Here is a 144179-nt window from a genome sequence, read left to right as displayed (position 1 = left end):
TTTACTGACGAGCTGAGCAGGCACACCTGGGCTGTCCCATCAGCATTGTATCCCCTGGAGTGCAAGGTCCCTCCCCTCCTCACCGGCTGAGTGAGAAGGTGGATGCACACGTTGGTTATTGAAAGAACTTACCTTTAACTGTCCCACCCCGCTGTGTCCTCTGGGGGCCCGGAAGGCCCTTCTGGGACAAGTGCATGTTGGCACCTCTGTTGCTCAGGCCCCTTCCCCTCACCTCCTGTCAAGGGGCTGTTAACACACAGGTGTTAGCTGTTGGCAACCATTAGTTCTATTTCCTCTTCTGCTGATTTTCTCACATCCTGAGTAATTTTACATTTAGGGATGAATATTGTGCTCTGAAAATGGATCACTGTACTTTCTATTTCTCACAACAACCTTACAGTAAGTCAGAAAATGCAGATTAAGTCTTTCCCTGAGTTCTGTGAACTGCTCTGGCACATCAAGCAAACCAGAGAGGGTTCTGGGAACCCCGACTTACGGCAGTCCTGTCAGAATCGGGGAGCAGGCACACCCGGGGTTACAACCTGGGACTTGAATTGGCATCTGAAGCCCTTAACCTGTGGGATCTGACACTATCTCAGGTGGAAAGTGTCAAAGGTGAATTGAATTATTGGTGTAAAAACAAAAGGGAAATTACAATGAAAGTCACACTAAAAGAGCTTTCAAAACAGAGTCAAAGGCTGTGAAAGGGGGCAGGACTCACATGCCACCCTGGCTGCTGCTAGGAACCTGAGCTTTGGTCACCTCCACCTCTGATCCCAGAAACCACTGGACAATACATTGTGCCCAGAGGCTCAAGATGGATGCCAAGAGGTTGCTGGACATTTCCATTCTGCATACCTTCTGTTAAGCTCGAATTCGGGACCCCCAAAAGAGACCCAAGATCGATGTAAGCAGCAAAGAGGTGTTTATTGCGAGCTAGCTCGGTCCTCCGCTGTTGACCGGTGACGAGTTCTTGCTTCCCCAATGTTGAAGAATAACACCAAAGAAGCACGCTGAGGCAAGGTCAGAGTAGAAATTAGAAGTTTATTAAAGGACAGCAGAAAAGACTTCTCTCGGAGGAAGAAGGGGACCCAAGAGGTGGAATCCGTGGAAGGGTTGTTCTTTCCCCTTTTTATAGTTCTTTCAGTGATGGAATGTAGGTGGGAAAGCCCGAGGGGTGGGACACAGGTGGGTTTAATTAACATTTCTTTGAGGTGGACTTTGGCCTAGGGCCTTTCATTAACACTCCATGAGTTGTCCTGCGTTTTCCCTGAGTCATTCCCAGCATGGCTTCCATTTTAGATTTCACTCGATATTAGACCCGATTTACCTAACTACACTGACTACCTAACTTTAAATCTGGCTTCACTGAGAGGCCCCGAACCCAGGGTTTGCAACATTTTTATACATTCTTTGGAGAGGGCAGGGACTTCACATACATCATAGCCTCTTTTAGCAAATCATCACACACCGCAGGAAAATCAAATAACAACTCTAAAACATGATTAGCACATTCACTGGTGGGAACAAGTTGTCTAGGGGTGATTGGTCAGTACAAAGGGGGTATTCGTTTGAACTGATTGGTTTAAGCCAAGAGGGGTGTACGTGCTGAACTACATGGTTTCCCAACATCATAAACTACTGGGAGGGTCATCTGGCATCCCAGGTATTTCCCTGTCTCATGCTGATTGGTGGCTGCTAGGGGGCTGCTATGGGTCCCCACCTAGCCTGTCTGAGTCAGGGATACCTGGCCAGCAGATCTCTCAAACAACTTAGCAGGGTGGTAATGTGCCTAGGAGCACTCTATGGGTTTTTCCAAGGACGAAGGTCATGTCCCTTCCTTGGAAAGGCTTTGCTCTGAGATAGAGGCTGGTTTTTCACTTCCTTTTCCTCACCTTTGGCCATCACATGGCCCCTGTTCCAGCTGAACATCCAACAGCCCAGCTGCACTTTCTCTCTCCCAGCCGTCTTTGGAGCACTGATTGACAGCTAGCTGAACCTATGGCTTCCCCGTGCAACTCCTCAGGCCCCAGGGACAGCCCTTTTCCACGTTTGGATTGATGGACACAGGACACCTAGACACGTTTGGATTGATGGACACAGGACGCCTGTGCTGGGAACCGCTTGGTGTGTGGGGTGGGGATACCTACACGGCAGTCACAGAGTGTGTGTTGAGAGAGACAGAAGTAGTTGGTTTTTTTTCCTTTAAATCCAAAGAATCCATCTCTCCTCCTCTTCCTGAGGCCCAGAAAGCCCACGCTGAATCTCTGTGGCACCCCTTCCCCAGCTGCGTCCCTCCCTCAGCTCATCTCCAGGTTCCTGGGCGATGCGCTCCCACACAGCATCACCAGCTTGGGCAGTGTCCACTTTATGTTTTGCCTAAAGCCCTTACTGCCCCCCCCCCCACTGCTACTTATTTTTAAAATGGACATGTTTATTTCTCTGTCTCTCCCTGCTCCTCCCTAATCTCAGGGAGAGCAGGATCACCTTTCTTCCCCCCCAGCTAGGTGACTGATGTGTCCTTGAGTACACAACTACCACAGGAAGGAAGTAATCCAGACTTCAGGGTCCTCCAATTAACAAGTGAATTTCAACTGCAACCGAGAACCCCTGGAATGTGGCCTTTGAATCACTCTTTAAAAGCCCCCTGTTCCTGCTGAGGGGCAGAATGCCAGCCTCTGGGTGGGGGGGAGTCCCCTGCGCTTCTCCTTTGTTGGCAAAGCAATAAACCTTCTTTTTCCTTTTTCTCAGCACCATGTTCTCCCTCATTACTGGATTGGCATTGGGGACAAGGACTGACTGAGCTCTCCTTTGGGGCTCAAGCTAAAGCTGTAGTCGTCACAGCCTTCGTTGGTCCAGCTCCTCGACGTTTAGCCCCTCTCCTCCAGGAGTTTAGTCACCATTGTGATTTTGTAAAGTTAGTCCGTTTACCTAAGACTTGAGGGACCACCTCACCCAGGGTAGTTCTCCTCCATCTGGTGTCTCCACCCTCTTACTTCCAGCTCCAGGCCTCTCTCAATCTGCTCCCCTACCCTGTGCCGAATAGAGGAAACAGTAGACCCAAATCCTCACCAGGTCGGATGAGGCCCCGACTTCCTCATCAAGACTCCTAAGGTGCAAGAAATAAAATCAAGAATTAATAAATGGGATGGACTCCAACTAGAAAGCTTCTTCTCAGCAAAAGAAACAGTCAATGAGGAGAACAGAAAGCCTACATTTTGGGAGCAAATTTTTACCACATGCACATCAGATAGAGCAGTAATCTCCAGGATATATAAAGAACTCCAAAAACTTAACACCAAAAAAAACAAATAACCCAATCAACAAATGGGCTAAGGAGCTGAACAGACTATTCTCAGAAGAAGATACACTCAATCAACAAATATATGACCCACCACACTGATCCCAAGATCCCCGCCCACCACACTGAGGCCCGGAGATCTGAAGGAGAGGCCAGTCCCTCACCCAGAGATACGCAGTGAGCCACCCCTGCTGGGGTTCCTTATTCACTAAAGTTGGCTCCACGGCCAACATCAGGGTACATATAGGCTTGAGGCTGCCACCACCACAAAACCAGGATGTCGCCGCTTCTATCAAGGGACAACAATAAGGACCTGGTAAGACTCACCAAGGTCCCTGTGGGCCTGGCTGCACCAGAGGTTTCTCTACTAGGAGTGCTAACAGTTATCCTGTTACTGAGGTGACAGGGGGTCTTGCATGGGGTTGCCTATCTCTTGTTTCTCCTACTAACAGCCAGTTTCTTATGATTCCCCTCTCACTAGTCATATAATCTAATATCTCCATATTCTAACATTCTACCTCATAAACAACCCAGCCAAACCTCTCAGAGCCCCCTTCCACCATCAGAAACTGTAAACCATTACACAAACCTATTGACTATAAGGTAGAAGATAACTGAACTCATCATTTCTGATTATAGTGACAAAACTGTAAATGTAAGAATAGAAGCTAACTGATATGTGGCTGCTCATTGGGTACACTGAATCTGTAATATTGATCTCTCCCTTAAAAGTGAGCTTTGTAACCTATAGGGACACTATAAGACAATAGGGCAGAAGCTGTAGTACCTCAGATCTACACTGAAAGAGAGGAAGTCTCATAGACATCATGAAAAAACAAGGAGGAAAGTTCTCCAAACAAACCAAGACACTACAACAAGAGAATCCATAAATAGCACAGTTTGTGAAATGTCAGAGAAGGAGTTCAGAGCATGCATAACTAAAATGATTTGGGAAATGAAGAATGACCTAAGTGAGCAGATACAGGCAAAAAATGATCACTCCAACAAACAGATAAGAGAACAAATATAGGTTGTAAGATGCCGGGGTCCAGCCCCAGCGGGGTCCAGGGAGTCCTGAAGGAGGAGTGGCGTCGGCGAAATGATGAGACAGGAGTCGTTCCGTTTGAGCAATCTCCAGAGAGAGAGCTAAAACTGCTTTCTCTGGGTCCCCTTTTTATTACAATTTTTCTCATCATTATAGATTCACAATACGTCATTGGTTATATAATTTAAAACTTTGCCAAGACATGACATTTCCTTAACCATGATTGAGAGCACACCGATCTACATTCTTCCAGGATATGACCCCCAGCCATACAATCATCAAAGTACAGAATCATCAATAAAACATGTCACCAATTTACATCCTTCAGATTTTCCCAAGATTTACTATTTTTCCCAAGATATGTTATTTCCTTATTAACTAATGCCAAACTACGTAACCAGACTCTAAGTCTCCTAATCAATCATTAACCTAAAGTACACTTGTACTTTATTTCTAATTCAAAATTCCCATCTAAAAAAGTCCCTTTAAATCTTATATTTAAAATATCCTAAAGTTTATGAATCATCCTTAAAACATATCAGAAACCTATACAACTAAAGACTTAAGAATTTCTAAACTTAAGAATCTAAATAAAATAATATTTCTAACATTATTTTAAAACTGTGTCTTATAAACCTATTTTAATTGATTCCTAAATTTATTCTCATAAAACTGGTTGAGCTGCTTTCTCGAAGAGTTTCTTTGTTTTTCAGTCAAGGTACACTAGTTCTCAAAGAGTTTGTTTCTCAGTCAAGGTGCACTAGTTCTCAAAGAATTTGTTTTTCAGAGGATGATTGTTGTCCATTATTAGGTTTGTCCACAATGTACTAAGATAGAAGAATAGCCTTTTACTTTGTCCTTGATATGCTGAGGGGTGGGTAGAACGGCCTCCAAGGCATGAACTACCTGTTCTGTTCTAGCCATCTGAAATTTAATTTGTTTGGCATTTAACATACTCATGCCTCCTGTGAGAAACATAAGCATGAAAATGCAAAGTCCCAATTACATAAAAAAGGGTCTCATGGTTTCGGTTACCCACCAACCAGCGTGGCTTTGCCAGCATTCATCCTCACTGTGACCCTGTCAAGACAGTGGGAGAGCGGCTTTGCCAACACTTTTTCTCACTGTGACCCTGTCAAGACAGTGAGTGGGGGATCGCCTCCACCAGTAAGACATTACTTCAAGAAAGAAGTAGAGATACTGAAACAAACAAACAGAAATCCTTGAAATGAAAGAAATAGAAAGCTGTTGTGGGCCGCAACCAAGTCAAGATGGCACCTGGCAGTTTGCCAGGAGGAGTGGTTTGTGAGACAACGCCACCGAGTCATTAAGATGATGGAGATTTATTGGCTGACTGCTGTATCTAGATGATGCTAATTGAGTCAAGCTGTGTGTAATCAGTTAGGTATATAGACCTCTGCTGTCCTGCAATAAAGCGGCTCTCATTACCTTGAGTGCCCCTTCAGTTCCCACTGAGTTTCCCTGCAATAAAGCAGTTCCCGCTTCAACCTTCAAGTTGCTTGTCACTTCCCGGTTATTTTGCCCAGCCAGACTACAGCAGAAAGCCAATTTAAAAACTCAATACATAGCATCACCAACAGACAAGATCATTTGGAAGTCAGGACCTCAGACAATGAAGACAAAATATACAATCTTTAAAATAAAGTTGACCTCACAGTGAAGATAGTAAGAAACCATGAATAGAATATCCAAGAATTATGGGATACCATCAAAAGACCAAATTTAAGATTTATCAGGATAGAGGAAGGTTCAGAGATTTGAATCAAAGGAATGCACAATCTCTTCAATGAAATAATAGCAGAAAATTTCCCAAGCACAAAGAATGAACTGGAAAATCAAATATAAGAGGCCTATAGGACACCAAATGTACAAAATTATAATAGATCTACATCAAGACACATTATAATGAAAATGCCTAGCATACAGAATAAGGATAGAATTTTAAAGACCACAAGAGAGAAAAATCAGATTACCTATAAGGGAAGACCAGTTCGGATCTCAGCACATTTTTCAACCCACACTCTCAAAGCTAGGAGATCCTAGAACAACATACCACACTCTAAAAGATAATGGATGCCAACCAAGAATCTTAAATCCAGCAAAATTAAGCTTCAAATTTGATGATAAAATAAAAACCTTCCATGACAAATTAAAAACTAAAAGAATTTACAGCAAGAAAGCCTGCATTATAGAATATTGGCAAAATATTCCAAACAAGAAATGAAAAACAATGAAAATCTGCAAAGGAAAGAACTATAACAAAGGAAAAGACAACCAAAGGAGAACCAAGTCAAGCTAAATAACAAAAATAAACAAAATGACCGGTAATGCAATTCATGTCAAAAGACCAAATGTCTCTTTCAACCCTTTTGGATAAATTTTTACACCCCAAAATTTTAACTACAACATCATCTAATTTTTCAGGCTTTTGTTTATTTTGGGTTTTTTGTTGTTGTTGTTGTTGTTGTTTTCCATTTCTCTTCACAAAGTTACACAAATATTTTCTTTAAAAGTTTTAGCATTTTATACATTATGTTTTAATATATAATTAATCTGGTATGTGTTTATACAATGCCTGTGATATGAGATGAGGTATATTTTACTCTCTTATAATTAAAAAGCCATTATCCAAGATTCAAGGATAAAAAAAAGACCAACCAGAGTAAAAATTGGTTAATAAGGCATTTATAAAGGTAAGGGCAAGGATGAGGGAAACTAAGGAATTTTGTGAAACACCTTTCCTTCACAAAATTGGAGAGGTAGGAGGTGAAAGAAGAGAGAGCCATTATGAAAACCTTGTAGGAGAAGGTGACCTAACTGAAGCTATTCCCACCAAAACATACAGAAACCAACTCACAGCCTAATAGAGTCTCATAGGGAGGAATGAAACACCTCGCTCTCCTCTTGTATATTCTAAGTTCATCTCTTTGGAGTTCTGATGGAATTCAACAAGGAACCACATAACAAGGGGACTTATCATGCAGCCTACAACATATGTCTCACCAAAAGGTGAAAGATGGAGAAAGGAGCCAATATGGCAGCCACTGGCTACATGAGGCCACTGAGTATTTGAAATGTGTCTAGTCTGAATTGAGGTTCACAATGTGTTAAATAGACATTAGATTCCAAAGAATTACTAGGTAGGATAAAGAAAATGAATATGAAATATCTACTAACAATTATTTTCTTGGCAAATTGTGTTGGTAATCCATTGGGTTAAGTGAAAATATATCAAAAATAATTTGTTTTTAAAAAAAAAGAAGTAAAGGAGAATCCACCACACGACCAGCACACTGGTTTCATTAAAGAGGTTCGTAGCATAGAAGTTAACTAGTGAGATCAAAATAAACACACAGACTCAGTTACCTTTTTCTATGACCAGGTCCGAGACGGCTCTCCCCTCTGGCTCCCACCTCGAACCACCCGGTGGGGCAGCAAGGCTTACTCAGGACTAGCAGGAGAGAGAGAGAGCACGCCAGGGAGTGGCCCTTTATTTGGGAACAAGAAATTCTGGGGAAAATTCCATCCAATGAAGGTCGAAGGGGGCAGCATTCCAAGGTCAGGGTCAGTGATTGGTCTCAGGGTCAATGGTCAGTCACACCCCCACAGGGACAGGCTCTTGCACCTGGAGAGGGTGGGGATTAGCTCCAACACAGTTTGGCCAGAGTGCCTCATACCCAATCCAGGAGGTGCCCAATCACATGCGAGAATGGCTTCCCACAGGAGAACAAGGTAACATTCTGTATCTTCACTGTAGTACTATATATCTATATTTATATGTTATCATTTTTAAAATTTGCATTATCAAAATTCATATAACTATAAAACTAAATAGGGCAAATTCTACCATATATAAATTATATCTCAACAAACATGACTTTAAAAATAAATCTAGTTCATGAAGTGTTTTAACAGTAGTGGGCACATACTAACCACCTGATAAATAATGGCTATTATTATAAATTATTAAAACAACTAGCAACCAGCTGTTTCATAGTCAGGTAGGGAGGGGGAGCATAGGAGGAACAAACAACTCTAGATGGGGCAAAGTGGTGTGTGGAGAAGGGAGGGAGCATGGGGTTAGAAATGATGGTGGAATGTGATGAACTTCATTTTCCAAAGTACATATATGAAGACATAAATGGTGTGAATACACTTTATATACAATCAGAGATATGAAAAATTGTGCTCTATATATGTAATATGAATTGTAATTGTCATACATAACAAATCAGAATAAAAAATAAAGAAAAAAATGCTCAACATCTATAGTAATTAGAGAAATGCAAATCAAAATTACTCTAAGATTTCATCTCACGCCAGTCAGAATGGCAGCTATTAAGAATACAAGCAACAATAAATGTTGGCAAGGATGTAGGGAAAAGGGATGCTCAGACATTGCTGATAGCTCTACAAATTGGTGCAACCAATCTGGAAAGCAGTATGGAGATTCCTGAGAAGGAATGGAACCACCATTTGACCCAGCTATCACATCCTCGGTCTATACCCAAAGGGCTTAAAAACATCATACTATAATAGTATATAGTAACGCAGCCACATCAATGTTTGTAGCAGATTAATTTACAATAGCTAAACTGTGGAACCAACCTAGATGCTCTTCAACAGATGAATGGATAAAGAAACTGTGGTATATATACACAATAGAATATTATGCAACATTAAAAGAGACTAAAATTATGGCGTTTGCAGGTAAATGGATGGAGTTGGAAATATCAGGCTAAGTGAAGTAAGCCAATCCCAAAAAACCAAAGGCTGAATGTTCTCTCTGATAAGTGAATGCTAATCCATAACAAGGGGCGGGGGGGGGGGGGGGGGCGGGGCATGGGAAAAATGGAGGAACTTTGATTAGGCAAAGGGGAGGGAGGGGAGGGAGGGGAGGGAGGGGAGGGGGTGCATAGGGGCAGGAAAGATGGTGGAATGAGATGGACATCATTACCCTAGGTACATGTAAGACTACACATATGGTGTGACGCTACATCACGTATAGTTATAGAAACATAAAGTTGTGCTGCAATTGTGTACAATGAATCAAAATGCATTCTGCTGTCATGCATACTTAATTAAAATAAATTAATTTTAAGAAAAATCTGTTCTTTTTCAGGGAACTTTCCCAGGGAATGGGCCCTCCAGGAGGTACATTCAGGCTCCATCTCTAAGTCTCTCCTAGGGAGTGAAAATCAAAGAGATGCCCCCAGGTCAACCTGCCCTCTGCACACCACTGGAATTCTAATGATTAAAATCTCCCCTTTTCTTTCCCACTGGAGAACTGCCTTTGGGATATGGTGTTCAGTCTCCCTTCTGCTAAGTAAAAATATAAGAAGCCATTGTTTGGGACCAGGCTCCTGCACAGACAGTGCTGAAAATTAAAGCGGAGTCATTCACACTGAGGTTCCAAATCCCCGAGCTGAATCTAAGCTTTTATTTGACCTTCCAAGAAATCAGCATTAGAGACAGCCCAGTTTCCCCAACAGGCCAATTTCTACTGGCATGATAATAAAAGTTTCTCTTCTTCAATTATTACACAAAAGAAGTAACCTGATGTTCATTAATTATTTATTTTCCTATTGTCCCTTCTCCCTTCACTTATTTTTATGTGGTGCTGAGAATGAACCCAGGGCTTTGAATGTGCTAGGCAAGTGCTCTACTGCGGAGCCACAACCCCAGCCGTTTCTGCTTTTTTTTAAGCCCTCCTCGGTCTAGAAAACCATCTTTGCCAGGCACTATGGAACCTTGTAATCCCAATGACTCTGGAGGCTGAGATCCAGGAGAATTGTAAGTTCGAGGCCAGCCTTGACAACTTAGTGAGACCCTGTCTCAAAAATAAAAAGGGCTGGGGATGTAGTTCAGTAATAGAGCACTTTGGGCTGAATCCCCCCATACCAAGGAAAAGAGAAATAAAACAAAGGCGGGACCTCTGTTGCTGGATGTTGAAATACTCACTCTATTTTACATAGTGCAGTGTTGCCAAACGCTAGAATCAAGAACAAAGCCAGCGAACTGACTTCATCTTTTGACACTCCCTTTTGTCCCAACAACTTCACTTCCCAATTCCATTTTTTCCTTTTCCTTTGGCCATGGTCAGTCTTAGAGAACTCAGCCCACTAAGAGGGCAGGAGGGAGAGTATTTTCCTAGGTCAGGAAAAAAGGAAGCAAATATTTTTAACAAACTTTATGTTAGCTTGTAGTTGATCTTCTTTGCCAGACCAAACACAGGTAATTTCAGTTAAATTCATATTTAGCAAATACCTAACACACACACACACACACACGAGATTGTGGCCTCGTAGAGCTAACAGTCTGACAGAGAAAAGAAGAAACTTACAGAAAACTAGAAAACAGGAATCCATGTCAAGCCATGGAGAGAGACCAAGAAGGGGCAGAAGGGACATCGTGCCTAGAGCGCCAGCAGAGGAGCTGGGGGAGTTCTTCAAGGTCACAGCATCATCTCTGGGGGTTCCACAGTGAGGGCTCAATGTCCACAGTATTTTTCAAGCCTAAATGCTGTTCTTGACGATAGGTGACTAGTCCAGCCTAGGAACTCCTAAGAGATTCAGTCACAAGGCTCTGAGAACAGGTTTTCTGAACGGGGCCCACGTCCATGCACAACAGCGTCTGCTTCTGATTTCCTCTCCTCCGTTGCTCAGGGGAGTTAGGGAGAGGAGTCTTAAAACCACTGGGCCACTCTGTACAGACTGCTCTCCGAGGATTATAGAAAGTTAACCATCAGCTTCTTCAAGGGGATCAGACCTTGTGAGTGTGGTTCACACAGCTGTGCCTCACACACAGTAGTCGGCCTCCTCACACTCCCCCAGCACCTGCTGGAAAAAGCACTAGAACCATCTACCCAGAGTTTCTAAAGCAGTCCCCACTTCACAGGAATCTTCCTCCCTCTTTCCTTCTTCCCTCTCTTCCTCCTTTCCTGTTTTCCTCCCTTCCCTTCCCTCCCCACCTCCAGGGTCTCCCTTGAACTCCAGAACTTTCTGTCAGAGTCTCCCAATAGCTGAGACTACAGGTACGTGACACCATGCCTGGCAAATAGTCCTCTTTTTGATGAAAGCAAAAATATAAAGCCAAACGTGACTATATATTTTTTGCTTTCCACAGGCTCTCCTCTGTCACCATGGCACTGCTAACGCTGGGTTATGTTCCTTTGTCACCGTCTCACACTGAACGTTGGACATGCACCAAGACGGCGATCCTGCACAATTCCTCTCTGTATCCCTGAGTATCACCTGCCTGAAACATAAGTAACCAGTCAATAATAATTTGTCAAATGGTGAGAAAATTCTTCACTGTGGGAGACGGCCCCGCCCATGAGCTAAGCACCCTCTCAGCCTTGAGTAAAGGGGGCATTGCTGTGGAAGGCAAGTGGCCTTCATCTTCGCTTGGCAAAGAAGTTTGCTTCCGCTCTGGACTCGAGCGTTACCCAATGGGATTGGGCAACCCCCCTTGAAACCTTATCCCCTGCCTTATTTGCTGTAGAATATTCTATCAAAAATCCTTTGTTGACTTTTCCCTGTAAATAAAGCGATTCCTGGTGCTCTCGTTCTCTTGCCTCTTGCCTTCCAGTGTGGAAGGGGAGCCTTGAGGTCGCAGAGCAGTCCCCCTCCATCTGAAAACTGCTTCTATGTACTGTGCTTTTTTTGCTTTTTTGCTTTCTTAGCTTAATGTTGCAGCTCCTTTGAACCCGGTTCATCTCGTCAGCACAGGTCCCTGGCAAGACTTCACAATGAAATTTTTCACTCACCATCACTGCATTCTAAAGAGACAAAGTCTGCAGCTAACCAATGTACCAACCACATCGAGCCCTCACTGTAGGATCACCTTGGGACTCAGGCCATCTGCTACAGTCATGCAGTCACACTAGATGTAACTGTGTGGCAGCCCAAGTTCATTTTCTCCAATACTCTCATCCCCATATTGCTCCATTATTTCTTCCTCTCCCTCATCTCTTCCCTGTGCATCCCTAACTTATAGAATATGACCTCAACCCCTAGTCATAACTGGGACCCAGCTCTGGCCAAGACCAGAGGTTCCCAGGCAGCCTCCCAGAGGTGGTGGCCCAGCTCCCCAGGACACCCAAGGTGGGTGGTGAGGTTGAGATTTTCCTCCCGCTATTTCTTGCACACCATTTCTCTCCTGAGGTATCACTGCTCTTTCGAGAGCTCTCCTGAACCTGGCACCTGCTGGCTTTACTTGCTCGCATTAAGGAAGTACATCAAGGAAACTGGCATCATCTCTGTCACCTTCCACGTCCCTGTGAAACACCCTCCTAACTGCAGTTTGCTAGCCTCTTGAAGCCCCCACTTCAATGACGACTATTTCCACTTCGTTCAGCTGTCCCTTCTCATGATCACACCTAGAACTCGTCATCCTATAGGAATTGTTCCACTGACTGACTTTTAGTATAACTCCTCTTCCGAATGATAACTCTGGTCTTTCAAGCACCCTCTGTCTCCTAGCAGACAGACCTTCTACTTCTTTGAATTTTTGTTTGTTTGTTTTTAGTACCAGGATTGAACCCAGGGGAAATTAACCACTGAGCCACACCCCCAGCCCCCCCACTTTTTTTAAGAGAGAGAGGATTTTTAATATTTATTTTTTAGTTTTCGGTGGACACAATATCTTTGTTTGTATGTGGTGCTGAGGATCGAACCGGGGCCACACGCATGCCAGGCGAGCGCACTACCACTTGAGCCACATCCCCAGCCCCCCAGCCCTTTTATTTTTTTTAAAGAGAGAGTGAGAGGGAGAGAGAGAGAGAGAGAGAGAGAGAATCTTAATATTTATTTTTTTTAGTTTTCGACAGACAACATCTTTGTTTGTATGTGGTGCTGAGGATCGAACCCGGGCCACACGCATGCCAGGCGAGCACGCTACCATTTGAGCCACATCCCCAGCCCCCCAGCCCTTTTTTAATATACATTTTATTTAGAGACAGGGTCTCACTGAGTTGCTGAGGGCCTCCCTAAAGTGCTAAGGCTGGTTTTGAATCCCGATCCTCCTGCCTCAGTCTCCTGAGCCACTGGGATTACAGGCATATGCCACCAAGCCCGGTCCTTCTATTTCTTGATTCTTTCATTTCTCCCAACCTTCTCTGGAACTTTTCTCCTTCTAAACCCAGGATACTCTTACGTGTTTAATCATATGCGCAATTTCTTCATGAACAACCTCATTTCCAGGGCACACCTATCTTTACATTCTAGATCAGTTCTACAATTATCTTCTCTCTTCCTATACTGGAACTATAATCGAAATGGATAAAATGATACACACAAAAATGGCACCACTAAAAATCAACAACTGAGCCTTCTACAATGTCTCTTATTCCCTCTTAAATATTATTCTAAACCTCAGCCAAATCTGTCAATTCCCTATCCCCCTTACTTCTACGAAACTAGGTGATCATTATCAAATTCCAACCAAACAGCACTCCAACACCTTTACCTAGATTCAATCTGATCCTCTCCAACCGTCCTCCAATTTCAGAGGGCGAGACATCCCTCATCCCTAACTGCATTCTCTACTGCCACCCAACAGTGTGGTCTCCAGCCCTCTCTCTTAGACTACCAACCTTTCCACCTTCGTTGGTTCTGTTACCTAAGCCTTCTTCTGTTATGGACCAGTTAGAAGTTACTTTGGGTTCAGTAACCATGCTATCTCTGTCACAGTTGTTCAGCTCTGCTGTCACAGCACAAAAGCAGCTACAGATGACACATAACGAGTGTGGCTCTGTTCCAACAAGACTTCATTTGTAGACAGCGAGACCTGAATTTTAAATTTCAAAACACTTTAACAAAACACTTTCATTTTTTAAAAATTATTTAAAAATGTAAAAATCATTCTTAACTCACAAGTGACAAAAACAGGCAGCAGGCTGTATTGCTACCCTCTGCCTTCACTCATCGTGATGGTTCCCAGAGGCTGGGTCTGTTATGGGGCAGACTGCTCAGAAAACATATCAAGTCCATTTTGTCCAAATTGGAGAGATTTTACTTAGCCGGCCGATGACTGCTTCCTGCAAGACCCATAACTGTCTCTGCAAGGAATAGTCCCGAGTCTGAGCATTTCAGGGTATTTAAAGGCAAAAACTGCAAAAACGGCATCCAGGTTGGCATGGCAGCAAGCAAAAAGGGGTACAGAGGCTGAATTGAGCCGTTAGCAAAACAATGCAATGGGTACATTGTATTTTCCACAGGACTTTCCATAATCATAAGCAGAAGGGAAGCGAGTCAAAATGACCCTAGCTGAGTACAAGTTAAAGAACGATTATTAACATCTAGACAATCAATCTCTGATAGGATACACTGTCCGAGAAAAATGGGCACCAAGGAGAGAACAATTTTACACTGTATAAGAACTGCCATTTTGAGTCACCAAACATGCTGTGCTAAGCAACTGTTGATGGGCACAGAGGCAGGGTGCTCCCATGGGAGAAGCATTTCTTATAGGACGTGGAGTCCCAGGGCAACATGGAGTCTGTTTGGTCATTGTGCATATAGTCTGGCTCATAACAGGCCCAGCAGCAGCTGCCTATAGGAATGTGTTAAAAAGGAGAATTTTCCTGACCCACTCCAGATCTGCAGAATCAGGGCAACCAGTCCAGAAACCAGCGTAGAGCAGGACCTCCAGGTTATTCTAATACACACTCAAGTTTGAGAACTAATGTCCTATGAAGAAGTTCAAGTCTCCCCCAAAAATAGATAAAAGTTCCTAACTTTGCATCTCAGACTTTTTCTCTCTTCATCCAGTATTTCATAAATTATCAATCCTTGGGGCTGGGGTTGTGGCTCAGCAGTGGAGTGCTTGCCTAGCATGTGCGAGGCCCTGGGCTCGAACCTCAGCACCACATAAAAATAAATAAATAAAACAAAGGTATTGTGTCCAACTACAACTAAAAAATAAATATTAAAAAAAGAAATTATCAATCCTTGCTATTTCCATTTTCTCACCACAGTTTATCACATTTATAAATTTCTGCACCATCAAGGAGTGTGGCGATTCTACTTTCCATAGAGCAGGGAGGAGCCAAGGGTTCCAACTCCACTTCCCAGTGGTAATGGTCCACTGGAGATCAGGAACAGGATCTTGTTCCCCGGTGTTGAAGAACACACACCCGAGGAAGCAAGTTTTATTTAAGAAAGTGGTAGAGACAGACTCCTCTGGAGAGGAGGGGCCCACGGGAGGGGGTGTGGTCTGCTTTCATATAGACCACAGGATCCCCCTCCGTAATCACTCTCTTCTCTTTCCTGAGTAGGAGCAGGAGCAGGGAGGTTAACTGCTAGCAACCCACAGTGTCCAGGAGCAGGATGGTGGAGGTGACCCTTAGCGACCCATAGTTCTCTCTTTGCCAACCAGGCGCCACTCTCTGGACCCATTACTCATCTCCTACACTGACTGCCTGAACTTTGCCCCTGCCTGTTTGCTAAGCACAGTGACATATCCTGCCCAGGCGGAACTGCAGGCGAATTGCTTTTTGGTAAAGAAAGTATGTGGGGGTCAGCACAGTGCATCCATTTATAGAAGGATTCTCTTAACCTCGTGCCCCACCATCCTCATCTATCTGTCCCCAACCCTGGGAGGACATGCCTGCCTCCCTTCACTTTCTCTTCATCTCTGGAGATGACAGTGATCTGAAGGGCAAGCCTGGAAGGAAATGGAGCCTATTCTGCTCCCAGGGTAAACTGGGGCCCACACAGCATCTTGGTGCAAAGTGTGGTGACTGGAGGGCACCCCATGGAACAGAACAACCCAATCCTGCAAGTGGACAGACCGAGGGCACAGTCCACAGGTATCATTCTGAGCCCTGTTGGTTCAGCTCTGAATGGGTTCACTCCTTTGGTCTCCAAGTTATTATGATCTGTTAATTCCTAAAGTCAGTGAGCCCCTCAGCCTCAATGAAACCAGGAAATCTCTTTGATAGAAAATTTAAATGGTCACAGGTGGGCCCTGTACTTCCCAAGGCTGCCAGGACAACTGCCCCCAATTTTTCCATTTGCTGACCAACACTGCAAATTTTGTGGGGCATGTTGTCTTGAAATATAAGCATTTAAGTAGTTTAAATTGCCGCAGTTTGGCTGGGCACAAAATAACCGAGCCGCCACACCTCCTTGTAGGTTCAAACAGCAACCTTTATTCCTGAACTCTCACCAACTCTCATCGGCACTCTACACACACTTCCCGGGAACACACTTCCTCCACCGGGCTCTGCGCGCCAATTCTCTTGGAACCCCTAGAGAACTCAACGGGAACTCCAAAGTAGCAGGCGCCCTAATCCCAGCAGGATCCACCCTAATCCTGGAGCCGCCCTATTCCCAGCAGGATCCGCCCTAATCCCAGAGCTGCCCTAATCCGGGAGCAGGGTCACCTTTCAACCATTCCCTCTGGCAAAAATGCCAGGCGTCATTCTGACTAAACTGTGGCTCTCAACATTAAATATCCATTTTTCCTGTCCATTAAGATTAGAAATGCAGGCGCTAATGCAGATAGTAATCATGCTACTTTGCTTTTGGAAAAATGACTGAAAATACAAAGTAGCACTAAGAATGTGCCAAGTCTGAGCTACATTTAAAGTGCTGGTGGAATGTTAGAGGAAGTCAGAGAACCAGCGATGTCACATATACCTGTGAGGAATAAGCCACGTGTGGATAAGGAGGAAAAGGAATTCCAAGTGAGGGAACAGCATGAGAAAATGGCGGAGTTCAGAAATACTGAGAGTCGGCCAGGTGGGGGTAAGGCCAAGTCCTGCTCTGTGTCCTATTAAGCCCCCTCAGGCTGAGGCAGTTTTCTTCATCCCTTTATCTTTGATGCCTCTAGAACATACAGTGCTCTGAACACAGAAGCAGATTTTCAAATATCTGTTCCATGAAAACACAAACTGTGGAATTACCTTTACTCATGCTTAGTTGAATCCAGGGGCCCACAAGACTGTGAGGAGTCCAGCAGATGAAAGTGTTGCTAGTCAGCCAGGGGATTTGCATGTGAGTCTTCACGCATTCCTTGAGGAGTTCATTAGAAGACTCAGATTCTGTTCTCCCAATGCTCCTGTACAGAGACAGGGAGCAAACACAAACTTACTTGCCCCCAAGAGTCTACTTTTTCTACAAAGGTATCCTTTCACTTGGACCTCCCTCTCTCCTTACTGCCCTGATGATGGAAATGCTTGTTGCAACCTCAAAAGGAATGAGATATATAAATATAATGGTGGAAGCAAAAATAAATGATAAAAAAAAAATTTTCTGCAAAATGAAATGGCAATACCTGGAAAACACATGTGAACGGACCAAAAACTACTAGAGTGAAAATGAACTTAACAAAGTTGCTTTCCTAAATACAAGTCAGAATGAATTGAGAATGTATAAAAACAAACAGACAAAACTTACTCCCAACAACTTCTGTAAAGAAAGAAGAATCATAAAAATAGAGTATGTTCACTTCAGAAAATTTGGGACATACTCCAAAATTATAACAAAGACTTTAAACCCTTGTGATCTCACTGACTAATGATATAACAGTATAGCAACAATATTTTCTCATGTACCAAAGAATCAATGAAGGCATGATTTTAATGTGACTTTCTATTAATACACACCTCTGTCTACTTCCCACACTTAAACATACTTCTATCATTGCACATGTAGACAGTTTCCAAATATTCAATTCACATTTGTAAATACATCTTTATGCACATCTCTAATAATTTCCATACTCAAGGATCCTAAACATAGTCTGACCTATTAAAGACCCTATTCAAGACATAAAAGAAAGCCAGAAAAGATGGACATACCATGTTCATGTGAAACTGCTTAACAGTAAAAATCTATAGGTTCCTCTAAAAATAACATATTTATCATACATTTTCAGCCAAAATTCTAGCACATCTTTTGAGGGAACTGTGATAAAGACACAAATAGATAAGATAATATTGATGATAAAGAAGGAGAAATGGAAGACTTTCCTGTAGATATTAAGAAAAACCACAAATCCACAGCAAAGAAAATAATCAAATACTGGACCAGCTACAAACAGGTTAATGGTACAAAACAGGGAGTCCCAAAGCCGAGCCACAAGCATGTGGAAACTCATACCCAGTGGAGGTGGCACCTTGCCTATGAAGAAAGGACACATTATCCAGTGAATGTTTAGGAAAACTGGTGCCTGGAGAAAACCCTGCTCCGACTCATAAACTGCAAACCATAGTGGATCGTCTACTTCAGTCTGTAAGGGAGGGACAAGGGAATCTGTGGGGACAAGGAAGCCTGGGAGCATGCTTTGTGACCATGGAAAACAGGAGCAGTGCAGACTGTCTGAAGAGCACACCATGGTGGGGAGGACTGTGGCTTTAGACACCAGGCACAGTGTCCCTTCCGGCAGGACACATCAACGTGGGCAGTGGCTGTGCGCTGTGGCTCTCTAATAAAGCCAATGTGTGAGGCGCAGTGGGGCCATAGTGAGCACAAGCCTTTTTAAGTTTTTCAAGAAAACGCAGGCTTAATTTTTTGTAGACACTCTGGGTTCCTTCCTGCCTAGGGGTGAACTCCTCATCCTCTGCATCCTGATCTTCCTCTTGCCATTCCCCTGCTTCCTCCCCTTGATCCGTTTCTCCCCCCCTTCCTCCTCTAGATCCTCCTCTGAGTCTTCAGCCTGGGCTGGCTTATCTATCTGACTGCGGGTGACTGGGAAGGGCACGGCTTAGCCTTTGTATTAGACCGCCTTTGGCCAGCTCGAGGTGACTCTGTGCCTAAGGCTAATGAGCAGAGCTCAGAGTCAAGGGATCTTAATTCTTTTAAGAGTTGAATCTGTTCCTGTCTATGTTGGAGAGACTCTCACAAGGGAGTCAGGTTAGGAAGGGGAAGTGGAGAAAAAATATCTGAGGGGGCAGTTGGCCCCTGAAGGGCCGGAGCACAAAAGGCAGGAGGGATATAGGAGGGAGGTGGATGTAAGTCCTATAGGCTGTGGCTGGGTCCTGAGAGGTGGCGGGTCTTCTGAATGGTAGTGAGCTGCTTCCTTCTCCAAGGTAGCCTCCTCCCCAGGGGTCAATGTGTCTACGGGATTTAAAACTGGATAAAGGCGGTTTGGTAACAGTTGGAGCCTTATTCATTAGGGTGGGATTTTGAGGGGGACCAGGAAGGTTCCCAGGGTCCTGGAGAGACTGAGAAGGGTCTATGTCTATACTAACTGAAGGGCATGCCGAGGGGGGACGAAAGGGACGAGAGATCTTTTGCATAGCCTCGTCCCCAATCCTGACAAGTTTTAAGATACCATTGTCAAAGGGTGAACTTTTAAGAATTTCATTAATTAAGTTCCAGTAAGAAAAGATGGGAACAGGCACCTTTTCTGGGCCAAAGGATTCATAATAATCTTTTAAACAGTCTCCTACTCTAAGCCATCTTTTACCATCAATGGTCCCTTCAAGGGGAAACCATGGACACAATTCTCCTATGTATGAAAAGAATAATTTTAAGTCCTTTTTCTTAAATACGCGCCCCCTGTGTCTTGAGGGCCTCCTTGAGGCCTGACAAAAACAAATCATGTGATTTGCTTGTCCCATGGTGGGTCACTCACCTTGCGTCGTCCCCACTCTCCTCCTGGATCTGTCTCTCGGTCGTGTCTGCCGAGGCGATCGCGAGCTCCGCTTGGCCAAGTCTTCCCGGAGGATGGCGTTCCCCCTCAGTCAAATGCTCGAGCCCCACGTTGGGCGCCAAATGTCCCGTCCGGCAGGACACATCAACGTGGGCAGTGAACCTAGGTGGAGAGGAATGAAGGGACAAGAGACGCGAGAGATGACAGCAAGACAGGAGTTCTGATCAAGCTGCAAATTTTTATTGTTCACACAGGGGTATTTATATGCTGGGGATGGGGAAGCTCTGTTATCAGCAGTTGCTGGATGTGGGTGGTAAAACTGCCAGCTGCAAGATGTCTGATAAAGATGTCTGATGATCCTGATAACTGCAGGATGTTCCAGGGAGATAGGTAGCTGCAGGGTGTCTCCCAGGCAGGATGTCTCCCAGGGGGCTGTCAGGCTATTCTTTGAAGGAGAATTTCCTTCTAGTCCCTGACAGCACAGGACTGGCCAAGGAGGCTGCCGCGGATGGCAAACAGGTGACAGCTGAGAGAAGATATTTATCACCTCCAAAGTTCTGGAATTATTCCATAGAAAATACAGACAATTTCTTTATATCAATAAGTGAAAGGCGATAATTAACAGAAAACTAAACGAAGGATGAAATGACCAATCATAGAAGAATCTGAATGTCTCACTAATCTAAGGAAAAATGCTTAAGCTCTCCAGTAATCAAAAAGTGTAAGTTAAAGTGACAGTGAAATACCACTTCACAAACATCTAAAGGTTCAACAATATCAAGAATTGGTAAGGGCCTGGGGTTGTGGCTCAGTAGCAAAGCACTTGCCTAGCCCATGTGAGGCACTGGGTTAAATCCTAAGCACCACATACAAAAAATAGGCAAATAATATAAAGGCATGCTGTCCAACTACAACTATAAAAAAAATTAAAAAAAAAAAAAAAAAAAGAACTGGTAGGGGCCAGGCACAGTGGTGCACACCTGTAATCCCAGCTGCTTGGGAGGCTGAGGCAGGAGGATAGCAAGTTCAAAACCAGCCTCAGCGACTTAGCAAGGCCATAAGCAACTCTGAAAGACCCTGTCTCTAAATAAAATATAAAAAAGGGCTTGGGGTATGGCTCTGCTGCTAAGTACTCCTGGGTTCAATTCTCAGTACCAAAATGAAAAAGATAAAAAAAAAAAAAAAGAATTGGTAGGGATCTTGGAGAAAAGGTGCTCTCAAATACTGCTCATCTAAAACTGAAGTGAGGAAGCCCACAGGACAGCAAACCCCCATGGCCAGCCCTCTTCGCATAGACTCCACAACCATGGCTGGCCCAACGACGACCCAAAAATATTTTAAAAGAATCATCTTACAGGCTTTTTGTTACCGTCATTATCCCCTAAACAGCATATACACATACATGTGTAGGTCTATATATACACACACATAAGAACATTTATATAGCATTTACATTATATTAGGTGTTGTAAGTAATCCGGAGATCATTTAGAATATATGGGAGGATGTGTAGGTGACATGCAAATACTGTGACATTTATCTCAGGGACATGAGCATCTGTGGACTTTGGTATCCACAGAGGGTCCTGGAACTAGCTTCCCACAGATAACAAGGATGGCTATATTTACACAACTAAATATGTCCCAGCAATCCCACTCACTCCTAGGAATGAACCCTAGAGAAGCTTGCATGCAAGTCATTACAGGAATACGAATGAGGATGTGTGCTTAAGCATTGTTTGCAGTAGCAGGGAATTGGAAGCAGCTTAGGGGCTCATGATCAAGGATATAACTTTGTCGTCTGTGACAGATGAATTTGGTGGAAAATCAGGCAACAGTCAAAATTAATGAACCTACACATCCAGCTATATGGTTAGTTCTTGAAGACTTAATGTCAAAAGGAAACACATATATATATATATATGAAACAAAATGTGTAGCACAGTACCAATGTAAACTAAGTTGGGTGGGGTTGTAGCTCAGGGTAGAGCACTTGCCTAGCACACATGAAGCACTGGGTTCAATCCCTAGCACCACATAAAAAAAAAATAAGCAAAGTAAAGATATTGTGTCCATCTACAACCAAATATATATATTTTAAAAATAAAATACCCTAAGCAGCAGTTCTCAAGGATTCAGGTAGATGCCAAAGAGGGAGATAGAAGAAATGAGAACTGGGATCAGGAATGAAGAGAAAGGGGGAAGAGGACCCTGTACCCATCTGTGATAGCAGAATGTGATCGTGTGATCTTTCAATTGCTTAAGGGGAAACTGTGAACTATCTTTGATTTCTTTGTGGTCTATCACACCCCACACTGAATCCATTAGTAAATCCCTCTTATACAAGATCTTAATCCAGTCATTTCTACTCTTTCCTCTCGGGACCACTCTGGGCTTTGACACTGTTACTGCTGGCTTGGTATTCCAGTCTTTGCCTTTTCACCTGCTCACCTTTGGTCCACTGTCAACGCAGCAACCAGGATGATCCTATGAAACCCAGGTCAGATTGCATCCAGTTCTGCTTAAGATCCTCTGACTTCCTGCCTCATCCAGTGAAAGCCAAGGCCTGACGGTCCACAAGGTCATGTGAGTGGGACAATCCTCCCTCCACGCCTCTCCAGCCTCCTCTCCCTACGCTCTCCCCCGCCACCTCCTCACGGCACAGTGCCCACCTACTATCCTGGAACACACCGAGCACACCCTTGATCAGGGGTGTTTGCAGGTGTCCCCCCTTCTGTCTGGAATGTTCTTTCTCTAGAGTTCCAAATAGCTTGTTCCCTTACTTCTCTCAGATCTTTATTCAAAAGCTTTAATAAGACCTTCCCTGTGTACTGCTTAAAATTATAATCCTCAAGTAGCAAAACATCTGAACAAGATGAGAAAAAGATCTCAATGCACATCATGCCAAAGAAGTACAGATGGTAAATATGTGTGAAGATGTGGAATGTCATCAGGGCATTGCAATTAAAATGAGACCCCACTATATGCCCTCAGAATGGCTAAAATAAAAATTAAATTAATTTCCATTTTCTTGACTGCACCAAATGCTGGTAAGGACACAGGACAAGAGGAACTTTCGTTTATTGCTGGGAGAAGTGCAAAATGGCTCTGCCCCTTTGGAAGACAGTTTGGCAGGTAACTACAAAACTAAACACACAGAGATCATATGACCCAGCAATGGCTCCTGGTTATTTACACAAATGAGTTGAAGACTTATGTCTACACTAAAACCTGCATGTGAACGTTTACAGCAACTTTATTCATAACTGCCAAAAACTTGGAAGCAACCACGATGTCTCTCAATAGGTAAGTGGATAAACAAACTGAGGTACGTTTGTATAATACGGTAGTATTCAGTGATCAAAAGGAACAAGCTATCAAGCCATAAAATGCCATGGAGGAAACTTTAATGCATATTTCCAAATTAAGGAAACCAGTCTGACAGGCTACATGCTGAATGATCCAGCTATATGACACTCTAGAAAAGGCAAAAGTAGAGAAATAGAAAAAAAAAGAGAGAGAGAGATTGATGGTGGTCAATGGTTAAAAGGAAGGGAGAGGTGACTAGGTAGAGAAAGGGGTTTCAAAGCAGTGAGACTATTCATAGGATATTACAGTAGTGGATAATTAACATCATGCATATGGCCAAATCCATAGAACTGGACAACAGGAGAGTGAAGCCAAATGCAAATGGAGGACTTTAGTTAATAATGATTTATCATCATTTATTCACCAATTCCAACAAATGATCCCACTAATACTAGATATTAATAATATGGACATGGTGTTTGGGGGAGAGAACTACCAGAACTCTGTACTTCCTATTTAGAAGTTAAACTTCTCTAAAAAACTCGGTTGATTTTATTTTATTTTTTTTAACTTTTTTGATTTTAAAAAAACTGCCCAGTCTCTACACAAATTTTCTCTGTGCCCCTGTGCTACTTGACTTACGTAGCATTTACCATCTAACATGTTTTTTACAGGCTTATTTTGTTACTATCTTGTCTGATACACTACCTCACCCCACTCACCCATCCAAACACAGAGTTAAGTTCCCCTAGAGTAGGAAAATTTTTAACATTTTATTTTTATATAATTTAAACTTACAGAAAATTTACAAGACTAGATCAAGGAATGGCTACATATTCTTTGTCTATATTCATCAGTTGTTTTTATTATACCTTTGGTCCCATTTGATTTAACTTTCTCCCTCTTTCTCTCTTCTTTCTTCCTCCATGTTTCATGTGTATCTGTCTCTCTATCTGTATACATATGTTCTCTCTATATATCGTATATTTATTATATGTATTATATATATTATGTAGGTATATAATTGTAATATGTAACTATCCAAATCTGGAAATTCAATGCTTATGTAATACTAACATCTAATTAACAGTCCAGGGCTGGGGATGTGGCTCAAGTGGTAACGCACTCGCCTGGCATGCGTGCGGCCCGGGTTCGATCCTCAGCACCACATACAAACAGAGATGTTGTGTCTGCCAAAAACTAAAAAATAAATATTAAAAAAAAATTTAAAAAAAAAATTAACAGTCCATATCAAATATTAATGTGTCTCTTATGGCTTTTTTTTTCCTAATCAGGACCCAATCCAGGATCATGTGCTGTGTTTCAGTAGTAGCAATCTTTAACCTCCTTTAATCTGGAATAGGCCCTCAACCTTTTTTGTTTTCTTCCACCTTGACCTTTTTTAAGAGCTCAGGCCAGGAGTTCTGTAGCTGCCCATAGAGTTGGGTTTGTCTGATCATCCCTTGTAATTGGACTCAGATCACGCATTCTTGGCAGGACACTGCAGAAGTGGTATGTCCTCCATGTGTCACATGGAGAGGTAGATGATCCTGGTTTGCTCCAGTGTTAGTGAGGTTATCCTGGAGATTTTGACTAAAGGCACTCAGCAGGTTCCTCAAAAAAGAGAATATCATAGGTTTTGTTGACTGTTTTACATTTTGAAAACCAAGGAGTATGTGGCACATAGGCACTCCAGAAGAATGTGTTGAAAGAATGACTAAGTTCCTTCAACTTTCTGGAGTTGAGAAGATGAAGAGGAGGAAGAGGATGGGGGAAGTAGTTAAGATTGTAGAGACAAGCACAGTGTACACATTTCAGGCTCATGGATACTACCAGGTTACTTAATTCACTGATAATCTCTTCAATGCTCTGAGATTTCTAGGCTCACTGTACTCCTGTCTATTTCATTAAGAGAAACATCCTTCAATGTTTCTCTTAATGAAATAGACTTTACCTTCCAACAGTAACTCTTTTTAAGATGGTCCCTGTTCTTAAAAGTTTTTTCAACTATTTCAGGAGAAGGTATCCTAAATAATACATTAGAGAAGCCTCTAATTCACAGATTTTTTACTTTCATCATAGTAAGCTTTAGTGGCAAATTCTTAGGTAAAGAGAATTTACTGCGTATCTCAATATTAATAGTCTTGGGTAACTATAAAACAAGATGTAAAAAAGAAAACATGGCCACACAGCACAAGCAATGTGCTAAGAGAACAGAAAGACTTAAAAACATCACCCTGAAACCACTTAATGTGATCAAAAAGTAAAAGTGAATTTTGATTGGTTCAGTACCCAACAACACTTAACAATAAATGAGAAGGAAAAATGTTGTGAACCATCTGATTTTAAATCACATTTTAAAAGCAAGGTTGAAACTGAAAATCTTAAGCTTCATTTTGAACTCTCTGTATAATTAATAGTTAGATTTTGACCTATATAAACAAGGATGTTTTTCCCCTCCTTTCAACTTTTTAAATTTTATTGAGAGATTTAAATACTGTAAGCTGGCAGCAGTTTTTTTCCTCAATGGGAAAGAAAAACAGCCTTTATGAACAAGCACACGAGCAGGTGAGTGAGAACTGGTTCTCTTTTTAAACACGCACTTTCAGGCTCATTGCTGCAGTCCAGCAGGGACACAGAATCGATGTGCACTTATTTCCACACACACCTCTTTTTTTTTTTTTCCTTTTAGCAGTGCGGGGGATTGAACCCGGGGCCTGAAGTATGCAAAGCACTGAGCTGCATCCCCAGCCTCATTGGGATTTTATTATATAAACAGAAAACAACGTACTTGACAACATTCGACTACTGTTACATGTTTTTCTCTTATTTATGATTTATAATAATGAGATTAGGAAGGAGATGATCAGGGAAAAGAAAATCAGGGAAGAAGAGATCATGGAGAAGGTCAGGAAAAAGAAGGTTGGAAAAAGAAAAAACATGTGAGTTCCAAAGCGACGAGGGATGTAGTTGAAGCATCAAGTGAACATCTGTTACAGCTGCTAGAACAAATGACCACAAACTGTGGCTTAAAACAACACAGACGAACTCTCTTACGGAGACCAGAAAGCCTGAGTCAGTTTCACTGGTATGAAATCAAGGAGGGGGTACTGCTCCCTCTGAGGCTCCAGGGGACAATCCGTCAATCTGTGGCCCTGTCTCCCTCCTCCCCTGAGTTTCTGGCTTGGGGTCCCTTTCTTTGCCTCCAAAGCCAAAACTGCAGCCTCTTGCTTCACTCCTCACATCACTGCCTTCTCTACTGTCAAATCTTCCTTTACAAACACGGCTGTGATTCCATTTGGGGCCCACCTGACAGACTAGGCTAAACTGCCGTGCCTAGGAGGATAGAGTTTGTTAAATGCACTTTTTGTATGCATGGCGCTGGGATTGAACCCCTGGAGCCTTGCTCATGCTAGGCTTGCACTCAACCACTGAGCCACATCCTCAGCCCCTAAACTCACTTTTTTGGGGGGTACTGGGGATGGAACTCAGGCACACTCACCCACTAAGCCACATCCCCAGCCCTAATTTGTATTTTATTTAGAGACAGGGTCTCACTGGGTTGCTTAGTGCCTTGCTTTTGCTAAGGCTGGCTTTGAATTCACCATCCTCCTTCTCAGCCTCCCCAGCCACTGGGATTACAAGTGTGCATCACCACATCTGGCCTAAATCACTTTTTTCTAAAATGTGGTGCTGAGGATTGAACTCAGTACCTTACATGTGATAGGCAAGCACTGGGCTGCAACCCCAGCCCCCTAAACTCACTTTTGATTTAAGATGTTTTCAACATAATGGGTTCATTTGGATGTAATGCCAATGTAAATTAAGGAACCTCTGTATCACATTATATGGCAAAGGGGTTTTTGCATGTGTGCTTAGGGGTCTCGACTTGAGGAAATTAGCATGGGTTATTTATGAATTCTTTTATAGGGTAAATGCAATCCTTTTTGTCTAACATAAAAAACTAGTTAATTTTTAAAATTATGTAAAATTTGGATCTAAGTTCCCATTTTATAAATATTTCTTCATGCCCCTTCAAATAAATTAATGTTTGAATGATAAAAAATTTTTTTTTAAAGGGAGTAAGGGAATTGAGGGTGTGGCTCAGTGGTAAAGACTTGCCTAGCCTAGCATGTGCAAGGCCCTGGGTTCAATTCCCAGCACCGCCAAAAAAATAATAATAACAATAATAATGTATAAGCTTGCAAGCCCCCACCCACACACACACACTTACTTTTAAAAATTTTCCATTGATATGGTCAAAAGAAGAATCCATTTAAGTTTATACATCATTTAGGAGAAATATCATCTGAGAATGGATAGTTCATACTGGATGATATCTGGCCTGAACGAGTGAGTTCATTTCAACCAACACTCTTTGATTTCTACTATTCAATTTTCTATGCTTTTCCTCTGTAAAGCTGAATCCTTTTTAAAAATTCTAGGCAGCACTGTCTTTTCTGGGGTTGATCCTTCTTTTAGTGGATATTTAGGGAATAAAACCTTCCCATATCTTGTCATCAGAATCACCCAAAGAAAGGAACACATCCATGCTCTCTGCCAGCTCAGACAGAGCCAGAGGGAGCCATGTTTCACACCTGGAGGGGGCTGTCGATCCCAGAACAGCCCCGTGGTTTCCACTGAATGGGGCAGATAATGAAGGACCTCTCACTTCCAGAATCTTCCTTAGTACATTTTCCCGAACAATAAATAAAATCAACTCCTGGCTTCCCTGTCAGATGCAAGCACCGCCTGATGGTTCCAGCACACCATCTTGATGCACCAGCAAGCAGCCCACTGGAAGCACACCACACCCTCCTTGTGTTCTCACCTCCCACTCCCTTCTGAGGGATGAAACACTAAAGAAAGTGAACAAGTGGGTAAGCCAATTTAAGAAATTGTGGGTGAAGTCTGAAACCTGTGTGGGGATACAAAATCTCCCAAGCTTTCAGACCACAAGCCCACAGAGTAGTTTGCTCTCAGATGAACAGGCCTGGCCCGGAGGACTTCTGCTCATCAGTTTACACTTAACTATATCGTCAACTGGTACCATCAGTTCTCCTTCCCCATGCACACTTGCATATCTCAGTTTTTAAGAAAGAGGTGGACATTACTTTGCAAAGTTATTGAATTCCAGGAAGCTTTGCTTGTAAATTATATTTTTATAGATAAGAGCATAGCTGAAATAAACCATTGACCCTAACAATCTACAAAAATCTTACAAAGAATTTAAACAATCATCAATAAGTACTGTCATCTCTTGCTACCCTTGGGGGATTGGTTCCAGGACACCCCCCCCCCACCAAGGAATACCACAACCTGCAGATGGTCGAGTCCCTTATATAAAATGGTACCATCTTCCCACATGACCCATGCATATCCTCCCATATACTTTTTTTTTAACGTTTCTTTATTTTTTTTAATATTTATTTTTTTAGCTATTGGCAGACACAACATCTTTGTTTGTATGTGGTGCTGAGGATCAAACCCAGGCCGCTCACATGCCAAGCCAGCGCGCTACTGCTTGAGCCACATCCCCAGTCCCCTTCCTATATACTTTAAATCAACACCAAACTTTTTATAATATTCAGCATTTTGCAAATACTGTATAAATAGCCATTATAGAGTTTTGTTTAAGGAACAATGAAAATTTTAAAATTCTGTATGTGTGCCATACCAATGCAATTTTTTTCTCCCAATATTTTTAATTCCAAATTGGCTGAACCCATGGTTGCAGAAACTATAGGTATGGAGAGGCAACAGTGTTTGATCAGGTCTAGCTGGTGCTTTGTAATCTGCTCTCTGAAAATACATCTATATTTTTTACTTCTTTATTGTCTGTTTCCAACACCAGAATGAAAGCTCACACCTCAGGGACACATCTATCTTTTCCTCTGCTTTATATACTGTCTAGAACTTAATAGCAGCTCAATAAATGTTAGTGAATGAATAAAAATGCACCATCAACTGACTACATTTTTTCTCCCTCCATAAAGCCACCTGGGAATATCTCTCATCATAAAATCTTGTGCTGTTTTTCCCTGAATCACTATACCATTGTTTTAAGACGATTAAGCAGCAGTTCACTAGCAAATTGCCTGAAAGATATTCCCAGGACTCTAGTTTGCTTATGTCATCAAACTTATTCCTTGGAGTTATCATTATTCCCTTGATACAAATCTAAAACATTCACCAGAAATGAGTTTGGACTAACTGATGACTCTTGGAAGTTTTTACAAGTTAGTTACAATGTTACCGAGAACCAATAGCTACTCTGACATGTGAGCATCAGCAGGTGCACAGAAGTGCTGAGCCAAGCTTGTCATTCTTGACAGCAGAGCCCAAGACGGATTGTCCTAAAATATGGTTGGCCTGGAAAGGGAATTAGACAATCTTAGCCTATGGCTTTCATCCTCTGTCTGCCTGCACAGTGGTTCACAGGAGCAGGAGCAGCTCTGACAGATGAGGGCTAACAGAACTGGCGTTTATGTATCTAACCTGCTTATAAGCACGACACTTCTTCCTGTCATCAATGATTCTCCTGCCCCCAATCTAGGAAGTGATTTCTAGACTTACTGGATTATGAGAATCATCTAATTATTTTAAAATGCAGCTTCAAAAGAACTTACTGAAATAATCACAGCAGCGTAAAAAATACATGCTGAACCTCCTGAAAATCATGCACTGCAATAAGGAATACAACAATAAAACACAAAAACAGCTGGTTTGCACACCAATGCTCACAGCAGCATGATCCACAATACCCCCCCAAATGGGAACAACTCAAGTAGCCAGAAACACACAAACGGATACACAAAATGTGGCTTGTACATATAATGGAAGCTTATTCGGCCTTAAAAAGAAAGGCCATTCTGATACAGGCAACAGCATGGATAAACTTTAAAGGCATTTTACTAAATGACATTATCATTTTTTGACCATACAAACCTCGCCTCTTGGTTATTCCCTTTTCATCTTTATATTCTCTCCCATTCTATTTAACTCCTACTATACACACTCATGTTTAATGATATTTTTGGGGGGATGTGTTCTTATGAAAGGTGCATCTATTTTTAATTAAATGGTAGAGTGTCACATATTCCTTTCTTCTTTTACTTCTTTTGTATTAGACATTTACAGTCTTAAAATGTGTCTATAGGCTGCAAGTATATGTAATCTGCTATTGCAAGTGCTAGATAGTAGCAAAGAGTGTGCATCCACCACATCCTGCCACTCACTCAAACAAGCATCCAGTGATGAACACGGTCGATACAGGTCCTCATCACTATGTCAAGAAAAAAAAAAAAAGCGAACATTCCTTTCTGTGTCCTTAGATTAAATACATAGTGCCAGGTTGTTCTCCGAAGTGGCTGCAGCAGTCCACACTCTCACCAGCGATACAGTCCTATTCCCAAGGAGCATGACTGAAGAGCATGGAACTGGAAGAAGACTGTTGAGTTCTCTGAGTCCAGTCTGCTCATTTTCAAACAAGGAAACTGAAGACCAGGGGCTGGGGGTGTAGCTCAGTAGGAAGGTACTTGCCTGGCATGCATAAGACCCGGATTCCATCCTCAGCACGGCAAAATAATAATAATAAAAAAAATCTTAGAAAAGTGACTTACTCATAGGAAGCAGATCTTGGGCTCCCTTTGCAGCAGAAGCAACCTCACCACATGCTAAGCACACATTCAACAAAGTGTGCTAAATTTATGTTTGAACAAAGAACGAGGGGGTATTATCACTAGGTACATTCTAGATGTGCATCTGGAACAGGAATTATGCACCGAGTATTTGTTCCCACCACAGTTCACATGGGATGGTATTGGGAGGTGGACTGCCAGGAGGTGGTGAGGTTTAGATGAGGTCATGGGGGCCTCCCTGATTTGAATAGTGCCTTATAAGAAGAGATGTGACGTGTCTCTCTGTCTCTGTCTCTCTCCAAGCTGGGGAAGAAGCCCTTGCCAGGAACTGAATTGGCCGGCACCCTGATCTTGTGCTTCTGGCCTCCAGAACTGTGAGAAGCAACTGTCTGTGGTTTCAGTATTGTATTTTAGCAGGCAGAGCCAACCAAGACAGAAGGTTCATCCAAAGAAAGATTTCTAAAAGTGGGTGAAGCAAAAATATGGTGTAGAGTGTGTCATGGAGAAAAAACTTTTAAAAACATTTTGCTGTGAAAATTTTAAAAAATTCATAAAATGAGAGAATTCAATGAATCCCATGTACCCACAGCCAACTCTAAATAATTACCAACATTCTGCCATCTTATAACTGTGTTTCCCCTCATTTTTTTTCCTTTTGCTTTGGTTTGATTTGATGGAATATCTTAAAAGTGAAATCAAGACATTGTATCATATAAATATTTCCACAAGTAGCTGTAAGAGACGGAGCCTTTTTAAACATTAACAACAGTAACTTCATTGATGCCCGTAAGATTAACCACAAGCCTTTAAGTTCCCCAATGACTAGCCAGGAGAAATGACTTCATGAGAGTAGACACTAATGGATTAAGTTATCAAGTGACCCCATCTTTCAAAAAGGCTAACAATTAAAAAGAAAGGAATTTCAAAACTGAAAACTGAAATCTCATTTTTATTGGTATTTCTCTGCAAATACAAATCTGGGTGCTCAAATTCCAGAAAAGGATAAAAATAGGCTATGAATCAAAACTGTTGATCATATCCTGTTATTTTTAGTTATCTGTTTCTTCCTGATATTTTAACTCAGCATCGGTTTAATAATTTTTTTCAGGGAAAAATGTTTCATATCAGTCATGAAAAAAAAATTGACAGGATAAATTTAAAACTAAGGGGGCGGGGGCATCAGAACCTGAATCCATGCCTTTCCATGAGATGCTTAATCACCCATAAAGTCCTGTGTTAACAGCCTATCCTATGACTCAGTCATCTGCCACAGTACAGAGCACCCTCAAAACACAAACCTCACACCTATAAATGCAAAAGTTGCAAAGCATAATTTACAGTTGAGCAACAGGTCACAGTACCCTCCATACTAAAAGCAGACACTAACAACAGAAATTTGAGAAAACTTTAGCTTGTAAAACATTTAGTTTTAGAATGTGCTTTGAATCAAAGTAAAGTACCAATGTTTTTATTTCCACTGAATGTTTAGAAAGACTCTTCTATATACAACAGATACTCAATAATATTTGCTGATTGGATTTAATGTTTGAACCAACATTTTCCAACATAGCAACCATTAAATTCCTAATTACATAAAATGTAATGAATACTTATTATTACACATCTCCAAATTGTGTGAGAGGGGACACCCACTGTTCCTATTCCACCACCATTCCCAGTTTCCATGGAAGCCAGATGACTGCCCACAGAATAGGTGACAACAGGGCCACTCTGCACAGGAAGGTACCTATCAATACTTTCTCTTTGCACATCAGTAAAGAAATTATAGTTCTGGATGAACAGTATGCTTGATAAATTATCTACCAGGCAATTTTTTTTTTTTTTTTGAGTACCAGGGATTGAGATCAAGGGCACTTAACCACTGAGCCACATACCCAGCCCTATTTGTATTTTATTTAAAGACAGGGTCTCACTGAGTTGCTTAGAACCTCGCTTTTGCTGAGGCTGGCTTTGAACTCACAATCCTTCTGCCTCAGGCTCAGGAGCCACTGGGATTACAGGCGTGAACCACCACACCCAGCTTCTGCCAAGCAATTATATTTCACCCTTTCCTGGCCTGGAATTCCGCAGGCCCAAGTAGTTTATGCTATCCTGTCTGTGTCTGATCACACTCCAGCTTGTAAACAAGCACATTCCATCAGCACACTAATTTTTCTACCAGCCCAACTTCATTCCCAAAGCATCAGCATGCATAAAGCATCACTCGGCCCTTTCCACAGAGCCTTACGCTGCATTTTGCAAGCAGATAACATGGGCAAATAAATTCATATTATCCACAGGCAAAAATCAAACAAATAAGAAATTGACTCAGTTTTCCCTATGTCACCTTTGTGAACAGGGACAGTACCTTTGGAATGTTTGCACATCAGAATCTCATGAACAATGATTTGAAAAGACAAGATCTAAGGACCACCCCACACCCTTATCAGAAATTCTGGAGGGTGGGGTCAAAGAGGCCATTTTTTTTCCCAGAGACACACAAGACAGTTTATTTATCAGAGCTGACAAATAAAGGCACATCCCTCCATAGTGGAGAGAGGCAGAACCCATTATCTTAACAGTTCCTCAGATGCCATTTCTTTCAGCAAGGTAGAGGACCACTGGCTGGCAGACTAGGAACAGTTTTCTAGGTAGAGAAATTCTACGTGTATGTTTGATCATTCATAAAACAAATGAGGCAAAACTGGAAACTACAACTCAATGAACCCAGACCCTACCCCAGGTCTATGTAGCCTCTAAGCAGCATGAACCCCATGTCATCTAGGCAGAGTGGATCCTGGCTCCACTCCACCCGTGAGCAGCCAGGAATAACCCCACTCTGCTGAGAAATGGTGATTAAAAGAACTTTGCCTTGTTTATCCCTTGACTAGTAAAGAGACTGAAATCATAGCCCTAGCCCCACAGAAATGTTTCCTGGCACTAATACACTGTTAAAATAATTAATCAGAAGGCCATTAGCTGAGAAAGCTCCAGCACCTTGAGTTCCTGCATAAGCAAGCTGAAGCCCAATTCAACATAAATAAGAAAATGAAATTAAGCTCAGAAAATGAAACTTAAGCTCAATTGATTGGAAGACACTGACTCTAGCTAGAGACTTTGCCAAGCAACCTCTTCCACGTTAATGGAACATTTTCTTGGTTTTGTTTGCTCGAATGGCTTATGGAAGTTTTCCCCTGGTGCACCTCTGTGGAGCGCGGGGCCGACTGCAGTCTGGTGCTGCCTGACTCACGAATCACTGAATGCTCAAATAAACTTGTTAAAATTTTAATGTGCCTGTTTATCTTTTAACAGTAGTAACTAAAGTAAAAATAGACCTACCAGATGATTCAGCTGTCCTACTTCTAGGTGTATGACCAAAGCAAACGAAAGCAGCACATCAGACTCCTGCACTTCCGTGGTTGCCGAGGCACTGTTCACGTTGGCCAAGATGTGCAATTGACCTAGGCGGCCCCGACACAATGTAATGTCATTCAGCCATAAGAAAGAAATCCTGCAAAAAAATTAAAAATATATTTAAAAAAGAATGAAATCCTGTCCTTTGCAGCAAAATGGATGGACCTAGAAGACACTGTGTTAAGTAAACCAAGCCAGAAACAGAAAGGTAAATACTGCATGTTCTCTCTCATGTGGATGCAAAAGAAAGTTGAGTGGAACAGAGACTAGTGGCCACCAGAAGCCGGGAAGGGTTCTGGGGCATGAAAGGAGGTCAGATGTTGGGTACCAAGACACAGTTAGAAGAAACAAGTACTGGGGTTCTGAAGGCAAACAGATTGAGGTAGGAACTTAGGGGTACAAGGAGGGCAAGGAGTCTCAAAAGAGAAGTGCCCACAAGCCATGAGAATGCAGAACAAAGGTGAGCAACCAGCCATGTCCTTGCATCTTGCCTACAGCTTGTCAGTTGGCTGAAAAAACAAGAGAGTCATAAGATGACCACAAGGCATCTGGAGAAAACACTGCCACAGAGTCTGGTGACGACTTTGGTGACAGGGAAATGCCCTAGCCTCATTACAACAGTAAGACTCAGCCCTGGGTGGAGACTGCAGGTGTCAATGGGCACGCAACCTAGGAAGCAGCCCGATCTACACAGACAGGGCATGGGCAGGTGCAAGGAAAACAGCGCGGAATTGCATAATGCCGCCCGCCTCACTCCAGCGCAGCCCCCTGCTGCTGCTCCCTGTATGGGTGTCGAGCCCCAGACCAAGGTGAGGCGACCCACTTCCTCACAACATCACCTGCACTCCATTCTCAAGTGTGTGCTGTTCCTTTATTAAGAAATCTCCTGCTTTTCCCCTCGTGCCTAATGTATCCTTAGATTCCTTTCTGTAACATGGACAAGAACCTGGAAGGTCAGAGTAGAGGCTTCCTCCGCGGTTGGAAAGTTGCTTGGACCCCCACGCGGTGACAAGATGATTGTAGTTCACAGTAACTGATTAGGTATTTTATGAATGACCTAGAAGAAAAGAGCTCAGAGACTCCAAATAAACAACCAAGAGAGGGAAATGAGCATTCCACTAATTGACCAGTACGTGCTGTATCCACGTGTTGAAATATCACACTGAGCAACCTTCATATGTGCAATTAATACTTCTTAATAAAAAATGATCTAATTAAAACAATAGTCACTATTTATTTGACTACTACATACTTTGTTATAGGCAGAGTAAAGGATTAAAAATGATAACAAGGTTTGATATACTTTACATTCAATGATAGAAAAACAAAAAGATGTACCCCATCCTGTGCTAGGAATTTGGTCCAAATCACTTCATCACTCTTCAAAGCAATTCTATAAAGAGGAAATGAAGAAAAGGAGGCTCAGAAGTGAAAGTCCACTAAAGGTGACAGAATTTGGATTCGAGCTTTCTTTCTGACTTGGGAATCCCAACTATTGCCTCTAACCTACTTTGCAGGTGCAGTGGAGGTTACTGTCCCTCCATTCAGCATCCACTCAAGGGTATGTGACACACCCTGGCCATCCCCCAGGTGCTCACACAGACTCAGAGCACACATGGTCTCCGTCTTCACACAGCTTCGGCTTTCACTGGGAAGTCAGAAACCCAATAGTGAGAGCAACGAGCACGCTGGAGGAGAGCCGCAGGACGTTACAGATGGAAGCCGGTCACCAGCAACTCACTTGGGCCTGTCAAGGAGGAAATTCCCTGAATACTTGTTAAAGATGGTGAGGCAGGCCATGGGGATAGGTACGGGGACCCTTGCAATGTCAAACAGCATGGGGGAGAGAGACTAGACTCCATTCAGATGCCAACAGGGAAAAGTGCGGACTCCTAACCAAGGATCAAGGGCGGGCGGGCAGCAGATGGAAACTGACTGACAGGAAACATCAAGGAAAAGGGGATTTCTGCTGAACCACCTTGATAGGACCCCTGAGCTGCTGAAGGCAGGCCAAGGGGACAAGATATGGTGGTCATATATCCAAGGGGGAGGGGCTTTGCTAAACTGAGAGGGATTCTTGCTCAAATTGATTTTACAAGGCAGAGAGGGAAGCCCAAGATCAAGTCTATTCAAGCAGTGGACGCAGAACTTGACCAAAGTTTTGGTTGAAAGAAAAGAGTCAGCTAGGTCTAAGGATTCTGGGGGTAGTTGTATTGTAAAGCCAGCATCCTTCAACATAAGGATCCCCATACCAATTATAGATTTTATGGGGGTTAAGAGATATGGCGTATGGAAAGCACAGAACAAAGAAAAATCAAGCAGTCGATAAACATTAACTATCAATTATTAAAATATTAATATTAAAGAAGTATTAAATGAAAATAGGCAAATCAAATATCAGTCCTGAAGAAAATTCAAGGTGTAAAAGAGCAAGGGAGGCAAAACCAAGAGCACAGCAAAGGCTCAGAGGCCGCAGACAAGGCCTCACGTGATTTGGTTTTAGGGCTCACCCATACCCAGGCTGGCAGACACTCCAGGCCTTTGAGCAAAAATCCCTGTCGTTATTTAGAGATAACTGAAATACATTTAAGGCAAGAAAGAAACCTTTCTGGGTTTGAATTTTAAGATTATCCTAAGGGAGGGTAGAGAGAATTTCCATTTTTACTTCGTGTTTGTGTGTGTATGTGTGTGTGTGTGTGTGTGTGTGTGTGTGTGAGAGAGAGAGAGAGAGAGCACAGCTTCTATAATTTAAAAATAATACACTTACTGATGGATATTATCATTTTGATTGTGTTAGTTTCACAGTTGTACGCATGTGTCAAAATCTATCAACTTGTACACTTTAAACATATGCGGCCTATGGAATATCAAATATACCTCAATGAGTCCATTAAACATGATAAAATTATAAGAAGAAAGTTACTTTGACAGAGATAAAGGTAAAGACAGGAAGACAATCAAGCAGCCACCTGAACAGTTAACTTGGAAGACAGACCCTTGGTGACCTGGAGTAAAATGGTGGCAACTGGAATGGAAACAAGGACTTGAGAAGCTACGGGATCCAGAGGCTGCTCAGGGAGCGCGGAGCCAGGGTCAAGAGTCACCTGGGTAGAGGACAGTACTGCAGACTGAGTTCCCCGTGGGACAGAGGGAACTTCACAGTGCTCTGAGGTCCAAGGGGAGAGAGGGAAGCATTTGACACAGAAGCGGGTATGGGATGCTGTCCCAGGAAGGTCTCGGCCCACCCCACGTGGAGCTCTGAAACCCTTCAGGATGCTCCTCAGAGGGGTGAGAGCCCGGCAGCTACACTCCCACAGATCAGTCTCTGTTCAGAGTATGCCTCTGGGGGCAGCCGTGACCTTGGGCAGCTGTCTTTGGCTGAGGCTGTCTCCAGAGGTGCCCCAGCTGAGGGCCATTCCTAGTAACATCAGCCACTCCTTCACAGAGGGACATCTACCTGGGCAGCACAGCAGCGTCCCAGCAGCTGCAGTCCCACCCCTGAGACAGGAGCACTGATTCTCAGGGTGCACGGTTCAGGTCCTAAAGGTGCGAGCCAGGCTCTGTGCTAGTGTGCCAGTGTGCTAGTGTCTGAGACCGACGGAGGTGCTTCAGAAACCTGACGTCGCAAGAATAACTCTTCAGTTTCTTAAAATGGTAGAGAGGAGGTTTCTGCAGATGTAAAAAAGGACATGAGGAAGACGGCCCTGCTTTCTCCTGTCCACCCTGATGGCAGCAATCCACCTTACCAGTCCTCTCACTACCAGCAGAGCCTGTGACCAGAGCGGTGCTGGTGTCAGCAAACATTCTCCTCACTGCACAGGTGCTGAGAGCCATTAGCCAAGTAGGTATGACAATTTCCTTGCCAGCGTACCCCATGTTGCTTAGTGGAAGGACTCGTGGAAATAGGACTTGCCTTAGACATTTTGCAGTGACATTGCATGTAAGGTGACCTTGCCCAAGGACCAGGGTGGATCCGGGTTTAGGGTGGATCAGGGTTTTAGGCTCTCCTTGGATTTAGGGCGTTCCCCGGTTTAGGACAATCCGGGTTTAGGGCGGTTCCAGGTTTAAGATTATTCCTGCTAGGAATAGGGCGTATCCTGCTGCCTGAGTTCCCCTTGAGTTCTCCCGGGATTCAGAGAGTATTTTTGGGAGGCAGAGGAGGTGGATTTTGGGAGAGAACGTGTTTGCCTCAGAACGTGTTTGTAGAAGGCCGGTGTGAGATCGGGAATAAAGAATTGCTGTTTGAATCTACAAAGCTGTGAGTGGCTCGTGATTTTGTGCCCAGCCAGACTGCGGCACACAGGAAAAAGCACCCCACCCAGGAGCCTGGTGTCTCCTGCTGCTCACCCAGCGCCAATGCCCCAGGCCAGGCTTGGTTAATACCTGCTGGGAAAAAGCCCACCAAGGAACAGTACAACCCAAGCTGCATTTCCTGTGTGATATCAACAGAACTCACAAATTCTACCCAGCCTACATGAAGCCCACTTTCAGTCTACCCAAAGGCTCCTCTCACCCTCGGCATTAAATACAGATTCAGTAGCAGACTTTTTGGAGTCTGGTTTCTGATTACTTTGATATTTTGCTTTTTATCCCTTTCTCCCTCTTCTCTCTCACTCTCTAAGTCGCTTTGGCTTTCTGGGGGTCTGACACAGGATGCTTCCTCTGCTGGAAATTCTTCACTCCCCTGTATGTGAAAAGCAACTGTCTTCCTTCCCCCAGTGCTGCCCTCCCACGCCCTGCGTACCTGCACGCCCACGCCCACATGTGTGTACCTAATTCCTATTAAATTATCACCGTTCCTCTCCCTGACCACAGTCCCCCCATGAAGGTCTGGGTTAGGGGCTTTCCTTTGAGCTTAGTTGATAAGTTTTCAACTTGTGATGGTTAATTTTATATAACCACCTGGATGGGCTATGGCCTCCAGATATTTGATCAAACATCATTCGGGATGGGCGTAGTGGGACACATCTATGATCCCAAAGGCTCAGAGGCTGAGGCAGGAGGATCATAAATTCAAGGCCAGCCCCAGCAACTTAGCCCGCCCCTAAGCAACTTAGCAAGACTCTGTCACAAAACAAAAAATAAAAAGGGCTGGGGATGTGGCTTGGCACAGTGTTTAAGCACTCCTGAGTTCAATCCCTGGTGCGAAAAAACAAAAATTTATTCTGGAAAGTGTTTTTTTTTTTTTTTTTTAAATCAGGGATTGAACCCAGGAGTGCTAAACCACTGAGCTACATCACAGCCCTTTGTATTTTTTATTTTGAGACTGGGTCTTGCTAATGTGCTTAGGGCACATTAAATTGCTGAAGCTGGCTTTGAACTTTGAATCCTCCTGCCCCAGCCTCCCAAACTGCTGTGGTTATAGGAGTGTGTCACCATGCCCAGTCCAGTCTGATCTTAACAGAAAAAAAAGACTGAATTTTCCTAAAAAGAAATTCTCTGGCCTAGTGTTCTTTAGACTTTAACCATAACATTGGTCCTTCTGTGGATCTTCAGCCTGCTGGCCTACCTGCAAATTTTGGACGTGTCAGCCACCATAAACCACATGAGCCAATTCCTTAAACCCAATCCCCACCCCACCCCCCACCCCCACCCCCACCCCCACCCCCGCCAACACACACCTCCTATTGGTTTGTTTCTCTGGAGAACACAGTAATGCATCACTTTTATTCATAATTGCTTGTCATTGTGTACCTCACCCGCTCTCATCCCATTGACTACAAACTCCTTAGCAAAACTATTCAGCCTATCCCACTCATTTCTATGTCTTCTTTAGGCTGACACAGCCCTGGTACATCAAAGCTTCTAAATAAATAATTGTTGAAAGAAATAGTAATTTAGGTACATTACGTTAAATTTCCCATAGTAAATATAAAACCAATGCCTCGTATTAAAAATAAAACCAATAAAGATTTTATGACATACGACATTTACAAAAAGTAAACACGTAGTTCAAAGAACTGATTAAGAATCCAGGGGCAGTGGCACATGCCTATAATCCCAGCAGCTTGGGAGGCTGAGGAAAGAGGATCACAAGTTCAAGGCCAGCCTCAGTCCTAAGCAACTCAGCAAGACGCTGTCTCTATATAAAATATAAAAAAGGGCTGGGAATGTGGTTCAGTGCCCCTGGGTTCAATCCTGGGTTCAAAAAAAAGAATGGATTAAGAATTTCCATTCCGGGCTGGGGTTGTGGCTCAGCGGTAGAGTGCTCGCCTAGAACATACGAGGCCCTGGGTTCAATCCTCAATGCCACATAAAAATAAATAAATAAAATAAAGGTATTGTGTCAACTACAACTAAAAAAATAAAAGAAAAAGAAAAAGAATTTCCATTCTTTCTTGCCCCCATACCAGCTCCCCTCCCCACCCACCCCTTTGCATACATGATGATGCTACATCATGTACAATCAGAGAAATGAAAAGTTGTGCTGCAATTGTGTACAATGAATCAAAATGCATTCTGTTGTCATGAATACCTAATTAAAATAAATTCACTTTTTAAAAAAAGAATTTCTATTCATTTTCTGTGATCTACTTTTAAAAGGTGATACTTCTGTCATTAGTCACTTCTGCAAATTAATAACATTCTTTGCAAAATCACTTGGAAGATTGATGCAGTCTTTAAGCCAAACTGTCCCCAAGTGACTTAAGGAAAGGTCTCCTAATATAAGATGACCACAGTTGGCTGTGATTTGTTAGCAAGGCTGTTCATCCTAGTAACCCTCAGTTAGTACCAAGGGCTGGCCCAGAAGCCCACTGCTAGAGACAGGCAAGGGACTGCTGTTCATCAAGGACACTGCTTTCCTCCATTCCATTCCTGGGGAAAGGCTCACCATTTCACAAGTTTGGATGCTGAGAAAAAATCATTATCATAGTCTTTGAGACCAGATTTTTCTTTAGTCCACTGACCTTAGATAAAGATCAAAATGTCAAACAAGTACTTAGAACTTAGATTTGTAAGGCCCCATGCAAACTTAAAGTCTTTCTCATCCCCTCATTTCACAACACTGATGAAGTTGGATAGATAAATTATTAATATATTGCTGAACTGTTGGTTCAATTTGAATTTTAAGTGACTGAATTCACTCTTCAAATCAGTAATGTAATCACTTTAGGGTTTTTCACTGTATGAAAAGCTAGACCAACTTACTCGTGATTCTTTAATTATTTCAAGCAACAATATTTTTTGAAATAACTTGTTTTGGTGCTGACCTTTCAACAAAGAATAGTATTTATTCGTGTTTGTTTGTTTATTTATTTTTGAAGTACTGGGGGTTGAACCCAGGGATGTTCTCTACCCTTAGCTGCATCTCAAGCAAGTCCCCTCTTTTGGGGGAGACAGAGTTTCACTAAGTTGCCAAGTGTTTCAGTCAACTTTTTTTGCTGCTGTGACTCAAAAGACCTGACAAGAACAATTTTAGGGGAGAAAAAGTTTATTGGGGCTCACGTTTTCAGAGGTTTCAGTCCATAGGCAGCTGGCTCCATTCCGTGGGACTCCAAGTGAGGCTGACCACCATGGGTGCAAGAGCGTGGCAGAGGGGAGTGGCTGACATGATAATCAGGAAGCAGAAAAAGAGGTCTCCATTTGCCAGATACAAAATGTATCCCCGCAAGGCGCACCCCCAGTGCCCTACCTCCTCCAGCCACACCCACCTGCCTTCAGTCACCACCAGGCTAATCCCACTAGGGGACTGATTAACCACTGATTGGGTTAAGGCTCTCACAACCCAATCATTTCTCCTCTAAACCTTCTTGAATTGTCTCACACATGAGCTTTTGGGGGACACCTCACATCCGAACCATAACACCAAGGCTGTCCTCGAACTTATGATCCTCCTGAACTATGATCCTCTTGCCTCAGATTCTAGAGTCACTAGGATTAGAGGTGTGCACCACTATGTCCAGCTGCTCAGGTCTATTCTTTTTGTACTTTTTAAAAAGAACACACACACACACACACACACACACACACATTTAGTTGTAGTTGGACACAATACCTTTATTATTTATTTATTTATTTTTATGTGGTGCTGAGGATTGAACCCAGTGCGTCACAGGTGCTAGGTGAGTACTCTACTGCTGAGCCACACCCCAGCCCTCTTTTTGTACTTTTTTAAAAAATATTTTATTTTACTTTATTTTATGTTTTGGTACCAGGGATTGAACCCACAGGTGCTTAACCACTGAGCCACATCTCCAGCCTTTTTTTATTTATTTCTTTATTTTTTCAAATTTTAATTTGTCACATATGACAGCAAAATGCATTACAATTCATATTGTACATATAGAACATAATTCCAAAAGCACTAAACAGATTTAATGCAATTCCAATCAATATCCCAATGACATTCCTCATAGAAATAGACAAAGCAATCATGAAATTCATCTGGAAAAATAAAAGACACCGAATGACAAAAGCAATCCTTAGCAAGAAGAGTGAAGTAGGTGGCATCACAATACCAGACCTTAAACTATACAACAGAGCAATAGTGACAAAAGCATGGTATTGGCAACAAAATAGACTGTAGACCAATGGTACAGATTAGAGAACACAGAGACTAACCCACATAATTACAGATATCTTATATTAGACAAAGGCACCAAAAACGTACATTGGAGAAAAGACAGCCTCTTCAACAAATGGTGCTGGGAAAACTGGAAACCCATATGCAACAAAATGAAATTAAACCCCTATCTCTCACCATGCACAAAACTCAACTCAAAGTGGATCAAGGACCTAGGAATTAAACCAGAGACCCTGCATCTATCAGAAGAAAAAGTAGGCCCAAATCTCCATCTTTTTGTACTTCTTAAACAAGCACATCAAAATTGTGTTTGGTCACTGAGACATTGGTTTGTATCAATGTCCCCCAGTGACCTGTCCGTTAAAGGCTTAGTCCCCAGCTTGGTGCTATTGAGGATGGAACCTTTAAAAGGTGGGGCTTAGTGAGACCTTTTAGTCCTGCAAATGTGTCCTGGAAGGGGATGCTAGGACGCCACATTCTTGCTCTTCTTTCTCACTTCTGGTCAGAAGTGAGGTCTTTCTTGGCCCTGAGCTGGTACCACGACAGACTATCTCACCTCAATTCCAAATCAACAGGTCAACGGACTTGTACCTGAAACCTCCCAAACTATGAGCCAATATAAAGCTGTCTTTTTAAATTGATTATCTCAAGTGTTTTGTTATGGTAACGGAATCTGACTAACGGATTTCACCCTCACAGATCATGAGTCATAGGACTCTATGGGTAGAGAAAGAGCATCAGTCACTGAAGCTCCACGTCCTAGGGCAAGCAAGGAAGCTGCCTCCACCCTGAGACAGAGACTCAGACTGTTTTCCGGGACAACTCAGAGACTGGAGAGTGGATGAAGGCCTCAACTTCACGCGAAGCTGGCTTCAATTCAAACCCAGCTCCAGTGCTGATCAGAGCTATGAGCTCCAGGCAAGTCACTTAACCTCTCGGAGCTTCAGTTTTAAAATGTGTATCACCAGCTGCGGTGCAAAATATGTCAAAATGTCAGCGGAGCGCTGACCCCAGCAAGCATCGGATAACTGGCAGCTGGGCTGGTGGCGCTACTGCTGGTGGCTCAGTGCTACAGCATTTGCAGAGCACATGGGAGGCCCTGGGTATGATCCCCAGAACCACAAATTAAAAAAAAAAAAAAAAAAAAAAAAAAAAAAAGGCGGGGGGCAGCCATAACAAGGTAGAAGGCGCTAACACAGAAACTACAGCAGAGGGAACCGCAGCAACAGTGTGTCCCACGGGGCTCCTCAAGCCTAAGTTCTCACCCTCTGCAGCCTGACTTACCCTTGGGATGAACAGGGCCTTCTCAGCTCTCAGAGGGGGTCCCTTCCCTTCACTGGTCTCCAGCAAGAGCATTTTCCCAGGCAGACAGCAGACACAAAAGGAGATTCTAACTTGAGAGAAGCCTGAGCCCGGGATCACGTCTCCACCTCACTGGGCACCACAGGGTGCCCAACTGTCCTGTTTTACTCTAGACAGAAAAGTTTCCTGGTCAGGGCACCTTCAGTGCAAACCAGGACAGACCCACGAAAAACCAGAATGGTTGGTCACTGCGCTGGTATATTCTCAAGGTTGAGCAGGTGGCATGCTAACATGTGACCTAACAGATGGCACTATTTTATTATTAATCATTAAGTGATTGAAACTTTCCAATTAAAAGTCTCACATAGGTAGTACTGAATACTGAAATTAAGAATTTTACTGCAATTAACCTGGGCTGGTAAATACTTGAGGGAGGGGGGGTTGTTTTGTTTTTTTGTTTTGCAGTCCTGGGTTTTGGACCCAGGGGTGCTTTACAACTGAGCCATACCCCCAGCACTTCATTTTATTTGAAGACAGCATCTTGCTAAGTTGCTGAGGCTGCCCTCAAACTTGTCATCCTCCTGCCTCAGCCTCCCATGTCACTGGCATTACAGGCGTGCACCACCATGCCTGAGAGAATCTTTTCCTTCATTCTTTCAGTTACTGTTCCTTTTCTCTCTTCTTTCTACCCATACACTGTGCTGTATGAAGTTAACAGTACCCTATGCCATAGAGTTCTGTACTGATTCCCATGTGAAGCAATTATCTTACTGAGATCTCAGCAACTCAAAGAAATATCTCTGAAAAACTGTTTAATTAACCCCAGCAGAAAAAAGAATGGAGAATACAAAGAAATAAACAAACCAAAAAACAAAACAAAACAAAAAAAACCCTGAAGTAGGCATGGACTGCGGATTACTTTTAACACATAAAAATTTCTCTTTCGCTATGCTGAGAGCCATTGCCAAGTAGGTATGACGCATGGCAATTTCTTTGTCAGCCTACCCAATGTTGCTTAGAGGAAGGACTCTCCATATTGGACCCAGGTCATTTGCAGTGACATTGCATGTAAGGTGACCTTGCTCAAGGACCAGGGCGGATCAGGGTTTAGGGCTCTCCTTGGGTTTAGGGAGGTAGGTTCCAGGTTTAAGGTTATTCCTGCTGGGAATAGGGCGTTTCCTGCTGCCTCAGGCACCTTGAGTTCCTGTTGAGTTTTCCTGGGATTCAGAGAGTATTTGGGATTTTCCCCCAGAACGTGTTTTTCGCCAGAACGTGTTTGTAGAGGGCCTGTGTGAGATCGGGAATAAAGAATTGCTGTTTGAATCTACAAAGCTGTGAGTGGCTCGTGATTTTGTGCCCAGCCAGACTGCGGCATTTGGTGGCCTGTAAGCGGAACGTCTGAAACTTGGAGGTAAGTGAAATTGCTCGCCTCTAAAGGAGAGCGAAAGAATGGGTGACCATTTCAAAAAACAATGTGTTCTTGTTGTGATTTGTTTTGTTTTTATTTCAAGTTGCCTGTTCCTAGAACTTTCTCAGGCAAACTGGGGAAAATGGTCGACTCAAGGTTTAAAGTTGTTTACCACCGAGGAAGAGAAATTGTTAGAAGAAGGAGGCACCCCAGTAAGACCAAGAACAGTTAGGACATATGTTCATACAATACGAAAATGTAGCCCATGGCTTTTTAAAGACGAGTTATTAAGTATATCAATGGGGCCATCATGGTATCCTGTAGAAGGATTTTTCTTCAACAAGAAAGAGATGGCTAATTATTCAAAATACCCAGTTTCCAGTGTTTACAAAAAAAAAAAAAAAAGTACTATCAACCTTCTCTTAATCACTCTTAATAAAAGATCTAAAACTGGGTAGTTTCATTTAAACACGGCATACACATTTGGCTGGGTAATAAGTAAAAAGTAGTATTCTTTGAAAAATATTACAAACAACAGGCAGATTGCAATTTCAGAAGTAGGTAAGGAGCACTGTACTCATATCCATCAGCATCATCTCCCATTTCTATTTTCTGTTCTTAAAAAGAAAGAAAGAAATTCCCATTCCCTTACCTACAATTACCAACTGACCACTTTCCTCATAATCTTTTTCTGCTCTGCCATTTGCTCTCCCTTTGGGACCTTTCCCTCCTGATCTCCTACCATTACTCACTTCCTGACTCAGGAACTGGACTCACAGCCTAAGGCAAAGCTGTAAACCAACAAGGTGTTTCTCCATCTCCTCCCTCCCTGCCTCCTTCGGCTCCCGGTGACTAAATATTCCAGGTAAGTTCTAGCTCACTAACACTACACCCTCTTGACTCAGGACCCAGAGATCCCAAAACTTAGCTTCTCTGAGATAAGAAAATTCCTAGAAAATTTGGGTAACAGTAAATCACAGCTAATTTGGAATATATTAACTTATGACATGAATAAGAGATGAATGATTTTTAGCCCAAATGTACCTTTTATTCAATTACTAAAAGAGTTTGCTGAGGGCTGGGGATGTGGCTCAAGTGGAAGTGCACTCGCCTGGCATGTGTGTGGCCCGGTTCAATCCTCAGCACCACATACAAACAAAGATGTTGTGTCCGCTGAAAACTAAAACTAAAAATAAAAATATTAAAAAAAAAATCTCTCTTAAAAAAAAAAAAAAGAGTTTGCTGAGCCAGTTAATAATGAACTAGTGAATAAAAATATTTATCCTACTTTATTTTTTTTAAGAGAGAGAGAGAGAGGAGAGAGAGAGAGAGAGAATTTTTTAGTATTTATTTTTTAGTTATCGGCGGACACAACATCTTTGTTTGTACGTGGTGCTGAGAATCGAACCCGGGCCGCACGCATGCCAGGCGAGCGCGCTACCACTTGAGCCACATCCCCAGCCCAATCCTACTTTATAAGTAGTGTAAAATTATATATATAACATATATATTGCAATCTATTTAACTTCTTACAGGTTGGCAAAAGGTAGTGTTTTGAAGCAATGAAAACATTGTTCTTTATTTGCAAGTTCACAACATCTGTTGACATTTATAAAATTAGGTTACATTTTCATGCTGCATTTGGGCATTATGGATTCCATTATCTCAGTCTTATCATGCTTCAGTTTTACTAAATAATATTTGCTGGGCCATTGATAGAAAGAAACCAAAATTGTCACACATACATAAACATTTAAGAAACATTGTTACTGATAAAGGATAATCCTTCTTGATGCTTTTTAACCTACTGTCCCATAAATCTTCAGTGCCTACAGGTTTATGCAATCAATCCCAATGAGAAAGACAGAAAGTTAATAAAACCATTAGCAAATAAAGCCAGACAATTGCAATCTCAATCTCTCTCTCTCTCTCTCTCTCTCTCTCTCTCACACACACACACAGGTCATACTGTTCGTACAATCAATTTGTTTTCAGTAAGAATCTAATTTGCCTGATTTCACACTACCAGTTGATCATGCTACCCTAAAATTATCATTTAAAAAGCTGTATTGGAAATTAGATGACTTTTAAATTTAATCTGTTATACACTTTCATTGACAAATTTATCTACACTGATTGGGTGTTAGCAGTAGTACAAATAATCCAAAACAAAGTACTTTTTAAAAAAAATATTGTTTGGAGCCTTGTGTGGTGGTGCATGTCTATAATCCTAGCAGCTGGGTAGGCTGAGGCAGGAGGACTGCAAGTTCAAAGACCTAAGCCACTCAGTGAGACCCCATCTCTAAATAAAAAACAAAAAGGGCCAGGGATGTGGCTCAGTGATAAAGTACACCTGGGTTCAATCCCTGGTACCAAAAAAAAAAAAAAAGAAAAGCATTGTTTGGCTTTTGACATTGTACCAATCCATAAAAATTGCTGTTAGATTTTTTGGTCAAGAAGTCGGAAATAAAAGGAACAAGACTGCTTTCTGAGAGTTAAATTTTAAGATTATATATGATGGGTAAGGATAGAAATAAGCAAAACCACCTTTAAAACACAAGCTTGTCTGACTTAACTTTAACTTGATTTTTATTGAAAAAACAGTGCTAAGAGGTAGCTATGGAAACAGAGGAAGGAACCTACAGGGGCTCTTCAGGGCTGGAAGCCAGTCAGGTGCTGATGAGGAGGGAAGGAGCCTAAATGAAGAGCACAGCATGATGTCCCTAGTATATTGGAGATCAATGTAGGAAATTGCAACCACTGGAAATTGAGTACACATTTCTACCTTCAGGACAAAAATCATCCTGCTTTAGAAATAGATGAATCAGAAAATAGATGAATCAAAGAAAGTCTATTCATACAACTCTAGTTGTTCTGAATCTGCGCTCATCAAGCGCCTTCCGATGTTTCATTTCCTGAGCATGTTTGGCTGTACAGAAAATGCACTGGCTTTGCAATTGTGAGGACTCAGCTATAAATTATAGCTCTTGGAAATTAAGAAATTAATATTCTGTTTGTATATCTCATTACTTTGGCTAATGTAAGCTCAGTTGATTGTTGGAGGTGTTCTGTATTGCTCAAGAAAGACATCTTAAGACCAGGATATTCTAGACCATATCCCAGAAGACTGTGGGAAATTCACATATAATGCTTGTGGATACTGCTGGGGACAGCCAGCAGGCCTTCTCCTGCTGACACCAATCAGCCCAGCTTTTCCATTTCAAATGATCTCTAAGGGGGAGGAGGGGGAGGAGTTCAATGCTAACACTTACTGAACTATTTTCTAGCAAGGCCCTGGGTTTGATCTCCAGCACCAGAAAGAAAAAAATCATCAATATAATTTTTTACCTATTATTTTCTTTATTCTAACTATAATTAGATTGCTATAGTGACAATCCCATGAATGTACACCAGCCATTGGTGTGGAAGGCGGAAGATGGCTCAAAGCAGAACAGGTGACAAGAAGTCCTTGGACTTAAAATATATCAAAGACAGTTCAGTTTACAAATTGGACAATATTACACATCCACCATATATTCACTACATTTTTTTTTTCTTTGAGGTGTGGGGGGGTGTTTGCTGAGATTGAACCCAGGGCCTCAAGCATGCCAGGGAAGTGCCCTGTCACTAAACAGGTTTTACGTTTTTGAGGGGATGGGAGGTTTGGTGAACTTAAGTGTTACTGTTCCCCCTTCACCATCAGTTACTCTTTTATAATGTACTGAACACAGTAATAAGCCCTTTATATGCATTTTTTAATTCTTAAAAATCATTGAGGGAGGTGATCTTATCCTCAATTTGCAAGTGAGGAAATGAAATTTGAGGAATTAAAAGGAACTTCACATTTTTTTTTCTTGAGACAGAGATATAATTTTTTTAATGTTTATTATTTATTTTTTAGTTTTTGGCGGACACAACATCTTTGTTTGTATGTGGTGCTGAGGATCCAACCCAGTGCCCTGCGCATGCCAGGCGAGCGCGTCACCGCTTGAGCCACATCCCCAGCCCGGAATTTCACAATTTTATAGCACTGCAAAATTGTACAGTGAAGTAGCTAAATAAAACAGCACTGTTAGCACTGTTAACTGTGCCCCCAACTCCAGATACGGTAGTGTCATCATTACAGTCACTTCCAGGTACCCTCATCTCCCCACCTGGCACTCGCCTGGCAAAACCCAGCACGGTGAGCACTACAGTCCATCTTCTCTGTAGCTCGCTGAACCCAAGAGCTGAACATCGTCAGAGAAATCGTATAAATAGACCGAAGGGCTTATTTTGGAGAGAGCTCCTCGTCTTCCTCCCACTAAGGTGGCTTTTCCCACTCTCTGAAAACTCCCTGCACACCATGCCCTCTCTGCTTGCTCCCTACCTCACGGGAAACATTCTGCCACAGTGCTGGTTGGACCAATTTACATACCTATCCACAAGATACCACAGGGATCATTTCACTGAGGCATGCCAATTTGTAACTGTAGTCAACTCAAGATTTCCGAATCCTTCCAGGTTAGAGATACAGCCAGCAAAGATGACTACAATTGCAGGAACTCCCTCCATCCAGAAGGAGGCACCGTTGCACTCCATCAGCGTCGGGCCGCCACGGAGGCGTCACGTGATCTGCGCCGGAGGGCGGTCTTGCGAGTTGCCTTACGTACGTAGCGTCATGACGTAGCACGTAGGGGCTGGCTAGCCGCCATCTTGCTTCTTTTTCTCGCTCACTCTCTCCCTCTCGGGAAGGAGCGAAAGTGCTTTGGCGGTTTGTCCATCCGCAGTCTCTGCTTTCGCAGCCCGGCGGCCTTTCCAGCCACCTCCCCAACCCCAAGTCCCTCTCCCCTTCCCTTGATCAGAGCTCGGCGGCCCCTCGAACTGTGCTAACCTGAGACTCACCCTGGCGGGTAAGGAAAGCGAGGGCGGCGGGGCCGCGATCAAAGAGGGCCGGGTCGGGAAGGGCCGGCGTGGGGCGGCCTGGGGCGTGGGAGCGCATCCAGACCGGGCCGCGGGGGGCGGGCGCCCGCTTTCACCTCGGTGGCCATCGCCTCCGCGTCCGGGGAGGTCGGCCTGCTCGCGGAGCGGGAAACCGGAGCCAGACCCGCCCCACGCGGTCCGCTGCGGGAGCGCTGCCGGCCGCTCTTCGCTCCCCTCCCCGGCCGGGCCCTGCGGGAGTGCGCGCGCCGCGGTGAGCGCAGGGGGTCTGCGGCCCGCCGAGTGGAGGCCGCGTCCCCTCGCGGCGCGAGGGCTGCCCCAGGCCCGCACCGTGCCTTGGTGTGCGCGGACGGTAGGCTTTGCAGAGGGCGGTGGGGAGAGCCCTGGTTCAGGACCGGATTCGGCGAGAGGCTCTTCGGGGACTCGGCTGCAACCCGACTTCCGCTAGGGACGGGCCGCCCCGCTCCTTGGGAGGGTTCGGGCTGCTCTTGCTCGCGGTAGGCCGCTCCATCCCCCTAATTTGCGAAGTGGATCCCACTCGGCTGCTTCCTGTCTTGAGATAGCACTGATACTACACTGTTGTTGTTAGGGTAAAGGCGCCACTTAGGATCGGAGAAAAGAGCGTGCGGGCTAAGGAGGATTTCGGTGGGTTGGTTTCCTTTGCACAGGGGGAGCCTGTCCAGTTACTTTTAAGGGACGTATATTTATTTTAACTTAAGATCTTTTGAGCGTCTGAATTATCTACTGTTCCCAGGCTTCTGAAGCTACCCGGATTTCCGCATTGGCCGGTCTTCAGCCTGGGTTCTTAGATTCGTACCTCTACTGGGTACTTGGGAATTGTACGGAGGCTGCTCTGCTGTAGGATTTTCATTTGGAATGCACCAGAATAATCGGAGGATTCTTGATTAAGTGTTTGATAGCTTGCTCCTGCAAATAAAAAGGATAAGGTGATATTAAGCGCCTACCAAATCTCAAATCCAACATTTTTTTAAAAAGTAGGTTTAACCTCCTATGTTGGTAATTAAGATGCTGCTGTGAGTGGAGCCATTTTTAGGTGTGTGTCATAGATGCACTGCAGCATCTTTTCTGACTCGCCCCAAATGCACTGATACCTAAAAAATCAGGAGTAGGTTGAATTTGAGTTGTATATTTTAAATGTGGTAAAATAGTAACTCCTTTTTTTATAAACGGAATTTTCGGAGTACAGGCTTTATGTTTTTGAGGGGATGGGAGGTCTGACGAACTTAAGTGTTACTGTTCCCCCTTCACCATCAGTTGCCCTTTTACAATGTACTGAACAGGGTAATAAGCCTTTTATATGTATTTTTTAATTCTTAAAAATCATTGAGGGAGGTGCTTTTATCCTCAATTTGCAGGTGATGAAATGAAAGGAATTTCACAAAGCAGTAACTGGTGGTACTGTGTATAATCTCAAGCCCATACTGTAAACCCAAAGGGGATGCTGTAGGCACCAAATGCCTCCTTGTTCCTTGTAAAATTGTAATCTGAAGTAGCTAAATAAGACAGCACTGTTAGCTGGTAGTTTTTCTTTAGCTGGACTTTAGTATATGAACATTGTTGCATGTGAAGGTTACTGTTGCAAGGTGTTAAAAATGGGTTATATCTACTTTGTGGGTGGTAGAAGCCAACTTTTAGGTGTTCTTTACTTTTTTAAAGGCCTGTCCAGTGTGTAGAGATGATTTTTGCTCTACATTATCACATATAATTTTATGTGATATTTTTTGGTAGAAAATACCCTCATCAATAAAATAGGAATGATGATAATAGTACTGCTCAAAGACTTTGAATTTTTTAAAAACATTTGTTTTAGTTGTTGATGGACCTTTATTTTATCCATTTATTTATATGTGGTGCTGAGAATTGAATCTAGTGCCTCACACATATGAGGCAAGTGCTCTGCCAGTGAGCCACAACCCCAGCCTTTTCTGTTGAGTAAAGAGATTTATTACTATACTTAGTAATATTGGAGGGAGAAGGGTAGAATATTGGTAAAATATTCTCTTCCAAGCAGAATGGCATGTATCTTTCTTTGGGTACGTAAATGTTTTTTCTTTCTTCTCTCCTTTTCTTTACATTTACATACTGAATTTTATTTCTTCATACTCTACAGTAAATATCCCTAGGGTACTGGGTATCTTGCTGAAAATGAAATTTTGTGAAATTTTTTTGCCTCATTCCAGTCCCCTATCTCTTACCCACCACCTTACTGGTAAAATGCCTTTGAAGATTTTATAATATCCCTGAGTGCCTCCCCCAAGCGTAGTTTCAGCTTGTAAGTCAGCTAACTTGTCTTTTTATCCTGTTTAAGTTATACTGTGATAAACAAGGATTGGTGATTGATAAAATTGGTGAATTAATTTCATAAATTTGTACAGTACTTGTGTTCTTAAAGTAAAGGAGATCCAAAAGTTTTGTCGATTATTTCATTTCTGTAATACAAGGCTTGTCATCTTATGAATAGGGTAAGACAATGAAAATTTATCTCGTCTTAATTGTTACTTAGAAGTCTGAGTTAATGTTAGTTTTCTGAGTCATAGCATTTAAAATTCCTCAGTAATACCAGTAAGAACATCTTTGTGGATCAAAGTTTCTATAGAAAATAAATTTTTCTATTGTTTTCTCCCTAGAACAGTTAAATATAAACCTCTTTTTGCCAGTTATAGTTCTAATCCTTATTTTGCTGCAAATTAAAGTAATGCCAGTCATGTTTTGGGGCCACTGTCTCCCTTTAAAGGAGGATGAGATATAACATTTGTGGAACAAGTCTAGTACAAAAAAGAAAAAAACTGCTGGATATTATGTAGCATGCTACTAGTAATTTTTCTGTTTACCCTCTGTGTTCCCATATTAGTCTGTTTTCCTTTAGTGAATTATTTCCACGTCCTCATCACCTTGTGTGATGATTAGTGTCTATAGAGCTTGGTATACATTATTGAGTGATTGAGGGTTGGAAACACCAAAGAATAGATCCATAACTAAGGTTAACTGATGAATGTCTTGCTACAGCAAAGGAAATATTTTATCAATTTTCCCCTCTTTATCCATTGGAAGAATAATGTCACATATCCTTCAGAGAGTTTGTTTATATAATACGCTTTGCAAGATTCATTTGCAGCAGATTTCCTTAATTTTTAGTTTTGTTCAGCAATATTAAGGATCCTTTTAGTTTTGTAAGGCCCAGTGAATCAGAGGAAGGACTTTTGTTTCCCACTGCCTAGGTGTCCACAAACTTAAGGAGTAATATGAAAAGATGTCTTGGGGTTAGGGATATAAGTCAGGGGTAGAGTGCTTATCTAGCCTGTGTGAGGGCTTGTATTCAATCCTCAGCACTGCAAAAAAAGAAAAGTCGTAATCTGAGTTAATACCAAATATGAAAACAAAGGTGAATCCAGAGATAAAGAAAAATTGGTGCAGAAACTCCATATACAGAAAGCTATCTATAGTAAGGATCAAGTACCTAGTTGATTACAAGTGAAGGCATGATGACTAAGAAGAGCAAGAATAATTGTAATTTTTAGTATTTGTTGAGCACTTAACTGTACCAAGCACTGAGCTAAGACTACTTTAGGGGAGTATTTTTTCTAATCCATACTACAAGAAGCCTAGGAGGTAGGTCATTTTATCTCTGGTGTACTACTAGAAAACTGAGATTTAAAGGGGTTTAAGTAATTTCGATCGTTCATGGTTACTTTGCTAGTAAATGGTAAAAGTAGGATTTTGAATCAGCGACCCAGAGCTTAGCTACATGAATTTTTGCCAGGTGTGTTGGCGCAAATCCTGTAATCACAGCAACTTGGAAGGCTGAGGAAGGAGGATCACAAGTTCAAGGCCAACCTCAGCAATTTAGCAAGGCCCTAAGCAACTTAGAGATCCTGTCTCTAAAATAAAAAATAAAAAGGGATGGAGATGTAGCTCAGTGGTAAAGTGCCCCTGGGTTCAATCCCCAATACCAATAAAATAAACTATTTGTGTTTCCCAGGCCACTATTTTTCAAAATTAAGTTATTCACATTTTTTATGTTCTCTTCAAATCATCTGTTACTTAATATTTTTAATTCTTTTCTATCTTTTAATTAAGTGAATTTAAAACAAAATTTACATAATTGTTTGGTGTTACTTTTTTCCTAATCCTCTAATGTGTTTTAACTACATACTTGGAATAACCATTTTCATGATTAACTGCAAAGGAGTAGGTTTCTTTAGGTAAAGAAATGTAATAGGATGTCTAGGATAGTCTATGACAAGAGAAGAACAAAAATTAATATGTGAAGAAGGAAGTCACTATAGAAATTGATTGTGAAGAGAAATGCGTAAATTAGAATCTTTGAAACCAAATGTAGCAGAGTTCAGGAAAATATGTAAGAAGTGGCCTTTGGATTTTGTTGAGATTCTTGATAACCCTAAAAGAATTTTAGGTCAAGTAACGAGGATGAAAGGTTAACCCGCAGGGCAGAGGTTAAGTTGGGAGGCTTGATCTTGTGTTGAATACTCAAAATTAACTCTGGACCAGAAGTTTTAAAACTTAGGTTTATTCCTTTTTGTCAGTTTGTAACAGCTGTTGACTTTGGGGCAAGTTTCTTGGTGTCTGAGTTTTAGGTATGTTCATCTGTGAAATAAGGGTAATACCCGTTTGGCCTATCTCAGGAGCATTAAACCACATTAAATATGTTTCTCTATGTCTTTTAAATTTAATCTTGTTTGCTATCATGTGATATCAAGATAGTAGTCTTGACTATATTTAAAGAAAAAAAAGAGAACCATGACAAAAGGGGAAAATTGAAGTTGGAAGGTCCCTCCAAACCTTGAGTCTACATGAAGGAGGTGAATGCCTGTGTGATTGAAGTGTGATTATCTATAGAAGTTAATAATTGATCTTCTTTACTGTGTCTTTACCAGTTGAGGATCTGAAAGTACAGCCTGCCCTATATGGTTGTATAGTTTGTGTACAGGATGAAGGAGGCAACAAGAACTGAAAACTCAGCACATGTTCCGCTTGAAAAGGCCTGTGCTCTGACTTAGACTTTCCTCTCCTCCAAGACATCAGCTCTTTACCAAAAAGAATAATCATATTTTCCCAAAAGAATATATTTTTCTATTTTTACAGAGGTTCTTTGGAGGCAAGTGGATGCCCTGAAAGGATCGTTAGGGAAACAAATTAAGTACATATTTAGAATAGCATCAGAAACAATTGGAAGATATTTTCCAACTATAGATAAGAATCTTCTGGCAATTTAGAGGCAGGGAAAGTGGTTTTGTGATGAGGAACTATGGAACATGGATGGAAGAAGCCAGCAATTCCTTGCATGTGCTGATTGGATTTCTGACCAAAAAGAAAAAAATATATGTTTTGGGTGTAGTTTTATTTATGAAAAACTTGATCATGAAAATGAAAGTTGAAAGTGACAGAAAGAAGATAGGTTTCTAATAATAAAACCAACATTTCATTGATAGAATAGTCAGTGACTTGGGGAAAGGGATTCTAAATTTAAACTTAAAACTCTAGCCCTTAAAGGTAATTCTTTAGTTACGTGAAAGATTTAGAATAATTCATAATTCTTGATGAATACTTATTGTTCCATCATAACATCCAATTTATGCCTTGGTTTTTATTTGTAATATAGTAGTTTTGAAAATATTAATTACCATTTAATAAGTTGTTATTATGTGGTGTACACTATCCTAAAAGCTTTATTACACATGCCTTGTTAATTAAATCTTAAAATTATATTAGAGTGGGAATTATAGCCTGCAGGTGAGGAAATACAAATTTGGTGAGATTAAGTAATTTGCCTGTGGTAACCTAGCTACTTAATGTCAGAGCTGGGTTTAAACACAGTTCTAAAAAAAGTAGTTGTATAGTATGAACAATTAAAAATATTTTAGGTTGTCAACAAGGGTGCCCTGGCAGTCACCTCAAGTAAATGGTAGGCATAACAGCTTTACTTTTCTATAACAGTAATTTTTCCATACAGAAGATTGGTAGCAGCATTACTTTTTACCCCCCTCTCTAGCACTGAGAACTCAGGGCTTCATTCATGCTAGGCAGGCACTTGATCACTGAGCTACATCCCCAGCTCAGCCTTCTACCGTTCTGATTAGAATGCTAACAGATTTATTTATATTATGCTCAGTTTTTTAAGAAATGACTTTTTTTATGTTTTGTTGTAATGCTATTTGTGGTAGAGGCATTCAACATATGGTGGTATTCTTAGCTTCACTATTATAGCAACAAATGTAATCTTAAAACCATTTGATGTTCCCTATGCAAAAAATGGTAAATGTTTGAGATGGCAGATATGCCAATAACTCTGGTCTGATTGTTAACACATTGTATATATTAATTGAAATATTATACCGTACTTCATAAATATATGCACTTATTATGTGTTAATTAAAAATAAAATGTTTCTTAAAATCCTTTTGATGTCACTACATACTTTAGAATTTGTAATTGTTATAACAGATGAAAGTGGCCTTAGAAGTTGGCCGATTCAGCTTCTTAAGAATTAGGAGAGAAGCCGGGCACAGTGGCACACGCCTATAATCCCAGTGGCTCTGGAGGCTGAGAAAGGAGGATCGTGAAATCAAAGCCAGCCTCAGCACCAGTGAGGCACTAAACAACTCAGACCCTGTCTCTAAATAAAATACAAAATAGGGAAGGGGATGTGGCTCAGTGGTTTAAGTGCCCCTGACTGTTGGGTACTTCCCCTGTAAACCTCTCCCCCACCCCCAGTTATTTCAAGAGAGAAACAAGCAAATAAAAAAGGTTGAGGTCAGTGCTCAGCCACTGAGATAACATCCCCAGCCTGAGTTATCTTTCTGACAGGGGCTACCTTGCTTTTGTTTGGATGCAACTCATGGTCAGGAAGTCAGTATAGTCAGTCCTTATCACGAAGCATATATATTCTAAAGCCTTCCAAATTTATGGATTCATAAATAGTAGCATCCACACTTCTTCATTTTCTCTTATTTTTCATCATTTCTTTTCAGAGCCCACCCCAGTACTGGGGGGTGCTCTACCACTAAGCTACATTTCCAGTCCTTTTGGTTTTTATTGTTTTCAGACAGGGTCTGAGTTGCCAGGCTGGCCTCAAACTTTTTTTTTTTTTTTTTTTTTAAGCTCTCTTTTTTTTTCAGAGAGAGAGAGAATTTTTTAGTATTTATTTTTTAGTTTTTCGGTGGACACAACATCTTTGTTTGTATGTGGTGCTGAGGATCGAACCCGGGCCGCACGCATGCCAGGCGAGCGCGCTACCGCTTGAGCCACATCCCCAGCCCCGTGGCCTCAAACTTATAGTCCTGCTTCAACCTCCCAAGTGGCTGGGATTATAGGCATGTGCCACCCTGCCTGGCTTCTCTCCTAATTCTTAAGAAGCTGAGTTTTTTTGTTTTGTTTTGTTTTAAACAAAGAAACTTATGTAGTTCTTCATATCTCTTCACAGTATTTATTTTGTCCCCAAATGAGAAAACAACAACCCTAGGGCAAAGGGGCCTGGCAATACAAGTAGGGAGAAATATCTGTTTCCTAGAAGAACCCTTCTAGAAGCATACCACATGGCATTGGATGCAAATTTTGTTCTTCAGCAAAATTACAAATCATTTCACAGTTCTTTGGGTTGCCTGGCAAATTGTAAAAGTGAGAACACTATGAGTTTTCTGTTAAGATGATTTGTTTTCATTTATGGGTGACTGAACAGTTAATAAAGTTTTTTCTTTATATTCAGCCTTACTTTGTTGATGCTTATCTTAATGAAGCCTGGAACAGAGTGTGGTACTCTAAAACATAATGTGATAAATACAAAATGCAGAGGAACTGTCCTAATTCTAGATCCGTGGTTTCCATTTCTATGAAAGTGGCACTTTTTATAAAGTAATGCTGTTATACTACTAACTGTAACAGAGCTAGAACCTTTTCATGTATATAGGCTGAATCTGTATTCTGTATTTATGAAATTCCGTTTTTTGATCTTTCTATTTTGTGTTGAATTGGTCTCTTGCTGTGGTGTCCAGCTGGTCTTGAACTCCTAAGCTCAAGCAGTCCTCCCACAGCAGCCACCTCCTCAATAGCAGGGACTGCAAGCACCATCCACCACAAGCTTTAAATTCAGTCCAGTGGCTTTTGTGCTGCTGCTGACCATTGGTCAGATTCTTGATGGTACAGTCTTGGGAATATTGTATATCCCTGCTTCTACCAGACTTTCAGTGTGCCTTGTTTTCCTAGTTGGCTGTCTTTCTCATTCTCCCACCCTCATTTTTCTAATCTGAATGGGGGAATAAACATTTTGAGTTTGTAATTCTGTCTAGAAAGTTAAGTGATGTTCAGTAATCACATGTGTTCTTAGGTTACAGGGCATATAACAATTTAAAAAGGACATTTACCCATCACCTGCCTTTTTCACTTTCTTGTGTAGTCTTTATTAACATTCTTGTATATCTTAGATATTTTTGAAATGCCATCGAGAATAGATTTGAATTTTCCTCGTTTTTTTTTTTTAACTCATTCCCTTTTTTATTTGGTTTTGAAACTAGCCTTTTCATTTCAAGTCATTGCTTCCTGAAAATACCTGTTATTTTTCCTTGCTTTCCTTTAACCGAAGCAGTGTCTGCTTGCTGAGATGTAGCTCAACAGTAGAGTTATCTGTCTAACACCCATGAGACCCCTAGGTCAATCCCCAGCACACCCCGCCCCACTTTCCCAACAAAGAAAGCAAAGTGTGCCTTTTTTTAGATTTAGATATCTCAAAGTCACAGTCCTTTCTGATCAGCAGTATCTACTACCAATGATTTGTGATATGTTCTAGATCTTTTCGTACTTGGCATGTTTGTTTTCCTACTTAAAATACATGTTGTTTTAAAAATCATATTGTACTATCCTTTTTTATCTTTCTGTACAAATCTCCTGTTGTCTTTATATCTATCTCAGATTAAACATGGCCAAAATGACCCTTGGCCTCCTACAGTCCATTCTTCACATTGTTGCCAGAGTGATTTCTTTTTAAATAATAAACAAGCCTCTCTCTAGAATTCAGTTGTTTCACATTGCTTCAAAGATAAAATTCATAATTCTTTGGTATTGCCTTCTTTGAACTTTTTCTTACTGACTTCTTCATTAGCTTTTTTGGTTTTGAGCATGCCTAACCAATCCAGGGGTTCAGCACCCCCCGCCCCCCTTATTTTTGGATAATCAGGGAACTGGGCTCCATCCCCAGCCCTATTTTGCATTTCATTTAGAGTTAAGATCTCACTGAGATGCTTGGTGCCTTGCTTTTGCTGACGTGAATTTACAAACCTCCTGCCTCAGCCTCCCCTGCTGGGATTACAGACTTGTGCCTCTGCACCTGGTGGGGGCCTTTATAAATTTACTTTTTCTTCATCTTTAAAGCTGTCTTCTTTCCTCTTTGAATCCAAATCAGAAACCTTTAGTGATCAACTAATGTAAATCAGTTCTATCATACTTTCTCGAATCTAAAATAAAAAATCTTACTTATTTAAAGTCACCATGTTAGAAGTTAGTACGAAATCAAGGCACATTCTTGTATTTCCATTTCATAAAACTATACATAAGAGTAGGTCCCCTCTTATCCACTGGGATTCATTCCTAAGACCCCAACCGACACAGGAAATCTTGGATAGTACCAAACCTGTAATTTTAATAATGGTTTTTCTGTTTTATGCACTGTGGCTATAATTTGCAGTTCAGGGTACCATAGCAAAATTAGCACGAGTTTCCTTATTCTTTACAATTTCATGGTTCTTAAGAAGAGTAGTTCTGAATATAGAAGTTTAGGGATCTCCCCATGTGTTTTTGTTTTCCCGCTTAAACAGCTACTAAGTGACTAATGAATCTGTGTGACATTGTGGATCTGCTGGACAAAGGATGATTTTTTAGAAGTCCTGGGCAATACAGAGCAAGATGGCTTGATTTCATCACACTATTCAGAATGGCACACAGTTGAATACTTATAAATTGCTTACTTCTATACTTTACCATTTAATATTTAAGAACACAGATGACTACAGGTAACAAACCACACAGTGAAACCACAGATGGTTTGGGGGCTCATAGTGAGTGTTCAGTAAACATGTTTCAAATGTGAATCATTTAATGGCTGGCTTATGTTATAAATTTTTATCACATACCATATTGCAAAGATTGCACACATCCCAGTTCTGTGTATTTCGCACACATATGCTGGTGTTTCTTTAAGATAAATTCTTAAGACTTTTTTGTTTTAAATTATATCATTGGATTCTCTTTCCTATGTTTGGGAGATTTTTGCATTAGTAGAAATTGGTTTCTGTATTTTGTGTGCATGTGTATGTCTGTTGTTTCTGTGTCCATATTAGACTGGCCTGAATTGATGTCAGTTTCCTTTGGTCCAGGTCTTGCAAATTTTTTTCTGCAAAGAATGAGATAGTAGTCTGTTTAAGCTTTCCACATACAGTCTCTGTCATAATTCTTATTAAAAGCAATTTTTTAAAAGTATAAAAACTATTCTTAGTTCATAGATCATACAAATCAGACCACAGGTCAGATTTGGCCATAGGCTTTAGTTTGTTACACTCAGATTATTAGTTCATTGTGAGAAGCATGGGAATTGTCTGTTAATGATATTGGAATTCCTGTTAAACAGCTTGGGCCAAACATTTTTTGTAGGTAGGCATCTTTTTTAACAGCTTTTATTTTCTTCCATTGTTTTTACCTGTTTATTTTGAGCCAAATCTGATTTTATATATGTGTGTGTATATATATATATATATATATATATATATATATATATATATATATATATATATGCGTGTTTGTGTGTGCTGGGGATTGAACCCAGGGCCTTGAGCATGTGAGGCAAGCACTGTACCAACTAAGCTATATCCCCAGCCCTATATCTTAGAAAACTTTATTTCTCAAGCCTTTTCTTAACATTGTCTGTTCTATAATCTGTTTAGTTCTTAGTTTTAATTCTTAAAAATAGAGCCATTTGGCTAGTGTGTGTGCTCGTTTTTTTAATCCCTGCCCCCATGATTTTTTATTGGTGCATTATAGTTGAACATAATAGTGGGATTTATACATATCTGTACTCTTATTTTCTTTCATGCTGGGAACTGACTGAACCCAGGGCCATGTGGTTGGTAAAACCCAGGGCCATGTGGTTGGTAAAACACATGCTGGTAAACCACTGATTTATATGCCCAGCTAGTTTATTTCCTACCCCAAACACACTAAAGAACTAGCTCTTGAGTTTATCAGTTTTGTTGCTTTGTTGTATAATTTATTAATTTTTTCATATAGGTTTTGTTTGTTGGGTTTTATTTGGTACCAGGGATTGAACCCAAGGGTGCTTAACTGCTGAGCTACATCTCCAACCCTTTTTTATATATTACTTTGAGATAGTTTCTCACTAAATTGATTAGAGCCTCACTAAGTTATTGCTAAGGCTGGATTTGAACTCGCAACCCTCCTGCTTCAGTTTCCTGAGCTTCTGGGATTATCGGTGTGTACCACCACGCTAGGCTAATTTATTAATTTCTGACTTTTCCTTCCTGCTTTTGTTGGGCAATTTTTTGATTTGTTAAGCTATGGTAATGCAAAGCTTTAAGCAGTATTTTCGTCTGAAGAATATGATTGTATACTTTCTGTTTTGATATGAAGCATTTTCTGTATTAGATGGTCTTGCAGTTTTGGTTTTAAATTCATCTTTTATTAAAAGGATTTAATTTTAAATGGATTTATCTTCTACATTTATGGTTTTGTATAGTGATTGACTTCATAACCACAAGAAATTTTTTTCTTATTATCAATTACTTACTGTGTTCTAGATTTTTTTTCCCTTTCTCAATCTTGACTCTTGTGTTATTTTTCGTTATTCCTTGTCAAGGGGCTGCTGGTTTCTCTCTTTTCATGTCTTGCTAGCTTTTCCCTTCCTGCCATTACCCAGCTTCCCTTGCAGTCTCCTGTCTACTTATACTAAATTTGTGTTTCTCTAATGTGCTGTTTTTAACCTAAATTTTTAGTCCCCTGATCATCTTTTTCTCTGCCTCAGTTTTTTTCTAACAGATTTGAATAGTGAGGCTTTGTTAGCAAAGAATATAGGACTTCTTGATCCTTTTTTTTTTTAATGGCCACAATATCTTTATCTATTTTATTTATTTTTCTGTGGTGCTGAGGAGCGAACCCAGTGCCTCACATGCGCGAGGCAAGCACTCTACCTCTGAGCTATAACCCCAGCCCCTCTTAATCTGTTTTTTAACAAACAATTTTTGTTGAGATATACTTGCACTACAGTACAGTATATATTGGAGAGGGTGTCCGAGCTTCTTTCATGCAGCATAATCATTTTGAGATTTACACATATTGTTATGCTGTATCAGTACTGCATTTTTTTTATTTATGGTCTGCCATAATTTGGTTGTCCAGTCTTTTGAAACTGCCAAAATTGTTCTGCAGAGTGATTGTACAGTGCCATTATTCATTCCTGTCAGAATGTGTGAGAGTTCAGTTCTTCTACATCTTCAGCAGTACCTGGTAGAATTATTCTGTAATTTTAACCATTCTGTTGGATGTGTAGAAGTATTATATCTTGGTTTCAGTTTCCCAAACATGTTGAAAGTCATCATCTGCTTATTTGCCATTTATGTGTATCTGGTGAAGTATCTGTTCAAATCATGTCCATTTTTTAAAATTGGTTTTTGTCCCTCTCTCCCACCACTCTGAATTCTGACAATTTTGTATATATTCTGAATAAAAGTTCTGGGGATTAGCTCAGCAGTAGAGTTCTTGAATAGGTAGCATGCACAAGGTCCTGGTCTGGATCCCCAGCACCACCCAAAAAACAGTCCTTTATCAGAAGTATATTTGAAGTTTTTGTCCCCAAATGTAGCTTATCCATTTGTTCTCAGTAGCGTCTTTAAAAAAAAAAAAAAAAAGTAGCGTCTTTAAAAAAAAAAAAAAAAAGTCTCAGGCTGGCCTACCATGCATGGGGTAGACATTGTATTTATAGACATTATTCTGTTCCATTGAGTGCTCGCCTAGCATGCATGGGGCACTGGGTTCGATCCTCAGCACCACATAAAAAGGAAATAAAGATATTATGTTGCCGCAGTCTGGCTGGGCACAAAATCACGAGCCACTCACAGCTTTGTAGATTCAAACAGCAATTCTTTATTCCCGATCTCACACCGGCCCTCTACAAACAAATTTCTGGGGAAATCCACGTTCTCTCTCCAAATCCACCTCCTCTGCCTCCCAAAAATACTCTCTAAATCCCGGGAGAACTCAAGGGGAACTCAGGCAGCAGGATACGCCCTATTCCCAGCAGGAATAATCTTAAACCTGGAACCGCCCTAAACCCGGATTGTCCTAAACCTGGAAAGCCCTAAATCCAAGGAGAGCCTAAAACCCTGATCCGCCCTAAACCCGGATCCGCCCTGGTCCTTGAGCAAGGTCACCTCACATGCAATGTCACTGCAAAATGTCTAAGGCAAGTCCTATTTCCACGAGTCCTTCCACTAAGCAACATGGGGTACGCTGGCAAGGAAATTGTCATACCTACTTGGCTAATGGCTCTCAGCATTGTGTGTCCAACTACAACTAAAAAATAAATATTAAAAAAAAAACAGTCCTTTCTGTAAGCTTTTATGGATTGTTTTGAAGCTGTATCTTGGAAGCCCGTATATAACCCAGGGTCACAAAATTTTCCTCTTACGTTTTCTCTGTAAGTTTTACAGTTTTAGGTTTTACTTTTTTTTTTTTTTGTACTAGGGTTTGAACCCAGGGTGCTTAACCACTGAGCCACATCCCCAGAGGTAGGGTCTCACTGAGTTGCTTAGAGCCTTGCCAAGTTGCTAGGCTGGCTTTGAACTTGGGATTCTCCTGCCTCAGCCTCCCTAACTGCTGGGAATGCACCACAGGGCCCAGCTAGGTTTTACATTTTGTCTAGGGTACATTGAGTTTTGTATAGCGTTAGGTATTCACAGTTAGTTTTTTATATTATATATGCTGAGTTGCTCTGTTAATGATTGTTGTGAAATATCCACTAAATTTTATTTGTCAAAAATCAAGTGTTTGTATTTATAGACATTATTCTGTTCCATTGATCTATTTGTCTTATTTTTACACTAGTGCCACTGTCTTTCCTGCTTTTGAGTCTTGGAATCTGGAGTCTTCAATTTTTATTCTTTTTTTCATTTGGCTAGTCTAGGTTTTATCTGTTTCTTCATGGCTTTTATAATCAGTTTGACAAACTCTGCCTTTCTAAAAAAAAGTTACTTTGATGTTGGGGATTACTTTGAGTTTTATAGATCTATTTGATAAGAATTAACAGCTTAATTTCATGTCCTGTGACTTATGAACAAAGTGGTATACATCCGTTTATCCAGGCTCTCTTAAATGTTTTGTGGTTTTAATATCTAGGGTTTTTACCCTTTCTTTGGATAAACCTCTTAACTATTTTTATTTCCCTTAAAAATGATACTTGGGGCTAGGGTTATGGCTCAGCTGTAGAGCGCTCGCCTCGCACGTGCAAGGTCCTGGGTTTGATCCTCAGCGCCACATATAAATAAATATTGTGTTCAACTGCAACTACAAAAGAAATATTTTTTGAAAAAAAAATGGTACTGTGTAGGTTCAATTTGATTGTTTGTTGCTTCTATGTACAAATAACGGTGATTTTTTTTTTTTAATTCATGTTGTGTGCAGTTTTGCTAAACTTCCTCCAGTACCTTTTTTCTGGATTTTATTATATTTCTTGCATACATGATTGTATTATCAAAAAATTCACTTTTACTTCATCCTTTCCAATCTAGATTCTTTTTCTAGACTTATTCTACCGGGTAGAAGTTTTTTAGGTATTGAACAGAAGTGATGAGAGTGGATATCCTTCCCTTATTCCTAATCTTTGAGAGGACATAGCAGTTAAGTACTCAGTCCTTAAATGAATGAGTTCCCCTCTATTTCCACTTTACTAAAAGGAATGTCAGGAATGGGCATTGGCTTTTGTCAGATGCTTTTTATGCATTTGTTGAGATAATATGGTTATTTCAATTTTAGTTTACTATACTGATTTTACTAATTGGTTTTTGAATGTTGAACCAACTTTGCATTTCTGAGATAGAGATGAAAAAAAAAATTTAGATTTTATATGTTACCTGTTTCGTTCCATTTCTGGTACTAACACCATTCCAGTGCTGCAATTCTTTTGTAGACCCAAATTTTAACCCAGTGTTGTTTTTGCTTCTGTATGAGGGACTTCTTCTAACATTTCTATAGTACAGACCTGCTAGTTACATCTAATAAAGTGTTTTGTCTTCGTTTTTAAATGATATTTTTGCTACATAGAGAATCCTAGGGGTTTTTGTTTTTCAGTACTTGAAGCATATCGCTCTCTTCTTCCTGTTTATGTCATTTCTAACCTGGCTTCTGCTGTTATTATGTGTGTTTTTCTACGCATAAAGTACCTTTTTCTTTTGTTGGCTTTTTATCATTTATTTTAAATGTTGTGGCTTTTTAATTTGATTTTTATGCTTGGGTTTTGTTGAATCTTTGGAATCTGGGTTTATAGTTTTCATCCGATTTGTAATATTTTTGGGTATTTTTTTCAGTCTGAGCCCAGTATTAATTACACATGCATTAGGCTGGATGGAGTTGCTGAGGCTCATGCATACTGTTTTTTTTTTTTTTTTTTTTGCTGGTTGGGTTTTTTGTTTGTTTTTTAAGGTTCTTCTGTCTTTTATTTTGAATAGTTTTATGATGGCTTTAACTTCAGACTTTCCTTCCATAGTATCTAAAATGCTGCTAAATCTATCTAGTGTTTCTTTCATTTCTAAAAGTTTTGGTGTTTTGTGTCTTTCATGTCTTTGTATTCCATCTTTACTGTAGTTTTCGGACATTAGATGCGATTATAAAATAATTAACCTTGTTCACTAATTCTAACATCTACAATAATACTGTTTTAATTTCAGTAGATTGATTTTTCTCTTTACTGTGTTATTTCAATTTGTTCTCAGACTCACCCGAGTTATTAGGAAAAAATTTGGTCTTTTTAAGTGTTGCTTTAAGATTTTTAGATAAGATCACAGCACTTTTTTACCTTAGGGTGGTTTTTAGCCACTATTGAAGCACTGAGTATTCTATATAATGCCTAATGAATCCTCTGTCTCACCCCTCCCCCACCTTGTGGGATTTGAACCCAGGACTTTTGCACATGCTAGGCAACCGCTATATCCACAGCCCTTTTAATTAATGTATTCCTTTATTTTACTTACTTATTTATTTTTTGAGGCAGTCTTGCAAAATTGCCTGGGCTGGCCAAAAACTTGCTCTTCAAGTTTTTGGGATTGTAAGTGTGTGCCACTGTGCCCAGCTTCAAAATGTGTTTTCAGTCTCACTTGTGAGAATAGGCAGTATTTCCGGCCCTTTTTGAGCTCCAGGCACTGTTCTCTGGTCTTACCCTGTGGTTCATTCCTGGCTTTAGGGTAGTTTCTTCACATGCACAGGTGGGGTGATTTTTCTGCAGATCTGTAGCATTTTCCCTTTGTGTAGTTCTCTTCTTTCCTGTAGAATATCCTAGCTACTTGGTCTCCTGAATGCTCAGCTCTGTGCTAGGGTATGGGAATTCTTCATACATAAGTTCAGACAGCTCATCAGTTCCCAAATATCTGGAATCCCTGTCCTCTTTGCCTAATATAATCTGTTGTTATATGCATATGCATTAACTCTTTCGTACCATGAGTCCAGTTTTTTAGTTGTTTCAGAAAAGAAGGTAAATCTAGTTCCCATTGCTTATCTTGGTTTTGAGATAAGACTTCACTGAAGCTGGCCTTGAACTCAAGATTCTCCTGTCTCAGTCTCCCGAGCTGCTGGGATTACAGGCATTCACTGCTGCCCCCAGTGCCTATTTTTCTTGATCGTTGCTTCTTAGGAAATTCTTAGGCAGCCATGTTTCTTTGATTTATTTTGGGTCTCCAAACAAATTAAACTTTTAAAATCGTAAATTATACAAAATGAAGCTGTCTTGATGAAGGTGCCTTTTCTGAATTAGTTGAATTCTTCAATATTTTGGCTTTTTTAAGCAGCCTGCATTTTTTACATGTCACTGGCATTTATTTCTCTGACACATATGTTGCTTGAAGTTTCAGGGTATCTGCCTGATTTTTCAGAAGCAAGACAATAGAAAGCACATGGGCTAAGTTAAACGTTAGGTTTAAAATGAAGGCCCCATGATTAATGGGCAAGCCATTTGAGTGCAGTTGCCCTTTCTTACTCATCCAGTCCTATTCTTTATGGCTACAGATTTCCTGCTGTTAGGAATGTATATTCTTTTAGCAGTAGATGCTATACATCATAGTTTCTCTTGGATTGAACTATCTTAATTGCATTTACATTACAGTCATGTACATATTTGTGATTTACCTATTTTTCTGGCATATACTAGGTACTATAAAACATAAAGACTCAAACTTCTGCAAGTATCACTTTTCTCTCTTCTAGTGCTCTGAGTAGCTGAATATTTTTCTACCCTCTTAGCTCAGACAGGATACCTACTGTGAATTTTGTTTACCTTTTATTTGTGAAAGAACATATACTCATATATATAGACAGTTTATTCACAGTGGAAGGAAGACTTCTTTTAGAATGTTGAACTGTAAAGAGCTATCCATAATCTTATATGAATCTTAGAATGTATTTATAGGAGCTTTTACTTTGGCTATATGTACCTCTTCATTTTCAGGAACAATTGTGTGCTGGGGTTTCATATTTGGAAATTACTTATAATTTATAGAGAAGTTTCTTGGTTTGTTTTTTAAGTTGTTTTTACCCTATTATATTTAAGATACACAACATGCTGCCTTGATAAACATAATGAAATGACTATTAAAACTAAGTAAATTAACCTGCTCAGCACCTCCATAGTTACCTTTATTTGTGTTAGGAATACCTAAAAGCTACTCTCTTAGCAAATTTTCATATATAATACTCTGCTATTAACTGAAATCCTCAGGTTGTTCACTGGATCTTTAGATCTGTTCGTCCTACATAACTGCAAGGCAATACCTTTTTACCTACTTCTTATTTCCTCTTCCTCACCTCTTGCAATCACCATTCTTCTGTTTCCTTGTATTTGAGCTCTCCCCAAACCCCCAAGTTTCCACACACACACGAGAACACTGGGTTATGTTTGTAGTATTCACCTGTGTCTGGCTTATTTCATTTAGCATGTCTTTCAGATTCATCCATGTTGTTACAAATGGCAATGTCTCCTTTATCACCTTTTTTCTTTTTTCTTTTGGTCTGGGGATTGAACCTAGTGCCTTGTGCATGCTAGGAAAGCACTCTGCCACTGAGCTACAGTACCAACCCAGTGTCTGCTTTCTTAAGGATGAAAAATGTTCTCTGTGTATGTGTTTGTACCTGTCCATATATATCTCATTTCTTTATGCATCATCTGTTGATAAACACTTTAGCATTTGATTGTTTCCCCCACTTAGCTATTGCAAATATGCTACAGTGAATATGGGAACATTATCTTTACGAGGTGATAATTCATTTTCTTTAGGTGTATATACCCACAAGAGGGATTACAAGGTCATATGGTAGTGTTTATTGTTTATTTTTTGAGGACTCTCATGCTGTTATTCATAGTAGCCCTACTGATTTACATTTCCACCAACAGTGGACAATGGTTGCCTTTTCTTCACATCCTTAAAAATGACCTTGCCATCCTGACAAGAGATTTTCTTTGTTGCTTCTCAATTTTTTAACCACCACGTCCCTCTTCCCTCTTAAGCAGAATGTTGGTAGGTTTGTTTCTTAAAACCTTGATATGAAATAGTTGCCTGTGTTCTAATATGAGTTGTAACTATACTCAAAACAAAGAAATAAGCAATGGGGTACATTCTTCAGGCCCATAGAGTGTTGCACTGCATATATTAATTTGAGATGATCAGTTAGTAACTGAAAAGCCATAGTAGTAGAAGAGATTTCTTACAGAGAAGAACTTAGATGAGAAGAAAATTGAAAGAGAATCCAAAGGTAAGGCTTGACTTTAAATGGAAGGGAGGTTGTGGGTGGGAAGATGCAATGATTCTAAAACTACTTAGAATCAAAAATAACAATTGATGCTCGGCCTCCTCCTCCCATATTGGTATATTTTAAGTCCCCAGGTGATATTAATGTGTAGTGAGTGTTTAGAATATTTCTATTTACAGTAAGTCTTAAACTTTTTTCTTGGAATTAATTTGGAGAATTTGTTAAAACACGTGGCTGGGACCATAGAATTTCATTTCTAACAAGTTTCCAGAAGATGCTGAGAACCACCTTAATAATAGGTGAAAGAATGAAAGGATGGATGTAGATGCAAGTAGGCTTGTGTATTGGCTTCTGGGAAGTTTAGGGAGTTTCTTTCTTATCATGTCTCTTTCTCATAGAGGTATAGGAAGACTCTTCCAAAGTGCTGCTCGAGTAGGTATTACAAGAGGTGCAGGATTTAAAGGTTTTTAGACGTTAACCATCAAATGGGGACCAAAGCACAAATTGACTTATTCTTGGTAAATCAGTTCCTTTCTTTTGCCTGATAAAATCTCCTTGAATCTTAATTTTGCCATAAAGTGTGAATATTTACTATTCCTCTTTTGTATGTTTTTCTACATGATAATAAATTGTGTATTAGTGTAAATCTTTTGGTAGCTAATGAATCTGTTGCATTCTAGCTCAAGGAAGGTAATTTATTATAAATGTGTATATGCAAAGCTATGCTATCTTTTGCACTTGTGCTTCTATTCTCAATGTTTTTAGCTCTGGTGCAGTTAGCTAACTTCTGCCCTGTTTCTGTCCTAACACCTCCAGAAAAATCTCTCAGATTGATGTGTGTTTCTACCCACTTAAATTGAAGGGGAATAGTATGAAAGAGAACTGTGTCCTTTTCTCCTGTTTATTAGTAGACTAGATTCAGGTCAGGATGTGTCTTGCACATTTAGGGGGATGATGATGTCTTTCTAGTCTATTCGAGTCCCCTACATGTAAGATAATGATGCCAGTCATTTCAAAGCTCTTAGGTTGAATAATATATCAATTAAATAAATAATCTTCATAGATTCATTATATTTGACCTGTTCTTCTCAGCATGAATTATAATAGCCATCATTCTCTGTGATGCTGTTAAGCTGTTATAAACCATAAATAATATTATTTGCCAAGTTCATCGAAGTTTATTGTGATTAATTTTGTCACATATTGGCTATTGGAATTTGGTATCAAAGAGGTCTGTGAAATTGTCATTGGGGTGATTTACTGAAAATTAATATCTTCATTTCTCAGTTTTTCTAAAAATTTTCAATTAACATTTGAATTTGTAAATGCTTTTAGTCAACTAATTCTAAAATTTTCCTCCTTATGTTTCATTCTTATGTCCATTTTAAAGACTGATTTTAAAGGGTGTGGCAGGAGGTTTTGGACTCGATGTGTTTCCACCGAAATGTCGGAGAAGTCAGGCCAGAGCACAAAAGCAAAGGATGGGAAAAAGTATGCAACACTCAGTTTATTTAATACTTACAAGGGAAAATCACTGGAAACTCAGAAAACTACAGGTGAGTAGTTCTTATGGTCTTGCTTTATTACTGTAGATGACATATCCAAACTGCTGCTGTTAGAAGCTGGGACTGGCCTGATGATTCAGTCTCTTTAAACTGGCCTTTTTTGTATGCACACGTTTAGGAGATATGAATTAAATATCTGACAAAAGAAATTTTGTACCTTTATGTAGCCTTTTAAAATGTTTTTCCTCTTTGTTAGGAAAATATGTAGAACAATTTGATTTCAAAGGGAATTTATAGTCTGTGAAATTAATAGGCATAGAGCTGTATATTAGATCATGCATTTATTAAGTATTAAGTAGAGAAAGTCTGTTTTTCTTGTTTTATTTTTAATTTTTTTTTTATTCATTGAACCCAGTGTGTACAGTGAAAATTATACCATTTATGGTATATTAGCAGTGCTGTTGGACATATAGTCAACATGTGCTGTAATATTCCAAGTTGTTTAGTTTGGAATAGACTCCCTGAAAAAATTCCAAGTCTAGCATTATCAACAGGTTTGCTGTTCTTTGCTTTGTTTTGTTTTTCATAGCATATTGGGTTGCATTTGTTAGAATTGTGTTTTGGTTGTGAATTTGTGTTTTGTTTGAAATCGGAAACTCACTATTGCCAGGCTGGCCTCGAAGTCCTGGGCTCAAGTGGTCTTCCTGTTTCAGCCTCCTAAGTAGCTGGTATTTCAGGGATGTTTCACTGTATAGAGGTCTAGGCTGCATTATTAGAATTTTTAAACTTTCTATTGAACGACTTGATTGTTTAATATTTCTACATTTAATTATATGTTGCAAGAATGAATGGAATCATTCAAAGATTGAATTAATTCTTGTTTTCTGTATCGTTTGAATAAAGCAGGTGATAAAATAGATGTTCTAAGAAAGTTGATGTTATTGATCTTTTAGTTGCAGCTCGACATGGGTTACAAAGTCTTGGAAAAGTTGGTATTTCACGGCGCATGCCCCCACCTGCTAACCTTCCAAGTCTCAAAGCGGAAAACAAAGGCAATGATCCTAATGTGAATATTGTGCCTAAAGATGGCACAGGATGGGCATCAAAACAAGAACAGCATGAAGAAGAAAAGTGAGTCAATATTTGTTAAAGAAATGAAACAGTTCCCCTTTCTTTGTAGTGAAGTTGTATTTGAGTACTTCCTATGTGCCAAGCAGTATGCTTCCCGTTCTGCATATTTTATGCCCTTTTTGATTGATTTTCCTTACCAGTGAGGCTAGTAGTAGTATTTATTTATATTTGTCAGGGTAGAAGAAATGCTAGAATTGCTAATCACAACTTTGATTATGTCATAGCCTATATCAAGCTTCCTTCTCTTCCTCCTCTCCCTCCCTTAAGCAAATCAGTCTCTTTCTAATGAACAAGAAGTGGTTGTTACCTAAATTCTATTCTAAAGATTTCTGTCTGCTTGGTTGCTCCGGGATTGAAACTTTGCCTCGTATGTCATTGGCTCTTAGTATTGGATGAACAAAGAATTGGCAAGACAGCTGGGATAGAATTAGAAGTGTCTTTATTAATCATCACTCATTCAACGAATAATTAATCTTCTGTCAGACTTTCAGTTAACTGGCCAAGCTGAATAGTAGTAATTTTGAAAGTAGGATGAGCGTTTCAGTACTCAGTGAGGTTTTTTGCCTATATCTATTATCAAATTTTTATGCTCCTGTGTAAGGAGTTTTAAATAGTAAATTTGATCATTCAGGTACAAGATTGAGTGGACTTCTGGTCTGTGATTATTAGCTGTAGTAGAACTATTGTATACTAACAGGTCAGTTACAGGTCTAGTTGTACCAGAAATGCATTGTCATTTATTAATCCTTTTATTAAACTCTTTTCATTTTTAAGCATTACTACCTTATAAGGATTGAATAATAAAACTGTACACCCTTTTAAAAACCTTTTACTCGTGGAAATGGATAGGACAGGTTGCTGTTACCTGTTTGAAATTACAGTAATGAGTGCAGTGATGGACCTGTGGACTGCCAGATGGAGAGGTTTCCTAGCCTTAGCCCCCTGCTTTCTGCACCAGTCCAGACTGTATGTATGCAGATACCTACATTTATAAAGGTTCACTCCTGGGCTGGGGCTGGGGCTCAGTGGTAGAGCATTTGCCTCACATGTGTGAGACACTGAGTTTGATTGTCAGCACCACATAGAAATAAGTGAATAAAATAAAGGTCCATCAACAACTAAAAAATATATCTAAAAAATAAAAATAAAATAAATGTTCAATAATTTTAGTGGTGATGGGGTGCTAGGGATTGAATGCAGGGCACTTTGCAACTGAGTACATCCCCAGCCCTTTTAACTTTTTATCTTGAGACAGGATCTTATTAAGTTGCTGAGGCTGCAGGTCCTCTTGCCTCAGCCTCCAAAGTTGCTGGGATTACAGATGTGTACCACCTTACCCAACTAATAAGTGGGTTTTGTTGTTGTTGTTTTGTTTTGTTTTTAAAAAACAAAACAAGCAATGCTGTCATAACCATTAGGTTATTCAAAGGTAGAAATGAATGGGTACAAAAAACAAAAAATTCACTTACAGGGGTGTTGTAGAGGGAGACATTTATGGGAGATGCATCTGTAAGTGAATATGTAACCAAATCAATTTCTGTACATGTAATAGTGATTTTATTTAAATATGCAATATCTGAAATAATGGGTTCGTATTTTTTTTAAGAGCACCAGAAGTATCACCAGCACAGCCAAAACCTGGGGTTGCAGCTCCCCCAGAAGTAGCACCTGCTCCCAAATCATGGGCCAGTAACAAGCAAGGTGGGCAAGGAGATGGTAAGTGGACATTAGCTGGGAAATCTGGTTAGGTTTAATAGTTACTGAGCAGCCATGCAGGAGATAAGGGGCAGACTGATTTGGTAGGATGGGAAGCTTTGTCAAAGAATATATTTAGATCCCTAGAAATGGGCTGAGATTGTAGCTCAGTGGTAGAGTGCTTGCCTTGCACTCATGAGGTCCTGGGTTCAATCCTCAGCACCAATTAAAAAAATAAATAAATAAAAATAAAGATATTGTATCCACCTAGATCCCTAGAAAGGATCTTTTAAAATCTCTCGGGCTACTTAAATTTCAATGTCAAGAGCCATTTGGATCTAATGATAGTGTAAAGCCTCCCTTTTTTAAGTACTATCCATTGCTTCATGCTTTTTATCTTTACCCCTATGTGCCCAAAGCTGTACCTTCCACTTTTAACACATAAATGTATCCAGATGTTGTGTAGACTATTAGAAACCATATTCATTTCCATCCCTGCCCACCAACTTCTCTGTTTCAATCATGCTATTGTGATTTCCTGCATAGACAACAGCCAGAGGGTAGCCATAAAGCACAGTAGCTATGATACTCCGGTGCCCCTAAGGAATCATAAAATCCCTAGCAGAATTTAATTTTTCCATTTGCACTTCATGGAAGAGTTGATTCAGACCCTCAGGAACTAATAAAATTAACTCTTAATTTATAGAATCATAAAAATAGACAAGTAGATAGGTAGATGGTTGAACAGTGAGGTGCAGTTAGTTTATTAGGGGTAAAATTAAATAAAGGCAGTAAAGTAAATGAAGACATTTTAGTCTTACTTTGGTATTTGGCAGTGTGTATTCATAAAAGTTTATTTGGGTGATACACCTTAAACTAGTTCTTAAAAGTTTCTAGGAAAGGATTTTGACTTGTTTTTGGAAGTATCAGAACCCACAATAAAAGAGAACCAGAATTGAAATTTTTCCTCTCTTGCTTCTCTTCTTAAATGAATCTTTTTGGAAATATCTGGCAGGTTTGTTTCTTAGGTTGTTATCTCCTCGTGGCTGTTCATTAACTTTTCGAAGGATTTGAGTTAAATTTTAGAAAACTTATGGATATGAACAGTGACAAAATGTGGAATGATTTATCAGAAAGATGCAAAAAAGAGCCCTATCCTCGGAGGGTTGATTGAATGATCTTTGTAAAAGTTATCTTTCCTCCCCCACCCCTCAAACCCATAGGAATCCAGGTGAATAGTCAATTTCAGCAGGAATTTCCCAGCCTGCAGGCAGCTGGGGATCAGGAAAAAAAAGAAAAAGAAGCAAATGATGACAACTACGGACCTGGACCTAGTTTACGACCACCAAGTAAGAGAATTTTTTATTTAATAAAATTACAGGATGAGATTATAACTGTGCAGTGGTCTTGAATATTTATGGCTTGCCTAGTTTGAAAAGACATACCAGTACTGCATTCACTTGTTACTCAAACATGACTTTTGTAACAACTATATCACTGTAACTTGACAACATGTTAGAAATGTATAATCAAAATTTACACTTTGGCAAGGTGCTTCCGTGACTACTTTGTACACTCATCTTTGGTCTTCTTGACAGTAGTAAAAGTTTTTGAACAGCCTTCCCCAGTATACACTTGTTTATTTATGAATTATATCTATTACTGCCAAAAATATAAGTGTAACTCTTACATTTATATTTCTTTCTGCTTGTTTTTTGCCAAATCTGAATAAATTATCTTTTATTTGTTAAATCTTCATAATGTGGCCAGTGAGTTCATAATAGGACTCCACTGTTTTGTTTTGTTTTGTTTTGTTCAGTTGAATTTTCACCCATTATCTATTTCTGAATAACAAATTTGGCAATGTTTGTTTAGTTTGTTGTCTTAACAACTAAACTGGGTGTATGATTTTCTACAGTATCTGAGGGTCAGGAATCCAAAATAGGATATAGCCAAGGTTGCAGTGAGCTAAGCTGACAGCTGACACAATTTTAACTGGAGAAAGACAAATATGTCCCATAACTGAAAAAAAAAGCCCACAGTCTTTTATAACCTAATCTGGAAAGGCTATGCTATCACTCCTGCCATAATCTATAGGTTGCATAGGCCAGCCCTAGTGAACTGCATGGTGTTATTTCACAGAGAGGTGAATTCCAGGAGGTAGAGACTGTTTAGGCCATCTTGGAGGCAGGCCACTACACCAGGTTTCCTGGCAAAACAATGTAGCAGTTTCATTTGGTTAATTTCTTTAGTTTACCAGATAATCTCACTAAATCTGCTGTCAGGACAAATGTCACTAGCAATGACTGACTGAAAACAAACGAGAGCATCATTGTTAACCTTCCCTCAAGAAAACTCACCTATCTTGTCCTGAAACATGTCCATCTGTCATAGCCACCAAATGCAAGCAGTTATTTTAATGTCTTTGTCAAATGCTGATCAATTCTTAGAGAGAATTCTAATATCCACCCCCTAACCCTCCACACACATATATTCAAAAACTCACTCCCATATTGGCTTGTGAGGGCTACCTCTGAACAGCATATCTGTTTGGAAGCCACTGCTCTAGAATACCCAAAACACCTTGGGAGCATTGGTGGTGTCCATATTAAACCTTCCCTGTTCCTTTATGGTACTTACTTTCTTATATTTTCTTTGAAATATGTCTGGATTGGTTTTGTTGTTCCATTTTCAGACTTTTTTTTCCCCTTACCCCTTTGTTTCTGTCTGTTCATACCAGATGTTGCTTGCTGGAGAGATGGTGGAAAGTCTGCTGGCTCACCCTCTTCATCTGATCAGGATGAGAAACTTATTGGCCAGGATGAAGGCACAGCTGTGACATCAGAACAAAATGACATCCTCAAAGTGGTGGAAAAGAGGATAGCTTGTGGCCCTCCACAGGCTAAGCTGAATGGACAGCAGCCTGCCCTTGCTTCCCAATGTAGAGCTATGATGCCTCCTTATGTGAGTATTGCTAAATAAGCAAGCACCCAAGAAAGTTTTTTTTTTTGATTCGGGATCCAAAGAGAATTGGAATGAGGAAAAGATTTAAATCTTTGTTTTTGAGCATTTTTTGATTATAAATATAGGAAAGAGATCATAAGAATATCAGCTCCGTTTATCATTTATAGGCATCATGTATCTATTCTTATTACATTACAGTCAACATGACTTAAAAATAGTTATTAGACCACTGGCAGATCACTTGTTATTTAATAATAAGTATATACATACCATATGTTAAATTCTTTTTCAAATATTAAAATAGAATTTTAGTATAATTGTTCTTTGTATTACTATGTATTTTAAGCTACAGATTTGAAATACTTCTCTGAGAGGAGATAGATCCATTGGATATAGCAAATTGCCCAAGGCACATAAAAGGTTAATAACTACATTAGCTGGGAAGGATGGCACATTCTTGTAATCCTAGGCAGAGGAAGGAGCCAGTCAAGTTCAGAGACAGCCAGGCAAGACCCTGTGTCAAAAAATAAAAAGGACTAGGAATGTAACTCAGTGGTAGATCACACCTGGATTCAATCCCCAGTAAAGACTTACAGGGGGAATGCACAGTGCCATTATTAACATTTTTTTAAAAAACTAATTCCTTATGATTCTGAAATATGATCATGTCATTATCCCAGTTTCTTTGACTGTAATTGTGATCCTTGCAACATCCTTTTCTTGAGAATGGTTCATATTTCTCTTGTTATCTGTGGGTACCTCTCGTTTTCAAAGTTTATCTGTTTAAATTGTTATCCTTGGGAGTTTATGAGAGTCTGCATTTTGTTGATTCTATCTATATGTGCATATTTCATAAGTACTTCTGACCTTGTGTTTCCTGTACACTAATAATTAGCTCCGGTGCCCTCGCTCTTTTGTTTGCTTTCAGTCTGCCGTGAAGTTTTACAATAATTTACATCTTTCTAGGTAACTACATTTACATTTTTCAGAAGCTGCATTACTCATAAAAGAGAAATTTAGTACTAAGTTTGTAGTTTTAACCTCTAAGTATTCAAGTTCTAAATATCCATCATATTTTCTATTTCTTTTTTCTATTGTTTTTAACCATTATTTAATTAATTATTATTTAGAATTATAGAGAAAATATTTAATGAAATTACTTATTAAATATTTCATTGGGTCTGGGGATATAGCCCAGTGATAGAGCACGTGCTTTTTATGTACAAGGTTCTGATTCAGTCCCTAGCTCTAAAACTAAGATGTTTGGGAGTATGATAAGTATTTTTTAATATATATTTTAATTGTTAACGGACCTTTTTTTATTTATTCTATATGGTGCTGAGGATTGAATCCAGTGCCTCACACATGCAAGTGCTCTACCACCAAGCCACAACCCCAGCTCTGATAAGAATCTTATGCTGACCTGTCATTGAAAAATGATTCATAACCAACTATTTGTTTCCTAATAGTGTTCTGAACTATTGTGCTACCAAAGTATTCTGAACTTCCAGGCATTGATATAGGTTGCAGCAGAGAAGGAAAGGGGCATCCAAGTGGGTTTTATTCCCTTCCCATTCAATGATTTTATTTGAATAGTGTTCTACTAAGTATCAAAAATGAAACATTTTAAAACCACTACTATCGATTGAGAATGTAAAGAGTAACATATTAATTTTATGGCAAATTCTTGAATTTCAAGCATTTCGGGTCACATGATCAGAAAGTGTATTTAATGTAATTACTTTGCCTATGAACATTTTGGTTACTAACTTCATTAGAGACGTGTGATGGAACTAAAAATTCTCCAGAGTATTCCCCAAACAGAAAACTTCCACAATTAAGTTTTGGCTGCTATTAATTAATTTTACTCCTTTCCAATCTAGGAGAGATTACCTCTTTAAGTAGCGTGATCAAATAAATATAACCTTTCTTCAAGTGCAAGGTAGTTTTCTTCTCTCTCTCTCTCTCTCTCTCTAATTTTTTTTTTTTTTTTAGAAAAACTAATCTGTTTCAGGATACAAATTAACTGTTTAAGGAAATACAACAATATTTACCTAATCTGAGTTGGATATAAGCAAGTAGTAAATGACCAAGCATTCTTTCAAACTGTTCCCTTCCAAATCATGGGCTAAACCCCTTAGCATTAGTGCCTTCATAATCTATCTTTTATTGTCTAAAGTTTAGCTTCTCAGTCTAGTTCCCATAGAGTGCATACTCTTGAACTCTTTGAGCCTTGATTTGTAATTATCACCTGTGCAGTACTTGATTTAGTGTCCATTTTCTGCCAGGCACATGGCACACGCCTGTAATCCTACGGACCTGGGCAAAAGTGAGGTGCTGTCAGTGAGACTCTCTCCCTAAATAAAATACAAAATAGGGCTGGGGATGTGACTCAGTGGTGGAGTGCCCTTGAGTTCAATCTCCAATACCCAGTACAAACAAAAAAAGAATCCATTTTCTGTCACTTATCCATAGAAAATCTCCAAGTAGCTAGCTCCCTATCACCCTTAATTCTTTGAGATATGGATTATCCATGACTGTAATATGAATTGAGATTCAGATTCATCAGTGACTGTACTTCTCACTGTATTTCTATTTTTGAGAGAAAGTTCACATTATTTCCCATTTAAGTATTCTCACTTGGATAAGACTGAGATTTCTGGGGTACATGTATTTAATGTTGTCTTTTAAATTTTTCATGTCATTGCACAATCATTTTTTTTCCTTTAATTTTATTACTAGGATACTGAAGTTACTCAGAATGTGCTCTAGTGATTGTGTTTATAAAGACTTGGTAGACGCAATAATTTACCCGATGGCTTGTTAGGGAGGGCAGGTGATACTGTATATCAGAGATAAATTGAATTAGTAAATAATACTGCTTATTTTAATCATTCATTCTGTAAGTTATACTTTCAGGCCTAGTCAGTGATTTTTTTTATTGTTGTTGTTTTTTGTTTGTTTTTTAATTTAACTAAGGTTGCTTAATTCAGTGGTTTTGTTTTCTTCTCAGATGTTTCAGCAGTATCCAAGGATGGCATATCCTCCTCTTCATGGTCCCATGAGGTTCCCACCTTCTTTATCTGAAACAAACAAGTAAGGCTATTAAACAAAGTTTACAAGGAATATGTGTGTGTTTGTGTGTATTTTTTCCTATAAAGATTTTTTTGAATTTTGAAACAATTGTGATTTTTTTCCCCTGTTCCCAAAGTACAATTTGCCACTAAAACACAATTGACTTGCTCTTATAAAATACTTTATTCTTTAAAAAATTTAATTGAACTGAGTGTGGCAGTGAGTGCATGCCTATAACCCCAGCAACTCAGGAAAGCTAAGACAGGACATTTGCAAGATAAGGTCCTGTCTCAAAACAAAAATGAAAAAGGGCTGGAGATGGGGTTCAATGTTTAAGAGCCCCTGGGTTCAGTACCTAGTGCAACGCCCCCCTTTAATTGATATAAAATTCTGGTAATAGGAAAGCATGGTCCTAAAATTGATGATACTTTTTTCTCTCCTTTTTCTTTTCATGATGTAAATCATTCTCCATTTCTGTTTCCTTTTTGCTGAATGATACTTGAACATCCTTTTGAGTGATGGTTTTTCTATGTTATATATTTTGAAATTTGTTTTCATCATATTTTAGTATATTTGTTTTATTTTAAATATTTAAGAATGTTTAAGAACCATTTTAGCTATCATGTAAGAATTGTGTGTTTAAATACATTCCTGTGTTGATGGATCACTGTTAATTTCTTCATACTCATATCATTGCCAAATATTTTGTATGTCTTTTTTAAAAAAAAAATAATAAATTAATTTTATTTATTTTTATGTGGTGCTGAGGATCGAACCCACACAAGTGCCAGGCAAGCACTCTACCACTGAGCCACAATCCTAACTCCCATTTTGTATGTCTTGATGTTGAAAGCATGTTGAATTGAAATGACCTAAATGCAATCTTTTCACATTCTGCCAATTTAGTATCATTAAAACTTTCATCTTTTCCTTTTGTAACATCCTTTTCACTAGAGGCCTTCGGGGAAGAGGTCCTCCTCCTTCATGGGCCTCTGAGCCTGAGCGCCCATCCATCCTCAGTGCATCTGAACTGAAGGAGCTTGATAAATTTGATAACCTCGATGCTGAAGCTGATGAAGGTTGGGCAGGTAAGAGGCAAAATTGCTTAAACACTTTAACTTTTTATATGCTTTTAAGGCATTCTTTCTGAGTTTTCCTTAATCTGACAGGTGCTCAGATGGAAGTAGATTATACCGAACAGTTGAATTTCAGTGATGATGATGAGCAAGGAAGTAGTAGTCCTAAAGAGAATAGCAGGTAAGTTGTTGGTGTATCTTTTACTACTAATAATATGAGTTTGTTGAAAGAATATTGGCTATTTATGAGTAGAAGTCTCATTCATAGACATTTGTTTCTTGTCTATAAAATTTCTTCATTGTCCTTCAAGGAGTTTTACTGAATTAGGGTGATTAATGAGTCAAATTAACACAGTGCAGCTAATCAAGGAGTTAAGGTTTGATATTTCTCAAGGAATAACATTTAAAATAAAGGGATGTTTAGATGCTTAACATCTAATGGGAGTTATTTTGAGAGTCAGTATTAGTATGTACCATTTTAAAATGTTGCTTGCTTGACCTACTCTGTGTTTACAAAAATGGAAAACATTCTGTTGGTTACTACAGCAGTTTCAAGTCCTTGATTTTTTTTAAACTTGGCAAGCATGAGGGTCGTCAGAGTAGGAGCTTTCATATCTTCTAAAATAAAGGGGCATCAGAGTCAGGAATGTTTGAATAATATAAGTTTTTAACTCATAGGAATTTGCATGCAATTTTGGGTATAGTTTCTCAGCCATAGCATTGTGATACACTATAGTTTCATTATCATTTATGAGATGCCTGTGATTTGAAATATTGAAGATATTATAGCTTGGTTCATCTTTTTTCATTTAATTAGAACACAGTTACATAGTATTTCCAGAAATACTTAGTTGAGCATTTTAGGATTGAGGAGATTCAAAATGAAGGGTTTATATTCCTTTTTGTCCGATCCAAGTGTCCAGATTTGCAACTACTGTGTTGAACTTTATGCTTCATGATGATAAATCTGGACAATCACAGTCCCCAGCCCATAAAGTGTATATTTATCTCCTTTTTTGGTATGTTGCCCATCCTGAAACTGTTCAGAAGTCATTTTTTTAACATACTGAAAATATATTTACTTGTGGCAAAATCTATCCACTTCATTATTTCTTCTGCATTCTGACTCTTCAGTGAGGATCAAGGTTCCAAAACCTCTGAAAGCACTGAAAACCGAAAAGAAGCAGATGAAGTTTGCAACACTAAATCATCGTCTCAGACATCTGCTCAGCCACCAGTAGCAAAAGGTCCCTATGGGAAAGGACCTCCATTTAATCAGGTTTGTTGAGCTCCACGAGTCTTTGCCAGTACTGATACTTGGTGGATTAATTTTATAGAGTTGGAAGGGAACTGTATTTTTTAAAGTAGCCCTAAACCCCAGAGTAGTTTTTACTGCATATTAACAGGTATTATCAGTATAGTAGCTAAATTATCATACAAAAATTGACATTTTGCCTTTTTTTTCCCTTTGCAATTGGTCAGTCATGTAAAATGGAGAGATAATGCTGTTTTTCCAAAGTAAAGGCAACATTTTGAAGCGATTTATCATTTACTGAAAACTATAAATCTTAGCCCCTGTGTGTGAAATACAGCACCATCTTTTTAGGGAATCACAAATAGTATGGAAAGCTAAGAAACCTGAGTCATTTTGAATATTGTAAAGGAAGAAATGTATATGGGCAACAGGTACACTTCCTCTCACTTTTGAGATTGTAAAGGGTAGCTAGAGCTGCATTATACCCTGGGAGAACAGGGGTACGTACCTTCAGAGCATCCACTTAACTCTTAACTAAGGAATCATAATATAGTCAACATATATTTGTTGCACTCATACAAAACACAGAAGAACATGTTCCTTCAGGGAACTCAAAAGAGATGGCTGATAGCCTCTTTTTGAAAAAAAGAAACTGAATACTTATGATGTACCTCAGTGGTAGAGCTCTTAACCTAGCATGAACTAGTTTCATCCCCAGAACCTCAAAACAAAAACAAAGGAATCACTTATGAAGTCTTATATGTAATAAAAGGGAGTTTGGAATTTATTTTAAAGGCATTTTAGTGAGCCATCAATGAATAAATTAATTTCCCTGAAAATGAATGATTTTTTCAAATAATTTTTTTTATGGTATATAATTTTTTTCATGTGCTGTTGGATTTAGTTTGCTTGACTTTATTGAGGACGTTTGCATATCTGTTTACCAGGGATAGTTGTTTACCAGGGTTTTTTTGTTTTTTGTTTTAGTTCTTTTTAGATGTACATGATAATAGTGTATTTTGATTAGTTAGATATATATGGAATATAACCCATTCCAATTAGGATCCCATTCTTGTAGCTGTACATAACGTGGAGTTGCACAGGTTATGTATTCATATATGACCCAAATGAAAGTTATGTCCAGTTTATTCTGTTGTCTTTCCTTTTCCCAACCCTGCTCCCTTCCCTTCATTCCCCATTATCTAATCCAGTGATTTTATATTCTTCCCCTTCCTACTCTGCCTTGTTATGGGTTAGCATCCATATATCACAACATTTGACGTTTGGTTTTTGGGGACTGGTTTATTTCGCTTAGCATGATAGCCTCCAGTTCCATCTATTTACCAGCAAATGACATAATTTCAGTTTTCTTTATGGCTGAGTAATATTCCATTGTGTATATGTACCACATTTGCTTTCTCCATTTATTTGTTGAAGGGCACTTAGGTTGGTTCTATAGCTTGACTGTTGTGAATTTTCATTTTTTTTTTTAAGAGAGAGAATTTTAGTATTTATTTATTTTTTTTTAGTTTTTGGTGGACACAACATCTTTGTATGTGGTGCTGAGGATCGAACCCAGGCCACATGCATGCTAGGCAAGCATGCAACTGCTTGAGCCACATCCCCAGCCCCAAATTTTCAAATTTTTATTCATTCATTCATTAGTATTTGGGATTGAACCCACGGGTGCTATAACACTGAGATACATCCCAGGCCTTTTATTTTTTTGTTTTAAGAAAACATCTCTTTAGGTTTTTAAGAGTCCTGGTAAGTTGCTGAGCCTGTCCTGGAATTTGTGATCCTTTTGCCTCAGCCACCAAAGTTACTTGGGAATTATTCGCATACTCCACTGAGCCCAGCTCAAATAATATTTTAGTAGATATGTTGAATTCATTGGCATGATGGAGAATGATAATTTCTTCACAAAAGACTTAAGGGAAGTTTGCCATTAGGGGAAAAAAAAAAACCTATGAAAAGAACTGTGTTTATTTAATAGTTAGAGGTATACCTCTCCCTATCCAGGTGAGAATTGCTTCACTAAAATTCTGTACTTTCAAAGTGCATTTGAGATCTAGTCTTATTAAACTCTAGAGCAATTCTACAGAAAGTAATATTATGGTGAGTGATGGATGTACTTTTATTAAGGAGAAAAGGACAAATGGGCTTCTTATCTAATTACTTTTTAGTAATTCTTTCTTTGTAATAGGAACGTGGACCATCTTCACATCTGCCACCACCTCCAAAATTGCTTGCACAACAGGTAAGTTTTTAAGTGTATTCAAGCACCCCATGTACTCTTCCTTTCTTCTTATTGCCCTTGCTAGTAAAGACAATCCTTTAACTTTTTCCCTGGATTCCAATCTGTGTCATTTTGTAATGTTCTTGTGACATCTTTCAAGAAAACCAGACATACCCTCGCTTACCATGACTTCGGGCCTTGCCCTTCCATCCCTCTGTAGTGTCTACCCTGCTTCTCTGTTCTTCCTCATAGCAAAATTCTTTTAATGAGTTATGTACACATTTTTGCTGCTTAACCCTCTCCAGGTAACCTTCGATCTTCCACTATACCTTTGAAATTATTACTGCCAAAGTCAGTGACAACTTTGATCTTGACAAATCCAGTTCTCTTGTCTTCATTGTATTTAACAGCATTGTTGATGTAATTTATTTCTCCAGACTTAAAACATTTCTTTTAAAAACTTGGTCCGTGACTCACAATATTTTGTGTGATTCATCACTTGCTCAGGCTGAAACCTGGAAGTACTCTTAGCTTTTCCTTCTTTATTATTCATCATTCAGCTTTGGCTGTGAACAAATTCTATCACCTCTACCTTCAAAATGTATTCATATACTGACTACTTGCTACTACTCATCTGAACCATTGACATAGGGTTTTTTGTTTGCTTGTGGTACTGGGAAGTGAATTAAGGCGCACTTTACCGATGAGCCCCGTCCCCAGCCCTTTTATTTAGAGAAGGGTCTCACTGAGTTGTTTTTGCCTGTGCTGTAACTTGAAGCTCTTTTCCTGGGATCATATTATGATCATAGTTACCACCATAGGTCTTCCCTGGCCGCCCTACTATGATACCTGCATCTACCATTTCAGCCAGCCCCCCCTCCTCTTAACTACTGAAAACTCACTATATATAACATTTCTCTATACATAGAAGCCAAAATTAAAACACATGGAAGAAACTGTTGAAGAAACTTTATGAACTTGAGTCTAAACGATTTCTTGAATAAGATCCAAAAGTCATGAATTGTAAAAGGAAGAGAAATTGGTCAATTGGACTTTGAAAAATATCTTCTAAAAATGCAAAGATAAATTAGGAATCTAGGAAGATTCCTAGTACATCTGACAGAGGACTTACACTGGTCTATATATAAATAAAACCTTACAGCTTAATAAGAAGACAAATAGCCCACCAAATCGATTTCGAACTTTCTCTTCGTAAAAGAAAATACAGGAATGGCCGGTAAACACATGGAAAGTCAGTGGGGAATTGCAGAGTCAAACTACATGAGATTTGCTACACACCTATGCTTGCCAAATATGGCAAGGATGTGGAGCAGCTGGCACTCTTACACATTGCAGGTGAAACTGTAAAACTTTATAACCACTTTGTAAAACACTTTTGCACTTACTTGTAAAATGTAGCATTTACATATGACATGTGAGTTTTAATCCTAGCTATTTATTCAAGAGAAATAATATTTACACAAGACTCATGCATGAATATTCATAGTCTTTTAATCATAGTTAAAAATCTGGAAGCAGTCCACATGTCCTCCATAGATGAAATGATGTACCTGTACTGGAGTGCTATTCATCAATGAATTGGAGCAAACCGCTACTATACCAGATAACCTCAGAACCATTACTTTGAGCAAAAGAAGTGACACATAAAAGATACTATACCTTCATCCATTTATATGAAATTATAGGATAGGCAAAACTACTCAAGGTTAGGGTTAAGGGTTCTTGGCATCACAGGAAGGGGTAAAGTAGTAATTAAAAATGTATGTTTCAGTCACACATGTAATTATACATTTGTCCAAACTCGTCAAAGCACACTAAAATATGTGTATCACATTTTATACAAATTATACTTCAATGAAATCTGCATTAATTTTTTTCTTTGTGTTTGAGCCTATTTTGTGCCTTTTTCATCCTGCTTGTTTTTGCATAGTTGTTGGCAGTCATTTTAAACTTCATCACTGTTTTGTAACACAGTAATGAAGATGAAGACATTGAAACTTGAATCTCTTAGTGATCCTCTCTCTCTCCACTTTGGATTCTAAGTATCCTTCTCTGGTCTTTCAGCATGAGTATAATCGTCTCTACCCAGGCTGATTTTCGGAATTTCTTTTCCTTTTGGGTGTCATTGGCAGCACTGTCTCCCTCTACACTGTTTATCGTCTTTATTTTGTTATTTGTCCCTTTGGTTCTTTCCTGTTGTCCTTTAATCTTAACATGTTTCAAACACGCCATTTTGGATATTTTGGAACTTTGGCATTTCTTCAATGACAGGTGCTGCTAGATATTGAGATTCAGTGTTGTGCTTTTAATTTCACTCAAATACCAAGTGAGCAGTAATGTCTGGCACAATAAAGAGGTATACCGCCAATATTGATTGGCCTATTTAATTATTCTTAATTGAGCAAGTTATAAAGATTAATCCTTTTTTTCCCTGTTATTTTCATGGGGTATTCCCCCGTACTTCCCCATCCCTCTGGTGCCCAGTGTTGGTCAGAAATAGAGTTCTCACACACTGATAATGTTTCAGCATCCTCCACCTCCAGATCGACAGGCAGTTCCTGGAAGACCAAGCCCTTTCCCCCCCAAGCAGCAAGTCCCTGATGAGGATGAAATATGGAAGCAAAGGCGAAGACAACAGTCTGAAATCTCTGCAGCAGTAGAAAGAGCACGTAAGCGGCGTGAAGAGGAAGAGCGAAGAATGGAGGAACAGCGGAAGGCAGCCTGTGCAGAGAAGTTGAAACGCCTGGATGAGAAGCTTGGCATTGTGGAGAAACAGCCGTCTCCAGAGGAAATCAGGGAAAGAGAGAGAGAGAAAGAACGGGAGCGGGAGAAAGAACTTGAAAAAGAACAAGAACAAGAGCGGGAGAAGGAAAGGGATAAAGAAAAGGAGAGGCAGCAGGAGAAGGAGAAAGAGCTGGAGAAGGAGCTGGAGAAACAGAGAGAAATGGAGAAGGAAAGAAAGCAGGAAAAAGAGAGAGAATTAGAACGACAGAGGGAAAAGGAAAAAGAACTACAAAAGATAAAAGAACAGGAAAGAGAATGTGAGTTGAAGAAAGAAAGGGAGAAAGTGGAGGAAAAAACAGAACTCACAGAACCTGTTTTAGAGCCTGTGGCAGAAAAACAAGAAAGTGAGAACAGCTGTAATAAAGGTATGAGAGGCTTATCCCTTCTTCTATAAACTTGACCAAGTTTCATAGTAGTTATACATGGTGGGTACTCATGCTCATGTGTTTTTAACGTAAAAAAAATCAAAATAAAAGTGATTGTTTATGATAGCATTTGCAAGACAGAATATAGCCTAGAGTTATGTTTTCATCTCAAAGTGTTTCTTAAAGTTACTACACAAACCTCAGTTCTAGTGTGTCTGCAGATATTTATTGGCTTCATAACCATATACACTGATTTTCCCCCCCTAGTTTTTCTCCAAGACATTTATCTAAACACAGTGTCATTTGCTCATTTACATTTATACTTTTGAAGCTAAACTGTAGTAGACCTTAATGGGAATGTTGTGTTGTCATAATTACATGACTGTAGACTTTTTTATTCTTTTATAAACTGGTCTATAGACTAGTTAATTCAAATATAGTGTAAAACCTTGGCTAATTTGTAGTAAAGTTTATTTCTAATGAACAGCTCAAATTCAGATAGAAATAGTTTTATTTCATTAGGTATTCTGATGTGGAACAACTATAACTTTTAAAACCACAAATTTTCTTTCTTTTCTCGTAGACACTGTTTTTTATACTATTAAGGTTTTTTGTTTGTTTTTGTTTTCTTTGACATATCAAAAGACTAAGAAGGGTAGAGCCTGTAGCTCAGTGGTAGAGTGCTTGCCTAGCATGCAAAAGGCCCTGGGTTCCATCCCTAGCACTGAAAAGACAAAACAGAAAACTGAAAAGAATATTTTATCCCTCTCTCTCTCTCTCCCTCCCTCCCCCCCCCTCTCTCTAGTGAGATAAGACCACATTGATTATTTTTTCTGTTTTGAGACTGTATTATTAATTAAGTCTTCTATTACATATCAAAAGCACTTATGATTGCTCACAACACAAAAAAATGCAAAATAAGTTTTCTCACATCAGAATTGAATAGTATTATCATATGCTAATATCGATTAAATGCAATCAGTACTTTGTGTTAGAGATAATACTAAGAGATAACCTTAGGAAATCTAATAAAAATGTAAATTAGAAACAAGGAAGTACATGTTTTAGTTCTAGTGCTGCCACTGAATACATGTTGACTCTGGTTAGTTAATTTAACATTTATTTATGTATATACATCACTCACTTTCTTTCTAATAATCTGTATTTTTGGTACTTTATTTTTAGCTAGGTTTTATCAGTAAGAGGTACCCATTTAATAAGTAACTCGCCTATGTGACTCTTCTCTAAAACTTCATTTTTTCTTTCACAACACTCTTAATGTTTAATGTAGTACAGACAAGAAATATGTTTTGTGATTCTTTACAGCATGCTTTTACATTAGTAAACTAAATTTCCTTTTAAAATTTGTTTTTATTCATCGGAGAATTTTTTAACAAACACCATTTTATAATTTTGACAGATAACATAATCAAGAATGAACATGACTGATTTTCCTTGTGATGAAAACTTTTTGTGTATGCTGGTGACTCTCCCTTTAGTATAACACACTTGACAGACACCTTTTATTTGCAGAATGATATATGTTGAATGTCCTCATATTTAAACTCTAGTGGTTTTCTTTATATAGATAATAGTCACTTGGTCTTATAAGTAAATAAACTAATTTCTTTTCTTTTCATGTATGTATAGGCCATTTGTTTCTTATACAAGTCCTAGTGAGTAGGGGCATTAAGTGTTGTATTGAAGTACAATGAAAATAGGGGAATAGAATTTTAAGTGTCTTATCACAGAATCAATTAGAGATTTTTGTGTGATGAAGCATTTGAGTCTCTGATCTCTCCTAAGCTTCCAGCCAGGTGTGGTGGCAAACACCTGTAATCCTAAGAACTTGGGTGGCCCAGGCATTAGGATCTCAAGTTAGAGGCCAACGTCAGCAACTTATTGAGACCTTGACTTAATAAATAAAATAGGCTGGGGATGTAACTCAGTGGTATAGTGCTTCTGGGTTCATTTCTCAGTACCCAAAAAAAGAAAAAAAGAACCCAGCTTTATGGAAATCTAAAGTTTTAGACAATCTGTTACCTTATTTATGGTATGGTTTTATACTATTAAAATATGAAACAGTATTTTGCAGTATTGAAGAAGTTTTCTTTCCCCTTTAAATTTACAGTCTCAAATCTAATAATTTCATTTTATAATCTCAAATCTAATAATTTTATTACGTTATGGAAGTTGTGCTTAAAAACATCTGACTTTCTTTTTGGGCAGAGGAGGAGCCAGTTTTCACTAGACAAGACAGCAATCGCAGTGAAAAGGAGACCACACAAGCGCTCCATGAAGCAGAACCAGAATCAGGATCTCAACCTCGACCTGCTGTATTATCTAGCTATTTCAAGCAATTTCAGAAATCATTACCACCACGATTCCAGCGGCAGCAGGTAATGGTAAAACCATTTCATTATGTTTGTGTGATCAAAGATTTTTGTTCAGTGGACAAGAAAGGGGGATGGAATTCAGTGACACTCTACCACTGAGCTATATCCTCAAGCCCATCCACCTCCTTTTTTTTTTTTTAAAGACAGTCTCCCTAAGTTTCCCAGGCCGAGTTAAAACTTGTGATCCCCCTGCCTCTACTTCACAGTTTGCTGGGATTATAGGTGTGCACCACCATGCATAGCAAAATTGTTTTTTCTTTCTTTCTTTTTTTTTTTTTTTTTTTTTTTAATTTTAAGTTGTAGATGGACACAATACCTTTATATTTGTATTTGGTGCTGTGAATCAAACCCAGTGCCTCACAGGTGTACAGCAACTGCACGACCACTGAGCTATAGTACCCAGCCCCTATTTCTTCTTAATGAGGGTTTATTGATGGGAGTTTGACCTTGACCTGTGTTCTTCCATTATATACTCAGCCTCATTTGCAGATGCTGTCTTCCATTTCCAAGAAACGGATTATACAGTAGAATGAGTGAATGATTAGTTGCTTAAGTCAAGTGTAGTGCAAAATCATTTGTTTTTTTTCTTGCCAACTCACATGGTTAAGTTGTTTCTTCCCTCAAAGATTAAAAAGCAAACCTTATTTTCTGATAGAGTTGACTATAGCATTTATCATGTGGAGCCACAGCCTCAACCTGTGGGACGTTGATTTTTCAGGAACAGATGAAACAACAGCAATGGCAGCAGCAGCAGCAACAAGGTGTACTAGCACAAACTGTTCCTTCACAACCCTCCAGCAGTACTGTCCCTCCTCCACCACACAGGCCTCTTTACCAGCCCATGCAGCCTCACCCTCAGCATTTGGCTTCTATGGGTTTTGATCCACGGTGGCTCATGATGCAGTCCTACATGGATCCTCGAATGATGTCAGGAAGACCTACTATGGAAATTCCACCCATTCATCCTGGTAACATTTTCTTATGGCTCACTTGCAGTTTTCCAGAGCTGACGTTGTTATGGTGTGTTCCCCCGCCCCCCTTTTTATTTTAGTCTTTATTCCTTTAGAGTTGTATCCTAGTACTAGTCGACACTCTACATTGTAATCATGAAATTGTAGCTTTCTTTCAGCACAGAGTAGCTAAATACCAGGCACTTGTATCAAGACCAAAACAGCAGGGTTTTTTCCTCTTTTGTGAATATCATTTAAATTTTTGGAGATGCAAAGTATTTACTCCTGTTGATATCTATTATCGGTTATGTTGTTTGTATTCTTTCAAGTACTTCAACATTTGGATTTTGTCTGTAGGATACATAAACCAGCATTTTAATTTTCTGCATAATTTGCCACCCTAAACTTGAATTTACTTATAGATTTACCAAAAACCAAATAAATTGGCAGTCTTTTCTGCAGCCCATTATAATAAGTCCAGATAATCCATTATCAGAATGTATTGTGGAAAATTTGGGGATGATAAAATAACCAGGACCTCATCTTGATATTAAAGTTTAAGCAGAATATATTAAAGTAGGTTAATGGAAGTTGCCATAGGAAATGTTTTTCTCAGAAATTTGTCACTGTTGGTGTGATTCTCATGATTTTTGTGTTAATGTGCTTTGAATCATTGTTTGATGCCTGTTTTTTATAGGTATAATACTCTCTTGCTTTAAAATATGTTGCTGTTGGGGGTTTTGCTCCCTTAATTTTTAATGAAATCTGTTTCAACAACAATAATGAAATATCATTTACAGAACAGCTTTTATACAGTTTTCATCAAATTTTTTTTGAATTACAGTAATATAGTTTTTTTATTTCTATTTTTTTAGAAAAATATGTAAGTGTAGAGAATGCCAAACAATAATTAGTAGTCTATTTTGATTTTGTTTCTTGCACTTCTCTAATTGAAATTTTATCTTTTTCTAAACCTTTGTTACAGGAATGATTCCCCCTAAACCATTAATGAGAAGAGACCAGATGGAGGGGTCACCAAACAGTTCTGAGTCATTCGAGCACATAGCTCGATCTGCAAGAGATCATGCTATTTCCCTTCCCGAGCCTCGTGTGATGTGGGGGTCTGATCCCTATCCTCATGCAGAGCTTCAGCAGACACCTACTCCCAAGGCAGCTGAAGAATCTGAGGGTATTAGGTAATAAATTGTTAAAATTATTAATAGACCAGATGGAATGACATGATAGAAAATTGTTCAGTGTCTTGAAGATCATAAATATTTCCTTTTATAGCATGCTTCATTTCATTTTTGGACACAATTTCTTTTTAATGGCATCTCTGTATGGAGAATGGCATTTTTAAAAACTTGTTCAGGAAACTTAATTCAATGCTAAAACTTAAACATTACATATTAAAATTAGCAAATCTTTATTGACAGGTGTAGAGAAATTTAAAGGTATCTACCATGCTTATGTCATCTGGCTAAAGTATTAAAGTAATTCTAGTGAGAAATTGTAGACATTTGATTATCAGTGTCTTGGAAATTTTCTAAGACCAAGCTAAGGAGAAATACTAATTTGTGAGGATTCTTTAAAGGGGCAGGCAATTGGTGGGGCCTCTAACAATCTTAACAATATAGTTAGAACTTCCACTCTTTTATGGGTCATATTTTTATGATAATGGTTTCTAATTATAATTGAAACCTGTGGACTCACTGTTCTTTCATTCTAAGTAGAAATTATTAATCTTGATGCAGTTGACACCAACATTGTTTAAATATTTGTTTTTCTTAGTTTTTATTATAGTTTTTAAAAGCCCCACATAACATTAGATCCACCCACCTACTTAAAATTTTTAAGTGTACAGTATAGTACTAGCCAGGTGTAGCAGCATGTGCCTCTCTAATCCCAGCTACTCAGGAAGCTGAGGCCCGAAGATTTGAAATTAAAGTTCAGCCTGGGCACCTTAGCAGGATGCTATGTCAGTATTTTAAAAGGGTACTTGTAGCTCAATGATAGAGCACTTGCCTAGCATATGTGAAGTCCTGGGTTCAATTCCCAGTAGTGGATAGTAGGCCCACGATATTGTTACCTGTAAGCACAATCTTCTGCAGCAGAGCCTCAGTACTACTTCATTTTGTATAACTGAAACTTTAATATTGAAGCATCCATTTCTTCCCATTTCTCCACTACCTTCAGCCCCTGGAAGCCACCATTCTGCTTTCTGACTTGATGAATCTGATTTCTTTAGATACCTCCTATAAGCAGAATCGTGGTATTTTTCCGAATGGCTCAAAGATTTATCCATGTTGTAGTGATGGCTGTATTTCCCTTTTTATTTATGAATAACATTCCACTATATGTCTGTACTACATTTTTTTAATCCATTCAGCTATGGATAGACATTTAAACTGTATCCCTGTCCTGGCTCTTGGGGATATGGACACATTGTTTTTGTTTTTTTTTTTAATGGATTGTTCAGTTTGTTTATTTATATGTGGTGCTGAGGATTAAACCCAGGGCCTCACACATGCCAGGCAAGCGCTCTACCACTGAGCCACAACTCCAGTCTGCACTGATGTTTTGGAGATTTTCTTATGATTCAGGTCCATAGTTGGTATTTTTAAATTGGGTTATTTTTGCCATGCCATGTACATGTGGGAAAGATTGCTTTGTTGGTTACGCCTTTGAACTTTTATCATTATAGGCCTGAAAATGCACTGGAGCAGGAACAGATTACCACTGCTTATCCTGTAGAACACAGTCAGTTGGAAACTCATCCAGAAGCAGACTTTGTCAGAGAATCAAGTGAGACAGATGTACAGAAGTTTTTAAGCAGATCTGTGGAAGACATTAGACCTCACCATGCTGATAAAAATAATCAGTCTGCTTGTTTTGAAGGACCTGATCCAAAGACCTTGTCCACTCCTCCAGAAGAGCGAATTTCAGCTCTAGAAAGTCAGCCTTCCCGGAAAAGAAGTGTTTCCCATGGGTCTAATCATGCTCAAAAATCAGAAGAGCAAAGAAATGAGCCATCTGGGAGCATTTCTAAAGTAACAAGTAGATGCATTGATTCGAAAGATCTAGCAGAAAGGCCGGAGGAGAAAACAAGAAAAGATGGCTTTCTACGTTCTTCTGAAGGACCAAAACCTGAAAAGGTTTATAAATCCAAATCAGAAACTCGTTGGGGCCCAAGACCAAGCTCCAACAGAAGGGAAGAAGGTAATGACAGACCTGTGAGAAGATCAGGTCCCATTAAAAAGCCTGTACTTAGAGATATGAAAGAGGAACGGGAACAAAGGAAAGAGAAAGAAGGAGAAAAGGTTGAAAAGGTCATTGAGAAAGTTGTAAAACCTGAAAAGACGGAAAAGAAAGACCTTCTTCCTCCCCCACCACCATCTCCTGCACCAATTCAGACCCAGTCAGTTCCACCACCAGTGCAGCCAGAACCAGAGAAACTTCCTTCCACAGAAACTTCAGCTGTGACTCACAAGCCATCTCAAGATACTGAGAAGCCTGTAGAAACTGTAAGTAGTGTTCAGGTGGAGCCTGCAGTTAAAATTGTAAACCAGCAAACTGTTGCAGCACCAACAGTCAAAGAAGAAAAACAGCCTGAGAAAGTCATCAGTAAAGATGTTGGTATAGAGAGACCTCGACCAGATTCAAGACCAGCAGTTAAAAAAGAGTCAACTTTACCCCCCAGGACATACTGGAAAGAAGCTAGAGATAGAGACTGGTTTCCGGATCAAGGATACAGAGGCCGAGGCAGGGGTGAATATTACTCCAGGGGTCGAAGTTATAGAGGCTCTTATGGGGGGCGTGGCAGGGGTGGAAGAGGTCACACTCGTGATTATCCTCAGTATAGAGACAACAAGCCAAGAACAGAGCACGTGCCTTCAGGCCCTCCGAGACAACGAGAAGAAAGTGAGACACGAAGTGAGAGTTCTGACTTTGAAGTCGTCCCCAAAAGACGACGACAGCGGGGTTCAGAGACTGACACAGACAGTGAAGTTCATGAAAGTGCAAGTGACAAGGATAGTTTAAGCAAAGGCAAACTTCCCAAGAGAGAAGAACGGTCTGAAAACAAAAAACCCATAAAGCCCCAGTCTTCTTTCAAGCCTGAAAACCATGTCCGAATAGATAGCCGGCCACTTGAAAAGCCTTATGTTAGGGATGATGATAAGTCGAAACCAGGCTTCCTTCCTAAAGGAGAGCCTACAAGACGAGGCAGAGGAGGGACTTTTAGGCGAGGTGGAAGGGATCCTGGAGGCCGTCCATCACGTCCTTCTACTTTACGAAGACCAGCTTATCGGGACAATCAGTGGAACCCAAGGCAGACAGAAGCTCCTAAACCAGAAGACGGAGAGCCACCAAGAAGGCATGAGCAGTTCATTCCTATACCAGCAGATAAACGGCCTCCAAAATTTGAACGGAAATTTGACCCAGCCAGAGAGAGGCCCCGGAGGCAGCGTCCTACCCGACCACCAAGGCAAGATAAGCCGCCTCGGTTTAGAAGGCTAAGAGAGAGGGAGGCTGCTTCAAAAACAAATGAGGTGCCAGTGCCCACAAATGGCACCATTAATAATCTGGCCCAAGAACCAGCCAGTACTGCTGGGGATATTCCTGGGAATAAGACACCAGATTTATCTAACCAGAACTCTTCAGATCAGGCAAATGAAGAGTGGGAAACAGCTTCTGAAAGCAGTGATTTCAATGAGAGGCGGGAGAGGGATGAAAAAAAAAATGCTGACTTGAATGCACAAGCAGTTGTAAAGACTGGTGAGAATACCTTGCCTCCAAAGAGGGAGATAGCAAAAAGAAGCTTCTCCAGTCAGAGGCCTGGCGTGGATCGCCAGAATAGACGTGGCAACAGTGGACCACCCAAATCAGGAAGGAATTTCTCAGGTCCGAGGAATGAAAGAAGAAGTGGCCCACCATCAAAAAGTGGAAAGAGAGGGTGAGTACTTTGGTATAGATAAGACTAAGAGAAGCTGACAGTAGAATACTTGGTTGAATGATGCAAGGAGCCAGTCTAGAATAGAAGGCAAAGACATTGTACTCCCCGTAATGGAGCTTGAGGAACAGGGTAATGCCTCTTAGAAGGCGTCACATGCTAAGTCCTCTTAGGAATGTGTAGCTTTAGAAAATTATACACCCAGGGAAGGACATATGCAGCATCTTCATTTGTTAAGTCATCTTTTTTTTTCCCCCTCGTATATTTATTTTTTGGTGAGGTCATATGTACAGGTCTTGAATGTCATAGAAATACATTATGTAGTTTTAACAAATATGTTAAGTCATCTTAGTGCTGATGAGTAGCCTCCTTTATTAGTTTGTACTTGCAAAACTGGTGCTGCACAGGTGTCCTCTGAGACTTAAATTATGTAACTATATACTCTTGTCACCATATACCAGTTCCTCAAGAATCATATTGAAACTTAAGGATAATTATATTCCCCTCTGAATTTGCAGAACTATTTGAATTTAGTTGATCCAGTCAGAGAGACCCAGAAAACAAATCTCTGCCCAACTACCAAGGCCACCTATAACATAAATGCCGTTGAAACAGTCCTTTAAGTAATTATAATATATTAGTGTTGATTTTAGTGTCAGCATTATAAAGTAGCAATTAAGGTTCAGAATGCCTGGGTTCAAACCAAGGCTGTGTACTTCGTAGTGGCTTCCTCACCAATAAAATGGAAAAAAAGTAATTGTGTTCAATGTGTGATAATTACTGAGATAATGTTTATAATGCACTTAACATTGTGTTGTAATCAACCATTATTATGGTGTTCCCCTTTGTTAGACCAAGTTTCCAGAATTGGAGCCTGAGTTGATAATTTATTTGGCAATATTGCATTAATCTGAATTCCTTATTTTCACACTTAACATTTCAGGTTACTATTCTCATCAGGGGAAATGCTGTTGCTTTCCGGATCATTTAGAAAAGATTCCAAGGAAATTATGTAGCCAGTTTTGTTTCCTGAGTGCCTGCTTAACTCATAATGTGAATATACCTTTTTAAGGCCAAGAGATCAGAATAAAAAAAAAAAATGCTGAACCAAATAATTTCACAACTGAAGTATTTCAAGTAATATGATTCAGGGGAAATCTTGATCTGATTTTTGTGCCTTGTAGAAGCAACAACTTTGAACCTGCAGAAATAATTGATTATAGGTAAAACAAATGTTTTACTAGAGTCCTATTTGGAAGAAATGAATTCATTCTTAAGTGTTTGAGGTCATGTCAGGCACTTGGTAAGCTGTCATTTTGAGTAATACTTCAGGCTATTATGAAATTGAATTAATAAGACCATTTTCTATTGTCTTATTTTCTCTTGGAAATTAAAGAAAAACCTGTACATTGTTAAGAAAGCCAAAATAATAATACATTTGGCTTGTGAAGTGAACTATTTCCATGTTAAAGCTGTTCTTTAATATGTTTACATTGATGTATAAATCTGATTAAAATTTATATGTATATTGTGCGTTGTGTAAACATAGACTGCTCCTTAAACTTTCACTTTTATGAGAATCCCACATTGGAAGAGAATCTGTTGTAAATACTTTGATCTAAATAACAGGAATTTTCTGCTGTAAATAATGCTTGCTAAGTAGTTCATTTATACTAGGATAGGCATGAGCACAGTAAAAGCCTTCTGGGGATAATTAGAATTCTAGAATTAATTGCTGGGGAGAAACTTTTGTCTGCCTTGATTGGGAGGCTCAGTTTGGGTGAATTGCCCACTCAAAAGTCATGAAGACTTATTGGATTGGATTTAAATGAGTCTTCTATCCCTGTGCTGTTGTATCTTAAACTTGATAAACTGTCAATAAGATTATTTTTCTTTTGTTGGGGGTTATGAAGGTAGTAATATTTCAGATTATTTTTGTAGGCCATTTGATGATCAGTCAGCAGGCATAGCTGGTGTTGACCCTGTCAGTGGAGGTTCTGCACACCACCAGGAGGGAGCACCTAATGGTACAGGACAAAAGAATTCCAAGGATTCTGCTGGGAAAAAACGAGAGGATGCAAAACCAGGTCCTAAGAAGCCCAAAGAGAAAGTAGATGCTCTGTCACAGTTTGATCTCAACAATTATGCAAGTATGTTCTGGACTTGTTTCATTTTGTTTGTTACATTTAAGTTGATGCTATAAAGAAGTCATCAGAGAAGAAAAGAAACATTTATGGTAGAGATAAGAGGCTGATTGTGAAATACTGATTTAAAAAAAAAAAAATAACACCAACTTTTAGCCTAACCTTAAATGCTTGGTATAAATTTTGTTAAAGATAATCCATCATGGTTTTACTGGTTTTTTTCTAATAAAGGAGACAGTTGGTTAATACACCTCAGCTTGCCAAACAGTTACAAAGTGTTAAGCTTGTTTAGATGTGTGCAAGTTCTATTTCTTTAAAAAACAAATAAAAGGGAAAAATGTTAATGAGTAATAACCTTGGCAAAGTTGTTTTCAGACCGGAAAAGTCAGGAATAAGTAATACTACAAAGATGGCGTTTCTGTGGAGAAATGCTTTAGTAGAGCTGTGAAGTGGTGAGTGGCCAGTGTGGGGGATGACATAGCAAAAGAATTAGGATGAGGACCTTAATAAGGACTCTCTGAGTAGAATGATTTAAAATGTGAAAATGCACTGTTTGCCATTCATTCAGATGAAACTAAAGCTGAATATAAAAAACTGGGAGATTTACTAGGTTAAAACTAGATAGTTGTAATGGGAAAGTTAGGTTAGGTACCATTATTCATCTAAGTCGGGGTTATTTATCCGTATAAAATCCCAGTTGGGGCCCAGGTCTTGGACCTTATTTCTAGACCAGTGAGTATTAACATATACTCCCCAGACCATCAACATCATCTGGAAATTTATGGGAAATGCAAATTCTTGTCTACCTTAAACCTACTAAATCAGAAATCTGAGAGTAGGTGATAGCAGTCATTTTTTCAGATTATTCCAGTGCATGGTAAAGTTTGAGAACTACGGTTCTAGATTACCATTTTAGAATCTGTATGGAAAAGTAAACTGATCTTCATTTTATGTTTAAGGATTTCTAGTTAGATCGTTTAGAGTAATGATTCTCAACATGAATGATTTTGTACCTCAGGGGATATTTGTCAGTCTCTGGAGTTGTGAGGGTTTTTGTTTTGTTTTGTTTGCAGTACTGGGAATTGAATCCAAGGGTGCTTTATCACTGAGCTACATCACTACTCCTCTATGTTGTTGTTGTTTTTTAATTTTGAGAAAGGGGTCTCACAAAATTGCCTTTTAATTGAAATCCTCCTGTTTTAGCCTCCTGAATTGGTTTAATTCAGATATGTGCCACCACACCCAGCTCTAGAGAAATTTTTAATTTTCCCACCTGGGGTGGAGCACTACTGAAATCTAATGAGTAGAGGCCAGAGATACTGCTAAACATCCTATAATGCACAGGAAAGCCATCTTGATAGTACTTAATTTATTAAAATTATATTTAAATGTTAAGACATCTTTAGATTGACACTGATTGAATAGCTTAAAGTGATGCAAAGTACCAGACAAGAACAACTATTAAAAATATCAGAAAGTATGCGCAAATGTACATAAAGGCCAAAATAACTTTTCAGAAGGTCTAAAGAAGCTTCTACTCAATAAAGTTGAAATAGTAAGTTATGGCATAGCTGTGAGGAGAGTCTTATTTCTCACACACACTGTAATTTATAGTCATCTCCCTTACCATGGGGATATGTTCCAACATCCCCTGTAGATGTCTGAAATTGTAGATAAAATTTAATGTATAAATTAGTAACAGGCTACCAAGTGACTGACTGACTAATGGGCAGATAGCATGGGTGTACTGGACAAAGGAATGATTTGTGCCCAGGCAGGATGGGACAAGACTCCATCACACTATTCAGATCAGCATACTCTTGACTTTTCCATTTAATATTTGTGGACTGTAGGTAACTGAAAACCTAGAGAGTAAAACTGTAGTTGTGAGGACAAGACCACTATATGTAAAAAGTGAGGTGAATTTAGAATCATGAGGCCTCCTCACCTTGCTTGCACTGACATCCTTTAAAACAATTGACAAAGACCTTTCATTGAAATGAGCCCGTGCTCCTTTTTTTTTTTTTTTTTTTTTTTTTGGTGGTGGTGCTGGGGATTGAATCCAGGGCCATGTGCGTATGAGGTGAAGCAGTCTGCCAACTGAGCTATGTCCCCACATGCTCCATTTTTACATTTATTAATTCCTTAAGTAAAAATGTCTTGGATAATTCAAATGAGTTGGGTTCTTTTCTTTCAAAATCAAGTTCTTATCAGAAAAACAGTGACAATCATTTTCTAAAGAGTAAAAACCAGTCTCAGTATTCCTTTTTCATTTTCTTTACATAAATGCCAGTTTTGGTCTCTTAAAAGAATTATCTGTGGATTGCCTGTGAATGCGTTCTTGAACATGTAGTTATAACTAAAAATCACATCACCTGAACTAATTTAATTTTATTTGAAATGCCATGTAATAGATTTAGATTTCTTGTACTCTTTAAAAAAATTTTTTTTAATGGCCTAAATAATGGTTACTTGGACAGTAAGTTGAAAATACATGAGATCATCAACTAGGTGATTTTGATGTTTGTATGTACATTTCTGCTGCCTTATGTTCGGAACATTCATGTTAATTTCATTTGTTTTAACAACCACATATTATAGATAAGGTATCTGTGTGAAATAGGGGCATTAAGAGTCCAAAGACCAGTTATGCCAATCACCTTACCTTCAATAGATAATAGATCAGCTAGGTGTTCAGAGCTTTCTTCATCCTTTGAAAAAGGAAAGTAATAGCAATAACCACCTTTTAAAGAGTGGGGAAATGCAAATGAGGTAAACTACTGTTATTTTTTTTAAAAAACTGCACACCTGAGGTCGAGAGGTAGGAGTTGTTAAGTCATAGGATAATTATGATTTTTTATAAGTCATTAGTGTTTATATGGCTTACAGAGAACAAAAATGCATGTCATTCAAAGAGTGCAGTTTGAGGATTTTTATATTTAACCTTTCTTTGAAATCTTTTCAAATTTTACTAATGAAGGGCCATTTACTAGGATGGGGAATAGATTATCCTGTAAATTAAAAATGCCAAATCTCTAGCTTTTCTTTTTTCTTTCTCTACTACCCTGCCCTTTGTTTTCATTACATCTATTTTCACAACTACAGGTGTTGTTATAATTGATGATCATCCTGAAGTAACAGTAGTTGAAGACCCCCAGTCAAATTTGAATGATGATGGTTTTACTGAAGTGGTTTCCAAAAAACAACAAAAACGTTTACAGGACGAGGAACGCCGGAAGAAGGAAGAACAAGTCATACAGGTTGAAAACTCCCTTCAGTTTCTCACTATTTAAATTATTGTCTAAAGTATGTTAGCAAATCAAAGTTTCTATCTACTGATAAAGTCAATTCTAAGTGTTGAGTGATTTCATCTTTACAACTTTCAACTCTCTTAACCAGAATTTAGGTAAATTTTACAATATAATCATTGTATATCATTACTTTACTTTGTTTTTTTGTTTTTTTTTTTTTTTTTTTTTTACTTTATTACCATTACATTGTATACTATTACTTTACTGAAATTCAACAGTGTATTTTATATGTTAGCATTAGTCATGTGATTTCCTTCATGATCGTTTTAAGTGATCATGGAAATCTAATGAACACAAATGCCTTGATCCAACAAACTATAGACTCTTGGCCTAGAAAAGTTCCTGTTATAACTAAATTAGTTTATTTAAATGCATAGGATGAAAGAAGATAAATTATTGTGTTTAATTGAACCAACAACCCTTGGAGCCAGATATTTTCAGTAGTCATTTATTCTTGTTGATTGAAGGCAAAGTAATGTGTGTGCCCTATGTGGCCAACCACACTCCCAAAATCAATGTTTTTGTGACAAATACACTAGTTGAATGAAGTAGGTAAGTAGCCTTTCATGAGCTCAGGTCAGGTTTTGCTGCCAAATAGGCTTAATTTCATAACTATGGAAAAATAATTGTGGACCTGTGTATCAAAAGTGTATGAAGTTTGGCTTTTTTTCTGTGTATTTTCATGGCTTTTTATAATTTAAAATCTCCTTAGTAGCCTTGACATGCTTACTCTGTGAGTACCTCTTTGGTGTAAAGTAAAAGACCTAAGTTATCAGTAGTTTATTTTGTTAGAAATTGAATGTATGAGCAGGGCACTGTGGTGCACACCAGTAATCCAAGTGACTGAGGAGGATGATAGGGGAGGATCCGATTTCAGCCTCCTCAGCAGCTTAGCAAAACCCTGTCTCAAAAAAGGGATTGGAATACAACTCAGTGGTGAAGCACCCCTGGGTTCAATTCCCAGTACCATAAAAAAAAAAGACAGTATATGTGCAAACTATTACTTTCAGCTGTGTTTTAACAAAACAATTCCCATCATTTTTTTAAAGGTCTGGAACAAAAAGAATGCAAATGATAAAGGAAGAAGTCAAACTTCTAAGCTTCCTCCAAGGTTTGCCAAAAAACAAGCTACAGGGACCCAGCAGACCCCGTCTCCAGCCTCGGCTCTAGCTTCAACACCAGCTCCCACCTCGACCTCAGCTCCAGTTCTAATACCACCCACAGTTCCAGTTCCAGCCTCAACTGCAACTCTAGTTCTCACATCACCCACAGCTCTAGTTCCTGTCTCCACCCCAGCTCCAGTTCTGGCCTCAGCTTCAGCTCCAGTTCTGACCCCAGTTTCAGCCCCAGTTCCAGCCTCCACTTCCACTGCAGTCACAGCTGCTGCTTCTTCCACTTCAACCTCAGCCCCCACTTCAGCCCCCATCCTTGCCTCAGTGTCAACCCCAGCGTCTGTCCCCATTCTGGCCTCTGCTTCAATTCCCATCCTTGCTTCAGCCCTAGTACCAGCTTCAGTTCCAGCTCCAGCCCCAGCTGTCACAGCCCCAACTGTACCAGCTGTCTCCACGCCAGCTGCCTCAGTCTCATCCCCAGCAGCCCCAGTCCCACTTGTCCCAGCCTCAGCTGCAACTCCAAGCCCAACTCCAGCCCCTGCTGCTCCAGCCCAGACTCAGGCACAGACCCACAAACCAGTGCAGAATCCAACACAGCCTTCAAAACAGCCACCACCTTCAATTAGGCTACCTTCAGCTCAGACACCTAATGGCCCAGATTACATAGCCACAGGAAAATCCATCCAGACTCCGCAGTCACATGGCACTCTTACAGCTGAATTATGGGATAACAAGGTGTCCTCCCCAGCTGTACTGAATGACATCTCTAAGAAATGTAAGTCGGCAACAGAGACATGAGGGGTGTGGTATGGCACTGGAATACAGAAGTTGGTTTTTCATTTTATTTATAAAATTAAGTTTTTTCTGATCTCTTCATAGTAGAAAGCAGTAATAGTAGTTCTTAGCTTTTTTTCTTAAAAGTCCTTATTTCTAAAATAAGCATGATTAACAACTATAGTGTAACTTATGGACATAAGTTTGTGTTGGTTTAAAAAAAACAACTTTGAGGGGGATTTTGGGGGGGCAGGTAAGAATGTGTGACATGAGAAGTCATTGTTTTATTGTCTGGTTATCATTATGAGAAAGTTAAATGTACTAGAAATTATTAACTTATGCATTTTAATGATGACATTCCCTTTGTCTTCTTTTTAGTGGGTCCCATTAGTCCACCACAGCCACCTGCAGTCAGTGCATGGAATAAGCCCTTAACATCATTTGGATCAGCTACTTCATCAGAGGTAGGTATAGGCTTATTGGCGTTGATAGAGTTAGTGTGACAGTTTTTTAAAAATTATTATTCAAATATTTAGTATGCCTGAGAATCACCAAGAAACCTATTAAAACAGATTGCTGAGTCCATGTCTATGGTTTCTGTTCCTTTAGGTCTGGGTTGAGACCCGAGTATGTTTCTAATAAATTCCCAAGTGATGTTTAATGCTACCAGACTTCTTCTACATTTATAAGCTCTGTCTCACCCCTAGACATATAAAGATTAAACATTTGTTTTCATTCTAGTCTCAAAAAAAGACTTTGTATGACAAAACATATAAGTGCAATTACTGTTTTCTGGATTTTGTGTCATGTTTCTAGCTTACCAAGTTATTGTTTCAGCCATAATTTATCAAGCATGAGCATTATTGGAAAATGACTTTTTTGGTTTTGGGTTTGTTTTGATACCAGGGATTGAACCCAGGGGTTCTTAACCACTGAGCTGCATTCCTTGACCTTTTTATTTTATTTTTTGAAACAGGGTCTTGCTAAATTGCTGAGGCTGAACATGCAATCCTCCTGCCTCAGCTCACAAATCACTGGGATTACAGGCATATACCAGTGCCCCCATCTAGGTCATTGCTGCTGCATTCATTAAATGAACTAATGTTCATTTAAGCACTTGCCATTTTGCTTTTCTAACTGTAAACTTTCAAAACTGGGACTAAAGACACTCTCCTTACAGGGTTTTCATTGTAGTGTAAGGGACAATCAAAATAAATGACATAGTTTTTTCCTTTTTTGTGGTGCTCAAGATCAGATACAGTATGCTTCGTGGTGATAAGTGCTAAGGATAAAAGCATATTAGGGAAGGTACCTAAGGAATTTCCAAAGAAATATGGTGACAATATACTTAGATCAGAATATTTGTGTATTTGTTGTGAGATGGGGACTCACCATGTTACAGAGGCTGCCTCAAACTTGCAATTTCCCACCTCAGTCTCTAGAGTAGTTGCTATAGTTGAACTTTTGTCCCTAATTTCATTTGGTTTTTGTTTCTTTTTCTATGAATTAACTAACTTATTGTAACCAAGTCCCGTGCTATCCAGCCCCCCTACTTGTCCATTGTCCTCTACTCCTTCCAAAAGTTGCTGTGCCTCAGCCTCACTGTCCTTTTTTGTTCTTGACCTATACACTAGAAGTTGACTTTTTATGGGTCACTTTCTTTGTCTGCCTTTCTGGGTGGCTAATTCATTCACCCGATTTTAGTTTCTGAATGTCCCCTACAGCACTTTTTAGTTTTTTCTTTATTTTTACTTTTTAGAATGCCAGTTAACCTGCTTAGCACCGCCTCCCCCCCAAAAAAAAAAAAAAAAATGTGTTCCAGTATATTAGCTTTCCAGGTGCTGAATTGATCTTTTCTTGGGTGTATGCCACTTTACCAGTCACACAATACTTCAACATTTTTTTTTAAATATCTATTTTTTAATTATAAGTGGGCACAATATCTTTTTTTATTTTTATGTGGTGCCGAGGATTAAACCTAGTGCTCCACACATGCTAGGCACACACTCCATCTCTGAACCACAACCTCAGCTCTTTGGCGTTATTTTTAAGATTTTATTTTCAACCAGGCATGGTGGTGCATGCCTGTAGTCCCAGTGGCTCGGGAGGCTGAGGCAGGAGGATCAGAAGTTCAAACCCAGCTTCAACAAAAGCAAGGCACTAAGCAACTCAGTTGAGACCCTGTCTCTAAAATACAAAATAGGGTCAAGTGCCCCTGAGTTCAATCTCCGGAACAAAAAAAATATATACATATATATGTATATATATATTATTTTCAAAGTAGACTTTCCAAGAAGTCAGTGACACTGGTATTCCTTTCTTTCTCTCTCATTTGGTCATTCATCTGTTTTAGAGTGTCCGTGTTTTTTACTTTTACATTTGTTTCAAATGATGAGACCATTTGAGGCTTTAATTTGCCCGTGATCATAGCTTTAACATCTTTTTTTTTTTTTTTTTTTTTCTTGAGAGAGAGAGAGAGAATTTCAATATTTATTTTTTCAGTTTTTTCGGAGGACACAACATCTTTGTTTGTATGTGGTGCTGAGGATCAAACCCGGGCCGCTCGCATGCCAGGCGAGTGCGCTACCGCGTGAGCCACATCCCCAGCCCATAGCTTTAACATCTTAAACTTAAGTGTCTTCCTAGTTTTCATCTTATCTGTTGTTTTCTAATGCAAATCATTAGGAGCACTTAAGGAAAAGTTCTCCTAAAGTGTAATTGTGGTCAGTTGCATTTAAAGTGTAGATTACTTTAAATCTCCTAGTGTACTTTTTAAAAATGTGATAATACATAAATTATTCAGTCAAATCTGAATTCTTGTTTGATTTGATAACAAGTTTTAAATACTCAAAACTAGGGAACAAAGAATGGTCAAGAGAGTGGCGTTGAAATGGGAATTGATACAATTCAGTTTGGTGCTCCAGCTTCAAATGGGAATGAAAATGAAGTTGTTCCTGTACTTTCGGAAAAATCTACGGACAAAATACCTGAACCTAAAGAACAACGGCAGAAACAGCCACGGGCAGGACCCATCAAAGCCCAAAAGGTACATATAAGTCATAATCCTGGCATCGTTTTAAAAAAACACCACTGACATTTATAGAGAGCAACAGCTTTAAAGTTGAATTTAGTTTTTTAGTGAGTGTCTTTCATTGTCATATAGTTTTGTCGTAACCATTGACTTTAGCTTCCAGATTTGAGTCCAGTGGAAAACAAAGAACATAAACCTGGTCCCATTGGAAAAGAACGTTCATTAAAAAATAGAAAAGTAAAAGATGCCCAACAGGTGGAGCCAGAAGGACAAGAGAAGCCAAGTCCTGCAACTGTCCGAAGCACAGATCCTGTCACCGTAAAGGAACCCAAAGCAGTCTCAGAAATGTCTGCAGAAATAGGAACGATGATCTCAGTATCGTCTGCAGAATATGGCACTAATGCAAAGGTAAGCAGCCTGCAGTGGTTGCCCACTTGGTCCATGTACAAACCCTGTCTAAAACCAAGAACAGGGGCACAGTACTCTTGTTTCCTTTTGTAGCACTGGGTATTGAACTTTTTTTTTTTTTTTTTTTTTTTTTGCTGAGGTTTATAATTCTATACTTTTTTTCTACAGAGGAGACTTTATTTCATGGTATATATTTGATGTTAATGAAATCTTTTAGAGTAAATTATATTGCTTTTTATGCAAATTGACTCTTTTCTGAACTGTTTGAGTAATTTAGAGTGAAAAATCTACACAGCATTGGAATACCTTTCCTTGGGTTTGTAAGCTTTTCGAAAATAGTTCTGCTAATAGTTTTCCTGGAATCTTATCTTACCTACTGGTGAGATTCTAAAGTTAGAAAATTGGCAAACTTGTGGAGTACCCTAGTGTAGTCCGTTTTCTTTCACAGTTGAAGCAGATTACTATTTCTTTGTTAATTCTTAAACAGTCAATATAACAACTATAGACAGCGTGTACATTGTATTAGGTATAAAAAGTAATCTAGAAATTGATTTTTAAAGTACGTCAGAGAGTATGTATAGGTTATATGCAAATACTATTACATTCTGTAAGAGAGAATCTTAAGCATACACAGATTTTGGTATCTGCAGTGAGTCAACAAGGACTCATACTGTGCAGAATTCATATAAGTAAAAACCCCACCAGTGATCCAGGTCTACCATATTAAGAGAAAAGATTCGTGACATTAAACAAGGAATGTATCCTAAAATTTATTTTGAGAACTAATACTTTCATATTCACTTATCTGGCCTTTTATTTTGAAGAGAATATACAAACTAGTAGTTAATAGTAAGCTGTAAATTGAGTGTGGTAAACACATAAAGCTTTCTTTTCATTGCCTATAGAAATAAATATTTGGTACTATTGACCACCTCCTAATACTGTGGAGTGCATTTTTAGATATGAACAGGAGTTCATCAACAGTTGAAATCTTACTTTTATGGGTCCATGTTGTATTATCTTGCAGTTACTCAGTGAATTAAGATTTTAGTGAGTTGAGTCTTAAGGTCTGTTCTCCCTTCCTGCTTCTTTTGAAACAACTTTACAACTGTTAGGCTATCATTAGGAAGTAACCCTTTAATTAGTTTACAACATGACTTTTTTTCTATTACTCCTCCACAGGAGTCTGTAACAGACTATACTACACCTTCTTCCTCTCTGCCTAACACTGTGGCTACTAACAATGCAAAGATGGAGGATACTTTGGTTAATAATGTAAGTAATCAGTATAAGATGTGGCAAGTTTTAACACTCATCAGGGAGTTGATAGTAAATTTGTTTTTTTTAGGCACATTGTAGGAAAAATCTAGGAAAAAATAGAAAAGACTAGGAAAAATCTGCAAAGGCTTTTTGATTTGAAAGTCATCAGCTTTCCATTTAAATCCAGGGGTTGTAGTGCTTAGGATTGATTTCATAAGTACTAATCCTATTAACCTGATTTTAGTAAGAATTTTTGTTCTCATCTCTTACAGCATTATTCTGCAACATTGGCATTTTATTTGGTTGGTGATTTTGTTCATAAATGGAGCCTTTTTACCATTCATTGAAACCTTATTTAAAATAAAAGACTAGAACTAAGGTGTTTTCAAAGAATTAAATATTTCTTTTTTAATTAAAAAACTGTATCTGCACATATATAGTCTACCTTGCCAACATTCCTTTTGTCAAGGTTGAAGAATAAAGTATAAGCAGATATTTCAGGAAATTCTTTGAATGTTCTAATATTAAATGATGTTAGGTTATATTTTGAATCAAGCTCTGGTTTCCCAGAACCGTGATGTTATAATTCATCACTGGAGTGATGGATGGAATAATGATGGAGTTAGAGCCAGGTGCACTGGTGCACACCCATAATCATTTTGAATGTAAAATTCTTGATTTTTGTCTTCTGATATTTCCCCCCTTGTCTGTTTTTCTCTGTAGCATCAAGTTTATGGAATTTTAGAAAATGAGCTTCAATAGGGATTACTTAACCCCAGTGATTTGTAAAATTAAGGTGGAAACTCACAAGTGAGACCAGCCTCAGCAATTTAGTGAGGCCCTAATAAGCAAATTAGTGAAACTTTGTCTCAAAATAAAAAGGATTGGGAATTTGGCTCAGTGGTTAAGCCCCTCTGGGTTCAATTTCTGATACTTAGTCTGTTATTTTGCTCAGTTCACTGACAGATGAAAAATTGTAAGCTTAATAAAAATGTTAGATGACTTGCTGTGGTCACATGATATAATTTAGAAGAACTTTTTTTAAAAGCTTTTTTTTTTTTTTTTTTTTTTTTTGGTCCTTGTTTCAGAGAGCAGGTGTGGTGAACATATGGTCATTTGCTTTCCTTTTAAATGTAGCCCCTCTGTACTTCAAAGGCTATTTGACTAAAATTGTGATTGTTCTTTTCAGAAATGTCTCTTGCAGAAAATATATAAAGGTTCCTCACAAGGGCTTTGACTATCATTTTGAATATAAAAATCTTGATTTTTATCTTCTGGTATTTCTTGTCTTTCTCTCTAACATTAGGTTTATGGAATTTTACAAAGTGACCTACATTAGGGATCACTTAATCCAAATTTATAGTCTGTTTGAAGGACTTATGTGTAGCTGAGGAGGAACAATATGAGGAGTGAACAAAATTTCTTAAAGTGAAAACAGCTCTCTGGAAGCTGATAGTATAAATTGTCCAATTTGCCACTGTTAAAAAATTTTACTTCATACATCAAATCTTCCCTCCTTTCTGAGAGTGTTTTAGATATTTGTGTTTACTTGCTGTTTAATGAAGAACTTAGTAAAGAGAAAATTACTTCCTATCAGTTTAATCCTCATGTCACTGTTTAGATTATCAAATATTGACTGACTACAGTCTCAGTAGAGTTTATTTATACTTTATTGGAGTGTCTTTTCTCATTTTTAAAAATAGGGTATTTCTAAAGTTTTAGTTTTCAAGAAAGTAAATGATGGTTTTGACAGTCCTCTGAAAATATAATTTTAAAAATATAAATGATAAGAAACAAGGTCTCCTGTAGAAGTGAATATCTACATTTGACTTATAGCACTGTATGTTTGAAAACATATCATTTTGGGTCATGGAGCTTGATAAAGGATCATTACTTTGAAATGGTTTCCCTGTTCTGCTTATTTGTGCTACATATGATAGTGATTTTGATCTTAATGTAGTATTGAAAACAAATGTCTGACATTTTTAGGGCCTTCAAAAAAAAAATTTTTTTTTTCCAGTACACTGGGATTCCATTTTATACATAGAACTTTCTTTGTTTAAAAAAAGAATATAGTTTAGCAAGTTGTGATGGCACATACCTGTAATCCCAGAAGCTCAGGGGGCTGAGGCAGGATTGCAAGTTCAGAGGCAGGCCCTAAGCATCTCAGACCCTCTAAATGAAGTGTTTAAAAAGGGATGGAAATGTGGCTCAGTGGTTAAGCATCTATCTGCACTGATTATTTCTTGTTAGTATGACCCAATATTACAATCACTCAGTTTTTTACATATTTTGTTAGTTGTATGTGGGACACAATACCTTTTTATTTATTTGTTTTTATGTGGTGCTGAAGATCAAACTCTGTACCGCCACATGCTAGGCAAACAATCTGCCACTGAACTACAACCCCAGGGCCTACAATCACTGAATATTTCAATGTCCTACGGGTGAAGTTTCTTCATTAAATAATTCATGCTATGATGGATCTCCATTAGTCCAAGTTACAGTGATTATCTTAAAACCCCTAACCATCCCAGCCAGTTTTAGCTAAACTACTAAATGAACCATCAAAAGTAAACATGCAATAGTATATAACATAATAAAGTTCCTACAATCCAGAGACTTAGGGGGAAGGAGAGATATGGGTAGCTTATTTCTAACATCATTTGCCATAATCTTTTTATTATTATTAGCAAAACTGGTATATGGGATTAATGGTAATATTCCATGCTTTGCCCAGATAGTACTTGAATTTAGTTATTAGAAATTTCACTCTTGCAGAAAAGAGGTTAATTTCTTATATTTTCATTGTCATGTTAAATAATTCTGGTTGAAATCTGTGGTTCCCCCATATGATAAAAATTGTTTTTCTTAAAACTTTGCTTATTACATAATATGGTCCTTGAGGCAGCAACATTAGCATTACCTGGGGTAACCCTGAGCAGTTAAATCAGATTATTATTTTTAACAGCCTGAGTGACTTCTGTGCACCCAGAATTACCTAATTGCATGATCATTAATTACTATAAACAGTATAATTCTAAGTAATCAAAGATCCCTGTTGACTCTAATGAAAAATAAATACCACACTTGGAGGGTGTTAGTGCTATCGTAAATGGGGCTTTTATAGCAGACTTAGTTAGATTGTGATGTGTTGCCTGCCTTTTCAGGTGCCCCTGCCCAACACTCTTCCCCTCCCTAAGAGGGAGACAATGCAACAGAGCTCCAGCCTCACTTCAGTTCCTCCTACTACTTTCAGCCTCACCTTCAAGGTATGTACGACATCCATCTCTAAGGGTCCTTCATTATTGCATGCAAGGGGGCGTAAGTTAACAGTGTTCTTTTGGGTATCTTTACTAGTTTTATTTCCTCCAAGGTGAGGAAACGGAGATCTGAAATTATTCCTTAAAACTTTATTAGCTTTTAACCCCAATTAGCAGTGATTTGATATTTTAAGTAAGGCTTGTTACAGTTGTGATTTTGTATTTTGTGTGTGAAGTAAATGAATACTATTTAGTGATAAAAATGTTTTATAGAAAAGAAATTAATTAACATGCATGTTCCTTGATAAACAGCATCAGGGAATTTTGATTTAAGTGGACAAAACAGATTTAGCACTTTGTAATGTCAAGAAACTTAGCCTTATTTTGATCTTATTTATAATTTTGAGCTATATTCCTTTTTTCTCAGCTGAGTTATTTGAGAATACTTTTAATCTGTTGTGCATTGTAGATTCATTAGTCATGCTTTTAAAAAAAGCATGGAATTATATGATTTTTTTTTTTCTTTTCAGTGCATTTATCTCACTGTTGCTCTTTGTTCATAATCTGGGCAACTCCAGTAATTCACCTCTGTCAAAGCATATCTTCCTAATGTTGCACTGGTTGATAGTGAATCTCTTTGATGGTGTTTTATCATGTGGCCTGTATTCATTTCTAGACTGTCAGCCTGAGACCCCAGCCACCTGATCACTTGTCTCCCTTACCCTCTTAACTTCTTTATAAGAGGATTAATAAATATGTTTGAAGCTGTAAAATCTTAGAAAACAACAACCCTTGCTTTGTGCCATCCTGTTTGTACCCAGTTCTTACTATTTACTGCCAGTTCCTATTTAGCCTTTGCTATTTCTTTTCACTTAAATGACTGTCTCAATCTATGTTCTTTACTTTGTCTAATAATTTATGATTTTTATCATTATGCTATTCAAGATCATAATCTAACTTAAATGAAAAAATAGTTCTTTTTTTTTTAAGCCAGTAGTTAATTCTTTAGGGTGCTGTTCAACTTGCCTTTCACTCACATTTTTACCATTCCAAGAAGAAATGATATGCATGTAGTTTACATTAAATTGCATAAGGCCTGAAGCTTTCTCTGATTTTGTTGTTTCTGAAAATCTCTCTGAGCAATAGATGAAATAAAGATAAATTCTATATAGATGTTGCTGAGAGTGTGTATCGTTAAATAATTGTACTTTTAGTTTTCTTGAAGTTCCAAAAATAGAAATTTCGAGTTTTCTTCCTGCTTAATAAATGAAATTAAGTCTACTATTTGTGGCCTATATATTATGCAGTTTGTTTGCTAAAATTTAATTCTGTTTCCTCAGCAAAACTGGTATGTAAGTCATTGTACTCTCAAATTGCTTTTTTGTTAATCCTCCACACCATTTAAAATACATTTTTGTATGTATTTAATTTTAAACTTATATACATTTGAAAACAACAAAGTGACTATGAGAAAAAAACTCCTCCCGCCCATATAAGCATCCTTCATTCTGAATGTACAATGATAATTAGTTATTAAGGTAAGGTAATTGCATGTTTTAAAAGGGATGCAGGTGGGGACCCATGGGGTTAGATATGTTTGTACAGTGAACTTGTTGATTCTTTCTTGTTCTTAAAATACATTAAAATTTTAGAAGTTGGAACTTCAAGGACTCACAAACTTCTCAACAAGGGTATTAAAAATGTTAAACTTCGAAATCTGTGTATCTGTTCTACTTATTAAAGTAGCCTCAAGATAATGTATTTAGAATCCTCTTGTTCAGGTAGCTGTTGAGTTCTGAAATTATGCCTGATCCTGAGATGTGCTGTAAGTGCAAAACAAAATCCACACTGCATCTGAAATTTTAATATTGAAAAGTATGTAATATGTCTCATTTTTAAAAATGTTTATTTTATTTATTTATTTATTTATCATTTTTATGTGGTGCTGAGGCTTGAGCCCAGCGCCTCGCATGTGCTAGGCAAAGCACTTTACCACTGAGCCACAGCCCCAGCCCCAATATGTCTCAATTTTATGTTGACAGCGGTTTCAATTATATTGTAGTTGAATGAAAATATATATTGGGTTGAATTAAAATTTATCAAAATTAATGTTACCTGTTTTTACTTTTTAAAATGTTTCTATCAGAAAATTTTCAGTTACATATGTGACTTTCATTTATATACTGTCTTTTGCAAATTGTTGAACAATGCTGCTTTAAACAGATTGAACGAAGACTACAGTTAAATTCAGAACCACAAATGGAAATGGCTGTAGCCAGTTCCTGAAATGCTGAAAGAGGTCAGGGTGTGAAACAGGAAGTGTTTGTACTACGTCAAAGCCTAAAACCTGATGTATTTTGCCTTTTATGCCTTTCCTTTTGATAAGTATTTCTAAGGACCTTTGCAATCATAGGAAGAGCCTTAAATCATTCTACAGGGGCATCTTGGTTCCTTCTCTTATTCTTCACTGGCAGTGGAGCAAGGCTCATATCGTACAAGAGTTGACATGTTTCCCAAAGCCATCAACAAGTTCTCTGTAGAAAAGTAATAACTCCACCTCCCACCCCCTCAATTTGAGTAAAGGAGCAAAGATAACGGGCAAGTGAAAAATTAGAAATCCATAGATTTCCTCTGGTTTGTGTAGTTTTTGATATTACGTTCCACATTTAATTATTGATTGATGTGTGTATGTGTGTATGTGTGTGTTAGTCAACTTTTCAACACTGTGACCAAAATGCCTCACATAAACAACTTAAAGGAGGAAAGATTTATTTTGAATCACATTTTCAGAGTTTTCAGTCCACAGTCAGCTAGTTCCCTTGCTTTGGGCCTGATGTGAAGCCAAACATGGCAGAAGAGCTTGGTGGAGCAAAGCTGTTCACTCATAGCAGCTGAGGAGCAGAGAAAGAAGAAGGGGCTAGAGAGAGACAGGATAGAGCCTCCAAGGACCCACTCCTTCAAGCAGATCTTATCTTCTACAGTATCACTAACTCCCAGTAACACCATCAAATTAGTAATCCACTGAGGAGGTCAGAGTCCTCAAGATCCAATCGCTTCCCCTAGCCCCACCTCTGAACCTGGCTGCATTAGGGACCAAGCCTTCAACACATGAATGTAGGGGATGCTTCATATTTAAACCATAACAATGTGTATACTTTTTCTGTATTGTGTCTTTTGTTTGTTTTTCCTTTAACAAATGTCCTCCTTTTTGCAGATGGAGTCTGCGCGCAAGGCATGGGAGAATTCTCCAAACGTAAGGGAAAAGGGGTCTCCAGTAACTTCCACAGCACCTCCAATTGCAAGTGGAGTTAGCAGTAGTGCCAGTGGGCCCAGCACTGCCAATTATAGTTCATTCTCAAGTGCGTCAGTGCCTCAGATTCCTGTCGCTTCAGTCACTCCTACAACGTCACTATCAGGTAGAACTTTTTTGTACCTTTCCTTAAATACCTTTGTGTAAGCAGTGCTGGGGATGGAACTCAGGGCCTCCGGAATATTAGGCAAGTGCTCTATCGCTGAGCTACATCCCCAGCTTAAATATCTTGAATTGTTATAGTCTTCTGTTCACTGTCCCCCAAAAAGTATTGTGTATAAAAGATGTGAGACTGTAGGTGAGATAGTTATCAGCTCTTCTGTAAAACTTCTGGCTTCACTTAGCCCTTCCTCCTCTTTGCTCTCCGAATTTTAATTTGGCAAACATTTATTGAAGAATAACTAGAACAGTTTTTGCTGGGCCCTTCTGTCCCTGGTGTACATTCCTACACACACACACACACACACACAGTACAGGTACCAAAGAATAATTGAGAAAAAAAATTTTTCTTCTAAATTTTTCTGAGTTTTACCTTTTGATATTTTTTAACCTTTACATAGTTGTATTTACTAGTTTGATCAACTCAGAAGAAATTAAAAACCACATAGCTTTTAGATATTTTGCAATCTGTATCTAATTTAGAGGCCTAAGTTTAATTAGCCTAACTAAACCAACTGGGGTAACTTAAATTTTCTGATGAAGATTTAGGTGTATAGAATTTCCAACCTCTGCTATTTGAGAGATGATTTATGGGTTCAGTACTGTTTTTTTTTTTGTTTGTTTGTTTGTTTGTTTTCCTGGTTTTATGGTACTGGGGATTGATTCTAAGAGTCCTCTGCTACTGAGCTAAAATCTTCATCCCCTTTTATTGTTTACTTTGAGACAGGATCTCACTAGGTTTCCCTGACTGGCCTTGACTTGCAGTCCTCCTGCCTCAGCCTCCTGAGTGACTGGAATTACAGGCATGTACCACCATGCCTGGCCCAAGTCCCTTATTTATAATGTAGTGTTTGCATATATATAGCCTACCTATATCTTTTGGTATGTTTTCAATCATCCCTAGATCACTTTTTAATGCCTAACAGTATAAACATTACATTGTATAGTTTTGGAAAAATAATAATGAAAACGGTGTGTGTGTTCAATACAGATGCAAATTTTTTTTCAGTGTTTTAAACCTGTGGTTGCTTGGATACTAACATGTTGAACCCATGGGTACAGAGGGCCTACTGTACATAATGGGAATAAACATTAATCTTCTACTTTCTAGATGGTACTGTCAACAATAGTGGCACTTTTAGATATATAATATTTTCCCCTGATTTTATCCCTCCCCCACATACAGGAGCTGGTACATACACTACCTCTTCTTTGAGTACAAAATCTACCACCACATCGGACCCTCCTAATATTTGTAAAGTGAAACCCCAGCAGTTACAGACAAGCAGCCTGCCTTCTGCAAGTCATTTTTCACAGTTAAGCTGCATGCCTTCCCTTATTGCCCAGCAGCAACAGAGTCCACAAGTTTATGTGTCTCAGTCTGCAGCAGGTAATATTTTACACTTTAATATAAAGAATTTAGAAAAAGAAAACTTTTTTTAAACTCCTGGTTTTATTTTTTTCCTTAACTCTTTCAAGTTTAAATATTTTTTGAAGTGCTTTTTGCAAATATGTCCCCCTATAGAGTTAAATCCTCTTTCTCCTTGATATATTATTATTATATATTATTGTATAATATTATTATATATTATTTTATCATATTATTATTATATATTATTACCAATTGTTATAACAAATTGGTTCTACTAATTCAAAAATTATTTATGCATGTGTCACTGTTCCAATCAAATAACAAAACATTTAACAATAGGTAATAGTTTGGAAGAGGGGGGAATTAAAAGTAGAATGAAAATATTATATGATGGTGGTGGGTAGCTGGTCCTAATGAAAATCACAGTGTTCATCTGAAACTTCTGAAAAATATTTAAACTCACCAACTCATCATGTTGTTTCTTACCTTTCATAGAAAATTAATAATTAGCATCTGTTAGTATCCATTGTCTATAGAGATTCCAGATATTGTTAATAATACTATAATAAGTTGACATAATTCTTTTTTTGAAAAGTATCCAATCACAATTTGCTATGTATGATACACAGAAATATGTTTAAGAGTCCATATCAAACTTTAAATTATTAAATATCCATTCTCTTTATATATTTTGCTAAATTCTAGAATGTAGACTTATAATTGAAGTAGATTTGCTGGTTCAGTAGATAAATCCATGTTTAATTTTTATGTGAAGTTTTACCAATAAATTTTAGCCATGAGAGTGTTTATTTTTCCATAACCTCATAAATATTAGATACACTATTTCTAATTTACTACCTTTCTAGTAGAAGTTTTTTAGTTTTTTTTGTTTTGTTTTGTTTTGTTTTGTTTTTTTTGTTAATTGATTGGTTTGGGGTTTTGTTGGTTTTTGCTTTTGTTTTTGCTTTTTTGGGGTGCATTTATCTCTTTTTACATTTTCAATTTTTCTGTGACTTTTGAGAGGGCTCGTTTAGAAACTGCTACAAAACTTAGTTTTTTAATTACTACTTGGAAAATTTTGAAATTTAGACATTATTGCTGCTTGTTTTTCCTGGTGGCCTGCAGCTCAGATCCCAGCTTTCTACATGGATACAAGTCATCTCTTCAATACCCAACATGCTCGGCTAGCTCCGCCATCCTTGGCCCAGCAGCAGGGCTTCCAGCCAGGTCTCTCTCAGGTAAATATCAAAGATTTCTTCTATGATGTATTATTTCTTGCCATTTTTATGGTTGTAGTAATTAATCTTAGACTACAAGATAGATTCCCTAAAGTTATATCATATCCATTATTTCCTTGATAGGCTACTGGCAAAAGTTTTTACTTTACGAAAGCTTGATAGTTACAATGTAGAAGAAGTGATTTGTCAGAAAGAAAATCTAGATGTTTACATTTGGTTTTGTTTTAAAAGGGAGCTGATGGGTACTATTAATCTTTTTTATTCTTTCTGTGTCTCCGATTATTTTTTCCAGTGTTTTGATTCGTGTGTATGATTTCATATACATTTAAATGAATGAGTGTTTGTTTTTCATTGCACTGCAGCCAGCTTCAGTTCAGCAAATTCCAATCCCTATTTATGCACCACTGCAAGGGCAACATCAAGCCCAGCTGAGTTTGGGGGCTGGTCCTGCTGTTTCCCAGGCTCAAGAATTATTCAGTTCTTCACTTCAGCCATATAGGTAATTGCTTTAAATGTCTTCATGTTAAAACTAATGATACTGCTGATTCTCCTTATTGGAATTCCTATTGTCTCTTCCTTCCTCCAAAAAGCTGGAATGACCATGAATACATTAAATGGTTAAGTGTATTGATTATATGTCATAAACCTCAGTCTCTGGTCATTTCAATAGACTTGAAAGAAAGTCAAGCCTGAAAGCTTCTTAATGAAGTCAGTGACAACAACCCGTAACAATTAGAGTTCACAGATAATAATAGCTGCTAATGGAACCTGAAACTTAATGTGCCATGAGGCTGCTGACAACTACAAATCCAAGTGTTCTCTGTGTAAGAGCTGAGGCGTAGCAGAAAATAATAGTATATTAGAGATGGAGAACAGGTAGAGTATAACAGAAGAGAGGGGATGGGATTTCAGATAAAGAATAGAAGCAGGGATGATAGTAGTGACAAGCTGACTATGTACATGTGAAGAGAGTATTCTGTAAAAATTCACTCAGATGCAGTGTACCTTATCTTTACATTGAGGAAAATAATGCAAACTGATTTTTGTTGAACTTTGTTTATCTATGATAGCTATTTAGTCCTTAATATATGTTGACTACATTTAACTTAGTTCTTATAGTAAATTAAGTTATTCCCATTTGACATCAGGAAGTTAGGACTTCAAGAGGTGGTCATTTTGTTGTTGTTGTTGTTGTTTTGTTTTGTTTTTATCTGAGGTCACAGTATAAATAAGAGGCCAAAACTGGGTATAACTTTGGGTGTCTTTGGTTTCCACTATAAGAGGATAAGGGATTGGTAGTAGCCAGATGGCAAGAGCAATGCTTGTCAGCTTAGCTACTTACTATTCATATTCCTGGTGATGTCCCCGATCATCAGAAAGAAAAATAAATTACAATCAGGACATTTGGCTTAGGAGAATTAGAAAGTTGTGCATTTGCTTTTAGAAATTTGTTTTATAAAAGTAGTTCAGGCCAGGCACAGTCCCAGCAGTGTAATCCTAGTAGCTTGGGAGGCTGAGACAGGAGGATTGTAAACTCAAAGGCAGCTTCAGCAACAAAGCAAGGCCCTAAGCAACTTATGAAGACCCTGTCATTAAATATTAATAGAAAGGGCTAGGGAAGGAAAAAAACGAGAACAGATACAATTCCTATAATTTGTAAGTTAAACTCTACATGGAATGATATAGCTTATTTTTTTTCCATCATAACTTGCATTCATAAAGAAGCCAGGTTCAACTAATTAAACTTTCTTAAAAGAGAACATAATCATTAATAAACTTGACAAATATTGCTTTTACTTTTGAGCTTTCTGTTGAAAGATTCTTCAGTAGAATTTGTGTGTCTTTGTTATTATGCACACATAGTATTTCCTGTTTCTGGTCTTACTCTGCCATTTAGTTTGGTTATTTCATGAAATTCTTTTCAATAGATATAAAACTGTTTACCCTAGCTAGAAGTTAGAGGTAGGTGTGTGTGTGTGTGGTTTGTTTTTTAAAACTTGGGTTATCTTGAAATTTCTTTTAAAAATGAAACTTTACAGGGCTGGTGGTGTGGCTCAGTGATAGAGCACTTGCCTGGCATGTGTAAGGCCCTGGCTTCAATCCTCAATACTGCAGGGAAATTAATTAATTAATTAGTTAGTTAATTAGAGCTTATTCTACACAAGCCAGTCTTTTTTTCCAGTGTTAGGGGGTCAAAGCTAGAGCCTTATGCATGCTAGACAAGTCTTCTGAGCTACACCCCCAGCCCCAAACTAGTCTTCTTTTAATTTATATTGTCTGCTTGAAACAATGTTGGAAAGTTTGCAGCCACTCTCCAGCTCTGTTTGATCAGCTAGTGATGTCCACAAAGCCATGAGAAGTCAAGGAGCCAGGCACTGACACTCTGTTTGTAATCCCCATTTCAACAAATATCTTCAAGGGTGTGCTTTTTAAGACCAGACCTGTTCAACTGAAACGTAATAGAAGACACATACATGTAATTATGGCTAGAGGCTACTGTATTAGAAGACACAAGTTTAGATTTCAAAAGCAGATTTTTCTCTAAGCACTAGAGTACTTGGTCATTTGGAATAAAGTTAATTTGTAACACAGCCTTATCCTCTTTACTATTTACATAGATCTCAGCCAGCCTTTATGCAAAGCAGTCTATCCCAGCCATCTGTGGTGCTTTCTGGTACTGCTATCCACAACTTCCCAGCTGTCCAACACCAGGAACTTGCCAAGGCACAATCAGGTCTTGCCTTTCAACAAACTTCAAATACTCAGCCTATTCCTATATTGTATGAACACCAGCTGGGGCAGGCATCAGGACTGGGAGGTTCCCAACTGATAGATACGCACCTTCTCCAGGTAAGGTGGGGGCCAGGATGGTGCACCGTCGTGGTATTCCTATTTTCAAAATCCAGATTATTTTAAGGAAACTTTTTTTTTTTAAAGAATAAAAGTGTGATATAAGACACAATGAAAAAGTAATGATTACCCCTTTCCTTTACTAGTATCTGACTATATCTGACTATTTTATCTTATAAAAATTTTTTCTAGGCTAGAGCAAATCTGACCCAGGCCTCAAATCTTTATTCTGGACAAGTACAACAGCCTGGGCAAACTAATTTTTATAACACTGCCCAATCACCGAGTGCTCTCCAGCAGGTAAACTATGGCATGGTAAATTTCCTCAATTTTATTATTATTTTTATTGCTTTTGTTATTGTCTGGGAATTTATATAGAAATAAGATGGGAAGAGTGGTTTTCAAACACCCCTCAGGTGTTCTGGGAGTTCCATTGAGTCCACTGACAGTGGAAGGTGCTTCATTCGATCCCATAATACCCTTCTCCTGACTCTTCCCCCCTCATTCCCCACTTTGATCATTTCTGGGTCCCACTAACCCATACTGGTGATTGAACCCAAGGCCTCACACATGTATCACTGAACTATATTCACAGCCTGCCCTCATCCCCCTTTTTTTAATTGGACTAGGTTTCCGTGTATCCTTTATTTTAGCAAAGGATTCATAAGAATATACAAGGTTGGGGCTGGGGTTATGGCTCAGCAGTAGAGCCCTCACCTAGCACATATGAGGCCCTGGGTTCGATCCTCAGCACCACATAAAAATAAATAAAATAAAGGTATTGACAATTACAACTAAAAAATAAATATTTTTTTAAAAAGAATATAAAAGTTTGAAAACCATTTTTCAGGAATATAAACGTGGTAGGTGGTTTGCCCATCAGTGTTAGAGATGAAGGGAGACTCTTAGGGACAGCGTGATGGGACACATTGGGTGGTGTAGTACAGAGTGAGAATATAAGTGCCCATCACCTTTCTAATGAATGCGACAGTGTTCCTCAATGAAAAAATATATGGGTTTTGTTTTGTTTGTTTTTTTATGTCTCCTAATAACATCATTAATCATCTTTTTAAAAGTGGGTGGAAGTCTGGAGGAGAAGGGCAAGCCATTAATTATCTTATCATAACTCTTTTTGGTTCTTATTTTTAAGGAGCAGCAGTTTATAAATATAATGTCATCTTATGGAGATTATAGTGTTTGAGAATTTAATCTTTTTTTTTTTTTTCTCATTGAACATTGTTTTGACCAGAACAGAAAACATTATACAAATATCTATTTGGGAACTCATGACTACTTTCTTAAAACTGTAACATGTATTTTGTGGTTATTTGACATGTACTGTGAACTTCAAAAATGGTCAGATTATTTCAGTTAGTTTATTCACTACACATGAACAAAACCACAGTTGAGCATCACATAGTAATGTTTCCATCAATGAGATACTACATGTAAAGATTGTATGACCTTCTTGGTGTGGTGGCAGGCGCTTGTATTCCCAGCTGCTTGGAAGACTGAAGTGAGGGTCAAATTTGAGACCACTGTGGGCACATTTCAAGACCTCATGTAAGAGAGAGCACAGTCCTGGCCATGTTAGTTTATAGAAGGATCATCTGTGATATGCACGTGATGATGAAATTGCCCAAAAGCACATTTCCCAAATGACTACATTTTGTTGATATACTTTTAATAAAAGAATGGGATAGTCACTAAGCAAAAATTTGTATGTGAAGTATATTTATAGACTAATGTATTTTATTTAAATTCTTACTCAAAAGTATTTGAAGGGTGGTGTATCCTTAAAGGGATATGCATACCAAAGTTATAAGCAAATAACTGCAGTGACGTCTACATGCTTGCTTTCTAGGTGACAGTCCCTTTACCAGCATCCCAGCTTTCCTTGCCTAATTTTGGATCTACAGGGCAGCCTCTGATTGCTTTGCCTCAGACTCTTCAGCCCCCTTTACAGCACACAACTCCACAAGCTCAGGCTCAGAGTCTGAGCCGTCCTGCACAAGTAAGCCAACCCTTCAGAGGACTAATCCCTGCTGGGACACAGCACAGCATGATTGCAACCACAGGAAAAGTAAGTGAAGAGAAACTATGTACTTCTTAAAAAATTTAAGCCCTGTGTTCAGATATATGCATTTATGTGGGGCTTTTTTATTGTTAGTTTTGGTTTCTTCAAGTATCATTTTTTTACCACCCTGCAGAAAATCTCAAACTTCTGTATAATTCTGTTTAGCCTGATAATTCTGTGAAATTTGAAGCCTAGTAATAAGATTTTTATGCTTTCCTACGTGAAACCTCACATGTAGGACATTAAATAGCACTTGCCTTATGGAATTGAAGGAATGTTAAGTTTATTTATGTGTTTTCTCAGATGTCTGAAATGGAACTAAAAGCCTTTGGAAGTGGCATTGATATAAAACCTGGCACACCTCCAATCGGCGGTAGAAGCACTACACCTACATCTAGTCCTTTCCGGTAAAATTCATATTTAAATTTGCTTATGAAGTTTCAAGTAATTAATCAATCACCTTTTGTTTGTTGAATAATTATATGTTGACATCTTGATAATCTTATCTAAAATGTTAACGTGTATTTTAAGAAAACTCATCTGGGCACAGAGGCTCACACCTATAATCCCAGCTACCCAGAAGGCTGAGTCAGGAAAATCCCAAGTTCCAGGCCAGCCCATACAACTAACTTAGCTGAGAGTCTGTCTTAGAACAGTAGGGTGTGTAACTCAGTGTTAGAATGCTTGCCTGTGTTGTGTGAGACTCTGGTCAATCCAGTACCGCACAAAGAAGAAAGAAAATTCTTTTAATGCAGGGCAAATGTAGCTATTCTCCTTTTTCGCCTCTGCCTCTGGCTCCTAGCACAGTGTTTGGTCAATTTTCATCAACTACCAAGTATGATGAAAATACCAAGAAAAACGCCTTTAAAAATTGAGCAGCATTTACATGGCAGTACTGTACTGACCAGCAATGGCTTCTCTCCAAGGGCTACTTCAACAAGTCCAAACAGCCAGTCCAGCAAAATGAGCAGCATTGTCTATCAGAAGCAGTTCCAGTCAGCCCCTGCCACCGTGAGAATGACACAGCCATTTCCTACACAGTTTGCACCCCAGGTAGGCAGATATAAGTAAGAATGAGTATTATTTACTTGCATACAATTGCTAATCTGATTAAATCTCTGATTTTATAATCTTACTGAATGTTAACCAATTTAAGAAGTACAGTTTTAAATGAAAAAGTTTGATTTTTTTAAACAAAAAAATTTATGATATTTAAATATATTCTTCGCACTTTATAGCTAGACTCCAATAGTAATAGCTTACTTTTAAAGCAGACAATAGGAATATTCCAAGATTCCCCACACAGCTCTAATCATTTGAGTCCTGTTCAATTTATCCTTTTTTGAAGAAGTTGACTTTTCAGCGAAGGTCCCAGTGCTTGAAGTTTTCTAGGTTCCAAGTGGGTTTTTCTTAATTATGCTTTTTTTTTCTCTTCTTCTTCTTTTAATGACTCTACGTGCAGTTGAAGTAAAATTTCCAAATAGATGTTTCCAGTAAATGTGAAAAAAAGTTGTTTTCCCTTTGCTAATCATAGATGGACTAAAAATTGATAACAACTCTCACAAACTAGAATTGGTTCCTGAGATTATCTTCAGATTAAGTTTGGTGTAGGCATATGCCTTTTCTGCAGGTGTACCTTTTTTTAAAGATATCTTAATGAATAGCCTTTCCACCCTCTCTGGAGTTTGTAGCTGAGGCGCTAGTATCAACTGACATGCCTAATTTTTCTGTAAAATCCTCCAAGCACGACTTGTTTGTTCTTTGTCTTTGTTGATGAAACGGCACAATCCATAAGCTTCCTTTCACTGACAGGATGGGAACAGATTTATTCTGGGATAAGCCAACCTGGTCTAGTTGGCCTTTTTTTTTTTTTTTTTTTTTTTTAACAGTTCAATGTTGTATGTTTTGTTTTTTCCACTCAGATTCTCTCTCAGCCTAACCTGGTCCCTCCATTGGTAAGAGCCCCACATACTAACACCTTCCCAGCGCCTGTTCAGAGGCCACCAATGGCACTGGCCAGTCAGATGCCTCCTCCGCTGACCACAGGCCTCATGAGCCATGCTCGTTTGCCACATGTAGCCAGGGGTCCTTGTGGATCACTATCTGGAGTCAGAGGTAATCAGGCCCAGGCTGCGTTGAAGGCTGAACAAGACATGAAGGTTAGTACAGTGTTAACAGCCAACAGAGCAAGACTTTGTCTCTGAACCATGTCTTAAAATGCCTCTGGACCATAACCACAGAGCCAGGCATTTGTTGTCTTAGAGACTTAACCACGCTACTTTTGTTCATCTCTTCCCCCTCCCCTGCCCTATTTTTCCCTCCCACCCCAACCATTTTCCTTTTCTTTTTTTACCTTTGTTTTTGTTTTTTGAGGGGTTTTTTGGTTTTTGGGGGGTTTTTTGTTTTTTTGGTTTTTTTGTTTTTCATTGTTTTACAACTGTAGTCAAAAATCAATAACATTTTAAACTCTGGTCAGATGAACTGCTTATAAAACAAGTATTTGAGGGAGATCTGAGTTTGGATGCTATATTTTTGAAATAGCAAAAAAGTAATAGTGGGTTATTATAGCCTTCCCCATTTTCTTTCTTTTTTTACTTTGTTTTTCTTCCCTCCCTTCCCTCCTCTCCCTCCTTCACCCCCAATCCAGCCTATTATATAATCATGGTTATGTAAAAACTCTGGAGTGGGTAAGACATGTTACCTATCTTGATTTTTCTTCCTTCATGAATCATTCCAGTGTAGTCTTCTCAAACTGTCCTCACATCCTTTTTTACCTGTCCCTGGAGGTGGGCATGTTCTGCAATGGATTGTGCAGTTGTAGATGAAGAACTCAGAAAAGCACTTTGGGATCCTTCATGATGAAAGGCACAAGTAAACATGAAGTTTGCTAAAGCAGAGGCGTGCCTTTAGGAGTCTGTGTGGGGACAGCCTTTTGTAGCATGGCCCTTACCTGTCTGCCTGTCCAGCCAGAGGAAGTTTTCTGACCTTAGAGATATTAGTTATTTTGTTTGTTTTGTCACTATGTAGATCAGTCTGGAACAAAGACAAGCTTATTGCTTATAACCAGGGACATGTGCATAGTGATACTTTTACTCTGAATTAGAAACATGTTTGTGATGACATTGTTAGAGAATAATTCAATTGGCTGACTGAAGTTTCTTCCAGTTTTGACATCCTTTGTGTTTCTGATGCTGAGTAATGAAATGTAAAGACTACCCTGCAGTAAAACTTGTTAAATATTATCTGCTTTTATTAGGCCGTGTGCCTAGGATTTTCAACTATTTCTACTAAAAATACCTCGCATACGTAAAAAGCTTTGGAGATTTTATGGCCTTGGTTTCCAGCTCCTGGCTCCTTGGCACTTAATTTCACACATTCTCTTGTCAGAAATGACAGTAGAGCTTGATAACCTTAATGGGGTGGGAGAGTATACAGATTTCTTGGAAATTGCTTTAAATCTTTGACTAGTACAGATTACCTGTAGACCATAAAGGATTTTTTGTTAAATGCAAGAGGTATATAGTTTGAATTGTGTATGTTACAGAGGATAGTTTACAGGTTGACGTAAGTATGTTCTTTGGGGAACATAGTCAGTAAAACTAAGAAATTATTTTACCAGCTCAGAATGTGGTAGGAGCTATCAGAACTTAGTGATCAAGTGAAGTTGTAGTTACTAATTTCTGATGCTCTTCCCCTGCAGAAGAGAGCTGTGGGAAGAGGACTCAGCCACAAGACATTTGGTCCTAGGTGTTGGTAATGCCACAATATAAGTGCTTCCTTTTCATTTTATTGTAGACCACATATTGATAACTAGAAGTTTTAAGTGTTACATGTATGTTTTCAGACTTGCAAGCAGCCTCCCTAAATAAAATTTGATGTCAATAAGCTGTTCCAGAAAAGATTCAGATCACTAGCAATATATGTTTTATTATTTATAAGAGGGCAGACTCTGAAAAGATGGTGGGAGGTGGTCTTGTTTCAAATGTTTAAAAAAATCACATGAAATGTTTTCAAAGATAGGAAGAAGTCTATGCACTAAAAACTGAAAGGTCAATGAGGTACCTTTGGCTTAGGCCAAACCAACGAGGGGAAAACTGATTTGTGATTGGTAAAAGTATTTGAACTGAGATTGATTTGACAGGCTTTGGTGATGCTGCAGCATTTTCAATTATTGTTTCTCACTTTTTAAGGCAAAGCAGAGAGCAGAGGTTCTTCAGTCCACGCAGCGGTTCTTCTCTGAACAGCAACAGAGCAAACAGATAGGAGGCAAAACCCAGAAAGTGGACAGTGATTCAAGTAAACCTCCTGAAACACTGACCGACCCTCCTGGTGTCTGTCAGGAAAAAGTAGAAGAAAAGCCACCCCCTGCACCCACCATAGCCACCAAACCTGTTAGAACTGGACCAATCAAACCTCAAGCAATCAAAACCGAAGAAACGAAATCTTAAAGGCTGTGGTTTATTGCAGGGTATTGCGGGGAGGGGGGAGGGGAAACAGAATGAAGTCAGATAATGCCAGTAGCCACCCGGTTAAAATGGTCTGTGACATTATTCTGTCTAGGGCTTGGAGATGCACAAGGACATAAGAGTGATTTGCTCTGACACCCAGCTGCTGTACCAGTTAAAACCAGGCTTTGGCAAGCTTGCACCTACTGTATAACATTTGCTCAGTTGACGGCCGTGCATCTTCAGTCAGAATCTATATATGACTATGTGCACATATTCCTGAAGTGCATATAATTTAGACCTAAAAATCTTTATGGTTAGATGAAACACCGGAAATAGGAGGAAAATAACACCACAGAGGAATAGCTCAGCCTGAACAGTGTGGCGGACCCAGCCAGTAGATCACATGTGGTTTCTTTGCTCCCTTATGTTCGTTGGATATGGTTATGGTGTTTGTAGGCTTGGAGGTGAAGAGCTGAAGATAACTGGTGCTGGAGAGAGGAGCCTTATTTTTTATTATGGCAGCTTGCTATTTTTGTAATATGATGATTGAGTTGAACACAATCAAAGTACAGTCGTAACTGATCTCCCCTTCTTCCTGAATGAGTGAGCAGATGGTTCAATATTGACATCAGCATCCTTGAGCATATCTGAATGAGCAGTGTTTGGCAACTGCCTCTGTTTGAAATGAAGCTGTGTTTGGTTGTGGTCTGAAGCTTGGAGCGCTACTGGGCATCTCCTTTCTTCCATGGAGCGCTCACCATTCAAACATGACAGATTTGGTCAAATGCTAGTTAGGTTGAGTCTTGCTTGCCTCCACTTGGTCACCTTTGTATGGATCCAATGGCTGTTTTGTTTTGCTTTTTGTTCCTCCCTCTCCCCCCCCCCCCCCCGCCCCCATTAACGGTTTGTAGCTGACGTTCATGAAGAGAGTGAGTACTTGGAACTGTGCCGCCAATGAAAGGAAATCCTAAGGAAGTACATTTCTTTACAGAGCTGTGTCATACCATCCTTTTGGCCCTCTGCTGGAAAAGTAGAATCAAGTCTCAAATAATTGCCTTTGTAATCGTACCCTCTAGTATTGTAGATGTAGGACAGTACTGTATCATACGCTGTGAATGTTAAACCTCTCGTACCTGCTTTATGATACGTGGTAGTGACCGTGCTTTATCAGAGCTGTTTTTAATGATGTTACTCTAGAATGTTTTCTTTTCAGATGATGATTGAGAAGCTAATAAAAAAAAAAAATGGTGCCAGGTATCACAACAGTAACAGAACTTTGCTGTTTTCTCGGGTTTTGTTTTGTTTTTGTTTTTTTACTTTCCCCCCTTTTTTAAATGGAGTGTGCTGGGTGTGTCTATGATTCTGTTCAGATGACTGCAGAACCTGGAAACGCTGTTGCTGCTGCTGATGCAGAACATACTGCTATTATTGGTCTTTTTATATAAATATAAATATATATATATATACATATATAGATAATTTGAATTTTTGGAAACTTTAGCTGTGCTGTCAACTTTGGAAAAGTATCCCAGTTTACCGTGTTGAGTTGGCATTGTACAGAAATTAACAGCCATATTGGTCTAGAAATGTTAAACTTAATTTTTTTCCATTTGTACAGGGGTAACGCACTGTATTAAATATGTAAGGTCTTATCTACGTGGGTTTGATTACAGAAACTAATAAAGTATTCTCTAAATAATGAATCTTGCGTCTTCTGTTCCATTCCTAAAATCCTAAGCAAGGCCTGTCATGTACCAAAATATCAAACACGAGAATATTATGCTCAAGGAAGATTGTCATCCCGAGACTTGACTTTACCATTCAGGACTTCAAAGTTTATTTAGTCAAAGTAACTGTTGTGGAGGGGAGTAGTCTTGGCTCCTGTTTTTGTAGTGTTTATACTTTGAATTGGAAACAAGTTAGTCTGTCAAGGAGGAACCTTTAATGATGCAAAATATTAAATATAGAACAGAGTTGCTGCAGAGTATGGTAGTGCACACCTGTAAGCCCAGCATCTCGGGGACTAAGGCAGGAGGATCACAAGTTCAAAGCCAGCCTAAGCAACTCAGTAAGACCATGGATGTTGTTCAGCGGTTAAGGCCCCTGGCTTAATTCCCAGTACCCCATCCCCCACCAAAAAAAATTAACATTCTTGTGGATGGATGTTGAAAGACCAGAAGTAGATATGAGCATTCACATTTGTGATTTTCACATTTTTGTTAACACATTAGTAAACGTCATCTTCTGCTCAGAAGAGAGGTTGTTAATCACTTATCCTAAAATTCCATGTCCAGAGCACGTAGCTTCCAGACCCAGCTTCAGCAACATGAGTTGTTTGTTCCCTAATGCCATGAGTGCCCTCTTCTTGTGGAGTCTTTAAAATACTCAAGGGCCTTCACATAAGCCTCTTGGTCTCAGGTTTTTCTCAAAATATGCTCTAAATTAAAAGCTCTGGCTTATTGATTTGACTGGGTGAAAATAGTATAGTGAATAAGGTTGGAAATACAAACTACCAAAGAGCTGTAGCCACCACTTGATGTTTGCCTCCTTAGTCCAAAGCTTCAGGAACTAAAGGGTAACAAACTGTTTATCTTTGTTTACAGGCCACGGGGCATGTGCTTCTCAGATATTGCTAGGGGGTGTTGCTTGTTTCAGTACTAGGGATTAAACCATGGGTACTTGACCACTGAGCCACATCCTCAACCTTTTTTTTGAGTCCATCTCACTAAGTTTCTGAGGCTGGCCTCACCTCAAATTGCCGCAGTCTCTGGCTGGGCACAAATCACGAGCCTCCACACAGCTTGTAGATTCAAACAGCAATTCTTTATTCCCGAACTCTCACTGAGTTTCTGAGGCTGGCCTCACCTCAAATTGCCACAGTCTCTGGCTGGGCACAAATCACGAGCCTCCACACAGCTTGTAGATTCAAACAGCAATTCTTTATTCCCGAACTCACACCGGCCGTGTACAAACACGTTCTGGGGGAATCCACGTTCTCTGCCCAAATCCACACTCTGCCCAAATTCACTACTCTGCCCAAATCCTCACCGCATGGGCTTCTGTCTCCAAAAATATACTGTCTGACCCTAAGAACTCAAGAGGAACTCAGCAGCAGGATACGCCCTATTCTAAAGGGGGAACACCCTAATCTCCTATTATGCTAAACCGCCCTGGTCCTTGAGCAAGGTCACCTTTCAGAAGTCCTTCCACTAGACAGCATGGGAGTAAGCTGGCAAGGAGATTGTCATACCTACTTGGCTGATGGCTCCCAGCATCAAATTTGTGATCCTCTTGGCTTGGCCTCCCAAGTTTCTGAGATTACAGGTCTTTGCTACCACACCCTGCTCATGAGTAATGTTTTCATGCTGCTGTGGCATGATTTTGCATTCCCTTGCAATCTTTTTTCTGTCCTGTGAATAAACATAAAGCATTCTTAATGTGTTTTAGATGAGCTCTAAGAAATACCTTTAGGTGCCTAAGAGATTTCAACTGTAAAATGTCTATTTGAAATGAAGTAGAAAAGAACAAGACAGTAATAATGTTACACTGGCCCACCTTAACCATTTACATTTTGCTTTTTTTTTTATTAGGTGTATATGACAGCAGAATGCATTTTGATTCATTGTATACAATTGCTGCACAACTTTTCATGTCTCTGGTTGTACATGATGTAGCATCACATCATATGTGCAGTCATACATATACCTAGAGTAATGATGTCCATCTCATTCCACAATCTTTCCTGCCCCATGCCTCCTCCCTTCCCCAAGTCCTCTTTGCCCAATCAAAGTTCCTCCATGCACCCACCCCACCCCATTATGGATCAGCATCCACTTATGAGAACATTTGGCCTTTGGTTTTGGGGGATTGGCTTACTTCACTTAGCATGATAGTCTCCAACTCCATCCATACTTGCAAATGCCATAATTTCATAAATTTATTCTAACTTGTTATATATGACAGCAGAATGCAATTTAATTCATACTACACAAATAGATCACAATTTTTCATGTCTCTGGTTGTACACAAAGTAGAGTCACCATTCGTGTCTCCATACATGCACCTAGGGTAATGATATCCATCTTACCCCCCGTCACCCCCTCCCCTTTATCCTATCTAAAGTTCTTCCATTCATCCCATGCTCCCCCTGCCATCCTCATTATGAATCAACATCCTTATATCAGCGAAAACATTCAGCATTTGGTTTTTCAGGATTGGCTTACACAGTTTCTTTGTCCATTCATCTATAGAAGGGCCATTGTGAATTGGACTACTGTAAACATTGATGTTACTATAGTATGCTGATTTTAAATCCTTTGAGTATAGACTAAGGAGTGGGATAGCTGGGTCAAATGGTTGTTCCATTTCAAGTTTTCTAAGGTATCTCCACACTGCTTTCCAGACTGGTTGCATCAATTTGCAGTCCCACCAGCAATGTTTATCTTTTTCCCCACATCCTTACCAACACTGTTGGTGACTGGAACTGACCTGTGTCACTTGGATTCAAAAGTTGAAGCCCTCAGATGTTTCTGGACTGGTGGCTACTCAATCAAAGTAGGAAATTGAAAAATGTAGATACTCTAGTTGTTTGATTTTTGGTATACACTTATTTTCATATATGTTTTAGTTTTCAGCACACACAACATCTTTGTTTGTATGTGGTGCTGAGGATCGAACCCAGGCCGCACGCATGCCAGGCGAGCGCACTACCTCTTGAGCCACATCCCCAGCCCATTTTTCTAATCTTTTCATGTAGGGCTGTGCCATTCCTTAGACTTCTGCTAACTGGAGTCTTCTACATATACATTTATGGTTGTAAGTTTTGTCTGTAAAATGGCATGATTGATGAAAGCAATCTGAATAGAGAATACCCATGAGTTTTTATACCTTACTTTGGTTTTCCAAGTTCTCCCTTACCTAATTTGACAGTGTCTCAAGAGTGTAAAGTATAGAAACCACATAATCACAGACTTAACTGCCTAGTAGCTATGGGCATCAGTCAATATGTGTTAGCTAACAGTAGTTAAAACTTGGCTAAGAACCATTAATTTCCGTATTCCAATGTAATTTTTTTTGTTTTGTTTTTTTATTTCCCTTGACAGAAATAATATGCAATGGGAGAAGGAAGACAGCTTGAGCTAAGCTAAGCCCTCCCACCCCATTTATATTAATACTGCCTAACTTTTTTTTAATATTTATTTTTTAGTTGTAATTGGACACAGTACCTTTATTTCACTTATTTATTTTTATGTGGTGCTGAGGATCGAACCCAGGGTCTCGCATGTGCAAGGCTAGAGCTCTACCGCTGAGCCACAGCCCAGCCCTGCTTAACTTTTAACATACGATCTGAATCTTCCAGAGGTCTCCAGGCAGTCCTGATTAAGCCCCATGTATCATCAGTTTGTTGTTGTTGTTGTTGTTGTTGTTTTAATAAAAAGAGTCCCACAGCATTTATTTTCATCTGGTAATAACATAGGTCATCAAAACAATGTGAACTAATGCTTTAGAACTATATTCCAGGCAAAGACAGCTAAATTAAAAAAAAATTATTGCTTTCTCTGTAATTTCTCACTTCATTGATCATTTCTAGTTGGAGACACTTTGTAGCAGAGTAATATTATCTCCTTTTAGCATGATCCGACCCAGCTGTTTTCTTGACTTTGTTTTAGAATGAATCTCTTCTGCATCATCTAATACAAGGTCCATGTATTCATTGAAACCAATAATGCAGCCCTCTATCTGCATATTCATTTGCTCATAGAGCCACACCTGAATCTGGGATCTATTTTGCAAGTATCTGAAGATGAGATTCTGTGCCACAGCAGTTAAGGACGAAATCCATCAATAGCACAGGCTCTGCTCCCTGAAACTGAGGATCAACCCAACCCTCATCCCAACTTTGGTTTCTGAAGGCGAGCTCTGGGGCCTACTGCAAGAAGGGCCAAACTGGGCCTTCCCTGGGGGGTAGTGGTGGGCAGAATCATGCTCCAGGAATCTCCTGGCTGCTGACACCTTCCTCCTGCCCCAGACCATGAACTCTCTATCCACTCCGTATCCACCTAACCTTGTCTCCCCTCCTCTCCCCCTGCCATTCCTGCACTTTTCCCACAGGGGCGGCCCGAGCCCACCTCCCGCCAGTTTTCAACCACCAGTTTTTTATATATATATAATTTTTAGACATTGATGAAACTTTAGTTTATTCACTTATTTCACACATGCTAGGCAAGAGCTCTACAACTGAGCCACAACCTCAGCCCTCCAGTTTTTGATACTAGCTAATAAGTCCAGGAGTTATACACAAATTGGGGTCTTAACTGGTTTTATGAGCCCAGTAGTTCCTCATCTGAACTGAAAAGAGTCCAAAATGCATTACTCTTTTTTTTTTTTTTTTTTTGGTATGGGGGATTGAACTCAGGGGCATTCAACCACTGAGCCATACCCCGAGCCCTATTTTGTATTTTACTCAGAGGCAGTATCTCACTTTTGCTGAGGGTGGCTTTGAACCCTCAATCCTGTCTCAACCTCCAGAGCTGCTGGGGTTACAGGCATGTGCCACTGCACCCATCCCAAAATGCATTACTCTTTAGTGAAGAATACAGTGAGGGAATTTCATTAAGTAGAGCCTGTGGGCCCTGAGGGTAGTGTCAGTTCCAAGGACAGAACAAGAGGTACTCCAGCTCTCTGGAGTTAGATTTGCCAAGAAGCAAAATGTTCAGTTGTTCATTTCAGACACTTGTGTGTAGAATGGTATCTGGCTTGCTTTAGTCACTAGTTTTCAAATTGGAGATACACCATTCCATTTCACTTTAAAATTTTGCTCAACTAAAGAATTCAGTGGCTTTAGAACAAATTGCTAATGTGAATAAAGCTAGTGGTTTTAGGGAGGCAGCCCTATTAGGGCCTTCGCTAAGCGAATGGGAAGAATGCTGCTGCCCCCAGAGTGTAGGTGCCCAGCTCGGATCTGCTGGTGATGCCTGCCAAAGGGCTTGCGCAAGCCTTGGATTTCTATAACCTGGGAATATAACTGGGTGTTGGGAAGTTTCCTGTGGCTCAGTTGCCACAGTGGAAAGCTTCAGGGCAAGACAGAATTACTACTGAACTGTCACTCACCCCCATCTCTACCCCCAGCAGCCGACAGGGCACGATTAAGGCACTGGGAGTGTTTGCCTTCTTTCCAATGTACATTGTAATGTAACTAGGAGGGCTGGAGCGTGTGGCCCGGTGTGGAGCACTTTCCTGGCACGTTCTAAGCATTTCCAGGCCTTGGGTTCAATCCTAAGCACTGAAGGGGGTGGAATATGACATGCAGTCAGGAAGCACGAGATGGCTTCTGAGAACGCCTCCCACAGGAGGTGGCCACATTTTTATCTAGGGGACAAAGCACGGGGCAGGCATTTTTGCTGGGTCCTAAATATTCAAAGCCAAAAAACCATGATCCACCCTTCTAGGAGCTCATGGTTGAATTAAAGAGACAGAAGAGCAAAGTGATAAGACAGTAGCATTACCTTTTGTGGTCAGTCTTGGTAGTTTGGGTTCCTAAAGGGAACAGGGCCTGGCCACTAATGCCTGACGACTGAGCCTGTTCTCCCTAAGTTCACACCCCTCACTACAAAGGCTTTCTCCCAAGTTTGTGTCAGCCAGAGATCTCAGGAAACTGGAGCCCGCGTAGATGCTGCAGTCACCGTGTGCTTCCCCAGCTGTTCCTGCATTAAAGGAGCAAACACCTGGAAACCACGGAGCCAAGTGCTGCCCTGGGGGACACATGCCAGCTTCCCTCACCTTCCCATGCCCAGCAGCGCACAGAAGGCAAGAGGAAGCTTTGGTCCAGGCAGTCTGAGTCGCCATCACAAGCGCTTCCGACTGAATAAACCGCGGTGAGAGCGCTGGGCTTGCAGGTGCCTGGTGAACGACTAAGGAGAAAGCACTCAGCCCCTACCTAGAAGGATGTTTCTCTGTCTCAGGAGGTTTAAAAACATACATGGGCTGCGGCTGGGGCTCAAGGGTAGAGCTCTCTCCTAGCACACGTGAGGGTTTGATCCTCAGCACCACATAAAAATAAATAAATAAAGGTATTGTGTCCAACTACAACTAAAAACTATTTAAAAAACAAAAAAACATGAACCATGCCTGGGCCACGGTGTGGTACAATGGTAAAGCACTTGCCTGGCATGCGGGAGGCTGAGGTGGGTCTGCAGCACTGCCCAACAAAAGCCTGCCATGCCTGGTGTCCGGAAATGTGATGAACTCAACTGCCTGGCTAACTGCAGAGCTCTTCAGGGCCCCGGATCCCCTAGAGTTAAATAGGGGCTGCAAACATGAGATGTACATTACCGTTTCTCTTTCCCACGTCAAATTATACTGAGGGGTCAAGGTTCCCTAGATGCATTTCACAGTAAAATAAAATCCATCTCTGTGTTGAGGGACCACATAAGATTTAACTTCAGAAGTGATTCGCAAAAAAAAAAAAAAAAAAGTTTGAGACCATTAACACCCTTTTCTGTTTTTGATTCTTTTCTAAATGCTGGCTTATACCCAAATTTAACTCTGGGTTGTCCCTGACCATTTTTTTTTTTCTATAAACACCTACACATCTCTGATGTTTCCTGAACCTCCCTCCATGTGAGTTGAAGATAGGATGGCGTTCCTTAACCACAGATAGTGGTTTATGCTTTTGTCTTAGGTTCCACAAGATTCTGCAGAAGAGATGTGACCTGCCCTTGGGATCCACTCTTGTGGAGGAGTAAAACGAATGGGCAGAGGGAGCAGTTATATTGAGATGCCCAAGCAGCAGAGGCCTCTGTCTCAAAGAGAAATTTCTAGAGAAATGATGGCCCTCCGAATCATCAGGCCTTGAAAAGGGGACTTCGGCTCTCACGTCCAGTTATTGCCCTGGGGTGGGAGAGGAGGGAATTGCCAGGGGCAATCTGAGCTAATACTCCCAGCAGTTGGAAAAAGCAAGTTCTTGGTTCAAAATGAGTACCCACTCTCCACTGCGCTCCTCCCTTGACTGCTCAGACATGCCGGCTTCCTGGGATAAGGTTTGGCAGTAGCTGCTCCATTGGTTGCTCTCACCTGATAAAGTAGGTAAAGGCAAACCTGCCATTGCAACTGTCGCTAGGCCACACAGTCGATACTCCCTCCTGCTCATTCTAGATGTCCCTCACCCTCAGCCAGCACCTCTTGACTAGCAGGCTGACCCAGTTCTGCCCTGGCTCCAAGTAAGGCCTGAGGCCCTGAGGTCAATGCGTTCTCTAGATCCTCTGTATAAAAGCTATCTCCCAACCACTGGAGCCAGGTCCTTCTGCTTTATAACTTCTTCCCTTCCCTGTTGATCTCTTGGCAAGATAAGGCCCAGGTGACCAGGAAGAAGCAATAGCTCCTTCCTCCTTTGCCTCTGATGGTTATCTTTCCTCTGTGAACAAGAGCCCCAACTCAATGCCCAGAGTTGGCAAGGATGAAAGACGTTTCCTGAGGGAGTAAGATGCTTAATTCCACCCTTGGTTCTTGGAAGGGCAATCCGTTATTAATTATCTGTTGCTGTGTAACAAATAACCCCAAAACGATAGTTCCTGCCAGCATCTCAGTGTCTTTTGTGGGCCCAGCCAAGAGTATATGCAGCTCAGCTGGTGCTTAGGGCTCAAGGCTCTCCAGATGGATTTCATTGTCCAGCTGTTGACCAAGTCTGCGGTCTCATTGTAAGGCTCAAATGGGGGAAATTGTCCTCCAATGTCACCATATGCTTGTGGCTCAGTAGTGTTAGGTCGGTGTGAGGTGGCTAAGGGAACAAAGCACCAAGCTACCTACGCACGAAAAAACCACCAATCAGGCTCTGGCAGACAAGCAGTGATGGTGCCTGTCAATCAGTGAGGTCTCCTAACCAATCCCAGGAGGACAAGGGACTCTAAAAACCTCCCTTTCCTGGCCCAAGCCCTCCCTTCCTGCCCTAAGCCCAATAAAATTCCAATCCGGCCGAGCCTAGGTGTGATTCCCCCTGAGCCCCTCTGGGAGCGAATCTCAATAAAGCCTCCTTCAGCTGCCTCATCTGCCTCCTTTGGATCACCGCTGCCTGACCTTACAAGTAGCTCTCCACACGTGACTGCATGGGGCTGCCTGGCATTCTAGCAGCTGGATTCCAATCGAGACACCCGAGACAGAAGTCCCAGTGTTTAGTAACTTAGTGTCAGAAGTGACATCCTATCACTTCTGCCTTATTCAGTTCCTTAGTTGGCAGTCGGCGACTCCCCACGCGAGGAGATGATGCAGATATGAATGACAGAAGGCAAGAGACTTAGAGACTGCCTCCACTCCATCTTTACAGGGTGTCATTCCAAGTCGGCGTCTCCATCTTCAAAGGCCATATCAATATGCCATCAGGTTGGCAGCTAGATAGTACAGAATGGCGATAGGCCCACTGGGTCGGTCCCTTGGTAATGTATAACTAACTACCACATCTTTTTTGATGTGATATATGTTCCTTGGTCCAGTGAGATATCATGCAGGATCCCGTGAGGACAGGACACTGTGAGCCTTTTTCTAGTGCTGCAGGCTGAGGTAGGTCCTGCCCTATTACGTAGGGCTAATGTATGTAACCCATGTGTCAAATACATGTCAAGTTTCTGCTCATGAGTTTGCATATGTTCTTACCTTGGGCTACTTCTCTGCCCACACGAAGCAGATGACCAAATGTGCAACCTGAAACTGACTTAGGAACTTGACCTTGTTGCTTTTGTTCAAGGCCAACCTGAGAACTGGAGAAGCTGTCCAATTCTGGCTTGCACCCACACACTGAGTCTCTCCCTTCTCTTTAAGCTGACTCTAAGAGACCCCGATGAGCTGGGGGGCAGATGCTTGCTCAAGAGCAGTAGGGACATGGGAGTCTCCAGCCCTCCTTATGCACAGTCTTGGGAATCTAACAGAATCATGCAAAATGGGCTGTGCTGGCTGCTCTGTCGCTGCCCACCCCAGGTTCAGATGACCTGTTCAGGAACCCTGCCTAAAGCTCCGTCAGCAGATGGACTTGCCCATAGTCTCCCTGTTGGCACTTTTCACAACACACCTTTTCCATCATCAAAACCTCCGACAGCCTGTCCTCTAGTTAACCTCCAGCAAGTGGACAAGTGGCCCCACGGTCTGGACCTGGGTGGTCATTTCCTGCTCTAGAACCTGCTCCAGGTTAGCATACTTTTGTGTCACTCAGTATATGGGTTGGCACATAATTCACAAGCAGGAAAATGCTACCTCCAAATCCAAAGAGGCCCACCAGGAATTGTGCTTCCTTCTCACAGGTAGAGGTACAAGGGACAGTCTGTTGAGATGGAGCATCATGCCCCAACTACTGGATCCCTAAAAGGTCACTTGGGGACACCTCCACACTAATTTGCTCTAACAGATAGATTACTCCTGGCTCAGCACCTACAATCGAGGCTTCACTTTGGTTGCATTTGCAATAGACTTCACTCTGGTTCTTCTAGGGGCCAGAAAAGCCAATTAAATAGGGACATTATAGGAACTGCTAGCCCTACATCCTTTACTTTTCTAAGGTGGACACTAATGGAGACCCGTCTCATCCACCACATGATACTTTATTTACTGCCTTGACTGGGCGGGCAATTTCAAGAACTTTTACTTAGCAACTTAGCTTCCTTGCTACAAATAGCTCCTAGTGGCCAATGACCTGTGTGGAATACTGTTGACTTCCAAGTATGTTCTTTCCCATTATACACCCAAAGAGAAGGGAAATGACCACTGACTGGGTGCATCACAGGCCAGGTGGACCCCTGTGAGGTAGAGCTGGGCCAGGACACTCCTGGCCTCCCTGTGCTTTCAATTCTAAACCCAACAGTGTTGGGTTGGGTTGGGGGTTTTGTTTTTCTGCCGTGCTGGGGATTGATCTGAGAGCCTTGTGAGGCGAGTGCTCAACTACTGAGCTACACCCACGCCATGTTAATATCGTCTTGAATCCTCTGTCCAACACTCTCCAAAATGCGTGGATCTTCCTGTGTCCAGTACATGGCGACTTGAGCAGATGGCCTAAGGTCCCCATGGAGCATCATGACTGTACATCGGCCATGATGTTATATGATCCATCCTCTTGGGGACCCCGTTTCTTTTAGTCAGAAACTGAGGCGAGAGATCATGGCTTTTGGTGGGGGTGGCTGCCCTGGACCTCTTCATCCGTCACTGATATGGAGGCCGGACTCTGCTTGTTGCCTGCTCGTGGCTCCTGGGAAGGCTGCTGTTAACCTCCTGGGAGCCATGCCAGCCCCCGCCCTCAGCACTCTGGCCCTCTGCTGACCGGTAGTCCTGCTCACCCTGTTCCTGGTCACTGAGCTCCTTCTCGCTCACAGTGCTGCTGCCGTGTGGGGGCCAGTTCCCATCAGAGCACTCCCACAAGCAGCCCCTGCCACTGAGGACAGCTACCCAAGCCCCCCAGGAGCACCAGGGCCCCTTTTAGCAGTGTGTTCCTTGTCCCCTGGGTGAAGGGAGCGTCCCCCTCGGGCTCGCCCTCAGCACACACAGTCTGTGGGCCTTCGACCCTCGCGCAGCACGTCAAGGCCGGACGCCCATTTCCGAGCCTCGTGCCTCCCCCTCCACCATCGGCTGTGGAATCCCACTTCACTCACCCACGCTGCCAAGGACCATCGGAGCGCGTGGGAGCGCGTGGGAGCACTGTCTCTCAGGTCCTCGCTGGGCCGGGTCAGAGGAGAGTGCACCTGTAGCCACCCCAGGTGGACTGTGCCCAGGGTCCAGTCCGTCCACACAGACGGGCATGCCTACCCCAGCCGGCACTGGCAGCCCCTTCTCCAGCAGCCCTTCGCCTGCCTCAGCTGACCCAGCTGGGGATGCGGCCCCTGGGTTCAATCTCCAGTTCAAAACAGCAGGAGAGGAGGTCAAGGAGGGTTTGGGGTGGGAAAACCAACGTGTCGTACACGGACTGATAGACCCAACCTGATCTTTTATTAAAATTGGGAGCCATCTGGCCACAAAGCCATGAAAAGATAATTTCGGCTTTACTATAAATTACTGCAAATTCTGAACCTGCTTGGAATGCCTGCCCGTGCCTTGAACGCACCCATGCCTGGCTCTCTGACCAGATAGCAGCCCTCTCTGAAACTTAGTGACACCTCATAAATATTGGCCTTCCCTGGCCAGACAATGACCCTCTCTGAGGCTCTAATGGTTCTCATAAATGCCGATGTTGGGGCCAGCAAAAAATGTAAACTACCATTAGTGTGATGCTTGTCAGAGTTCTGTTATCTGTAACCCCCCTTTGTGTAACTTTCTGGGCTATAAAGCTGGGCTGTAGGAAAGGTGGGGTTGCTGTCTTGTTCCCGCCGTTTTGGGAGGGAGAAGCAGCCCGGCCGGTCGAAATAATAAGCTTGCTTTAATTTGATTTTAATTGGAGTCAGTGGTCTTTTCTTGCGTCCTGGTCTAACAGGATGAGAAAGAGCAGTTTGTTAGCAGAGAGAGCTGCAGGAGTGAAGGCTGATGGGAGGGGATGGGGTTCAGAGCCCCAGGGCCAGCTCAGCAGCGGGAGGCAGTGGGGACACGCAAGCTGGGAGGATGTGCGGGATGTGGACGCTGCCTGTGCTGGGTTCAGGGGTGCTCAGCTAGGAATGAGAGCCAGCAGCTGTGGGGGGGCCGAGGAATGCGGAGACGCTGTCTAGGCCTAGGGCCAGCTCCCACCTACAGTGCAGCCGTGAATTGAAAGGGAAGCTAGTCCTCGGGGTGCATGTTCCTCTCCAGCCACACACAGCTGCACAGGTCCAGCCCTGAGCAGGTGGACAGGAAACCGGACTGAGGCTGCATTTGGCCAAGCACGTTCAGCTGCTCACCAGTGGGTCCCGTTGCTGAGGGCACACTGGGGTCCTGAAGGCCTGTTGTTGGTGGTGCTGATTGCCCTGCTAGCCATTATGCATCTGTGTCTAAAAGGAACTCTCTCGGCCTTACGGGCCTCTCAGAGGCTGGTGGTGACTGAATAATGGGAGTTCACAGTCGAGCGCTGGAGCCGCGAAGTTTTACTGGGTGACAAGACTGCAGTCCCTAGGGGCACCTCTGGCCCATAGGGACACCCCCTCTTCTCTCTGGAAGAACCCTGTCTCCTCTTTTGCCAGGAGTACACACAGCAGCAAGCCGCTGTCTCTGGAGGTCTGCGCGTATTTTCCAAGCAACTTGAGAGAATGGAAGACAGAAGTTTCCGTGCCCCTGTTTCAGCGTTGGCCGCAGCCTCTTGAGGTTGCCTGTTTTCTGTTGTGGGTGCAGCAGACGGTTCTGGTTTTGTTTTACCCAAGTGTGTTGTGAGAAGAGCACGGTCATTAAACTGCTGGACGATGGTGTCCAGCGAGCCTTGTTTTGAAGGCCAGCGTGCTCTCCCCAGCAGCAAGGCCCTCTGACTGGTTTCTTCATGTCAGTGGGAAAAGCAGATGCTCTGCTTTGTGGCCAGAGCCTCTCCTTCGTGAAATGTGAAAGTCACGTTTGCATGTCAGCATCAGGAACGTGCGTCTGAGGAGTAGCACATGTCCTAGAGGATGGATGGTGTGGAGGAAGTGCACTTCCCTGGCTTGGGTTGCCGCTGATCCCTTGAGGTGGAGTAGAGCTGAACTACTGCCAACGCTGAGGCTTCCTTCTCCAAAGCCCTGAGCAGTAACAGCAACACACACACACACACACACACACTCGCATCACACACTCACATGCACACACATGCACGCACACACACACGCATGCACACACACTCACACGCACACACACACATGCACACACACTCACACGCACACACATGCATGCACACACACACATACACACACACATACACACACACACTCGCATGCACACACGCACAACTTGAAGAAATCAGCAGTCTGCTTCCTTTTGGAAATGTGCAAATCATAATTGCTTTTTACATCTGCAAAATTTATGCTTTGAAAACTCCTCACAACTTAGAGACTTTGGGAATCCTGTGGCTGAAGAAAACAGGTGAGAGAACAGAGCTGCTGAAGATTCAGCCTCAGCTCAGGTAGCCGCCAGTCTCCCCCCAGCGTGGCCCTGCCACGCCCTGAGCAGGCGGCGGGGCGGAGGGGGGGGGCGCAAGTGGGCTCCTGCTTTCAAAATGTATAAAACTGGGCTTGGGAGGACCAGGCCCACGCCTGGCTCTAGAGGAGGGGAAATACCTGTACTTGTACCTATATGTTTATAGTCATTCCTGGGCTAAATGCATATATTCAAACAGCTTTTGAACAATTACAAATGGAAAAGAGACACAATTAGGAATTTCTGCAAATATTTTCTCAATTTTTACAGTTACCCTAGAGGGAAGATTCTCTTACAGATAAGAAAATCACCTCACAGACGCTCAATTGCTTGCTCAGGATCATTTAACTCAAAAGCGGGAGCTGTGCAATCCACTCCTTTGATTCCAAAGCCCAAACAGCTGCCCTCTGAGCAGCTCTGCAGCGTCTTCAGGACAGGGGGGACATGGTGAGCACGATGGCTCTGGGAGAGGGGCAATCAGCAGACACAGGTCGAGACGTCCGGTCCACTAGAGTCTAAGCCAGTGCTGTCCCTTGCCCAAGTGGCAGAGGGCTTCCTTCTCTTGCTCACACTGGGGACCCAACTTCTCTTGCTCTGTGGGATTTCCCAAGGCCACAGTTGGCGGGATGATTCCTATCAGCTGCTACCTTCTGAAGGTGCAGATCAATCCCATTAACTCCAGTTCCTGGGAGAGGCTGACTCCAGCAGGATAAAAGGGAGGAAGTGGGGCTGGAGGTTGCCTTGTCTTTCTCTCTGGGAGGTGGAGGAGCTCCACCTTCTGTGTGGTTCAGAGTGTACTGAGGGCGTTTCTTGGCCAAACCAGGAGCTGAAGGGTGAAAGAGGCTGTACCCTAAGCTGACCTGGGATCGAAAGGTAAGTCCCTGGGGCGACCTTATGAGAAAGAATTTTCCAGTCTGAAGATTCAGCTGGTGCCCTCAGACCACTGCAGTTCACGCTCCAACAGGGACAGTGTGGCCCAGTGAGCAGGGATGGGGACGCATCCCCATTTCTTTGGAGACGGCTTGGTCCTGGGGTAGCACTTGAGGGTTGCTTGGCTCTGCAGTGGAGGGAGCATAGTCCTTGAAGCAGAGAGACCCGGGATCAGATTCCAGCTCGGTGCCTTTCTCTGCTGCTGAGTTTCCCCGTTGGTCTCAGGGAGTCCTAATACAAGTAGAGATGTCCCATGGCAGCACTTAAGGGCGATGGCCATTTCTTCTCATATGGAGGGAGCCACATGCGCCTGTTTGGGTAAGGGGACTGGCTCCAGGCCCCTGCTGTCTGTGTTCCTCTCCTGTCCTGTGGAAGGTTAGGGCTCTGGGAAGAGAGCTCTGCAGGTGCCAAGAGCCCTGAGAGGGGAGGGCCAAGCTGGAGTGGCACCATCAGAGGGAGGCAGCCGTCGGACCCGCTGTGCAATCTGGGGAGAGTCAGGTAGTCTCTGGGCCTCTTGACCAGGTGGGGAGAGGGAAGACTCCCGAGAACGTGACAGTCCTCTGCAGGCCATGCTGGGTGGAACTGGAGCATTCCCCTGACACCTGAATCTTATCTCTGATGCTTGGGTTTTAGCTACACAGGTGTGGGGCATCTGCTCCTCCAGTGCTCCGAGGGCACACCATGGCTCAGAAGAGCCCTGTGGACCCCAGCATTGGACTTCCCTACAGAGACCTGGCCTCCGAGGTGACCAGGCGCAGAGTCACCATGGACAGGAGGTACCTGAGGCTCTCCTCTGGCTTGCTGTGGGGTGGGGAATAGCGGCTGAGCCCCAGCAGGTGCTGGAAACTGCAGAGGGCCCTGGTTGTCCGCCTTTGTTCCTGTACTGCTGGGAACACTGGGTCACCTGCTGTGGGAAACGGGACTTTCTCCTGGGCCCTCCGGGGCCATGACACACATCAGTGTACGTCCAGGATGGTGGATACTCGTTCCCTGCTGCCGCCTCCCACGCCTGAGTTTGGACCCCTGTTCTGCCTTTTATTGGCCGCGTGTCCTGTGTGGATCACCCCTGTCCCAGAAGGAGCTCAGACTTATGCAGGGTGTGGCTGAGAATCGGCATGTCCTTGGTTTCTTGCTAATCTTCAGACCTGGGGGCGCAGCAAGTGTTCAGGTCAAATGAAATCCGAATCCCTAACGGCTTGACCTGCTGCTCCTCTTCCTCCAAGGCCGGGTCTGCCCAGCCCTGAGCAGGATGGCAAAGCCCGGCTGCTTCAGAAGGGGAGACTTGTGGGCTGGGGCTGGAAGAGTGGGAGGGAAGCTCAGGCCTGAGACCAGCGGGATGCGCAGAAACCCTTGAGGCAGTGTCCGCCCAGGGTGGCTGGACGGACAGAGAGCCCAGCCGGGGGAGGCGACCCCAGGGGTGGGGAGCCTGGATCCCAGCTCCACTGGTTCTGTCGGACCAAGGGAGACAGTTGAGCTCACTTGGAGAAGAGCTGACTCAGAATTAAATAGAGTGCATCTTGTTTTT

At 40.2% G+C, this 144179-nt stretch overlaps 2 protein-coding genes and 1 pseudogene across 13 annotated transcripts in view; 2 read left to right on the top strand and 1 right to left on the bottom strand.

The window, feature by feature from the left end:
* The first annotated feature begins 50259 nt into the window (after positions 1-50259).
* Positions 50260-128362, top strand: Prrc2c (proline rich coiled-coil 2C). 12 transcript variants are annotated; one of them, XM_076832209.1, is made up of 36 exons: positions 50260-50458; positions 70921-71086; positions 71989-72166; positions 73773-73882; positions 75085-75210; positions 76602-76825; positions 79839-79921; positions 80855-80988; positions 81070-81157; positions 82111-82255; positions 84438-84491; positions 87019-87640; positions 89870-90039; positions 90755-91004; positions 91972-92182; positions 93691-95940; positions 97879-98087; positions 101187-101341; positions 102442-103279; positions 103657-103742; positions 106136-106324; positions 106466-106717; positions 107900-107992; positions 111148-111249; positions 114455-114656; positions 115896-116099; positions 117207-117319; positions 117682-117818; positions 119938-120169; positions 120362-120484; positions 122034-122252; positions 122550-122653; positions 123173-123299; positions 124169-124405; positions 125947-125999; positions 126437-126606. In XM_076832209.1, exons 2-36 carry the CDS (start codon positions 70975-70977, stop codon positions 126507-126509), a joined length of 8505 nt encoding a protein of 2834 aa, XP_076688324.1. In that variant the 5' UTR covers positions 50260-50458; positions 70921-70974; the 3' UTR covers positions 126510-126606. The 12 variants fall into 12 exon arrangements, with proteins under 12 accessions (XP_076688324.1, XP_076688322.1, XP_076688319.1 ...); XM_076832207.1 differs by lacking the exon at positions 125947-125999 and having other exon boundaries at positions 71995-72166; positions 120362-120469; positions 126437-128362; XM_076832204.1 differs by lacking the exon at positions 125947-125999 and having other exon boundaries at positions 71995-72166; positions 126437-128362.
* Positions 128363-132231: 3869 nt separating this feature from the next.
* LOC143412153 (small nuclear ribonucleoprotein E pseudogene) lies at positions 132232-132532 on the bottom strand (annotated as a pseudogene).
* A 10803-nt stretch (positions 132533-143335) lies between these two features.
* Myocos (myocilin opposite strand) overlaps positions 143336-144179 on the top strand; it is a 1482-nt gene continuing 638 nt past the window's right edge. The window contains exon 1 of the mRNA XM_076872945.1: positions 143336-143430. Within this exon, the coding sequence (XP_076729060.1) occupies positions 143336-143430 (95 nt within the window). The remainder of the gene's footprint in view (positions 143431-144179) is intronic.

Source organism: Callospermophilus lateralis, chromosome 13 (assembly GCF_048772815.1).
Source record: "Callospermophilus lateralis isolate mCalLat2 chromosome 13, mCalLat2.hap1, whole genome shotgun sequence".
NCBI classification, from domain to species: domain Eukaryota; kingdom Metazoa; phylum Chordata; class Mammalia; order Rodentia; family Sciuridae; genus Callospermophilus; species Callospermophilus lateralis.
Note: the sequence above shows the minus strand (reverse complement) of the source record. Positions and strands in the feature narration are given on the sequence as shown.

Bases quoted from the DNA above. Each gene is read 5' to 3' on its own strand.
- Prrc2c (XM_076832202.1), top strand. From the start codon at position 70,975: ATGTCGGAGAAGTCAGGCCAGAGCACAAAAGCAAAGGATGGGAAAAAG. The intron at 106,718-107,899 runs GTAAGCAGCCTG...ACTCCTCCACAG, and splicing joins AATATGGCACTAATGCAAAG to GAGTCTGTAACAGACTATAC. The intron at 124,406-126,436 runs GTTAGTACAGTG...TCACTTTTTAAG, and splicing joins AGGCTGAACAAGACATGAAG to GCAAAGCAGAGAGCAGAGGT.